At 40.0% G+C, this 128952-nt stretch overlaps 1 protein-coding gene across 2 annotated transcripts; it reads right to left on the reverse strand.

The window, feature by feature from the left end:
- Positions 1–35538: 35538 nt before the first annotated feature.
- Positions 35539–90971, reverse strand: LOC126272174 (nucleolar protein 9-like). 2 transcript variants are annotated; one of them, XM_049974823.1, is made up of 8 exons: positions 90767–90971; positions 90460–90686; positions 83498–83705; positions 79552–79886; positions 70086–70214; positions 67476–67649; positions 53687–53830; positions 35539–36026 (listed from the first exon to the last, which is right to left on the reverse strand). In XM_049974823.1, exons 1-8 carry the CDS (start codon positions 90942–90944, stop codon positions 35745–35747), a joined length of 1677 nt encoding a protein of 558 aa, XP_049830780.1. In that variant the 5' UTR covers positions 90945–90971; the 3' UTR covers positions 35539–35744. The 2 variants fall into 2 exon arrangements, with proteins under 2 accessions (XP_049830780.1, XP_049830781.1); XM_049974824.1 differs by lacking the exon at positions 70086–70214.
- Positions 90972–128952: the final 37981 nt, after the last annotated feature.

The raw sequence follows: 128952 nt of genomic DNA on the forward strand, positions 1-128952 counted from the left end.
TTCACTTAGTTACTTTAAATTTAAATTGGAACTGTAGATAGTGTTTCTCACCCCTGTGCCACCATAAACTTATCAAATTTGCTTCATGTCTCTGTTGACAAAATGAGTACAGAAAAGCTACAATTGATCACATTCTACAACTCTTTAGGTAGAATTCAACTGTTTCTAGTTAAGTCACACACACACGATACACACAACTAGGATCATGTTTATAGGGTGTGGCATCTCAAATACCTATTGAGCCATTAAAGATAATGGTAATCACTTTTCCTAATAGTCAGTCTCCTGAAATAATGACCAAATGTGTTTTTGTAACATTGTCAATTATTGGATAAAGACAACTACTCCTTTTTCTTGACCAAGCAGCTGTTCCCAATGACACAAATGTACTGTTGAAACTACTGAGATCTGACTTATTCTGGAGTAAAACTGTATTAAAATTTGATTTTTTTGTTGTTCTTGCACTGAATAATTTATGCACCTCTAAACAGTGAAGAGATTCATCTGGATGGGAAATATTTGATAAATTGTGTACTGAATGAAACGTTACGGAACAAATGCCTGCATAGACATGATATGTTGTAAAGTATGCCATAGTTTTACATCATATTAATTGTAAATCATTTTCACAGTGAGAAGAAAAACTGGTAGACCTATAATGATTAATAATTTAACAATAATTTTACTAAGCAAGAACTATCAGCATTGTATTAATGCAAGTGAAATGTTATCTACATGAACTGCAAGATGTAGAACACTGAATACTCAGAATTTTTCGGTTTGTCCAATATCCATCAATATTGTCAAAAGGCTTGATGGGACAACACAGCAGAAGCAATGGCTCTTGCAACTGGTTTTGCCCTTGCTGTACTCAAAAACATGTTATAGACAACTTATTGTAAACAACAACTTCATTCAAATCCTTTGCAGGACAATACACAACTGATCAAGTACTTCTTATCAACAAAACATCGTATCAGTGTCTGTATTTTGTGGGTAATAATGTTATGAGCATAAGATGGTCATTATTTTGTGAACCCCTTGTGACAGTTCTCTTGGTAGAAATAGATTTATGAAGTATTTAATGGGTGAAAAAAATATTTGAGGTGAAATAGTTGTGTAAGAAACAGTTGTATGATTCAAAAGAAAAAAATTATCTATGCAGAGGTCAATTTTCCAAATCTGGAACAATGATGGAACTGTTATGCTTTACACAAAAGCAGACAAAAAAACTATAGCTCCATCAGCCTCCTCTCTGTAATGTTAAAGATAACCACTAAAAAATATCGTCAACTGTATAGGAAAAAAGTTGATTTTAATCACACAAAAGAGCACATTCTGATCGAAATTATAAATCAGAGCAGTGAAGATAATATTGCACTTTGTCTGGGATTCAACGATAGTAGTATACTGTTACACAAACATTAATGCAACAGCTTCCATTAGGCTTCATAAGGATAGTGGAAAATTCACAGTTGATAGAGGACTTAGGAAAAGAAATTCTTCATTACCAAAACTATTCACAATAGCCCAAGAAAAAGTTCTCATATAATGAAAATGAGAAAACAAAGAAGTAATGCTTGGTATTTTACTTTACTGATCAGCACTGCAATACTTGAGGAACTTTGGTCTCCTTTGCCACCTGCCACCTGCCTCCATTCTTCTCTGTCCATAGCTTTCCTTCTCCAATTCCTGACTCCCATTGCTTTGAAGTCCTCTTCCAAATCTTCAGGCTACCTTTTACAGTGTCTTGATCTTCTCCTCACCTCCTTGGGCTTTTCTACAAACACTTTCTTAAAGCTCAGAGTTTCTGGCAATCTCTGTATATCATCAGCCTATATTAATCTTCCATGCTGGATTTTCACTACAATATTTATCTGTCCAAAAAGAGTCAGAAGTTCCGTGTTTGTCCGTAATCTCCAGCTTTCTTCCTCTCTGAAACTGCTCGAAAGTATGGTTTCATTAAAATTAGATACTATGCTGACGTGTCACTCTGTCATTCGTAGGTTGGCATCGGACATTACGTGTAATGCTGACAAAGGCAGCCACACATCAAATACAGCCACCAATTGACGACCACCCTGTGGACAGTCCCTCCTCAGCTGGCATAGGCGATACCGCGATTGAAGTGAATAAGAAGCCACTGCGTGCTGCAGTCAGCCCTCTCGTCTTGTGGTATCTGCCTGAGAGTATACAGACTCTGTCTCCATTAGTGACTATAGGATAATGAACTCTTGTTATGAAATGGGACACTCCGGCAAAGTCTATCAGATCTGGCTGCTTGTGTGTACTGCAACTCATTAAGTAAAAACCTTTTAATTATAACAGTTGTTCTAATTATTCTTTGCTCTCTCCCTCTAGAACCCGCACTATGAGATAAAACAAGAGTATGTTTCTTAAAATCTTCCTTTCCCATTTCAATAAATAGCCTTCTTACTTTATAGTTATCATTCACCCTTCTGATACATACATTACTAAATGTCTTAACATAGTGAAATTTATTTTGGCTTTTGCATTCCAAGTAACATTTCTGAACTTGCTGTTTTTCTTGCAGAATATATGCATCTTTTTTCACTTGCTATTCTTTCTTGAATTTCTATTGCTGCTCTGTTATCTTCTATTATTATTAAACCTGGATATTAAACCCTTCTACTCTTTGACATTCTTTCCCATCTATTTTTATTGATGTCTCTCTTCTATCCCTGCCAGGCATATTGTCTAATTTACTTCCAGTAGTAACTTCCTCACTGCCACAATATGTACAAGCTGGTTAAATATTGTTCCCTCTGTGTTTGTTGGCATTTGCCACATTACCTTCTCCACTGCTAAGATAAAGAGTAGCACACAGATCACATCTCTCTGCTGTGGCCCCCTCCATGCATGGCTCTCTCCTGATAACTCCTATTATGACCTTATAAACTGTTACATTCATTGCCATTGTTTAGTAAGATTTGAGCTTCTTGGGGAGAATGCTGGGTGGAAATGATACTGGGTGATTATCAACTGGAATTATAAAAATAGATCCACAGTGGACTAGATATTTTTGTTGAGACAAGTTCTTGAGAAATTTTATGAATATAACAAGAAACTGCACAAGTTCTATATTGGTTTTAAATAATCATACAGCAGCCTAGACATGACTAAGATTCTCAAAAGTATGAAGGATTTTAGAGTCCCACTAAAATTTGTGAGGTTGATGGGAAAGACAATAAAAGCAACAATTTGCAAGGAATTTCTGGAAAAATAAATATATCTGAACCACCTGTATTTTGCTGCTGATACTGTACCGTTTGCTCTTGTACAGAAAAAATTAACAATGAATGGAAGAACTTATAGAACAAGCCTGGAGAAGGCCTGAATTTCAATAAATGGTTTAAAAAACTGAAATAAGACAGTGAAAAGAAAATGCTTCACATGAACAATGAACTCACAGAACCACTTGATCAGTTTTTGTATCTTAGACAGCTAAGTATAAAAATTAAGGATGTAAATAAAATAGAAAGAAACTTCCACATGGGAAAAATATATTAAAAACAAAGATTCCAAGACTTACCAAGCGGGAAAGTGCCGGTAGACAGGCACAATAAAATAACACACACACACACACACACACACACACACACACAAAATTTCTAGCTTTCGCAACCAAGAGTTGCTTTCTTCAGGAAAGAGGGAAGGAGAGGGAAAGACGAAAGGATGTGGGTTTTACGGGAGAGGGTAAGGAGTCATTCCAATCCCGGGAGCAGAAAGACTTACCTTAGGGGGAAAAAAGGATAGGTATATACTCACACACACACACACACACACACACACACACACACACATATACAGACACAAGCAGATATATTTACAGGCAAAGAGTTTGGGCAGATATGTCAGTCGAGGCGGAAGTGCAGAGGCAAAGATGATGTTGAATGACAGGTGAGGTATGAGTGGCGGCAACTTGAAATTAGCGGAGATTGAGGCCTGGTGGATAACGAGAAGAGAGGATATATTGAAGGGCAAGTTCCCATCTCCGGAGTTCGGATAGGTTGGTGTTGGTGGGAAGTATCCAGATAAGCCGGACAGTGTAACACTGTGCCAAGATGTGCTGGCCGTGCACCAAGGCATGTTTAGCCACAGGGTGATCCTCATTACCAACAAACACTGTCTGCCTGTGTCTGCTCATGCAAATGGACAGTTTGTTGCCGGTCATTCCCACATAGAAGGCTTCACAGTGTAGGCAGGTCAGTTGGTAAATCACGTGGGTGCTTTCACACGTGGCTCTGCCTTTGATCGTGTACACCTTCCGGGTTACAGGACTGTAGTAGGTGGTGGTGGGAGTGTGCATAGGACAGGTTTTACACCGGGGGCAGTTACAAGGGTAGGCGTCAGAGGGTAGGGAAGGTGGTTTGGGGATTTCATAGGGATGAACCAAGAGGTTACGAAGGTTAGGTGGACGGCGGAAAGACACTCTTGGTGGAATGGGGAGGATTTCATGAAGGATGGAACTCATTTCAGGGCAGGATTTGAGGAAGTCGTATCCCTGCTGGAGGGCCACATTCAGAGTCTGATCCAGTCCCGGAAAGTATCCTGTCACAAGTGGGGCACTTTTGTGGTTCTTCTGTGGGAAGTTCTGGGTTTGAGGGGATGAGGAAGTGGCTCTGGTTATTTGCTTCTGTACCAAGTCGGGAGGGTGGTTGCAGGATGTGAAAGCTGTTTTCAGGTTGTTGGTGTAATGGTTCAGGGATTCAGGACTGGAGCAGATTCGTTTGCCACGAAGGCCTAGGCTGTAGGGAAGGGACCGTTTGATATGGAATGGGTGGCAGCTGTCATAATGGAGGTACTGTTGCTTGTTGGTGGGTTTGATGTGGACGGATGTGTGAAGCTGGCCATTGGACAGATGAAGGTCAACGTCAAGGAAAGTGGCATATGATTTGGAGTAGGACCAGGTGAATCTGATGGAACCAAAGGAGTTGAGGTTGGAGAGGAAATTCTGGAGTTGTTCTTCACTGTGAGTCCAGATCATGAAGATGTCATCAATAAATCTGTACCAAACTTTGGGTTGGCAGGGTTGGGTAACCAAGAAGGCTTCCTCTAAGCGACCCATAAATAGGTTGGCATATGAGGTGGCCATCCTGGTATCCATGGCTGTTCCCCTTAATTGTTGGTATGTTGGCCTTCAAAAGTGAAGAAGTTGTGGGTCAGGATGAAGCTGGCTAAGGTGATGAGGAAAGAGGTTTTAGGTAGGGTGGCAGGTGATCGGCGTGAAAGGAAGTGCTCCATTGCAGCGAGGCCCTGGACTTGCGGGATATTACTGTATAGGGAAGTGGCATCAATGGTTACAAGGATGGTTTCCGGGGGTAGCAGACTGGGTAAGGATTCCAGGTGTTCAAGAAAGTGGTTGGTGTCTTTGATGAAGGATGGGAGACTGCATCTAATGGGTTGAAGGTATTGATCTACGTAGGCAGAGATACGATCTGTGGAGGCTTGGTAACCAGCTACAATGGGAATATCACTTTGCCACGAAGAAAAATAATCCTGATACCACTCCTAATGATCCAACCCTGCCTGGAACAGTTCCGTCCTCCATCACAGCGGGACCCACCTCCTCTTCCTCAAAATCACCCTCTCCAAACCTTCCAGGAATTTCTCACTTCCAGCCTTGCCTCTCAATCTTTCTTGAAAAACCTTAATCCTACTCCCAACATCACCACAGCCAAAGCCCAGGCTATCCGTGATCTGAAAGCTGACCGATCCATCATCATTCTTCCAGCTGACAAGGGTACCACCACCGTGGTACTTGATCGTTGGGAGTATGTGTCTGAGGGACTGCGTCAGCTTTCAGACAACTCTACATACAAAGTTTGCCAAGGTAATCCCATTCCTGATGTCCAGGCGGAGCTTCAAGGAATCCTCAGAACCTTAGGCCCCCTACAAAACCTTTCACCTGACTCCATCAAACTCCTGACTCCACCGACACCTCGCACTCCTACCTTCTACCTACTTCCTAAAATTCACAAACCCAAACATCCCGGCCGCCCCATTGTAGCTGGTTACCAAGCCCCCACAGAACGATCTCTGCCTACGTAGATCAACACATTCAACCCATTACATGCGGTCTCCCATCCTTCATCAAAGACACCAACCACTTTCTCGAACACCTGGAATCCTTACCCAGTCTGTTACCCCCGGCAACCATCCTTGTAACCATTGATGCCACTTCCCTATACACAAATATCGCGCACATCCAGGGCCTCGCTGCAATGGAGCACTTCCTTTCACGCCGATCACCTGCCACCCTACCTAAAACCTCTTTCCTCATCACCTTAGCCAACTTCATCCTGACCCACAACTTCATCACTTTTGAAGGCCAGACATACCAGCAATTAAAGGGAACAGCCATGAGTACCAGGATGGCCCCCTGGTATGCCAACCTATTTATGGGTCGCTTAGAGGAAGCCTTCTTGGTTACCCATCCTGCCAACCCAAAGTTTGGTACAGATTTATTGATGACATCTTCATGATCTGGACTCACAGTGAAGAACAACTCCAGAATTTCCTCTCCAATTTGGTTCCATCAGATTCACCTGGTCCTACTCCAAATCCCATGCCACTTCCCTTGACATTGACTTCCATCTGTCCAATGGTCAGCTTCACACATCCGTCTACATCAAACCCACCAACAAGCAACAGTACCTCCATTATGACAGCTGCCACCCATTCCATATCAAACGGTCCCTTCCCTACAGCCTAGGCCTTCATGGCAAACGAATCTGCTCCAGTCCTGAATCCCTGAACCATTACACCAACAACCTGAAAACAGCTTTCGCATCCCGCAACTACCTTCCCGACCTAGTACAGAAGCAAATAACCAGAGCCACTTCCTCATCCCCTCAAACCCAGAACCTCTCACAGAAGAACCCGAAAAGTGCCCCACTTGTGACAGGATACTTCCCGGGACTGGATCAGACTCTGAATGTGGCTCTCCAGCAGGCATACGACATCCTAAAATCCTGCCCTGAAATGAGATCCATCCTTCATGAATTCCTCCCCACTCCACCAACAGTGTCTTTCGGCCGTCCACCTAACCTTCGTAACCTCTTGGTTCATCCCTATGAAATCCCCAAACCACCTTCCCTACCCTTGTAACGGCCCCCGGTGTAAAACCTGTCCCATGCACCCTCTCGCCACCACCTACTAAAGTCCTGTAACACGGAAGGTGTACATGATCAAAAGCTGAGCCACATGTGAAAGCACCCACGTGATTTACCAACTGACCTGCCTACACTGTGAAGCCTTCTACGTGGGAATGACCGGTAACAAACTGTCCATTTGCATGAGCAGACACAGGCAGACAGTGTTTGTTGGTAATGAGGATCACCCTGTGGCTAAACATGCCTTGGTGCACGGCCAGCACATCTTGGCACAGTGTTACACCGTCCGGGTTATCTGGATACTTCCCACCAACACCAACCTATCCGAACTCCGAAGATGGAAACTTGCCCTTCAATATATCTTCTCTTCTCGTTATCCACCAGGCCTCAATCTCCGCTAATTTCAAGTTGCCACCACTCATACCTCACCTGTCATTCAACATCATCTTTGCCTCTGCACTTTCGCCTCGACTGACATATCTGCCCAAACTCTTTGCCTGTAAATATATCTGCTTGTGTCTGTGTCTGTATGGATGGATGTGTGTGTGTGTGAGAGTATATACCTATCCTTTTTTCCCCCTAAGGTAAGTCTTTCCGCCCCCGGGATTGGAATGACTCCTTACCCTCTCCCTTAAAACCCACATCCTTTCGTCTTTCTCTCTCCTTCCCTCTTTCCTGAAGAAGCAACCGTTGGTTGCGAAGGCTAGAAATTTTGTGTTTGTGTGTTATTTTATTGTGCCTGTCTACCGGCATTTTCCCACTTGGTAAGTCTTTGAATCTTTGTTTTTAATATAAGTATAAAAATTGGTGGACAAGAAAAGAAATAAAGAGAAGAGTGCCAATGGTATCAGATACTTTTGGTTAACTGATAATGAGTTTAAAAACTGAACTTCTAAAGCATTTGAAACTGAAAGTTTACAATTAATGTGTTGCCAACTTTGGCTTGTGCTGTGAACTATGGACTTTCAATATAAGACCAGTTAATAACTGAGAGGGTCACTCAATAAATTATGGACAGACGTGTAGTGGGAATTAATAAGAGAGATAGGAAATTCAGTAGATGTGTCGGAACAGACTGGAATGGAAGACATAATTTACAAATGCATTGAAAATGAAATGTACCAGTAGCAGTAGGATAGATGGGGCACAGAAAGGAAGATGATCAAATGGAAGTGGCAATGACATCCAAGATCAACATAAATGCATGTTGCTGAAAAAGTGTAGCAATGACTGTCAACAGCTTTGTAGGGTATAAAAATCAGCTAACATATGTTGGATAACAGACCAACTTAACACTGGAGAAATAGATTTTATAATGATGCATTTGTTAATATTTAGTTCTGTTATAACTTTTGAGAATATATTTCTGTAATTATGTAGAATAATAGCTACAGTGATGGAGCAAATTTTTCTTTAAATTCTTTTTTGTTACAAGTATAAATATACTTTAGAGAAACAGTTATAAACACCTCTATAGCTTAACACACTGCAAAACTCACAGACTACACAATGTAAAGTGGCAACACTTAAGACTGCCCAAATACACAAATGGGAAACTGCTGTCCTTCCTGTTAGAAGGGAGAACCGGTGATTCATTGTGTTCATTTGTGTCTAATTATATTAATGCCAAAAAGGATAATACAAGGCTACATCACAACTAAATTTACAGTAACAGTAATCAACAGTAATGCTGGAACAGTAGCTGTTATCTCCAACTGGCATGTGACGTGTTAATTAATTATTGAACAGCAGTGATGAACATATGAGACTAGTGAGTAAGGAATGGTCATAACAAGTTAGTCAGCCAAAGCATTAGTAGAATGTGTTGAACTTGTGTAAGGTACAACTTCAAAGAGCTCCTAAGAAATAAAAATGCTTTGCACAATGCCATTTATAATTATTGAAGTTTGCCATCTGACACACTGTAGACACAGATATTCAGATGAAATCACTTTGGGTATAGCAGCAATTCCTTGGACCATAATATTCATTTCATTTCTGTGTGGACTTAATAATACTAGTTGTTGTTCCTACTGACTGAGTTAACTTTCTTTCTCTTTCGAATAATTAAGATAATTTATTCTAAATTTTGAATGACAGTGTATGTAATGGATCCAATTTGTCCCCAGAAATTGTAGCAAAATGAGGAAAAAAATTTTTTGAATAAATAGTCCTAAATACATGTAGGTTCTTTTGCTATTTTGCTTTTCTTGAAGGTCAGGTTTGATTGCATTATTTGGCACACAAGAAAGAAAACTACCAGAAAGACAAATTTCTTACACCAGAAAAGCATATTTCATAGCTCTTTAGAGTCAAATCACTTGTCACTCATTTATGTGATAAATTTCATGTAACATATTCTCTGGATCACAACATGTTAAAAATTCCAGTCAATCATCTCATTCATATTTCATTTTCCCCTCATTTAAAATTTTGTAAACCTTTTTCAGTTTTGTAAAATAAATAAATTTCCTCAGAAAGTATGAAACATATTTCAAATCTCTTTCTTTAAATAACTATATTGCATCACAGTTTATTAACTTCCATTAGGATGGTTCAGCCAATGAATGGACTGTTATGGGCACACGTGCATTGGAAAATACATACTCAACATATTTAAAAAGTTGGTAAATTTTTGAACTGAAAACATATACTGTAAACTATCTCGTATAAGTTCAAAAATTGAAACCAAGAAGAAAAAAAAACTTTTATAATCTTCAGAGTAATTATTGTATATTACAAAAGTATGAGACAACCAAATAAATGAACAGCATTACCGAACTAATGAACATCTTCACAGATGAATATTATTTTACAAAATGAAGTTTCTAGGCCAACTATACGTTAAAAAAGATAAAAAGTACAAGTACTTAATAAGTTCCATATTTTATTAATAAGTGCTATGAATCAAAACAGTCATATGAAAACACAAAGTACAAAAATTATATCTTACAATTAACCCAAGAAGAAATAAATGTACAACACTTGCAGACTCGCTCTCTGCAATAGCGATAATTTAAATATACAAATGAAATATTAGGGCAGAACACATTAACCGAAAGTAATGAATCTTTTACATCAATATTCTGCCTTATAGTTATCCTTCCTTCTGATGACAAAAAAAATCATTTAAATGAATGATAATTACTTGCTCCCAGTGGCTGAAACTGTTACGTACATAACAAAAGAAACTTATTAGTGTTTCCTATATTTAATTTTTTCCAATAATGTAAGTCTGAAATGTACGTGAATATATTCTGATGGTTGCCTTAGCATCTGAAATAAAATCTTTCATCTACTCTCTTGGATACCAGCTGATAACCCTTTTCTTGAGTCATTGCCAGTTTGGTGGCCCATTCACTATTGTAGTACTTCTTTCAAACTCTTATCCTTTTCTGTGAAAATGTTCTTGAAAATATTCACCTTTTGCAACTACAATAACATAGGTTTTATTTACTTCTGTCTTCAAGATTGCAATCAAGGACTTGAAACAGATCTCGTAAACTTAACTTGAATCAGATACAAAGACTTTATCTTCATTTTCCCTCACTTTCCTGACAGTGTAATTTTCTAGGGATTCATCCAGTTTTTGCTTTTGTTTTACTGCCTTTCTTCTCTCTTCCTTTCTTTGATTTTTTTTTAAAGCTTCATGATATTCTTTCTGTTTTTCTAGAGTAATTGCATAAGGAAGGTTATTGTTATTTATTTTATTTTTTTCATCAGTTATTGGTCAATGAAGGTGGTCCTTTAAGACCTCTTAAAATGTTTGATGATTTTCCTGAGATGAGTGTGTTATTGCGCACACACACACAAGTTTCTGAACCTGAGACACATGAATATCTTTCAGTACATCAAAAATTGGTGTTTCAGGCTGAAGACGTGTGGCTGAGATAGCATATAAAAATACCCCTTCTGTCTGAGCAACATCTCCTTTATGATGTGACAGGAGCAGTTATTTGCAGTGCATAAGTTCAGCAGGTTTTCCGAAGTCCGTTCCATGTGGGCTAGTTAAATGACTTAATGCTTCATCTAAGGTAATGTTTTGCTTATCTCATCTCACTTTGGTTGAATACTTATTGCTTACTGAAAAACGAAACTGGCTTTTTAATCTCAGTGGTTCTACACATGAAGAAAAACTGTTTTGAACAGTTCAAGAGTATCTGAAGGAAATTCAGATTCAGAATCTGCAGAAATATGAGTTCTCTTTTGAGAATGTAGCTCTCCTTCATCCAGTATGTTTTCTTTACTGGCTCTTAATTTGTTTAACAGAAAAGTTCCATATTTTTAAAACTTTTCTATATTTTCTGTTCACTTACAACAGATTAAAAAGCTTCTTTGAAGAGAGCAGTAAAAATGTACCTTTGTGACTTTGATCCTCATGCTATTTTTTCCAACTTCAAGGATGTTTGTTCCATTTGCTGACAAACTGAAAGTAAGGATTAGCTCCTCTGAATAAAACATACTTGGTTCTAAGTTTAAATGAGATTTGTGCCCTTCTAAAAATGAGTAGAAATGGAAAAGATACAGGTGATCGGAGACATACACATATAAAGTTAGTGCAAAAAGCACCCTGAACTCACGATTCTGAACACTCATGAGTCACCTAAGCATGGCAGCAGTATCATATGTAGGAGACAACAGTATTATTTTTGCTTACTGTGGCACTTCACACAAGCCATAAGCTACATCCTCTTGATTTTGGAGTTTTCCTTCTTTCAAGCAGTTCCATAATACAGCACCTTGTGATCTCATGGGAAGCACAGAGGTATCAATAAAGCTTATGATGTTCGTGGACTAGTTGGTGGAGCATTTCCCATGACATCACCAACAGAAGTATATATAGCAGTGGAAGATATGTGATATTGAACCACTGACTACAGATATTTTTGGACCTGAAGGTTATCTGCCACCTTATTTGACTAATCGACTTTTACCAATTGAATCTACCCAAAGAACTGGTTTGCCATCTATTTCCTGTTGATGTTTCTGACAAAATCATAATTCACATTTGAACATTCACCAGCCTTATGCAAAAGTCAAGGTCAGTGGGAAAACAAGTGAAGAAAAGCCTCCAGAAGACATTTGGCCTCATTCAAAAACTACTGTTCTAAGAAGAAAACAAACTAAGGAAACTAAATTAAAGAGTCCAAAATGAACTCCCATGTAAAACAGCCTTGAAGAAGATGCTAGATTAAGAGAAAAAAATAAAATGAAGAAATCTAACATGCCTATAGACAAATGGCCTAGAAATGAATGGAATAATAACTTAAAGAGAAAGGTGTGTCATTCATCATCAGCATTGAGTCTTTTTCAGATGAAGAAAGCATCGTGAGTTCTTGAGAATCTCATGATTTTCAAAGTCTGTGGCAAAGATTCTACAATGGTCAGAAATTATGTTGCTAAGGTTTTGCAAGTTCTAAAATATGAAACTCAAGTGTTATTTTCATATGTAGGACTGGAACAATTTAATTCATGAGCAAAGGGAAGCAGTTTTATAGAAATTACCTAAAACATTTCAATCAAAAATCGGCTCAGTGTGTAAATATGTTTTATTTTCATTCTGATTTGAGGGACTTCATGCTGTATTAGCTATTTATTAGCCTTTTGTAGGCTGTTCTGATTCTGTAATTAATTTCTTGTTTGTCATTGTACAATGTTCCATAGCTTGCAGACATTGGCTACTTCCATCTGTATTTTATTTCTGAATGTATACAAATTAATGACAGTGGTTCAGTTAACCTCCTGCAGCCATCGCGACTATATTACATTTTTGTTCTGCTTTTGGTAATATAGAGGTAAGCTCTTAATATTTTTTTCAGACACTTATTATATAGAAACCAAAACAATGGTGTGCTAAACATTTGCTTGTTGTTAAAAATATAAATTAAAAAATCAAAATGGAAGTTAACTTTACCCTACATCATTCATCCTCATTGCAGTAGGAGGAAGGCAATGGCAAACCACATCAGCTAGGACCTTGCCTAGTACTGTAGTGTGGATCTCCCGCATCGTCCCCTACGCTCATCAGCGTATGGGACCCCATCATCATCACCTTACAGCACCAATTAACCAAAAGCTGTGTTTATGAAATAGAAGAATTATATGATAGTGTGGCATCCTAAACCTAACGTTTAATTTTTAATGTAAAACACAGGGTGAATAAAAAAGAATAATCTGATTTGGCAGGTCTATATTTTTGAAACTAATAAACTATACAATAAATTTGGTTTTTTTGATAAACAGGACACTCAAAGTTTTTTTTCATGTCTTTTCATAGGTGTTCAATATGCCCCCCCTTGAGATGCATGGCATATGTCAATGCGGTATTCAAACTGTTCCCACACTGCAGCGAGCGTGTCTTGAGTTCCAGCTTCCGCAGCTGCTGTTGTGTGATATTTCAGTTCATTCATTGTTGTTGGTAATAGAGGCACATAAACAGAGACTTTTATAAACTGCCACAAGGAATAATCATATACAGTCAGGTCCAGTGACCTTGAAGGCCAGTAATGTAGGGATGAATCATTTGGTCTAGTGTGACTGATCCATCGTTAAGTAATCCTTTGATTTAAAAATGCCCGCATTCCAGATTACAGTGTGGCAGTGCCTCATCCTGTTGGTAAATGACGTCATTCCGATCAGTCTCCAACTCTGGGAAAAGAAAGTTCTCAAGCTTATGGAGATATATGCTTCCTGTAAAAGTGTTCTCAGCAAAGAAAAACAGACCATACACCTTTTCCCATGAAACTGCAAAAAGCACATTAAATTTTGGAGAGTCCCTCTCATATTGTAAAACTTCATGTGGTTGTTCCGTACCCCATATTCCCACATTATAACAGTTCACCTTTCCATTTAAATGGAATGTTGCCTCATCACTAAACACTAAGTCTGGAAGAAAACTGCCAAGAATGAAATTACAGAACTCCACACGTTGTTGCTTGTAACCTAGTGAATTTTGTATGGTTTGTAGCTGAATTATGTATGGTTTCATGTGTAAGCATCGATGCAACACACGCCAGATGAACATCAGGGGCCAGACGGACATCGTGGGCACGTTGAGCTGATGAGCTGCACAGCAAACGGATTTCTGCAGACTCCTTGTGAAACTACGGCAGATGCGTTCGACGTCTGTGTCAGACACTCAGGGACAGCCTGGCGATTTGTCTTTACAGAAACAACCTTTTTCTCAGAATTGTTCATGCCATCACCTAATGCTCTGTGCTGTAGGAAGATCTACACCATACCGAGTACGAAAGTCATGCTGAACAGTTATTATTGACTTGCATTGTGCGAAATGTTGAACACAAAATACTTTCTGTTGTCATGACACCATCTTTAGAAGAACTGAGGTGGGCACACACTGCTACTACCTAGTGGGAACCATGTAAAACTTGAGAGTTTTCTCTTTCCCGCAGTATGTTGTTCATACACGTATCTCAAACAACATAATTGTTATGATTTATATAAAAAAAAAACATGATTCTTTTTGATACACCCTGTATATTCGTTAGATGATTCAGTAGGTGCAATAAGATCAGGCCTTTTGAATTTAAACAAAGTATCAGAATAGTATAATGTACAACAGCAGTATTATCAACAAAGCCAAGTGGCAAAACAATTGAAGGAGGCAGACGTGCTCAACAACAGAATAAGAACAGCTTTTGGAAGACCAAATATTAGGAAAAGCAAACATTGGTTTTCTGATCTATTCTGTGAAAGTTCTACATCAACATCTACATCTACATCTACGTCCATACACCGCAAGCCACCTGACGGTGTGTGGCAGAGGGTACCCTGAGTACCTCTATGGGTTCTCCCTCCTATTCCAGTCTCGTATTGTTCATGGAAAGAAGGATTGTCGGTATGCTTCTGTGTGGGCTCTAATCTCTCTGATTTTATCCTCATGGTCTCTACGCGAGATATACGTAGGAGGGAGCAATATACTGCTTGACTCTTCGGTGAAGGTATGTTCTCGAAACTTTAACAAAAGCCATACCGAGCTACTGAGCATCTCTCCTGCAGAGTCTTCCACTGAAATTTATCTGTCATCTCCGTAACGCTTTTGCGATTACTAAATGATCCTGTAACGAAGCGCTCTGCTCTCTGTTGGATCTTCTCTATCTCTTCTATCAACCCCATCTGGTACGGATCCCACACTGCTGAGCAGTATTCAAGCAGTGGATGAACAAGCGTACTGTAACCTACTTCCTTTGTTTTCGGATTGCATTTCCTTAGGATTCTTCCAATGAATCTCAGTCTGGCATCTGCTTTACCGACGATCAACTTTATATGATCATTCCATTTTAAATCACTCCTAATGCATACTCCCATATAATTTATGAAATTAACTGCTTCCAGTTGCTGACCTGCTATTTTGTAGCTAAATGATAAGGGATCTATCTTTCTATGTATTTGCAGCACATTACACTTGTCTACATTGAGAATGAATTGCCATTCCCTGCACCATGCGTCAATTCGCTGCAGATCCTCCTGCATTTCAGTACAATTTTCCATTGTTACAACCTCTCAATACACCACAGCATCATCTGCAAAAAGCGTGAGCGAACTTCCGATGTCATCCACAAGGTCATTTATGTATATTGTGAATAGCAATGGTCCTATGACACTCCCCTGTGGCACACCTGAAATCAATCTTACTTTGGAAGACTTCTCTCCATTGAGAATGACATGCTGCGTTCTGTTATCTAGGAACTCTTCAATCCAATCACACAATTGGTCTGATAGTCCATATGCTCTTACTTTGTTCATTAAACGACTGGGGGGAACTGTATCGAATGCCTTGCGGAAGTCAAGAAACACGGCATCTACCTGTAAAACTGTGTCTATGGCCCTCTGAGTTTCGTGGACGAATAGCGCGAGCTGGGTTTCACACGACAGTCTTTTTCGAAACCCATGCTGATTCCTACAGACTAGATTTCTAGTCTCCAGAAAAGTCATTATACTCGAACATAATACGTGTTCCAAAATTCTACAACTGATCGACGTTAGAGATATAGGTCTATAGTTGTGCACATCTGTTCGATGTCCCTTCTTGAAAACGGGGATGACCTGTGCCCTTTTCCAATCCTTTGGAATGCTACGCTCTTCTAGAGACCTACGGTACGCCGCTGCAAGAAGGGGGGCAAGTTCCTTCGCATACTCTGTGTAAAATCGAACAGGTATCCCATCAGATCCAGCAGCCTTTCCTCTTTTGAGTGATTTTAATTGTTTCTCTATCCCACTGTCGTCTATTTCGATATCTACCATTTTGTCATCTGTGCGGCTGTCTAGAGAAGGAAGTTAAAGGAGAAGTGGGAAAATTCATGACTGATACAAGAAGAAACAATCCCTTTGCCAACTGTAAGCCAGGAGAGTAATGGGTGAAACTATTCCTAAAAAGAGATCCAGCTATTTTACATCAAAATATGGAAATCGTAACCAAAAGAAAAAGAGAGCTTCGCTGAACACATTATGTGAGACTGGTTTATGTAGTTCCTGATGGTGACTGCATTTTGAGCACTGAAGAGATAGGAGCTGAATGTTGCCCAAAAGCAGGTCTTAGGCCCAAAAAATTAAAACAATTCTTTTTACCACTGCTCCTTGCAAGGGTTCTTTCTTTTTTTTTTCTAATGGAAAAACTGTAAAGCCAAAGACTGTAGTTGCTTATAAAGGATTTCATGGTTGACAAAGTGTGACTAAGTGTTGAAGAACTGGCAAAAATAATCCACTGTTCATCCAACCTGAGGTTAAGGCTCCACCCCCAGTCAGGCGGGTACTGTACAGTATGTAATCTTTAAAGCACACATTAGGAAAGACAAGCAATGTGAGCACTGTACAAATGATTGCAACCATAGTCACATGTCTTTCAGCAGATGAAGCTTGTCCAGCTGCCCTGCAGCCAATACCTTCAGTAGCTTCTGCACAATGGTAGCTGCCATCTCTTCCAAGCTTAAATCTCTTGCACTTCAGATTTATATTTAAGAAAAAACAGATTTTCGAATAACACTTTCACATTTGCCTCTGTAAAGCAGGTGGCCTTTGATGTACTTATCTATTTTGGTGTACGTTATGACAGTCTGTTTTGTTTAATGATTGTCCTAAGCTCTTTCCCACTTCTTTAGCACTGATTTTCCATTCCCCTTAGAAAATCATATGCCAGAAGTGTGTCAGTTTTTGTGGTTAAGCCATAATGAATATTGCATGCAGAAGTAATACAGGCAGAAACTGTTTTTCTGCCACTTTTGTGAACACTTTTAAGTGTACATTTGATGGCCTGAAATTGATTTTACCCATTCTAAGAAAGAAAAGCCTTTATATGTTAACCTAGGAATGCTCATGCTTCTTTCTAGTCGACTGCGTCTTTCAGCAATCTGGTGGATAAACTCAATGACTGTTGGTTTGCTGTCTTATTCTTGGCTTTACGAACCCTATATTTCACAGCATGGTTAATTATAACGCTTAACAATGCTACTATAGGCATACAGGATGGGCCAGGAAAAAAGCTACATGCTTTGAGGCGTGATAGTATTAGTGATTCTAAACAAAAAAACGTCACATCAGCATTCGTACTGTTCTTAATTGTTTCTGAAGAAATTAATGGAAACAATAGGGAACAGGTCAAATGCAGGTGGTAGTAAATGAAACATTGTGATCTAATATTTTCTTTAATTTTCTACATTTCATCAAAAATAAAAAAAAAGTTCAAAAAGTCCACTGTCAACTGCAGGGCATTCTGCAGTTCTTGCAGAAAGTTGTTGTGTTGATGATCTGAGCTTATTTGTAAAGTGCTTTACTTGAGCACACACATGTAAAATATGAGTGAGATGTTCTTCCATTGTCCCACAGGACAACACTGCATAGCCTAATGTTGCTTTGGTTGTATTTGCATGCAAGGAAAGTCACCTACAGCCCTAGACAAAAATGGAAAGTACAACCTTACTTCTAGTGGAATCTGGCATATATGACATTCCCAACATTGTTGAGCCTGAGGATGTTAATCTACTTACAACCTTGCTTCATTAGAGTTCAGTAAACAACCTTTTTTAATCAAATAAAATGATACACTGAAAGTTAATTAACCTTCACATAATGTCTAAAAGTGTCCTGTAAGTATTTCTCTGTTTCAGAGGTAATTGCTGAAACACATTTTTATATGTAAATAAACAGTTCAAACATGTACATAAGTCACCATTTGCTAGCTAATGAAATGTTATAGCCAGCCATATCACTGCAGTTTTAAAACAGAAAACCTAAAATCTCACCATCATCTCCTTCTAGAATTTGCTGACAAAATGTTGTCATCATTTTGTATTTCTCATGTCTCTGTTATTTAGATATTTCTATATATACAGTCACTTCTGCCTTTTGTTTTTCTGTCAGCATTTTACCACAATAAACAACGAAGGGGATCCATAGCGGACTGCTTGCACAGTGAGGTAACGTGTGGACACAAGAGCATCATGCATACATACTTTCTTTCCACAAAATTTTGTGTGTGTCCTTTCTATCTGTGTATCTGTGATTGTGCAAGAGGAAAGAGGCATCGTTTGGACATACATTGTATTGATTGAGTGTTGCACTGATGTTAACAGTGACATCACGCACTGTTCAAACTATTTTCGAGGTGTGATCAAAACATAACAGGAATCTTTTTCTTAAAGAATCTTTTATTATTTGTTAACATCAACTTTCACTGTTCAGAGTAATCCCCCACAGATACAGTACACTTGCACCAGCACTTTTTCTAATCCTGGAAGCACTTCTGGAGCTCACTGTTCATTGTGGTATTCAGCTCCTTCAGCGACTCTGTTTTCATCTCACCAATTGTGGCAAAACGATGTCCTTTCACAGTTCTCTTCAGCCTCAGGAACAGGAAGAAGTCATAGGGGACTATGTCCAGATAATATGGTGGCTGGGTCACTATAACAGTTTTGTTTTTGAGAAAAAACTACGAACAAGCATTAGGGGGTGATTGGGAGCATTAACATGATGTAATTTCAACAACTGGTTCTGCCACAATTCTGCCCATTTTCTTCAGATTGTTTCACACAAATGGCACTTAACTTCCAGGTATTATTTCTTGTTGTTGTTGTTGTTGTTGTTGTCTTCAGTCCTGAGACTGGTTTGATGCAGCTCTCCATGCTATTCTATCCTGTGCCAGCTGCTTCATCTCCCAGTACCTACTGCAACCTAAATCCTTCTGAATCTGCTCAGTGTATTCATCTCTTGGTCTCCCTTTACGATTTTTACCCTCCACGCTGTCCTCCAATACTAAATTGGTGATCCCTTCATGCCTCAGAACATGTCCTACCAACCGATCCCTTCTTCTGGTCAAGTTGTGCCACAAACTTCTCTTCTCCCCAATCCTATTCAATACCTCCTCGTTATTTATGTGATCTACCCATCTAATCTTCAGCATTCTACTGTAGCTCCACATTTCGAAAGCTTCTATTCTCTTCTTGTCCGAACTATTTATCATCTATGTTTCACTTCCATACATGGCTACACTCCATACAAATACTTTCAGAAATGACTTCCTGACACTTAAATCTATACTCGATGTTAACAAATTTCTCTTTTGCTCCCCAAATAGCAAAACTCCTTTACTACTTTAAGTGTCTCATTTCCTAATCTAATTCCCTCAGCATCACCCGACTTAATTCGACTACAGTCCATTATCCTCGTTTTGCTTTTGGTGATGTTCATCTTATATCCTCCTTTCAAGACACTGTCCATTCCATTCAGCTGCTCTTCCAAGTCCTTTCCTATCTCTGACAGAATTACAATGTCATCAGCGAACCTCAAAGTTTTTATTTCTTCTCCATGGATTTTGATACCTACTCCGAATTTTTCTTTTGTTTCCTTTACTGCTTGCTCAATATACAGATTGAATAACATCGGGGAGAGACTACAACCATGTCTCACTCCCTTCCCAACCACTGCTTCCCTTTCATGCCCCTCGACTCTTATGACTGCCATCTGGTTTTGTACAAATTGTAAATAGCCTTTTGCTCCCTGTATTTTACCCCTGCCACCTTTAGAATTTGAAAGAGCGTATTCCAGTCAACATTGTCAAAAGCTTTCTCTAAGTCTACAAATGCTAGAAACGTAGGTTTGCCCTTCCTTAATCTAGCTTCTAAGATAAGTCGTAGGATCAGTATTGCCTCACGTGTTCCAGTATTTCTACGGAATCCAAACTGATCTTCCCCGACCATAAAATCATAGGGCAGGAACTTCTGATAAACTATCCAATTGTAATCGAAGAAAACAGTGAGAATAACCTTCACACGTCATCAAACTTGTTGAATTTTCTTCTGTCTCCGTTCTTCTGTTTCCACTGGGGTGACTGTGACTTGGTTTTGGTGTCATACCCGTATACACGTTTGTCACCTATTATGATCTTCTTTAGAAGTTCCGATCATTGGGCGACTTCACTCAGCAGTTCCCAAGTGATGTCACATCGTTTTTTTTTATCAGGATTCAACAATTTTGGAACAAACTTTGCTGCTACACATTTCTTGCACAAAACATTCAAAAAAATTGCCTGGTATAAGCCAGAGGATATGCTGACATCATCAGCAATCTCTCTGATGGTGATTTGGCAATTTTCCAAAACCATTTTCTTAACTATTTCCACATTGTCGTCAGTCACTGATGTGCTAGAATGTCACTTGACCCCCTCTGAAATGTTTATACAACACATAGCAGTTTTGCCAAAAGCCACAGTCAAGATTTCAAATGTGGTGCTGCATTTTCTTCCATTGTTCAAGCAAATTTAATGCAAATTCTTTCATTAGTCTTTTTTGAAAGTAAAACTTCACTCAGCACTCAAAAACATGTATAACATTTTCAACTCTCAACAAAAATCTAAATATTCAAAACAACTGAAAATGCAAACATACATCATGAATGTGGTATCCAAAATAAACAAAAATTTTTTCGAAAATTGGGTGGATAAAGCCTGTGAAATTTAAAAAAATGCTGTTACTTTGTCCATTGATACATGTTTATTCTTTGTTTTACAGTAGTTAGTTATTCCTCACTCTTATTGAATAAATGTTGTATGCTCCTTGGGTATGGTGCTTTAAGAGTATTAACACCTGTGGGTAACTCTCATAAACAACATTTTTGGTGTCCCTGGCATGATTTTAACACGCAATGTGATTGGAAACAACCATGTCACTCCAGTTGCCTGATATACATGAAGCAATTGTGCCAGTCACATAATAATTGTATGTTCATTATGCATCCTACTTTTACATTCTCATGCCATACACCCCCACCAGCTGAGAAATTTTCTCCACTCATGGACAGGCTGTTGTGTTGTCCTAATCATCATCATTTCATCCCCATCAACACACAAATTGTCGAAGTGGCATCAAATTGAAAGGCTTGCACCCGGCAAATGGTCTACCCGGCAGGAGGCCCTAGTCACACGACATTTATTAACTCTCAGGCCGGACACGCAACCTTGGGTTGATATGCCTGTTGTTCTTGTTGTGGTCTTCAGTCCTGAGACTGGTTTGATGCAGCTCTCCATGCTACTCTACCCTGTGCGAGCCTCATCATCTCCGAACGACTAATGCAACATACATCCTTCTGACTCTGTTTAGCATATTCCTCTCTTCGTCTCCCTCTATGATTTTTACCCTCCACACTTCCCTCTAGTACTACACTCCTGGAAATTGAAATAAGAACACCGTGAATTCATTGTCCCAGGAAGGGGAAACTTTATTGACACATTCCTGGGGTCAGATACATCACATGATCACACTGACAGAACCACAGACACATAGACACAGGCAACAGAGCATGCACAATGTCGGCACTAGTACAGTGTATATCCACCTTTCGCAGCAATGCAGGCTACTATTCTCTCATGGAGACGATCGTAGAGATGCTGGATGTAGTCCTGTGGAACGGCTTGCCATGCCATTTCCACCTGGCACCTCAGTTGGACCAGCGTTCGTGCTGGACGTGCAGACCGCGTGAGACGACGCTTCATCCAGTCCCAAACATGCTCAATGGGGAACAGATCCGGAGATCTTGCTGGCCAGGGTAGTTGACTTACACCTTCTAGAGCACGTTGGGTGGCACGGGATACATGCGGACGTGCATTGTCCTGTTGGAACAGCAAGTTCCATTGCCGGTCTAGGAATGGTAGAACGATGGGTTCGATGACGGTTTGGATGTACCGTGCACTATTCAGCGTCCCCTCGACGATCACCAGAGGTGTACGGCCAGTGTAGGAGATCGCTCCCCACACCATGATGCCGGGTGTTGGCCCTGTGTGCCTCGGTCGTATGCAGTCCTGATTGTGGCGCTCACCTGCACGGCGCCAAACACGCATACGACCATCATTGGCACCAAGGCAGAAGCGACTCTCATCGCTCAAGACGACATGTCTCCATTCGTCCCTCCATTCACGCCTGTCGCGACACCACTGGTGGCGGGCTGCACGATGTTGGGGCGTGAGCGGAAGACGGCCTAACGGTGTGCGGGACCGTAGCCAAGCTTCATGGAGACGGTTGCGAATGGTCCTCGCCGATACCCCAGGAGCAACAGTGTCCCTAATTTGCTGGGAAGTGGCGGTGTGGTCCCCTACGGCACTGCGTAGGATCCTACGGTCTTGGCGTGCATCCGTGCGTCGCTGCGGTCCGGTCCCAGGTCGACGGGCACGTGCACCTTCCGCCGACCACTGGCGACAACATCGATGTACTGTGGAGACCTCACGCCCCACGTGTTGAGCAATTCGGCGGTACGTCCACCCGGCCTCCCGCATGCCCACTATACGCCCTCGCTCAAAGTCCGTCAACTGCACATACGGTTCACGTCCACGCTGTCGCGGCATGCTACCAGTGTTAAAGACTGCGATGGAGCTCCGTATGCCACCGCAAACTCGCTGACACTGACGGCGGCGGTGCACAAATGCTGCGCAGCTAGCGCCATTCGACGGCCAACACCGCAGTTCCTGGTGTGTCCGCTGTGCCGTGCGTGTGATCATTGCTTGTACAGCCCTCTCGCAGTGTCCGGAGCAAGTATGGTGGGTCTGACACACCGGTGTCAATGTGTTCTTTTTTCCGTTTCCAGGAGTGTAAATTGGTGATCCCTTGATGCCTCAGAATGTGTCCTACCAATCAATTCCTTCTTCTAGTCAAATTGTACCATAGTTTCCTCTCCTCCCCAATTCTGTTCAGTACCACCTCATTAGTTAAGTGATCTATCCATCTAATCTTCAGCATTCTTCTGTAGCACCACATTTCGAAAGCTTCTATTCTCTCCTTCTCTAAACTATTTATTGTCCATGTTTCACTTCCATACACGGCTACATTCCATACACACACTTTCAGAAAAGACTTCCTGACACTTAGATCTATACTAGATGTTAACAAATTTCTATTTGTCAGAAGTGCTTTCCTTGCCATAGCCAGTCTACATTTTATATCATCTCTACTCCAACCATCATCAGTTATTTTGCTTCCTAAATAACAAAGCTCATTTACTACTTTAAGTTTCTTATTCCATAATCGAATACCCTCAGCATCACATGGTCTAATTCGACTACATTCCATTATCCTCATTTTGATTTGTTGATGTTCATCTTGTATCCTGCTTTCAAGACACTGTCCATCCCAGTCAACAGCTCTTCCAGGTCCTTTGCTGTCTCTGACAGAATTACAACGTTGTCAGCAGACATACAATTTCTTATTTCTTCTCCGTGGATTTTGATTCCTACTCAAAATTTTTCTTTTGTTTCCTTTACTGCTTGCTCAATATACAGGTTGAATAACATCGGGGATAACATCTGTCTCACTCCCTTCTCAACCACTTCTTCCCTTTCATGCCCCTCGACTCATACGACTGCCATCTGGTATCTGTACCAATTGTAAATAGCCCTTCGTTCCCTGTATTTTACTCCTGCCAACTTCAGAATTTGAAAGAGGATATCCCAGTCAACATATTCAAAAACTTTCTCTAAGTCTGCAAAAGCTAGAAACATAGGCTTGCCTTTCCTTAATCTATCTTCTAAGATAAGTTGTAAGGTCAGTATTGTCTTACGTGTTCCAACATTTCTACGGAATCCAAACTGATATTCTCCGAGGTCGGCTTCTACCACTTTTTCCATTTGTCTGTTAAGAATTCGTGTTAGTATTTTGCAACCGTTGCTTTTGATAGTTCAACACCTGCTTTCTTTGGGATTGGAATTCTCATATTCTTCTTGAATTCTGAGGGTATTTCACCTGTCTCATACATCTTGCTCACAGATAGTAGAGTTTTGTCAGGACTGGATCTCTGTGTAGATACATGGTGCAAGACCCCCGGATACGGTAAAAAAGTATGAAATGATAATGTCGGAAGCAAAGACTGACCATAAGCATTGGTAAAGACATTAAATATGAATGTGCAGTAAGGTGCAGACAGATGAACGGAAATAATATATCACTTTTCTTTGTACATGATTTTGTTTCACTCTCTCATACATAGAAGGATGGTTAAGATGTATTGCTCGAAGTATGACATGCTATGAGTGTTTTGTATTATATGTGATTCTGAATAACGGAAGACTTATTAACAGTATTATTGAAGTGAAGTGGAGCTACGTTGGGAGAATTTCCTTCATCTTGAGAGGCATTGGTGTTCTTGGAGTCAGCTGCCGGAATCTACAATTGAAATGTAAGAGAGGAAGTTCATGGTCCTATTTCGTAAGATTAACAGAGGTAGAAGAGCTTTCAGGAGATGAGAATATAATCCAAATATATTTATTGACGGACGGACACACACACACACACACACACACACACACACACACACACAGACAGAGAGAGAGAGAGAAAAAAAGAAGCCACACAAGGTAAAGTGAATGAAGAATAGCACATTTTTGTACATGCAGAACATTTACTAATAATGCAGATGTACTATCCTTTTATTTTTTCCATTTTAATTATATATATCATCTTTTTTTATTATTATTATAATACATCTCCCAAGGCTATCAGTAGTTCTAATGTAATGTTGTCTACTCCTGGGCTTTGTTTCGGCTTAGGTCTTTTAGTGCTCTGTCAAACTCTTCACGCAGTATCGTATCTCCCATTTCATCTTCATCTACGTCCTCTTCCATTTCCATAATTTTGTCCTCAAGTACACCACCCTTGTATAGACCCTCTATATACTCCTTCCACCTTTCTGCTTTCCCTTCTTTGCTTAGGATGGGTTTTCCATCTGAGCTCTTGATATTCACACAGGTGATTCTCTTTTCTTCACAGGTCTCTCTCTAATTTTTCTGTAGGCAGTGTCTATCTTACCCCTAGTGATACATGCTTCTACATCCTTACATTTGTCCTCTAGCCACCCCTGCTTAGCCACTTTTCACTTCCTGTCAATCCCATTTTCAAGACATTTGTATTCCTTTTCACCTGCTTCATTTACTGCATTTCTATATTTTCTCCTTTCATCAATTAATTTCAAGGTCTCTGATGTTACCCGAGCATTTCTACAAGCCATCGTCTTTTTACTTACTTGATCCTCTGCTGCCTTCACTATTTAATCTCTCGGAGCTACCCATTCTTCTTCTGTTGTATTTCTTTCCCCTATTTTTGTCAAATGTTCCCTAATACTCTCTCTGAAACATTTAATAGCCTCCGGTTCTTTCAGTTGATCCAGGTCCCATTCCTTAAATTTCTACATTTTTACAGTTTCAATCTACAGTTCATAACGAATAAATTGCAGTCAGTCAGCATCTGCCCCTCGAAATGTCTTACAATTTACAACCTGGTTCCCAAATCTCTGTCTCACCATTGTATGTACAATCTATCTGAAATCTTCCAGTGTCTCCAGGCCTCTTTCATGATTCTTACACCAAATGATAGCTATGATTAAGTTATGCTCTGTGCAAAATTCTACCAAGTAGCTTCCCTTTAATTTCGTACCCCCTGTCCATATTCACAGACTACTTTTCCTTCTCTTCCTCTTGCAATCACATTCCAGCCCCCATGACTACTAAATTTTCATCTCCCTTATGTATCTGAAAAATTTCTTTTACTTGCATCATACATTTCTTCAATTTGCAGAGTTAGTTGTCATATAAACTTCCACTACTGTGGTAGGCATGGGCTTTGTGTCTATCTTGGCTACAATAATACGCTCACTATGCTGTTTGTAGTAGCTTATCCGCATTCCTTTTATTTTTATTCATTACTAAATCCACTCCTGCATTACTGTTATTTGATTTTGTATTTATAACCCTGTATTCGTCTGACCAGCAGCCTTGCTCCTCCAGTCACCGAACTTCACTAATTCTCACTATATCTAACTTCAACCTATCCATTTCCCTTTTTAGATTTTCTAACCTACCTGCCCTATTAAGGGATCTGACATTAGATGTTCCGATTCACAGAATGCCAGTTTTGTTTCTCCTGATGACAACTTATTCCTGAATAGTCCCCACCCAGGGATCTGAATGGGGGACTGTTTTATGTACAGAATATTTCACCCAAGAGGACGCCATTATCATTTAACCATACAGTAAAGCTGCATGCCCTCGGGAAATTACAGATGTAGTTTCCCCCTTGCTTTCAGCCATTCGCAGTACCAGCACTGGAAGGCCGGTTTGGTTGCGATACAAGGCCAGTTCAGTCACTCATCCAGACTGTTGCCCCTGCAACTACTGTACAGGCTGCTGCCCCTCTTCAGAAACCACACGTTTGTCTGGCCTCTCAACAGATACCCAACCATTGTGGTTGCACAGTATGGCTATCGGTATAGCTGAGACATGCAAGCCTCCATACCAACAGCAAGGTTCATAGTTCATGCCTACAAGTGCAGCAAAGTCCTTTTTTTGTGGTTTGCAATGTTAAAGGGTCAGTTCGTGTTAGTGCAGTTGACAACAGATGAGACTAGGTACAGCTAATTGTTGCAGCATCAAACTAAGATATGGATACAGAAGTGCACGATATTCTGGTTGCACTGCCAAGCACTGATCGATATGCAATTATCAAGAATGCTTTAATCACCTGCCTCTCCGCTGCCTGTGGACACCTACGAGCTGTCAGTGATGATATACTTTATAATGTCTTCCTGTCCACCTACCAACTAATGCGCAGAAAATGTTAATGGTGAACACCAGTGATCTCAACGCACCAGTTCATACTGCATGTGACATTTCATAAATGTTTCCTAACACAAGCATTTCAGTTGTAGGCCCACTGATGGACAGCATCTCTTCAGTGGCCCCCACAAGTATACAAGCACAAATTGCTCAGCTTATGGTCCAAATCACCACTTAGCAAATGTCGTGCTCCCATCATCGCCCGAAATGCCACTGGTTGGAGAGGAGGTGCAGTTGATCACCATCAGCAGCAAAGGTCTGTCGGTGCTACAAAAACTTCAGCCTGGAAGCATGAAAATGCAACCCCCACATGAGATGTGAAACACAGCAGGAAGGTAGTGATCACAGTGACACGCTCTCCCAATGACAACCTTCACCTATTTGTCGTAGAGCAATACCTGAAGCAGCAGTTTTAGTGCACACAGAAGCTGAGGTGTTGGAGTATCCAGCTACTCGTCAGCCATGCCACACCTGTAATGATGACATATTTTCTCTGTCATTGGATCTTCAATTCAAATTTGCGGCTGTGTGGGGCTAATTCTCAGTTTAGGCCTATGACATAAGTCTGAGTGGCAATTTATAGTGGCTGACATGGGACACTTCATCCTTGGGGCAAATTTGTTGTCATTTTATAGTCTTTTACCAGACCTCTGACATCATCATCTCCTTGACACTACTACTAATAATAATTTTACCAGCCAAAAAAATAATGCTGTATAACTGTATACTGGAGAAAACACTTAGAACTTCTCCAACAGTTCCCAGAACTTAAAACACACACACACACACACACACACACACACACACACATACACACACACACACACAACATACCACTTCACATTATTTCCAAGGACCTTCGATGCATCCGCTGTCTCGTCAATTAACACCAGAGAAGTAAAGTGTAGTGAAGCAAGTGTTTTTGCCCATGTTAGCACAAGGGATTTGTAGAACCTCAGACAGTATCTGGATTACACTGCTACAAGCTGTTGCAAAGAAAAATAGTGGATGGCATCTATGCTTTGGCTACCAACAACTCAATGTGAGGACAATCCCTAATAGATATCTGGTAACCCCACTGAAGATTTTGCACACAACATACATGGCAAATGTAGATTTTCTACCACCAGCTTAGTACATGCATATCACCAGAAACCTATTGCACCCAAGGATACAGCCAAAATCTCTGTTTCTATTCCTTTCAGCTTCTGTGGGTTTATGTCAGTGCAATTCAAATTATGCAATGCCGCACAAATGTTCCACCATTTTATAGAAGAGATAATGCGCTACCTTGATTTTTGTTACATCTACATTGACAATATTTTGGTGATATCTGCTTCAGAATCAGAGCATGTGGAGCATTTGCACCAAATCATCAAGCACCTCTGTTCACAGGGACTGATTAGTAACAGTATGAAGTGTGTATTCAGAGTGACAGAAGTGCAACTTCTTGAATACACATTCAGTGCTGAAAGAATTTGGTCACTGCAAGAGAAAGTTGAAGCCATAGTCAAATACTTATGGCTGGTCATGATCCAGGAGCAGTGGTGATTCTAGGCGTAATAAACTTCTATCTACATTTTGTATGCAAACATGCATTGTTGGCAGCTCCACTGAATGACTTGTTAAGACGTGCTCCAAAACCAAAGGATTAAATCTTGTGGAATAGCAGCGATCACCAAAGTGAAAACTGTCATCACAAAAGCTACACTGTTAACACATCCTGTCATCCAGGCCTCCCTCCCTTTGATGGTAGATGCACTGGCAACTGTGATATTTTTTTTTTTTTTTAGACATCGTACTACAGCAGCAAACAGAGCAGTATTGGCAACCACTTGCATTTTTCAGCCACTAACTTTCACCAGCAGAACAAGGCTGGTCAACGTACAAGCTGTACGTGAGATATGCCCCCATAAAAAAGCTCAAAGGGCAGCAGTTTATTTTGGTCATTGACCACAGGCCACTGGCATTTGCCTTTCATCAAAAGCCAGACAAGGCTTCACCATGACAGCTATGCCACCTAGATTATATTGGCCAACTTATGATAGGTTATTCAAATTCATGGCGATTTGAAACTTCCAGCAGATGCTCTCACTTACTCTGAAACGCTTACAACCACAATCAACTACAAAGCTTGTGATGAAGCAAGCTGTGATCTCTTTACTTCATCTCTTGTTTTGCCATCTGCCTCCTTAAATTCATTTCATTCTCATTTCTGCCTAATTACCATTAACATTCACGAGTATAATCTGCATTTTCATGAAAGAGTCTTAAGGAATATAGCACCAGGGCTAATTATGTGCTTAGTTTTGTGTATGAAATTAATTTCCTAATTTATTTTGACCATAGGGTGAAATCAGTAATTGTTTCTTGACTTATAAACAAATATAAATTCTGTACTAATTATAAACATTTGGAAGAACTACTAGGATTCTTAAAGTATTTATTTGGCTCTATTCGAAAACATATTAGTAAAGCCAGTCCTTAATTAATTCCAAAATAATTGCCAGGTTTGTCAAAAAGTATTGTTTGTGTAACTATATCTATTAATTTCATTTTTTAAACAAATAATTTTCCCTAACCTTTTGGTAGAAGGAACTGTTAAAAAGGATTTTTTCCATGTATTCAGTTAATTGAATGAGTTATGTATTAATTGTAATTTCTGTAACTTAAACATCGAAAATGTATAGTTTCAGTGCCTATTATTCTAAGGATATATGAAGGACCATTTTTGGTCCCAAGACAGTTAGTCCAAGGCCGATTTTCGGACGTGAAACAAGTATTGTTTAGATTAACAACAATGCATCAACTTAACAGTGGAATAAGTGTAACACATATAGGCCATATGTTAGAACAATTAATGACAATGTCTGTTTAATTTATTTGAAAAATAGTGTCACACGTACTGTATTATTCTGCAAGGACTGTGTGGTTAGGTTTTTAATGCTCACAGAGGCTCAACAGCAAACTATTGTAGCAGTGTGCTGATGTTGCCTGCAACCTATTAATGAGGCTTATCAACATTTACCAATAGTGAACTGGCCAAATAATTGTGTAATATTGGGGGGTTGTGATCAGTGAAAGTGAAGAACTAAAATACAGTTGTGAAACTGTTGACTACATCATTTACAGTAGTCGGTGTTGAACTTCCAACCCCCCCCCCCCCCCCCCCCCCATTTTCAGCCAGTATATCAATGCAGTACGTCAACACTGAGGACTCTCAACAAAGAAATAAACACTTTGAGCCAGAGCCACATGCTTTACTGGAGTAACTAACTGATCTGCAGCTCCAATGCGTCCCAGTACCACCTGCAAACACATGGGTGTATTCTGAAGTTTCAATGGCAAAGATGTGACTGAAACTTCCTGGCAGATTAAAACTGTGTGCTGGACCGAGACTCGAACTTGAGTCTCGGTCCGGCACACAGTTTTAATCTGCCAGGAAGTTTCATATCAGCGCACACTCCACTGCAGAGTGAAAATCTCATTCTGGAAAGATGTGACTGTTTGTCCCACTGCAGTTTTGACACAAAGCCATAGCTTCATTACATAACTGGGCACACCCAAGGGGCCACGATACACTGTATCTTGTGAAGTGCACTTTTGTGTGGCTGAATATGGACAAAGATTGTAAAATGTTCGTCTCTCAGTATATAACTTGCCAGAGGAATAAAATCTCTCAACATGTCAGAGCACCACTTGGCATGTCTCTACCGCCCAATCAACAATTTGAACACATCTATTTAATAAGGCCATCACCATCATCTCAAGGTTTCACTTAATGCCTTAAGGCCATTAAATGCTTTTCATATTGGCCAGAAGGTTTCCCTATTTGTAATATAACTGCTGATGCTGTAGCAACCACATTCTTTCAAGGTCCTTCATTTCACCACAGGTCAAGGCCAACAATCGAGTCCTGCTAGGTGTGAAGTACAGCTCACCACCTTCCAACTAAAGGACTCCTGGAATAACTATACAGGCAATTGAAGGCAGCATTAAGATATCACAATTTTCAACATTGGATGGAAGCATTGCCCACTGTGCTTCTAGGCCTCCACACACCCATTAAGGAGATTTCAAGGCCTCAGAAGCTGATCTCCTTTATGCCAAACAACATCACTAACAGACAAATTCCTTCATCATATACCTACTGACTGTGCCGAGGCATCTGTCACTGTCATGAAGCTGTGGGCACAAATTCAGTCAACTCCACATCGTTACACCACAAAGCCAACTCACTCATCATCCTTTTATGATAAAAATAATGACAACTCCATCTGTTACTGGTCATTATTTAAATCATAAATGACACATCTAATGCAATGAACAAAATTAAATCATCCTTTTATTTTCAAGCATCCAGTGTGTGACCAAGTATGATGCACTATACAAATCATTCCAACCCCCGTATGGCGGACCTTACCCAGCCCTCGCCAGGGATGGAAAGATGCCCAAGATTGATATTATGGGTACTCCCAACACAGTCTCCGGAGATTGCCTCAAGGCCACATTTAGCAGCTCCCCCATTAGTGTGAGCAACACAGCTACTCCACCTACTGGAAATATGGCACCCTCAGCTACCATAAACCAACCTGTCAAGAACCAGCCACAAAAATCAGCAGACGCCATACTCATGGATGACTATGCCACAATATGCAGCAAACGGCAGTCCACAAAATGCAGGAAGACTCCATGAAGCAAATGGCCATGCAAGCAGGAAGCTACATTTGTTTCAACATCAAGTATCACTGCCACTATTGGGAGAGTAATGTAGTGATTGTATATTGCAGTGACAACTATGGGATGTCACACAGTGCTCAAAGTATTTATGTTTTGTGATATCGACCTCTAGACCATTATCGTTTATTGTTGATGTTATGATCTTTGACCCTGTTCTCTTTGTGTCTGTGCACAATTATGACTTGTCCAATTGTATTGTGATACTATGTTTCATTACAGTTTTTGATAATGAATTGCTTATTGGTGATTTCTGTCCTGTACCATATCATCGTTAGGAATAAACTTACATGTTCATTGACATACGTTTATTCTTTATTTTGTAGTAGTTAGTTATACCCTGCTCTTGTAGAATAAATGTTGCATACTACTTGGATATGATTCTGTAACAGTATTAATGCCTGTGGGTGTCTCTAATAAAACAAAACCTTAAAGGTAAGCAGATGCACAAAAACTAGCAGAAAGAGCACATGTACGCAAGGGATTCCTGTGTCAACAAGTTGCCTCATTGAGCAAGCAGTCTTCTATGGATCATTGTCTTTGCTTGGAGTTTGTGTGATGGAAAGCAGACACACAAGGAAAAAACAAAGGCAACTACAGGTAAAATAGTATCTGAATAACAGAGGAGGTGCAAAGTGACAACATTTTGTTTGCAAATGTCATGAGGAAGTCAGAGCCTGACTTTTCCATTTGGGAAACTTCAGCACTTACAACCACATTTCGTTAGCAGTAACTGTGCCTAATACACCAATTACAAATATTTATTTCAAATTCCAAAACAAAAAATTTCAGTGATTATGCCTACAACAGAAATCTTTAAGGGAGGCTCTTAGTTGTAATTAACTTTTAATGCGTAATTTCTGTTTTATTTGATTAAAAAGTTGTTTGCAGAACTTTAATCATGAAAGATTACATGCAGATTAGCATCTTTGGATTCAACAAATTCAGGAATGCCAGTATGCCAGAATCCATTAGAACGGAGGTTGCATTTTCCAATTTTGTACCTTCGGCATCATCAATGTCCTCCTTTTCCATTTCTGGTTGTTTATTGAGCAGCTACACATAAGTTATCTCATCGTTTCTTTTGTTCAAAGGCCAGGCTCCTCAATTGTGCTGTTAAGGTGCCACAGCATGAATATTTGTCCACAGTTTTCATACATTTTTTGCAATCACAACAATTAATTTTATATATGTGTGGGGATGACATGACTTTTTTTAAAAAAAGAAAAGGAACCTATATAGGCCAAACAGGCAGAAATTTCAAAATCAGACACCGAGAACATACCAGAGACCGTCACACAAACCCATCCACAGTCTTTAACCACATGCAGAGAGAAAAACACAAAGTAAACCAGATCGAAAATGCTATACAAATTCTGTACATTACAGTAAAAGGCACAATAATGAATTTTTAGAAGAAACAGCAATCTACATACAGACTTGCAAATATCAAGGTAAGATAAGTAAGCCAACTATGTAACAAATGGCTCTGAGCACTATAGGACTTAACATCTGAGGTCATCAGTTCCCTAGAACTTAGAACTACTTAAACCTAACCAACCTAAGGACATCACACACATCCATGCCCAAGGCAGGATTCGAACCTGTGGCCGTAGCAGTCGAGCGGTTCAGGACTGAAGCGCCTAGAACCGCTCGGCCACCATGGCCAGCAACTATGTAACAATATAATGTTGTTGACTTAGCTTTCAAACTTACAGAAAATATTAAATAAATCTTAGGAAATATTATCAGCAACAAATTCCACTACTGAGACATTACACAGCCAGAGAATAATTTCGTCTGAGCTACATCTATGATACACAGCACTACTAGGTATTAGCATTAATGACATGTTACGGAAGTAGTACTACAACAGATATATACAAAATTGTTGTTCAGTACAAATAGACATAGCTATATGCAATAACAACTCTATATGTTTGCAGACAGGTTGACAATGGCCATGGAGCTGAAATAAGCTTTAGCACCAGAAAATAATATCTTAATAAAACGTTTTCAAATATAGTGGTGCTTTGGCCTTCAATACGTATAATGTCCTTACAAGACATCTGCAGCACTGCATGTGCAGAAGAATTCAGAATTTCATATTTATCAATGAGAAATAACTACATACAACACGTAGTATTAATTTATGTTATGAATATGCTCAGTTTTTTCACTACTTCTCTCTCTCTCTCTCTCTCTCTCTCTCTCTCTCTCTCTCTCTTTTGTGCCCAAGCATGTGAAGACTGGTTGATGTTAGAGATGCTGAAACAGTTTGCTGGAGAAAGAACTTGAAAAACAGGAATACCACCCAGAACTCTAGGTTTAAAGGAGGAAAAACAAGACAAGATCAGTGTTTCTTGCTCAGTGAAAATTATAGATCCTAGGCATAGAAAGCCTTTGTATGTTGCCAATCTCCAGCAAACAAAATGCCTTTTCTATCATCATCAAGTTATCTATCAGATACGGCACTAGAACAGTGGTAAGCAATACACACATGATCTTTGGCTTCTTTTAGTTAACTAGCTACCATTTTTTATGTAACATTTCGTTGGATACAAAATTCCAAGCTCCAATAGGAAAATCATAGCATTATTTATTTAATATTGGGATGGGTAACTTTGGCAAATCAATGTTGGAAATGTTTCCACATTTTTTTTGTTTTGATTAATAACTGCTCCTTTTAATTTAATTCTACTACTGTTTGCAATGATTCATCTTTCTCATAATTTATTGCACCACAATAGTAAGATTTTACTTGCGTTGCCTTTGGGAGCACAGCTTTTAATCAATGAGCTATCCATGAACAACTTTTATCTTGCCTTAACAGCTTCAACTTCGGCAGTTTCTGTTTCCTTACTTTCGACTACACACACACACACACACACACACACACACACACACACACACACCACTGTAGGGAGGGGAGGGGGGGGGGGGCAAGAAGAGTTATTTTTAGTAGGACAGCCATTTGGATGTCTTATTTATGTTATTGTCCTCAAAATATAGAGCAGAGCTATATGTCATGTGTGTGTGTGTGTGTGTGTGTGTGTGTGTGTGTGTGTGGTTTTCTTTCCCCATACTTCAAACGTGAATTTGAGTTCAAAATTGTGATCTGAAAACAGAGCTGCAAGTACTGATGAATTCTGCATACAATTGTATGAGTATGATGGGTAATTAAGCTTCAAAAAATAATTTTTAGCAAACTTCAATGAATGATAAGCTAACATTTTATATATGCTGGGTATCATGCCCTATTTGTGCAAAATGAAGTTCAGATAGAGTGAAAATTGATTCTGACTACACAGTTCTCACTTTTCCAATATTCTGTTTATTTTTTGTATTATTTTCCAAAAAAGCAATTCTTGGTTCTGAAATTATATTTTAATGTACACACTTCAATCTGATAGCCATTAAAAACTTTAATATCCAATAATTATTGCTCTTACTGTGTAGTGTTGAAGATTTCAAAAATTATAGTTTTGATTCTTCTGTTATAAAATTTACTAGCTAGGGACCAGATAAAAATCTTTTCTGTGATGTAACAAACACACAAATACCGGGAACATAAAATCACTTATATTGGAATGTACAAAATAACTTTTTAAAAATTCTGCTGAAATAACAACCTATATCAATAATTTAGGAGTAAAGAACACCATTCACTCAGTGATTATCTCAATCATATTACAAAATTTATTTAAATACAGTCTTTAACAACAGTAATATTCACAGTTATTAAGGCAATGCATACAAACTCTAATGCCTCACTGTACAGACTTTGAATTTGCTGGCAAGATGTCAGCAAACAACTTCTGAACTCTTCTTTTCCCCTCTTGAGCAGCTACCCAATCTGCCCGACGGTGGCAAAATGTATCAAGGGCATAACGTGACCACACACCAAATCCAAAATTGTCTGCAATAACTTTACTTCGGGAGTTATTCAATTCTGTTGCAATCATCTCTCTAAGCTTACAGGGCAGTACTGCCCACAATGCATCAAGTGCGCGAGAGCCATGCTTTGAACATGACAGGGTCACAAAATTACCCTAGAAAAGAGAGACCAAATGTAACAAGGAACAGACCATTTATAACAAAGATGATCATCAATGAAAAACAGGAAATGAACTTGTAATAATGATTAACATGTTATCTACAAGTATTTCAGTATGAAAGTTCAGAATGTGTGTGCATAATTAATTATGGTTTGGAGTGTTGAAGTTTCAAAATATTTAATCTCTACATCAATTATTTGTTGAATGAATACTGCTGGTGAACAACTAAAGGTACTTCATGGTATGTAGGTATTAGTCATCTCTGCAGATAATCAAACAAATTCTACATTGTAACCTTATACATGTCCTTTCCTCTCACATTTGGATTTCTGTCATATTATTGGCTACTAACTTAAAAATATTCATATTTCAGATAATATCAATTTAATACGTACAGTCTAAAAAAAACTAACAGAAGTTGAAGAGCAATGTATACACAGAGAAATACTTGGAAAACAGGAGAACATGACAAAAATCAAAGCATGGAGAAAAACAATCAAGATTCAAGTCTTGCATTGTAATGTCACATTACCTTACCTCATTTTGTATTTTATTTTTCATACTTTTCTGCTTCTTACATGTTTGTCAAATTAAGGTGTATTCTCTTAGCCCTCGTACAGGCACTATTCCAGATCATGCACAGTGATTTCATTCATGTAGAAATACCAAGACATTCCATTCTCATCTGATTTGATACAAAACTTTCCAGTGTTGTCTTTCATATTAATAACCTCCTCAAACTCCCAATAACATGCCAAACAATCCAGGTTTCAATTCTGTGTTAAATATGTATCTCCTAATTCATAAAACTTTCATGAAGTATACTCAGAAGTCTGTTTGCACTTGAAAATTTCTTTTTCCAGGATAATCATAACAAATTCTAGATAGTTCTGTAAATACCATGCTACCCTATCCTGTGCAAGCTGCTTCATCTCCCAGTACTTACTGCAACCTACATCCTTCTGAATCTGCTTAGTGTATTCATCTCTTGGTCTCCCTCTACGATTTTTACCCTCCAATGCTAAATTTGTGAACCCTTGATACCTCAGAACATGTCCTACCAACTGGTCCCTTCTTCTTGTCAAGTTGTGCCACAAACTCCTCTTCTCCCCAATTCTATTCAATACCTCCTCATTAGTTATGTGATCTACCCATATAATCTTCAGCATTCTTCTGTAGCATCACATTTCGAAAGATTCTATTCTCTTCTAGTCTAAACCATTTATCGTCCACATTTCACTACCATACATGGCTACACTCCATACAAATACTTTCAGAAACGACTTCCTAACACTTAAATCAATACTTGATGTTAACAAATTTCTCTTGTTCAGAAACGCTTTCCTCCCCATTGCCAGTCTACATTTTATATCCTCTCTACTTCGACCATCATCAGTTATTTTGCTCCCCAAATAGCAAAACTCCTTTACTACTTTAAGTGTCTCGTTTCCTATTCTAATTCCCTCAGCATCACCCAACTTAATTCGACTACATTCAATTATCCTCATTTTGCTTTTGTTGATGTTCATCTTATATCTTCCTTTCAAGACACTGTCCATTCCGTTCAACTGCTCTTCCCGGTCCTTTGCTGTCTCTGACAGAATTACAATGTCATCGGCGAACCTCAAAGTTTTTATTTCTTCTCCCTGGATTTTAATACCTACTCCGAACTTTTCTTTCGTTTCCTTTACTGCTTGCTCAATATACAGATTGAATAGCATCGGGGAGAGGCTACAACCCTGTCTCACTCCCTTCCCAACGACTGCTTCCCTTTCATACCCCTCGACTCTTATGACTGCCATCTGGTTTCTGTACAAATTGTAAATAACCTTTCGCTCCCTGTCTTTTACCCCTGCCACCTTCAGAATTTGAAAGAGAATATTCCAGTCAAAAAATTATCAAAAGCTTTCTCTAAGTCTACAAATGATAGAAACGCAGGTTTGCCTTTCCTTAATCTTTCTTCTAAGATAAGTCGTAAGGTCAGTATTGCCTCACGTGTTCCAGTATTTCTACGGAATCCAAACTGATCTTCCATGAGGTCGGCTTCTACTAGTTTTTCCATTCATCTGTAAAGAATTCGTGTTAGCATTTTGCACCTATGGCTTATTAAACTGATTGTTCGGTAATTTTCACATCTGTCAACATCTGTTTTCTTTGGGATTGGGAATTATTACATTCTTCTTGAAGTCTGAGGGTATTTCGCCTGTCTCACACATCTTGCTCACCAAATGGTAGAGTTTTGTCAGGACTGGCTCTCCCAAGGCCATCAGTAGTCCCAATGGAATGTTGTCTACTCCGGAGGCCTTGTTTCGACTCAGGTCTTTCAGTGCTCTGTCAAACTCTTCATGCAGTATCATATCTCCCATTTCATCTTCATCTCCATCCTCTTCCATTTCCATAATATTGTCCTCATGTACATTGCCCTTATATAGACCCTCTTTATACTCCTTCCACCTTTCTGCTTTCCCTTCTTTGCTCAGAACTGGGTTTCCATCAGAGCCCTTGATATTCATACAAGTGGTTCTCTTTTCTCCAAAGGTCTCTTTAATTTTCCTGTAGGCAGTATCTATCTTAGCCCTAGTGAGATATGTCTCTACATCCTTACATTTGCCCTCTAGTCATCCTTGCTTAGCCATTTTACACTTCCTGTCAATCTCACTTTTTAGACATTTGTATTCCTTTTTGCCTGCTTCATTTACTGCATTTTTATATCAATTAAATTCAATATTTCTTCTGTTACCCAAGGATTTCTACTAGCCCTCATCTTTTTACCTACCTGATCCACTGCTTCCTTCACTACTTAATTCCTCAGGGCTACCCATTCTTCTTCTACTGTATTTCTTTCTCCCATTCCTGTCAATTGTTCCCTTATGCTCTCACTGAAACTCTGTACAACCTCTGGTTTAGTCAATTTATCCAAGTCCAATCTCCTTAAATTCCCACTTTTTTGCAGTGTCTTCAGTTTTAATCTACAGGACATAACCAATAGATTGTGGTCAGAGTCCACATCTGCCCCTGGAAATGTCCTACAATTTAAAACCTGGTTCCTAACTCTCTGTCTTACCATTATATAATCTATCTGATACCTTTTAGTATCTCCAGGATTCTTCCATGTATACAACCTTCTTTTATGATTCTTGAACCAAGTGTTAGCTATGATTCAGTTATGCTCTATGCAAAATTCTACCAGACAGCTTCCTCTTTCATTTCTTACCTCTCTCCTTTTTCCTACTCTTGAATTCCGGTCACCCAGAACTACTAAATTTTCATCTCCCTTCACTACCTGAATAATTTCTTTTATCTCAACATACATTTCATCAATTTCTTCATCATCTGCAGAGCTAGTTGGCATATAAACTTGTACTACTGTAGTAGGCATGGGCTTCGTGTCTATCTTGGCCACAATAATGCGTTCACTATGCTGTTTGTAGTAGCTTACCCGTACTCCTATTTTTTTAATGCATTATTAAACCTACTCCTGCATTACCCACATTTGATTTTGTATTTATAACCTTGTATTCTCCTGACCAAAAGTCTTGTTCCCCCTGCCACCGAAGTTCACTAATTCCCACTATATCTAACTTTAACCTATCTATTTCCCTTTTTAAGTTATCTAACCTACCTGCCCGATTAAGGAATCTGACATTCCAATCTCCGATATGTAGAAGTCAGTTTTCTTTCTCCTGATAACAAAGTCCTCTTGAGTAGTCCCCACCCGGAGATCCAAATGGGGGACTATTTTACCTCTGGAATATTTTACCCCAGAGGACGCCATCATCATTTAACCATACATTAAAGCTGCATGCCCTCAGGAAAAATTATGGCTGTAGTTTCCCCTTGCTTTCAGCCGTCTGCAGTATCAGTACAGCAAGGCCGTTTTGGTTAGTGTTACAAGGCCAGATCAATCAATCATCCAGACTGTTGCCCCTGCAACTACTGAAAAGGTTGCTGCCCCTCTTCAGGAACCACACATTTGTCTAGCCTCTCAACAGATACCCCTCTGTTGTGGTTGCACCTACGGTATGGCCATCTGTATCGCTGAGGCATGCAAGCCTCCCCACCAACGGCAAGGTCAATGGTGCGTGTGTGTGTGTGTGTGTGTGTGTGTGTGTGGAGGGGGGGGGGGGGGGAAGTGTCATAGCTGTTTGAAGACATGCAGCGTTACGTCGACCGAGAGCATCTCAGACATGCTCGATGGGGTTTCGGTCTGGAGGACAGGCAGGCCACTCCATTCGCCTGATATCTTCTGTTTCAAGGTACTCATCCATGATGGCAGGTCGGTGGGGCCATGCGTTATCATCCATCAGGAGGAAGGTGGGACCCACTGCACCCCTGAAAAGGCAGACATACTGGTGTAAAATGACGTCCCGGTACACCTGACCTGTTACAGTTCCTCTGTCATAGAGATGCAGGGGTGTATGTGCACCAATCATGTTCTGGACACCAGGCTTTACGGGCGCTTCTGTGACCAGGGGTCAGTTGAATGCACATTGCAGGTCTCCGGGCGAATAAACCATGTCTGTTCAGTCGTCTGTGGACTGTGTGTCTGGAGACAACTGTTCCAGTGGCTAAAGTAAGGTCCCGAGCAAGGCTATCTGCAGTACTACGTGGCCATCTGCAGGCACAGATGGTGAGATATCGGTCTTCTTGAGGTGTTGTACACTGTAACGCCCCATACTGCAGCGCCTGGACAGGTTTCCTGTTTGCTGGAACCACTAACATAATCTTGAGATCACACTGTGGCACACGGAGAGCCCTGCTGTGTTCAACCAGCCTCCAGTCGCCCTAGCATTCTATCCCTCATAACGTCATCTATGTGTGTTCTTTGAGCCATTTTCAACACACAGTCACCATTAGCACGTTTGAAAACGTCTGCACACTTACTCGCTGTGCCATACTTTGACATGCACCAACACACCTCTGCACAGTGTGACGACCGCAGGTCAAATGCACCGCATGGTCATACCCCGAGGTGATTTATACCCATAAACCACCCACCAGAGTGTTGTTTCACCACCTTTTGGCATTATCCTTAATGTATGAGCATGAGTGTAGAAATTAGTCATGAATGTTTATACGAGATTATGGTTGCTGAAGTGAATGACAGCAGACTTAGTCATTTTGTGGCAATATTTTCAGATACTCTTTTACTTCAGTTTCAAATGGCTCTGAGCACTATGGGACTTAACATCTGAGGTCATCAGTCCCCTAGAACTTAGAACTACTTAAACCTAACTAACCTAAGGACATCACACACATCCATGCCCGAGGCAGGATTCGAACCTGCGACCGTAGCAGCCGCGCGGTTCCGGACTGCGCACCTAGAACCGCTAGACCACCGTGGCCGGCTACTTCAGTTTAATCTCCCATAAATAGAGGGTGTGGCAGAACCGAATAATCAGTTTTAAGGTGTAATAAAAAGTAAATCTGGATGTACAGAGAAAAAATATTTTTATTTCCTAAATTAGTGCAATATACCATTTTACATTCATTTAGTTTCAAAAATAATGTCCTCAAGATGGCGGCTGCTAGCGTCAATATATTTTTGTAGACAATCCCTTAAGTTTCGAGCAGCTCTTGCACACGTGTCATGGGGTATGGCATTCACTTTGTTAATAATACACTCTTTTAACTCTGGTAGGATGTGAGGGCAGCTTTTGAAAACCTTTTCCTTCAGCTATCCCTACAGAAAGTAGCCACAAATGCTCAAATCTTGGGACCACGCAGTCCACCCGACATCACCCCTCAAAGAGACGAGGCGTCCAGGAAAAATTTCTCTCAAAACATCAAGTGTAATTAGAACTGTGTAAGCAGTGGCTACATCTTGTTGGAACCACAAGTCCCCCAGTCCATGTTCTTCAACAATCTCGTCCATTCTAGGTTGCAGAAAATTTTGCAACGTTGAAACATAACGTGTGGAATTCACTGTCCTAACTTGGCCCCATCCTATTTCATCTGTTTTCAAAACTTAAACACCACCTTCAAAGACTTCATTTTAATTGTAACAGAGCAGAGGTGAGGTGGTTATTCCATCAACAAAGTCAACCATTCTACAGTGACAGTATTCACCTCCTGGTCTCTAGTTGAGACAAATGTGTTCATTGCCGGGGCATGTCCAGAAATAAATATGTAGACATGATGAATAAAGATGCAGAATGTTAATAACATTTGTTTTATTTAAAAAACCTTAAGTGTTTTCACAAAAAGATGGATGCATTACTTTTGAGTATACCCTCATTGCTGTGTAAACCTCCCATATTTGACGTTTTGTCATTCCTTCTGCAATTTGTGCACCATGATGTTACAAGTATGCTCCAACATTCGACTACATTCAATTATCCTCATTTTGCTTTTGTTGATGTTCATCTTATATCTTCCTTTCAAGACACTGTCCATTCCGTTCAACTGCTCTTCCCGGTCCTTTGCTGTCTCTGACAGAATTACAATGTCATCGGCGAACCTCAAAGTTTTTATTTCTTCTCCCTGGATTTTAATACCTACTCCGAACTTTTCTTTCGTTTCCTTTACTGCTTGCTCAATATACAGATTGAATAGCATCGGGGAGAGGCTACAACCCTGTCTCACTCCCTTCCCAACGACTGCTTCCCTTTCATACCCCTCGACTCTTATGACTGCCATCTGGTTTCTGTACAAATTGTAAATAACCTTTCGCTCCCTGTCTTTTACCCCTGCCACCTTCAGAATTTGAAAGAGAATATTCCAGTCAAAAAATTATCAAAAGCTTTCTCTAAGTCTACAAATGATAGAAACGTAGGTTTGCCTTTCCTTAATCTTTCTTCTAAGATAAGTCGTAAGGTCAGTATTGCCTCACGTGTTCCAGTATTTCTACGGAATCCAAACTGATCTTCCATGAGGTCGGCTTCTACTAGTTTTTCCATTCATCTGTAAAGAATTCGTGTTAGCATTTTGCACCTATGGCTTATTAAACTGATTGTTCGGTAATTTTCACATCTGTCAACATCTGTTTTCTTTGGGATTGGGAATTATTACATTCTTCTTGAAGTCTGAGGGTATTTCGCCTGTCTCACACATCTTGCTCACCAAATGGTAGAGTTTTGTCAGGACTGGCTCTCCCAAGGCCATCAGTAGTCCCAATGGAATGTTGTCTACTCCGGAGGCCTTGTTTCGACTCAGGTCTTTCAGTGCTCTGTCAAACTCTTCATGCAGTATCATATCTCCCATTTCATCTTCATCTCCATCCTCTTCCATTTCCATAATATTGTCCTCATGTACATTGCCCTTATATAGACCCTCTTTATACTCCTTCCACCTTTCTGCTTTCCCTTCTTTGCTCAGAACTGGGTTTCCATCAGAGCCCTTGATATTCATACAAGTGGTTCTCTTTTCTCCAAAGGTCTCTTTAATTTTCCTGTAGGCAGTATCTATCTTAGCCCTAGTGAGATATGTCTCTACATCCTTACATTTGCCCTCTAGTCATCCTTGCTTAGCCATTTTACACTTCCTGTCAATCTCACTTTTTAGACATTTGTATTCCTTTTTGCCTGCTTCATTTACTGCATTTTTATATCAATTAAATTCAATATTTCTTCTGTTACCCAAGGATTTCTACTAGCCCTCATCTTTTTACCTACCTGATCCACTGCTTCCTTCACTACTTAATTCCTCAGGGCTACCCATTCTTCTTCTACTGTATTTCTTTCTCCCATTCCTGTCAATTGTTCCCTTATGCTCTCACTGAAACTCTGTACAACCTCTGGTTTAGTCAATTTATCCAAGTCCAATCTCCTTAAATTCCCACTTTTTTGCAGTGTCTTCAGTTTTAATCTACAGGACATAACCAATAGATTGTGGTCAGAGTCCACATCTGCCCCTGGAAATGTCCTACAATTTAAAACCTGGTTCCTAACTCTCTGTCTTACCATTATATAATCTATCTGATACCTTTTAGTATCTCCAGGATTCTTCCATGTATACAACCTTCTTTTATGATTCTTGAACCAAGTGTTAGCTATGATTCAGTTATGCTCTATGCAAAATTCTACCAGACAGCTTCCTCTTTCATTTCTTACCTCTCTCCTTTTTCCTACTCTTGAATTCCGGTCACCCAGAACTACTAAATTTTCATCTCCCTTCACTACCTGAATAATTTCTTTTATCTCAACATACATTTCATCAATTTCTTCATCATCTGCAGAGCTAGTTGGCATATAAACTTGTACTACTGTAGTAGGCATGGGCTTCGTGTCTATCTTGGCCACAATAATGCGTTCACTATGCTGTTTGTAGTAGCTTACCCGTACTCCTATTTTTTTAATGCATTATTAAACCTACTCCTGCATTACCCACATTTGATTTTGTATTTATAACCTTGTATTCTCCTGACCAAAAGTCTTGTTCCCCCTGCCACCGAAGTTCACTAATTCCCACTATATCTAACTTTAACCTATCTATTTCCCTTTTTAAGTTATCTAACCTACCTGCCCGATTAAGGAATCTGACATTCCAATCTCCGATATGTAGAAGTCAGTTTTCTTTCTCCTGATAACAAAGTCCTCTTGAGTAGTCCCCACCCGGAGATCCAAATGGGGGACTATTTTACCTCTGGAATATTTTACCCCAGAGGACGCCATCATCATTTAACCATACATTAAAGCTGCATGCCCTCAGGAAAAATTATGGCTGTAGTTTCCCCTTGCTTTCAGCCGTCTGCAGTATCAGTACAGCAAGGCCGTTTTGGTTAGTGTTACAAGGCCAGATCAATCAATCATCCAGACTGTTGCCCCTGCAACTACTGAAAAGGTTGCTGCCCCTCTTCAGGAACCACACATTTGTCTAGCCTCTCAACAGATACCCCTCTGTTGTGGTTGCACCTACGGTATGGCCATCTGTATCGCTGAGGCATGCAAGCCTCCCCACCAACGGCAAGGTCAATGGTGCGTGTGTGTGTGTGTGTGTGTGTGTGTGTGTGTGGAGGGGGGGGGGGGGGGGGAAGTGTCATAGCTGTTTGAAGACATGCAGCGTTACGTCGACCGAGAGCATCTCAGACATGCTCGATGGGGTTTCGGTCTGGAGGACAGGCAGGCCACTCCATTCGCCTGATATCTTCTGTTTCAAGGTACTCATCCATGATGGCAGGTCGGTGGGGCCATGCGTTATCATCCATCAGGAGGAAGGTGGGACCCACTGCACCCCTGAAAAGGCAGACATACTGGTGTAAAATGACGTCCCGGTACACCTGACCTGTTACAGTTCCTCTGTCATAGAGATGCAGGGGTGTATGTGCACCAATCATGTTCTGGACACCAGGCTTTACGGGCGCTTCTGTGACCAGGGGTCAGTTGAATGCACATTGCAGGTCTCCGGGCGAATAAACCATGTCTGTTCAGTCGTCTGTGGACTGTGTGTCTGGAGACAACTGTTCCAGTGGCTAAAGTAAGGTCCCGAGCAAGGCTATCTGCAGTACTACGTGGCCATCTGCAGGCACAGATGGTGAGATATCGGTCTTCTTGAGGTGTTGTACACTGTAACGCCCCATACTGCAGCGCCTGGACAGGTTTCCTGTTTGCTGGAACCACTAACATAATCTTGAGATCACACTGTGGCACACGGAGAGCCCTGCTGTGTTCAACCAGCCTCCAGTCGCCCTAGCATTCTATCCCTCATAACGTCATCTATGTGTGTTCTTTGAGCCATTTTCAACACACAGTCACCATTAGCACGTTTGAAAACGTCTGCACACTTACTCGCTGTGCCATACTTTGACATGCACCAACACACCTCTGCACAGTGTGACGACCGCAGGTCAAATGCACCGCATGGTCATACCCCGAGGTGATTTATACCCATAAACCACCCACCAGAGTGTTGTTTCACCACCTTTTGGCATTATCCTTAATGTATGAGCATGAGTGTAGAAATTAGTCATGAATGTTTATACGAGATTATGGTTGCTGAAGTGAATGACAGCAGACTTAGTCATTTTGTGGCAATATTTTCAGATACTCTTTTACTTCAGTTTCAAATGGCTCTGAGCACTATGGGACTTAACATCTGAGGTCATCAGTCCCCTAGAACTTAGAACTACTTAAACCTAACTAACCTAAGGACATCACACACATCCATGCCCGAGGCAGGATTCGAACCTGCGACCGTAGCAGCCGCGCGGTTCCGGACTGCGCACCTAGAACCGCTAGACCACCGTGGCCGGCTACTTCAGTTTAATCTCTCATAAATAGAGGGTGTGGCAGAACCGAATAATCAGTTTTAAGGTGTAATAAAAAGTAAATCTGGATGTACAGAGAAAAAATATTTTTATTTCCTAAATTAGTGCAATATACCATTTTACATTCATTTAGTTTCAAAAATAATGTCCTCAAGATGGCGGCTGCTAGCGTCAATATATTTTTGTAGACAATCCCTTAAGTTTCGAGCAGCTCTTGCACACGTGTCATGGGGTATGGCATTCACTTTGTTAATAATACACTCTTTTAACTCTGGTAGGATGTGAGGGCAGCTTTTGAAAACCTTTTCCTTCAGCTATCCCTACAGAAAGTAGCCACAAATGCTCAAATCTTGGGACCACGCAGTCCACCCGACATCACCCCTCAAAGAGACGAGGCGTCCAGGAAAAATTTCTCTCAAAACATCAAGTGTAATTAGAACTGTGTAAGCAGTGGCTACATCTTGTTGGAACCACAAGTCCCCCAGTCCATGTTCTTCAACAATCTCGTCCATTCTAGGTTGCAGAAAATTTTGCAACGTTGAAACATAACGTGTGGAATTCACTGTCCTAACTTGGCCCCATCCTATTTCATCTGTTTTCAAAACTTAAACACCACCTTCAAAGACTTCATTTTAATTGTAACAGAGCAGAGGTGAGGTGGTTATTCCATCAACAAAGTCAACCATTCTACAGTGACAGTATTCACCTCCTGGTCTCTAGTTGAGACAAATGTGTTCATTGCCGGGGCATGTCCAGAAATAAATATGTAGACATGATGAATAAAGATGCAGAATGTTAATAACATTTGTTTTATTTAAAAAACCTTAAGTGTTTTCACAAAAAGATGGATGCATTACTTTTGAGTATACCCTCATTGCTGTGTAAACCTCCCATATTTGACGTTTTGTCATTCCTTCTGCAATTTGTGCACCATGATGTTACAAGTATGCTCCAACATTCGACTACATTCAATTATCCTCATTTTGCTTTTGTTGATGTTCATCTTATATCTTCCTTTCAAGACACTGTCCATTCCGTTCAACTGCTCTTCCCGGTCCTTTGCTGTCTCTGACAGAATTACAATGTCATCGGCGAACCTCAAAGTTTTTATTTCTTCTCCCTGGATTTTAATACCTACTCCGAACTTTTCTTTCGTTTCCTTTACTGCTTGCTCAATATACAGATTGAATAGCATCGGGGAGAGGCTACAACCCTGTCTCACTCCCTTCCCAACGACTGCTTCCCTTTCATACCCCTCGACTCTTATGACTGCCATCTGGTTTCTGTACAAATTGTAAATAACCTTTCGCTCCCTGTCTTTTACCCCTGCCACCTTCAGAATTTGAAAGAGAATATTCCAGTCAAAAAATTATCAAAAGCTTTCTCTAAGTCTACAAATGATAGAAACGTAGGTTTGCCTTTCCTTAATCTTTCTTCTAAGATAAGTCGTAAGGTCAGTATTGCCTCACGTGTTCCAGTATTTCTACGGAATCCAAACTGATCTTCCATGAGGTCGGCTTCTACTAGTTTTTCCATTCATCTGTAAAGAATTCGTGTTAGCATTTTGCACCTATGGCTTATTAAACTGATTGTTCGGTAATTTTCACATCTGTCAACATCTGTTTTCTTTGGGATTGGGAATTATTACATTCTTCTTGAAGTCTGAGGGTATTTCGCCTGTCTCACACATCTTGCTCACCAAATGGTAGAGTTTTGTCAGGACTGGCTCTCCCAAGGCCATCAGTAGTCCCAATGGAATGTTGTCTACTCCGGAGGCCTTGTTTCGACTCAGGTCTTTCAGTGCTCTGTCAAACTCTTCATGCAGTATCATATCTCCCATTTCATCTTCATCTCCATCCTCTTCCATTTCCATAATATTGTCCTCATGTACATTGCCCTTATATAGACCCTCTTTATACTCCTTCCACCTTTCTGCTTTCCCTTCTTTGCTCAGAACTGGGTTTCCATCAGAGCCCTTGATATTCATACAAGTGGTTCTCTTTTCTCCAAAGGTCTCTTTAATTTTCCTGTAGGCAGTATCTATCTTAGCCCTAGTGAGATATGTCTCTACATCCTTACATTTGCCCTCTAGTCATCCTTGCTTAGCCATTTTACACTTCCTGTCAATCTCACTTTTTAGACATTTGTATTCCTTTTTGCCTGCTTCATTTACTGCATTTTTATATCAATTAAATTCAATATTTCTTCTGTTACCCAAGGATTTCTACTAGCCCTCATCTTTTTACCTACCTGATCCACTGCTTCCTTCACTACTTAATTCCTCAGGGCTACCCATTCTTCTTCTACTGTATTTCTTTCTCCCATTCCTGTCAATTGTTCCCTTATGCTCTCACTGAAACTCTGTACAACCTCTGGTTTAGTCAATTTATCCAAGTCCAATCTCCTTAAATTCCCACTTTTTTGCAGTGTCTTCAGTTTTAATCTACAGGACATAACCAATAGATTGTGGTCAGAGTCCACATCTGCCCCTGGAAATGTCCTACAATTTAAAACCTGGTTCCTAACTCTCTGTCTTACCATTATATAATCTATCTGATACCTTTTAGTATCTCCAGGATTCTTCCATGTATACAACCTTCTTTTATGATTCTTGAACCAAGTGTTAGCTATGATTCAGTTATGCTCTATGCAAAATTCTACCAGACAGCTTCCTCTTTCATTTCTTACCTCTCTCCTTTTTCCTACTCTTGAATTCCGGTCACCCAGAACTACTAAATTTTCATCTCCCTTCACTACCTGAATAATTTCTTTTATCTCAACATACATTTCATCAATTTCTTCATCATCTGCAGAGCTAGTTGGCATATAAACTTGTACTACTGTAGTAGGCATGGGCTTCGTGTCTATCTTGGCCACAATAATGCGTTCACTATGCTGTTTGTAGTAGCTTACCCGTACTCCTATTTTTTTAATGCATTATTAAACCTACTCCTGCATTACCCACATTTGATTTTGTATTTATAACCTTGTATTCTCCTGACCAAAAGTCTTGTTCCCCCTGCCACCGAAGTTCACTAATTCCCACTATATCTAACTTTAACCTATCTATTTCCCTTTTTAAGTTATCTAACCTACCTGCCCGATTAAGGAATCTGACATTCCAATCTCCGATATGTAGAAGTCAGTTTTCTTTCTCCTGATAACAAAGTCCTCTTGAGTAGTCCCCACCCGGAGATCCAAATGGGGGACTATTTTACCTCTGGAATATTTTACCCCAGAGGACGCCATCATCATTTAACCATACATTAAAGCTGCATGCCCTCAGGAAAAATTATGGCTGTAGTTTCCCCTTGCTTTCAGCCGTCTGCAGTATCAGTACAGCAAGGCCGTTTTGGTTAGTGTTACAAGGCCAGATCAATCAATCATCCAGACTGTTGCCCCTGCAACTACTGAAAAGGTTGCTGCCCCTCTTCAGGAACCACACATTTGTCTAGCCTCTCAACAGATACCCCTCTGTTGTGGTTGCACCTACGGTATGGCCATCTGTATCGCTGAGGCATGCAAGCCTCCCCACCAACGGCAAGGTCAATGGTGCGTGTGTGTGTGTGTGTGTGTGTGTGTGTGTGTGTGTGGAGGGGGGGGGGGGGGGGGAAGTGTCATAGCTGTTTGAAGACATGCAGCGTTACGTCGACCGAGAGCATCTCAGACATGCTCGATGGGGTTTCGGTCTGGAGGACAGGCAGGCCACTCCATTCGCCTGATATCTTCTGTTTCAAGGTACTCATCCATGATGGCAGGTCGGTGGGGCCATGCGTTATCATCCATCAGGAGGAAGGTGGGACCCACTGCACCCCTGAAAAGGCAGACATACTGGTGTAAAATGACGTCCCGGTACACCTGACCTGTTACAGTTCCTCTGTCATAGAGATGCAGGGGTGTATGTGCACCAATCATGTTCTGGACACCAGGCTTTACGGGCGCTTCTGTGACCAGGGGTCAGTTGAATGCACATTGCAGGTCTCCGGGCGAATAAACCATGTCTGTTCAGTCGTCTGTGGACTGTGTGTCTGGAGACAACTGTTCCAGTGGCTAAAGTAAGGTCCCGAGCAAGGCTATCTGCAGTACTACGTGGCCATCTGCAGGCACAGATGGTGAGATATCGGTCTTCTTGAGGTGTTGTACACTGTAACGCCCCATACTGCAGCGCCTGGACAGGTTTCCTGTTTGCTGGAACCACTAACATAATCTTGAGATCACACTGTGGCACACGGAGAGCCCTGCTGTGTTCAACCAGCCTCCAGTCGCCCTAGCATTCTATCCCTCATAACGTCATCTATGTGTGTTCTTTGAGCCATTTTCAACACACAGTCACCATTAGCACGTTTGAAAACGTCTGCACACTTACTCGCTGTGCCATACTTTGACATGCACCAACACACCTCTGCACAGTGTGACGACCGCAGGTCAAATGCACCGCATGGTCATACCCCGAGGTGATTTATACCCATAAACCACCCACCAGAGTGTTGTTTCACCACCTTTTGGCATTATCCTTAATGTATGAGCATGAGTGTAGAAATTAGTCATGAATGTTTATACGAGATTATGGTTGCTGAAGTGAATGACAGCAGACTTAGTCATTTTGTGGCAATATTTTCAGATACTCTTTTACTTCAGTTTCAAATGGCTCTGAGCACTATGGGACTTAACATCTGAGGTCATCAGTCCCCTAGAACTTAGAACTACTTAAACCTAACTAACCTAAGGACATCACACACATCCATGCCCGAGGCAGGATTCGAACCTGCGACCGTAGCAGCCGCGCGGTTCCGGACTGCGCACCTAGAACCGCTAGACCACCGTGGCCGGCTACTTCAGTTTAATCTCTCATAAATAGAGGGTGTGGCAGAACCGAATAATCAGTTTTAAGGTGTAATAAAAAGTAAATCTGGATGTACAGAGAAAAAATATTTTTATTTCCTAAATTAGTGCAATATACCATTTTACATTCATTTAGTTTCAAAAATAATGTCCTCAAGATGGCGGCTGCTAGCGTCAATATATTTTTGTAGACAATCCCTTAAGTTTCGAGCAGCTCTTGCACACGTGTCATGGGGTATGGCATTCACTTTGTTAATAATACACTCTTTTAACTCTGGTAGGATGTGAGGGCAGCTTTTGAAAACCTTTTCCTTCAGCTACCCCTACAGAAAGTAGCCACAAATGCTCAAATCTTGGGACCACGCAGTCCACCCGACATCACCCCTCAAAGAGACGAGGCGTCCAGGAAAAATTTCTCTCAAAACATCAAGTGTAATTAGAACTGTGTAAGCAGTGGCTACATCTTGTTGGAACCACAAGTCCCCCAGTCCATGTTCTTCAACAATCTCGTCCATTCTAGGTTGCAGAAAATTTTGCAACGTTGAAACATAACGTGTGGAATTCACTGTCCTAACTTGGCCCCATCCTATTTCATCTGTTTTCAAAACTTAAACACCACCTTCAAAGACTTCATTTTAATTGTAACAGAGCAGAGGTGAGGTGGTTATTCCATCAACAAAGTCAACCATTCTACAGTGACAGTATTCACCTCCTGGTCTCTAGTTGAGACAAATGTGTTCATTGCCGGGGCATGTCCAGAAATAAATATGTAGACATGATGAATAAAGATGCAGAATGTTAATAACATTTGTTTTATTTAAAAAACCTTAAGTGTTTTCACAAAAAGATGGATGCATTACTTTTGAGTATACCCTCATTGCTGTGTAAACCTCCCATATTTGACGTTTTGTCATTCCTTCTGCAATTTGTGCACCATGATGTTACAAGTATGCTCCAACATTTTTCTCTTATCCTCATTTCATCAAGGTTGCCAATCTGATTGTCAGCATTATCACTATCAGTGCTTGCACTTAAAGGTTACTGTACACACTGCTTTTGTCTGGAATTATACAGTTAGTTCCTGATTTCCAAACTGTGTCTAGTCCACCATCCCAAATGATTGCACTGGTGGGTGTGTTAAATTGTTCTGCAATGCTTGCCTAAAACCTTCGGAATTTAAATTTCTTTTGCTGCATTCCTCTATTTTTGTTTAATTGTTTTTAACTTTAAGAGATCAATTCCTTTACAGCCTGAAATTTATACTTACTCCTCCCCCGAAGTTCACAAAGCAATAACAGTTTATTATAAAATTTCACTGTTCCAGTATGTGAGTTTGCTCCCACTAGAATTTCTGTTTCTGGTAATATCACCTCACTGTAAGGTCACTGATGTTTCACCTTTAAAGTTTAAATTTATCCAAACGAGGAAGTAAAATTATGTATTAAGATAATTAAAAAGCTCCACACTCCTTCCCATGATGCACTCCAGCATGCAAGGAAAGCTGAATCGTTTTTATATATTAATGAAAGTGAAAAACTTCATAAATAATTACTAAATTTGTATACAAATTTAAACATAAAGAGAATCATGCAATGTAACAAATAATTTATCTGTATACTAACAACAGCAGCAGCTTCCCATGTAACCCTGAAAAGCATTTTTAGCTCCAAACCTTTTGTCTCTACAGTTAAATGAGGCATAATCTATTCCACAAGAGAATGATTTTGTAGCCTTTTGTTCAAATGTACACATACTCCTGCTAAATAAGCAGCCTTTCATCTTTATTTGTTGGTAACAAACTTACAACAATCAAAATATGGACTGCAAAAACTGAACAAAATTGTTCATTGCAAAGCTGAAACATTCTCAAAACTATTGCGGTGGCATCAATGCACAAACACAGGAAGGACAAGAATTTGAGATGGATATGTGTAAAAATTAAGCACATTTAAGGACAAACAAAACTGGGGAAGATTGGTCAAACCAATATAAGATAAACTACTGTTATTAAAATCGTTCTCCCTTTTAGAGACATTCATTTACATTTGTTTTAAATGAAAGGGAGAGCTCAGATAAGATCAATTTTACTAAAGAAACTACGTACAGATAGGTCTACAAATATATACAAGAAAGGAAGATGGAAAAACAAAAATAAATCAAAATAAATGCCAGCAAGCAAACTAGAAAGTTTAAATACCTTTAGAATAATTACTGACTTACAGTCTTTTGTCAACTTCACCACCTAAAGGAGACTAACAACATATTTGTCATCAAAATATTGCAAAGTCTCAGAGACATCATAATAACCAAATGTCCAACAGCCTAAGCAACTTCATAATTACCACTTTGTTTTACATACAGAAGAAACAGCCAGTTTCTCCACTGTACATTAGGTTCACTAACAAGCATGTTTATTGTGTAATGAATATCATTTTGTATCAATTTCATCAGAATCTTCTCCTCGGCCCAAGCAGCAGGAACAATTAAAGCAATAAGGAAACGGTCAATATCTTGATGGAGACACTTTAAATGTCACCACAAAATTACTCATGCTTAAAATCCACTTAAGTCTTTCCAAACATGAGACTTAGAAGATGTAATCACCAACCTTTAACCTATGTGCTATCTTTTCCCGGCTTTTTTCTCCTACAGTAGGACTGTTAACAAAAGCATCCATTATATGACTTCCACAGGGATCACAGATGAGATAAGTCAAATTAGATACAGGCATCTGTAAGAGACTTTGCACAATCTGGAACAAAAATATAAACATCAGTTTACAAGCAGTTGAACAGAATGATGAGTGACACGAAGAGAGATAAGACAACACGCAAAATTAGGGTAAAAGAGTGCAGATGAATTAAGTCAGCTGATGCTACGGGAATTAGATTAGGAAACAAGACACAAAACAGTACTGCAGTTTTGCTATTTGGGCAACAAAAAAACAGAGGATGGTAGAAATAAAGGGGATATAAAATGTAGACTATCATAGTGAGAAACTACTTTCTAACAAAGATGAATTTAACAGCTTACTTGCCAAATTAAAAAAAAAGGTTCAAATGGCTCTGAGCACTATGGGACTTAACAGCTATGGTCATCAGTCCCCTAGAACTTAGAACTACTCAAACCTAACTAACCTAAGGACATCACACAACACCCAGTCATCATGAGGCAGAGAAAATCCCTGACCCCGCCAGGAATCAAACCCGGACGCGGGATTACTTGCCAACACAATTGCATGCCAGAAGTAAGATCTCTCTGGGAAACATGAAACTGCTACCCAAAAAATGTAAATATTTTAACATTGAGCATAAATTTAAGTGCTAGAAACTCTTTTCTGGAATTATTTGTATGAATTTAGTGCTATCTGGAAATGTAAAAGAGATAATAAACAGTACAGACAAGAGCAGAATATAAACTAATGGAACATTTTGCCACAGAAGAAGATAAATACCCAGTCAAATTGGAGAGAAAAGAGCTTTATGGCAAAACTTAATTAAAAGTAGGGGTTTTATTTATTGAGTGTATGGTTTACAGAATTACATTTTAAAAATATATACAAGTAAGTTGATATAAGATAAAATAATATGAATCAGTACAATATGGAGCTCCACATTTTCCTTGGTCGGTTGGATAATGTTGCCTAACTTCTTACAACCATAGAATGACATCCACTCATTTCTCCACTCATCTCTTAGATTAAAACTTTCTGGAGAAAATTGGCCAGTGTTTACCCAGATTGGTTTTCTAGATTTTAATCGAGTGCATAGTAATTTGTTCAGTGTTTCATGAATAGTTAAGTCTCTGGATCTTTCGAGTTTCATCCCTTCATGTGATATTGCTTGTTGTCCTCAGAGATTTGGAGGGGCAATATGACAGCTGAATAAAATGTGATCACAGCGATAAGAATCAGAATTACCATATTTACCCAAGTACAAGATGACCCTGATTATAGGACAACCCCCTTTCTTCAAGAGGCTTCTTGAGACAAAAATATTTTTAACAAGTTCTGACTAATCAAAATTACAAAATGTTTTATTGACAAAGTATCTGCCTAAAAAGCTAATACCATACTTATCCTAATTTTTTGCTGTTTATTGATTGTCTACATTTTGATAATAAAAGGAGAAATAAAATACATGGAAAAAAAGAAAAAGGTTATGTTACTTTGTGGGCCATTTTCTTTTGTACATTTTTCACTTACTAGCTCTGTCATCTGTGGTATCACTATTTTTAATCTCATCACCCTAACAGCACAACTGTTAAATTTACATATTCTCTGTCACAAATATTTGGCTCTTTCTTCCGAATATTTTACAATTTCTGAGGTTGCAGTTCCATGGGACCTGAGAATACAGCTGTTTTTATCCTAATGCATTTCAGATTTCACTTCTTTGTTGACATGAGGATGTTACAATGTTTCTTGCTTTCAAACTGGCACCGTTCTCTCATTGGCAGCATAGAACCAGCAGCTCAAGCACACCCTTTCATTTCTATCATACATCATGGTGACTGTCAATAACACTGCAGCACGAAACTCCTAAGAACACCACTGGCACCTATGGAGGCTTTTACAGTCTCTTGCAGAAATGAATACTTTTCTTGAGTATTTATTCAATTTTAAAGTCAGTTCAATTCTGGTTACACATGAATTCAGGCAAACTACAGCTTAAATGTGGTAGATGTTCCTAAAAAGCCAAAGTATGCAGTACAGATGCCCAAGGTTGGTAACATGATGTAATTTGCTGCTCACGCACTACTCCTCTCGGTGCACTCTCTGGTACTCAGTCAAGTGGGTATCAGTGTTGAGCTTTAGCAAGTGTGAACCACAGACTGAAATATCTTCTAGGGTACAAGTCATGTGTAACAACAGCAACTAAAACATAAATAAAAGATCACAATCACAATTCAGTCCAATTTTCGAACTTTCGCTTGTCCTGTGATTTACTGATTACTGTTGGTACTGTCTTGCTGCTGTAACCTATTCTCATGACAATAATTACAGCCAGTTTACTATGATTTACTTCATTTGTTACACATTTCATTCTGGATTAATTTCCCTTGTTTCAACTTAATGTCACCATCATGTTCTAACGCTGATTAAAAGCTTGTACTGTTCTTACCCTGTATTCTAATACATGAACAGAGAGATTGAACTGCTCATTTGCAACCCATTTAATAAGTCATTAAAGTTTCTCATAACCAAAGTATTTATCTGGATTCAGAATCAAGTAACGCTTTTTGAAATTCAACATTTCTACTTTTGAATGTTACCTTTCATAAAATGCAGCATTAATGTTTGTACACAGTACCAACACATGTATGAGAACTTTTATTGCAAACCTATTCAAAAATAAGACCTTGTCGGAGGATAGACTTCAGTGCTACTTTCTCCTGTGTTTCAGAAAACTCAAATTTTAAGCACAGCAATAAACTGTTGTAGTGGCTAGTTCATAGTTTCTTGCGTACCCTTTGCACTAGGGCATGTGAACATTCAAGCTACTTCGATACTGTACCAAGTGCTTTGGCATATCAACCTGTTTGGATGCGAGTATCGTTTGCCCTGCCCTGTCCTCCTAAATTCTTCAAAATAAATCTGCATGTAACCTCAATAGTCAAAGCTTCGTATACAAACATAAGACAAACTCTGTGTACTCTATTAAACAATGTAAAAATGTGAATCTCAGCAGCAATAGTTTGATCTGTGAATATAAGACTACCTGTATTTCTTGAATGACAGATTTGGGGAAAAACCTCATCATCAGGTATATATGGTGTACAAAAGGAGGGATAGATTAATAGGCCACACCCTGAGGCACCAAGGAAAAATCACTTTGGCAATAGGGGAAGTGTGAGCTGCAATACCCACATTCTTACAAATCGCTAAATTTATATTTCCTCGCTTGTATTGCCCAGCCTTCAGCATAAAAACATTTCCTCTCCATATCTCCTCTTAGTAGTAAAGTTGTGGCAGATGAGTTAGACGGATGCAGCTGCACACTGTGTGTGTAGGGAAATCACGGAAAACCTAAATCAGGATGGCTGGATACAGGATTGAACTGTCATCCTCCTGAATCCCAGTCCAGTGCAGCAACCACTGCAAATCTTGGCCAGTCTTGATCTAAAGGAAAGAAACTAAGGTCTCATGCTCCACTGAGGCTGAGGAATACAAGCTTGTTTAGTAAAAGGAATAAAAAAGCAAACTTGCAGCATCCCATTTCAAAAGAACCATCCTGCCATTTTTCTTAATTGATCAAGAAAAAAAGCGGGACACCTACATTTCTATAAGATGGAAAATACAATCAGCAAAAATTGTTAAATTATGAGGCATAATTCATGTCCAGTAATTACTTCTAGGGGACAAAATATTGAGTGCTGCTGCTAGAGACGTGTATCAGAACGTGGTACTATTCTAGCTTTCGGAACTATTAGTTTCTTTCTTGGGGATGAGATATGAAGACTGGAGAGGTCTCAAAGGAAGGTCAGGTCACTCAGATCAAAGGATAAGCGGTGCCAACCAGTACTGAGGTTGGTCAGGGTGTATATGTGGACAAGGAAAAAAAAATCCTGGATTTTTCTCAGATGTTCTGGTTAAAAATACACTTTTTTCCGGGTGAAAATACACTTTTGACAGAAAACTTTCTCTCAGAACCATAAAATTTGGAAACCCTTTGAATGGTTAAGGTTTTATACACTGGCACAGAACTTACCGGCGCTTCAGAGAACTTTTTTTTTTAAGGGCGCTCAACTACTGAGGTCATAAGCACTCAGTCACAATTGTAAGAGCACATAGAATCTACTAAAACTCAAGGAGGGGGGGGGGGGGGGGGGGGGATGGCACCAGAAAGTTCTTACAAAGATGCAGATAAAATAAGTGAAAGAGTTAAATGTCTTTGGGCAAGCCAGTCAAAGTAATAAAATGAAGAACACGAGCAGCTGTGCGAGTGTTATCAGCTAAAAGTAGACAGCTGTAAAGTAGATGGCAGAAACAGGACAACACGAGATTGACTAAAACGGGGACACGACAATAAAACATGGCGCACTGTCAATGCATGACCACAAGGGAACTGCGGGGCTGGGTCACCGGAGAGCAGGTAGCGGTGGCTAAACCGGCAATGCCCAATCCGCAACCTGGTCAGAAGGACCTCTTCTCACCGAGATGGTCGGGAGGAGGTTGTCCAAGCAGTTGGGAACAGTTTTACGACCCGGAGCTTGTTTCCTTGAAGTGATGACCAAGTATCCCACCACAATGACACATGCCTCTTACAAACAACTCCACTAATGTCAGATGACGGGACACAATGGGAGGCTGGCCGAGGCAGGAGGATTGCAGCCTTGGCTGCAGCATCAGCAGCCTTATTCCCAGGCACACCTACATGGCCGGGAACCCACAGAAAGCTGACAGGAGAGCCATCATCAGCAAAAGAATGGAGGGACTGCTGGATCCGTTGCACCAAGGGATGGACCAGATATGGAGCTCCAAGGCTCTGAAGAGCACTGAGTGAATCAGAACAGAGTACATACAATGAATGGCGGTGGCGGCGGGCATACTGAACGGTCTGATGGAGAGCAAAAAGCTCGGCCGTAAAGCTGGAACACTGGTCGAGGGGCCGGTATTTAAAGGTGACGGCCCCGACGACAAAGGCACAGCTGACACCATGTCAGTTTTGGAGCCATCAGTGTAAATAGAGGTGTGACTGGCAAGTCGTGCACGAAGTTCGACAAACTGTGAGCAATACACTGCAGCCGGAATACCCTCCTTCAGGAGCGAGCTGAGGTCGAGATGAATATGAACCGGAGCCTGGAGCCAAGGTGGTATCGGACTCTCACCCTCTCTGAAGGTGGTAGGGAGGGCAAAATCCAATTGTCGAAGCAGGCGACGAAAGCGGACTCCAGGGGGCAGCAGGGCTGACACGTACAACCCATACTGATGGTTGAGAGAATTGGCGAAGAAGGACTTGACAACAGCCAGCAGGCATACCGACAAAGCAGTACGCCGCGCCGGTAGGTCAATGGTAATTCGGCAGCTTCAGCATAAAGACTCTCGACGGGGCTAGTGTAGAATGCTCTGGTCGCAAGACGTAACCCCCGATGGTGGATGGAGTTGAGACGGCATAAGAGGGATGGCCGAGCAGACGAGAGACGAGGCTCCCATAATCCAGCTTTGATCGGACTATGGACCGATACAAGCGAAGCAGGACAGTGCGATCCGCTCCCCAAGATGAACCACTAAGAACTCTGAGGACATTAAGGGAACGTGTACAATGGGCAGCCAAATAAGAGACGTGCGGAGACCAACAAAGTTTCCTGTCCTGTGTGAGTCCTAGAAACTTAGTTGTTTCCACGAATGGGAGAACAACGGGACCGAGATGTAAGGATGGCGGAAGGAACGCTTTATATCGCCAAAAGTTGATGCAAACCGTCTTCTCTTCAGAGAACCGGAAGCCATTAGCTACACTCCATGAGTATAGGCTGTCAAGACAACGCTGAAGGTAGCGCTCCAGGAGGCATGTTCTCTGGGTACTGCAGTAGTGCAGTAGATCACGAAGTCATCGACAAAAAGAGAGCCTGAGACATTAGGTGGAATGCAATCGATAATTGGATTGATCGCTATGGCAAAAAGGGCTACGCTCAAGACGGAGCCCTGAGGCACTCCGTTCTCCTGGAGGAAGACGTCGGACAATACGGAACCCACACGTACCCTAAACTTTCGATCTGTTAAAAAGGAATCAATAAAAAGGGGCACGCGACTGCGTAGACCCCACCTGTGCATAGTAGGGAGGATAACTCCTCTCTAACAGGTATCATAAGCCTTCTTCAAATCGAAGAACACAGCTACCGTTGGGCCCTATCGCAAAAAGTTGGACATGATGAATGTCAACAATGTCACAAGGTGGTCAACAGCGGAGCGGCGGCGACGAAAGCCGCATTGAACATTGGTAAGTAGCCGTCAAGATTCAAGAATCCAAACTAACCGAGCGTTAACCATGCGCTCCAATACCTTACAGACACAGCTTGTAAGAGAAATGGGGCATTAACTAGAAGGAAGGTGTCTATTCTTCCCGGGTTTGGGTATAGGAACAACGGCGGCATCACGCCAACGCATGGGGACTTGACCTTCGGTCCAGACGCAATTGTAGGTACGAAGAAGAAAGCTTTTGCCTGCCGGAGAAAGGTGTGTCAGCATCTGAACGTGAATGGCATCTGGCCCCGGAGCAGAGGACCGGGACAGTGCAAGTGCACGTTCGAGTTCCCGCATAGTAAAGGGGGCATTATAATTATCCAGATTCAGCGAGTGGAAGGAAGTTCGCCGAGCCTCTTCTGCCTCTGTCCTGGGAAGGAAGGCAGGGTGGTAATGGGCGGAGCTTGAAACCTCCATGAAAAAGCGACTGAAGGCGTTGGAGACATCCACAGGATCAACAAGTACCTCATTACCTGAAGTCAGGCCAGGTACCGAAGAGTGGGCCTTAATGCCCGACAGTCGGTGCAGGCCATCCCAGACGACAGAAGAGGAAGTAAAACTGTTAAAGGAGCTGGTGAAAGAGGCCCAATAAGCTTTTTTGCTGTCTTTGATGACTCTACGGCATTGCGCTCGGAGTCGTTTGTATCCAATACAATTCGCCAACGTAGGATGGCGGCGAAAGGTGCGTAAAGCACGTCGTCGAGCACGGATAGCGTCTCTACAAGCCTCATCCCACCAGGGGACGAAAACGCGACGTGAAGAAGAGGTAGTACGAGGCATGGAACGTTCGGCAGCTTTGATGGTAACAGCCGTGAGGTATTCGACCTGACCGTCACAACTGAGAAAATCGTGGCCCGGAAAGGTCGCCAGGTAGGAGTAAAGTCCCCAGTCAGCTTTCGGTATGTTCCAGCTCGAAGGACGTGGGGATGGGGTGTGGTGCAGGAGACGAACGACACAGGGGAAATGGTCGCTCGAATAGGTGTCAGAAAGGACATACCACTCAAACCGACGGGCAAGAGTGGTAGAACAGATCGAGAGGTCCAAGTGGGAGTAGGTATGAGTAGAGTCCGAGAGGAAAGTCGGGGCGCCAGTATTGAGGCAGACAAGATTGAGATGGTTGAAGACATCCGCCAAGAGGGAGCCTCTCTGACAGGATGCAGGAGAGCCCCAAAGGGGATAATTGGCATTGAAGTCGCCAAACAATAAAAACGGCGGAGGAAGCTGAACAATCAGGTGCATTATGTCAGCCCGACTAACTGCGGATGACGATGGAGTGTAGACAATACAAACAGAAAAAGTAAAGGCAGAAAGAGTAATACGGACAGCTATTGCTTGGAGTGGGGTGGTCAATGGGATGGGATGGTAATAGACAATCGTCTCGAACGAGCAACATGACCCCACCATGAGCTGGAATACCGTCCACAGGGGTGAGGTCAGACCGCTCCGAGGTATAGTGGGTAAAAGCAATACGGTCAGTTGGGCGCAACTTGGTTTCCTGGAGACCAAGGACGAGCGGACAGTGCAGGCGGAGGAGAACTTGTAACTCGTCCCGAACAGATCGAATACCTCTTATGTTCCAATGTAACAAAGCCATCACTAGTCAGAAAAAAGGGGGAACGAAATGGGTGACGAGCTGGTCACCTCGACGGCCGCGGAGGGCCAGGTTTCGAGGGAACAACGCAACAACTGGCGGGAGGCGGATCCTGTTCCATCGAGTCGTTGCCAGATGCGGCCGCATTCCTGGGTTGCGTAGGAGGGGCAGCATCATTCGCCGACGACAGGCCAGCTGAGCGCCTGGCAGCAGAGCATCCCGGCGAAACTGAGGACGGCCAGGAGAGGAGCAGCGACTCACGGATGGAGCGTCAGATGAAACGCGCCGGGGTGGAGAGGGAGATAAAGACTTCTTCTTGGAGGCCTTCTTGGAAGTCTGATGAGGCACGGGGATGGTGGGCTGGACCCGAAGAAGGTTCTCACGCCCGGGGTCCGTTTTGGAACGCCGGACCTCGGAAGCCGGGATCCGGAACGTTTCCCCGATGGACGCCTGAGAAGAGGACCGCTTCTCAGGCGGCAGAGTGGGAGGAGGATGAAGGGTGGCCCCTGGGGCAGAGGGGGCAGGGGCCGCGAGGGAGGAGGATTTGGAAGGGAGGGATTTGGGAGGCGGTGGCATAGACCCCAGATGGGGTGAGGAGGTGGAGGGGGGACAGGATAGGGGTGAGGATACTGTGGAAGGAGTGGACATGACTGAGGCAAACGAAGTTGTCAACGTCACGGGATGGAGGCGGTCATACTTCTTCCTGGCCTCAGAATAAGAGAGACGGTCCAAAGTTTTTAATTCTTGAATCTTCTTCTCCTTCTGATACGTGGGGCAGTCTAAAGATCTAGGCGAGTGGAGGCCAAGACAATTGACACACCAAGGTGGTGGGGTTCCTCACGAAGAGGTCGTCCACAATCGCCACAAAGGGGCTCAGCCTCACACCGTGACGGCATGTGCCCGAAGCGCAAACACCGAAAGCAGCGCATAGAAGGCGGGACGTAAGGTCGCACGTCACACCGGTAGCACATCACCTTTACCTTCTCCGGGAGAACGTCCCCCTCAAAGGCGAGGATAAAGGCCCCGGTGTCGATACGACGGACTTTGGGGCCGTGCTGGAATTGCCGGACGAAATGCACACTTCGGCGCTCCAAGTTGGCCCTGAGCTCCTCATCAGATTGCAGCAGGAGGTCCCAATGAAAAATAACCCCCTGCGTCCTATTCAGTGCCAGATGTGGGACAATGGACACTGGGATGTCCCCTAGTCGGTCGCACGCCTGGAGCGCCGCCGACTGTGTGGCGGAGGTGGTCTTTATAAGAAAGCATTTTACTGGGAGCCTCAATTTCCCCAAAGATGTCCTCGATGTGCTGGACAAAGAACATGGGCTTGGAGGTGGCGAACGTCCCCCCATCGGTCCAAGAACAGAATAAATAACGGGGGAAGTACTTCACCCCAAGCCGGCGGGCCTGTCCTTCCTCCCAGGGCGTGGCCAAGGGGGAAAGGGCAGGAGAACCACAACCAGAGACAGTACCTTTCTTTTTGAAAGACTCGGCCGCAGATCGACCTGATACATGTTGACGTTTCATCTGCGAAACGTCCACCCCGATACCACCCACTCCGACCAGGGGCTCTCCCCACGGGCGCCACCCAGCCTCAGCAAGGGCCAATTGGCAGGATGACCGTTGCCGGGAGTCCTGATGCCCCAAGGAGACGGGCATCTACTCCTTGGCCGACGTGGAGAGGGTGCAGCTCAGGTATCGGCAGTACGATCCCTGTGTTGTCAGGGGGCTACAACCTAGAGGGTACATGACGACCCCACCACAACGGGCTGGCTACCGTGCTGGATTTCGGGTGCCATGGAAAGTCCATCATGATCGTAGGTGCAGATGGAGATGCACTATGGGCGTAACTTGTGCAACCCATCAGGCGTTTAGGCCCAATTTGAGGAATAGTGGGTGCGGTTACAACGCCGTTACAATGCTGAGTGCCAAGGTCTTAGTGCACTGAGGACCAGTGATACACCACGTAAGGCATCCTTCCCCAAAAGGCTCGTACTTCTGTAGAATTTTGAAAAATGGAGGTCAAACCCCAAGGGGGACCATCACATGGAAGGCCGAAACGGTTGAAACTCCTTTTAGTCGCCTCTTACGACAGGCAGGAATACCTCGGGCCTATTCTTACACCGAACCCGCAGGGGGGCTTCAGAGAACATCCACTAAAACTAAAAACATTTCAGTCTTTCATAATTATATGACTATTTTAATTAACTTGCTAGCTCTCAGCCATAGAAATTTGTTTTGTTTTCATTTGACATGAGAGTTGTAAATGAAGAAGAAACAGCAAAATCACTAAAGCTAAACAACAGTCACACGAAGACTACCGTCGTCTCCACTGATACTTGAAAGGCTCTGTGCATGTGCAAATTTGGCAACTTGGACTTGCCAGAAGAATTTTTCCAGCTGTGTGTGACTGCTTGTTGTTACTGCTGATACAGCCGCACTTCAAATAGCCATAAGTGGGAGCAGGTTCTGCTCATACACGCATCAACTGTGCATACTCACGAGCCCGCTGGCAACTGCTCAAATGAACCTAATGCAAACCATTGTGACCTCACAGTCATTGGAAGCAGTTTGTCGTTGTGAAGTGTTACATAGTCTTCGTCCTAAAGCCTTCGGCGCATTTTGGTGTGGGCAGGCGCTTGAGTGTGCACTGTTGTTTGTTAGTGGAAATGGCGCATTCTCTTTGCAACTTAAGTTTGTTTTGGTCTTTTTTCTCTTGTTAATGTTTTTTATTGCTGCAGTATTATTCTGCAGTAGCAGGCTAAAGTAAAATTATTTGTTAGAGTGTCAGTCCTTATCAGTAAAAATTACAAAATTTTTAACTGAAAACTACAACAATGAAAAATTTCCGGAATTCAAAAAAAAAAAATCCTGAGTTTTTCCCAGTTTTTTCCCCGATGAAAAACTTCCCAGGTTTTTCCCAGATCTCCTTGTTCATATACACCCCACCCCATTGGTGGTAAATAAAGATCATGTGATTCTTCAGTTTCTCCTGGCGTTTTTGTTGATCAAACTGTACAAGGGTGTACTGCCAATTCACAGCGTCCAACAGGCACAATATTTCAGTGATCAGACATGTCGCCATTGTCACGTGCACTGATGAACTGAGCTCTTGAGGGCGCACAGCCAATTAATATCTTCTGTCTTCGTGAGCTGCTTTATCCATGGTCTGTGGCTGCATATAGGCAACTGCAAACATGCTAGCACCTGCGTCTGTGATAGCATTGATGTAAGTCATCTGTCCCCAGATCTTTTTGTTTGCTGAGATTCTTCTTAATTAAACTCAGTGCTGGTTTCCAAGCTTTTGCAGCAATCTCGGTTGATGATAGCATCTCTGGTGTGAATTTCTATGGCCTCTCTAATGATTCTTTCCAAGTATTTGGAAATTTGTGCCAAGAACCTGGTACATTCATACTCCATCGTGTAATTCTTGGACTAACAGTGCCCTGTGACTGCTGACTTTTTTAGGATACATCAGTTGAATGTGCTTCTGGTGTTCTCTGAAACAACCTTTGACAGTGCACACTGTCTGCCTAACGTATGTACCCCACATTGACAAGATATCTGCTATATGCTGGCCTTCCATAAACCAAGATCACCTTTGATGCTTCCCGACAATGCTCATGTTTTATTGGGTGGGCAAAAACAGTTCTTACTCGGTGCTTCTTCAATATGTGTCCAATTTCTCCTGATAGTGTGTGAGTGTACAGTAACAGTGTCCGCCTCTTCCCCTGTGACTTCTTCCATCTCCACGGGTTGCACTGTTATGGTGGGGTGGAGATTGCACCTAATCTGCCATTCTGGGCACATGTTTCTTCAGAATACGTTTCTGAGGTGTCCCAGCTCCTGGGGCGGACTCTGCGTCTGAAATGGTGCACATCCTGAGTACTACTGTTTTAGTATCCCATTCCCCTGAGAAGCATGGTGACAGCTCTCTGCATACAAATACAGACCAGTGGGCATTTTCTCCCAATAAACACCATGGCCCAGGGCACCATCAGCTCTTCTTTTGATCATGACATCCAGGAATGGTAATCTTCCTTCTACTTTGGTCTCCATAGTGAATTTGATGTTGGGATGTGTAGAGTTCAAATGTGTAAGGGAGCCAAGCAGTTTGTCCCTCCCATGGAGCCAGGTGATGAATGTGTCATCTACATAATGGAAAAAATGTGTAGGTTTCCATATGGATGATGCCAGGGGTTCCTTCTCAAGTACTTCTTATATAAATTCATGATCACAGACAAGAGTGGGTTGCCGATTGCAACTCCTTCTATTGGGGGAGAGGACCACCGACCATTTCAGGCATGTCCTGACTTCCACATATTTTCTTTTTAATGGAGAATACTATGAGCAAACGGAAGGAGTTACAATAGGCACACCACACTCTCCTGTGGCTGTGAATTTGCATATGGAGTACTTCAATGAGGAAGACAGCTGCTACCACTCTTCACAGGGAAATGGGGTACTAAAAACAGTACACAGGGCACACACCATTTCAGATGCAGAGTGCGTGCCCCATGAGATGGAACACCTCAGAACTGTATTCCGAAAAAACTGATACCCAGAATGGCAGACGACGTGCCACCTCTGCCCCACTGCAACAGTACAACCTCTGGAGACAGAAGAAGTCACAGAGAAAGAGAGAGCCACCGCCTTTATGCCACACAGAGGCACACTATCGGGAAAAAATGGGACACATTGAAGAAGCACCAAGCAAAAACTTTGCCCACCCTATAAAACATGAGCATTATTGGGAAGCGTCAAAGATGATCTTAGTTTGTAGAATGCTGGCGTGTACCAGATTCCATGTCAATGTGGGATACACACATTGCACAGACAGTACACACGGAACGTACCAGGATCCTGCACAAACTTCCAAATACTGGGACAGTGTCATTAGAGACCATAGAAATTAGCACCAGGGACGATCTCATCAACCCAGGTTAACAACTACAAAGAAGTAGCTTTTATCCCACTGTCTCTTGGCAGACATTCATTAAGACATACACCCTCCTGCCTGGATATTAACAAAATCGTGCTATTATGCGCTACTGATATGAATAGCCTTTTGCAGATGTATAGGAGCTACAACTTTCTGTAACGCCTCCGCCTTCCCAAATTAGTAGACCATTCTCTACAACTGTGTATATAATAATTTATTACAGCTCAGAAACTTTAAAAGCTCAACAACAGTCCTTTGACTGTAACATGTGGGACTTTCCAGCCATGTCTTAGTGTTATTTTGTGGGTCTCATCAGATACTAGGTGCTGTACACTTCTGACACACTAGCCACTACTCAATATTTTATTGTTTCAGGCCTGGACACATGATAAGGGATTTAGTAGTGTTTATTTACAATATTAACACTATTCACTGCAGTTTGCAGCAACATCATATTTTAACAACCGAACACGAAACTATAAAATTGTCAGAAATTGCAGGACATTTATCAAAATTCCATTTGTTGGGCTTATAGTAAACAACAAAGTGTAGTGAAATTCCATCAAAAGCAGACAAAATAAAAGGGGTTAAGAGCAAATGATAAGGTACATTGAGAGTGTCAGCAGCACTGCAATCAAAATGGGCCTGGTATTCCACCACAGCTAAATGATTACCAAATGCATACCTCAAAACCACTATAGCAGTCAACCACACCAACAGCACAGTACTGAACTGCTGTAGCAGTGAACCACACCTGGACATCATGCTCTCTGACTGCTGTGAGTGTACACAGCAATCAAAAGATTAAAAACATTTTCTCTTTTGGCAATTTTCTTTGTTATTTTTCATATATTTTAGAGCATATCACATTGTTAATGTGCTATTATCTCACAGATATTTACCTTGATAGGCTTCTTGAAAGATAGCAGTGCCTGAAGAAGCAGTGACCCATGAAGTTGAACTTTCACCTTCTGTTCCGAATCATTTTCAGAAAATTTTTTTAACGTGGCAATTTGCCACGCAGATTTTATCTGTCGGTCATCAGGTTCCCAACACTCAAAACATTGGAACAGTTCCTAGAAATGAAATGAGCAAAATTATAAATGCAAGCTATTTTGAAATGCAACAGAATTGCTTATTGATCTGAGAATGCAACAAGCAACTTTATGATTAGTCCCTCAAATATTAGGTTTGTGGCGTTTGTCTGTAAGGATAATAAACACAACAGATAAAAATAACAGAGACTTTATACATCAAGAATGTGTTCTCCTCCACTATTTACAGGTCTGCCTATGTGGGGTAACTTTTCGATTCTGCAACTGCAGAAAACACACGGCTTTGAAGTGAAGAACTCGTTGAGCCATGTTCGAAGCAAATTTCCATCTGGAAAGAAAGTTCCTTGAAGACTATTCGACACAGAGTGGAAAAGGTGAAGATCTGAGGCTGAGAGATCAGTTGAATAAGGTGGGTGCAGAATGACATCCAAACCCAACTCATGGTACAATGTTTCTTGTCAGTCTTGCAGACTGCAGGGGAGTATTGTTGTGGAGTAGTATCACTTCACGCAGTCTTCCTGGTCCTTGTTCCTGGATTGTGTCTGCAAAACATCTCAGTTGTTAACAATAAATGTTAGCAGTGATGGTTTAAACCTCGGGGAAGCTATTTTAGTACACTACACTGCCACTGTTCCCCAGATGCACATTACCTTTTCAGGACTCCCACAAGTCTCTGTATTGGGAGTTTTTGCTTTGTTTGGGCTCATCCATCTCTTTATTTTCCATATGTTAGCACGAAGGCACCCTTTCTCACGACCAATAACAATACAGGATAGGAATGGTCAGTGTTGTTCACGAGCCAACTGATAACAAGCATGCAGAGAATCACATATGGTCACCAGCTGATTTTGTGATATTTTGCTTAGAGCATGTGGTATCAATAAACCTGGTTTTTTAACCTTTACCTTGGCATGAAAATGTCATACGATGGTCCAATGATCGCATTTTCCAGTTCTCAAGTACACTGACGTGGATCACTGTGGATTAAAGTATTTAAACGATCATCATCAAACCCTAACACGTTCCTTAACATGGAGAGTCACTAATGGCAAAAACGATCCTCCTTAAAATGGAAAAACCATTTTCCTGCCCTGCTCTGTTGAATGGTATTATCCCCATACACTTCTCAAATGTTTCTGGCTGCCTCTGCTGCAGTTACCCTCTGTTGAACTCAAACAGAAGAATATGTCGGAAATGTTCCAATTTCTCCACTTGGCACTCCATTTTCTAGTGTCCACAGCTCCCCTCACTATCTCCAAATGACAAAATATATGTAGTGCAAATGTTTCTGGCTGCCTCCGCTGCTGTCACCCAACTCTTGAACCCAAACAGAAGATTATGTTGGAAATGTTCTGATTTCTCCACTTGGCACTCCGTTTTCTAGCATCCATAGCTCCACTCACTATAGCAATTGGAATACCAACATGCAAAACAAAAAAATGCTACAAACTTATTCATCAATCTAATATTTAGAATCAACCATGATAAAACACTATGAGGCAACTCCTAGCAGTGATTCCAGCCACAAGGTGGGTCTAAGATGTGCTTTGTCAGACAATGGAGGGCACATCTGTGATGTGTTCCTGTTTAATAGCTTCAGATGCTAATTTCCATACTCACATTTTGTTCTCACTAATATTTTGTGTATCCATTCAACAGAGAAGTCATGAATTGCTTTAGTGCGACAATTGGTTTAACGATATGTGTAAATAGTACAGGCTGCTGTAAGCCGGTAGCAGCCAGGCAATTCTACATTGATCAGCATGCAAAAAAAGTCATGTTGGGCAAGGTAGACAGGGCCAACAGTTTGCTCTGACCACCACTGTAATCCATTCCTTCCACCATCTGTTCAACTATAGATAAACTACAACTTAAATAAAAAAATTTCTCTCTGACTCATTGCATGACTCCTTCATTTATTAGGCAAGCCACCTCATATTTAACAGCCTCCTGTAACAACATTTCAAACACTTCTGTACCTATTATCATTTCTGTCTTCCCAATAGTCTACATTTTGCACCTACAAAAGACTGTGCTCTAAGCAAATTTCCATGAATCTTTTTCTGGTCTCAAGATCCACACCTTGTTCTTCATAGCGTTTTTTTCAAAAGAAATATGTTTTGTCTCATGCAATTCTGGCATCTTTCATCTTTCAGATCTACTTCTGAGATAGAAAAATTTATCAACCTCTCCAGGAGTCCCTTGCTCAAGTTAACAATTAGCTAACTAGCATATTTATGTGCCGCACACAACATTAGTTATCTTTTTTATGTACAGGCCTACATATTACAGCCATCAAATAACACCTGACACATTGGGACGTGATTGCAAAAATGACTTAGGTTTACTTGTTATATTTGCTATCCTTCATCTTAAACCCTCAACGTCATTTTCATAAATATTTAACTAGGGATAAAAAGACGGTCAGCAGATGTAAGGCTGACAGTGACCTCTCACCTTCATAAAACGATGCTGCTGTATCCCGAGACGCTGGCAAGCTTGGCCAAGGCTTAAGAGAACACCAGAATGACGTGCAGACAGCACTTCACTTAGCCTGCCTGACAATTCGTCAAATATCTTCTCCAGCTGCACAGTGAAACATTACACCCATCATTACATGTTACACACTGCTATTTGTAATAAATTCAAAAATGGATGGAAGTCTTGAAAAACAACCAAGGAAGTAATGAATGCTGTATAGGATTCTGTGTAGTGACATTACAATATAATTGATTTACTGAACACTATGGAGAAACCATATTTAAAGAGTTATGAAAAAATTCTTGAGCACAATAGCTTGAGAGGAGCTCAATTTGTATACTAATTACAACTACCGTTATAATGTTCATATTAACCCTAATGGGAGCCTGTTGTAGCAGGCCAGAAGAAGAAGTGAGGGATCAGATTCCTGACTAAAATTCAAGCATACGACATTTGCTAACTGGATTTCAGAAAGATAAGCTGCATTGCATCATGAAGTGAAAGGGTGTGTTTTATGTCTGCAAATGTAAAAAAGGAACTACAAGTTACAGAAGAAAAGTAAGTGTACCTAGCTATTAAACTTAAATATACATCTTAGGGAACATGGTAGCTAAAGGAATTAAGTATTTTGCACAGGGCAGCAGTGATGTTCAAAATGCATTATGGGAATGCAGGCTTTATCACTGAATTTCACTAATGAAATATTCTCAGATTATCATCCGAATTGTAGTGTCAGATGTCGCAATGTTTTGACGGGTTTTCCAATCATTGTCTTCAGGTGAAATGTCGTGTTCAAGTCCAATTAATTCCTTTATAGCCACTGGACCACATACTCCTCTGCTGAGGGCCCAACAGGTGGGCCAATTGCTTGCCTCTGGAAGAAATATTGTGGCCAGTGGTGGTGGGGCCAGGGGGCGGGGTGGGTAGAGGGTGGGAGGTCAGACTGGCAGGGTGCAAGGGGCCCAGGTGTTAAGTCCTCGTGCTACTTGTCTACTGCACACACTGCCTCTGCCACTTTCACATTACAGCATTTCTGACGTATTTTTGCTAATGCCAAATCCCTTGCAGAGCTCAGCTGGAGACTACTGTCCTAGTTGACAAGGCTTTCATGTAATCACATTTGTAATGCCTTTTTGATGACCAAACCCCTTAAAGCCATTGGCACAGCACAGCTTTGAAGTTTAACCGAGGCAACTGCTCTTCCCATGCTCCAAACATCACTGTGAGATGCACGATGTGTGTGGCCGAAGTGCTGAACGCCATACTTGGAACTAATTCTGTAAATGCCATATGTTCATAGTCCTATTTGGTCTCTGACAGACTCAAGGATTAGGGACAAAGAACTGGCTAGCCATTTATTAATGTCCATGAGAATTTTACTCACTTATCTTTCTAAGACTATACGTAATTTACTATTTATTGCAATGTTCGTATCACTTGCAAACAAAAAAAAACTTTGCACATGATAATGTAAATTGATGGAAGGTCACTGACATACCGGGTGGTTATAATTAAATTTCCCTATTTAACACATTATAACATGGAAACTAATTACCATATGAGTACCAAACTTGGTAGCATTAATGTGCAGGGTTGGGGTGCACGATTTCCATGCGTCACTACAGCTACCAGGTGCTGTGATCAGTCATCGTGATTCATAGTCTCACACACCTGACCAGTCGCAGTGCACTTGTTGACGTCTCAACATAAGCTTGGACAAAAGGAGCAGGAAATTATTGGTGAACCTCTATTATCAAAACAATAGGAATGCTGCAGCTGCACTTCGAGGATATCGCCAGCTAAAGGGTTACGAAATGGTGCTCTTTCTCCACCTGCTGTGCACAGCATGATGAAGTTCGAATCAACTGGAGAACTGGGCATTTCTCTGGTAAGTGGCTAACAACCGGTTGCACCACAGGTGGTTGGTGATGTAGCTGTTGCTATGGCAGACAACGCTGCACGCAATTCTCCATTGTCAGGTGGCGTGCATGCTGTGTCACAACAGTTGAACATCCCATGGCCCACTGTATAGAAGTTGCTTTGAACCATTCTCAAATGGATTACATACAAGATCCATATCGTACAGCAGCTTGCACCACAGGATGTGCAACGCCATGCTGACTTTACTCTCCACTTTCTCGCAAGGATTGAAGTTGACGAGGGCTGGCCCTGGACCATCCTATGGGCAAACTAAGCTCATTTTTCTCTGACAGATGAGCCGAACACATAGAATTGCCGAGTGCGGGGATCTTGACCTCCAGTCACTGTGCATGAAGTTCCTGTGGTTGGTGAACATGTCACTATATGGTGTGGCTTCATGGCTATGTTCATCATTGGCCCATTCTTTTTTGAACATGTTGGCACTCAACGACCAAAGACACGCAGTGTGACTGGCCAGCATTACTGTGATATGCTTCACCAGAATGTCATACCTGCCCTACAGGAGAGAGATGCATTGATCTCTACAGTTTTTATGCAAGATGTGGACACCACTGCACATCGCTAGTGAAATTGTGGAGATCACTTGCTTCTCTGAAACACATTTGGAAATGATCAAATTATCAGCTGATGTTTCCAAAAGCTTGGCCAGCATGATCACCTGATCTCACTCCCTGTGATTTCTGGTTGTGGCGCTACTTGAAGGACAGGATTTATCAGGGATCATTCACACATGTGCAGATCTGAAGTGCAGCATATCAAGAAAAGGTAGCCAGTGTACCTATGGACAGTAATGGTGTGATGTATTGTAGCAGCACATTAAAAGTGTTTCAATTTAATTGATTCTAAATTATTTCTCTTCCCCATTTTCTTGACATTAATGCTACCAAGTTTGGTACTCATACGGTAATTGGTTTTTGTGTTATAAGGTGTTAAGTAGGTAAAGTTTAATTATAACCACCCGGTATAAAAATGATAAACTTTGACACATCACAAAATATACCAGTAGCCTGTAATGTACTGTCTAATGAATTTAGTACATTTTCACTGTATGTGTAGCTAGCCTTCTCAATGTCAGACCTCTTTAGCAGAAATTTGAGCTTATGCTACTTTTTCTAAAAAATTTGAGAAGGATCACAAAAGTGAAGTTGGATGGAAAATTGACAACATTTATTTATTTTCTCTTTTCTCTGCAGACATGCAGAGGATCAACAATTGGTACATACTGCACACAAATAAGTGGAGATGGTAGCAAATTGCAACAGTAGGCAAAATTTTAGTCAATGTAGCAACACAATAATGCAGTCTTGCCCATGACAGCCTATGTGATCATTCTATTTCAAATCAGCACAGTGTCCAACCTACACATCAGTACGAGTTCAATTATGCTGTTTGTGACCCACTGATATAGTAGTCACAGTATCACTGCATTCTTACAGTTCATGAATTGCACAGTTTTACATTTCAGAACATTTACAGTAAGTTGCCAATGTTTTTCACCATTATCTTATCAAAATCTGTTTGAGCAACATTTTTCAAATAGTACTTTATTGTAGATAACACCATCATCTCAAGTTAATATTAACATTGTCTGCTGGGTCACCAATATACAATATGAACAGCAAGGACACACACACTCCCCTGTTACAAGCCTGAAGCTATTCCTACACCTGTTGATGACTCACCATGCAAGATAACAGCCACAGTCCTTATTATAGTGCAGTGTAGTGTGTAAAATATTTCAGAACATATGAAAATTTGCACCGGGCTGGGACTCGAATGTGGATTACCCAGTTGTTGCAAGTGGTCGCCTTGGCCACTTCGGCTATCTGAGCACGCTTCCAAGTGTGACCCAGATCTCAATTTGTACTGGTGTCTACTCTCCTACATGTTTGCACTATATCAGTGTCATTCTCGCATAGCTTGAGATGCTGTTTTCTCTCGTCACTACCTTGTTATGGCATGCAGTGTCTTGAGACACTGCACTGCTGATCAACAGCCACATTTATTAAGAATTAAATCAAACAATGAAAAATCCAGGATGTAATAATGACAATATGAGAGAGATGGATTGCTACTCACTATATAGTCAAGATGTTGAGTTGCAGACAGGCACTACAAAAAGAGCTTCTTCTGAAGAAGACAACACATTCGCATGCATATTCACGCAAGCACACACATGATCACTATCTCTGGCCACCGAGGCTGGACTGCAAACAACTACGCATGATGGGAGAAGTATCTGGGTGGTGGGATAAGGAGGTGGCTGGGAGAGGGAGGAGATGGCTGGGGCAGGGAGGGGGAGAATTGGACAGTAGGGGTGTGGGGTGGTAAAGTGCTGCTTATGTGAGCATACAGGGACGGGTTGGCGACAGTGTAGGGCAGCTATCTGCCATCGGGAGGTTGGACAGTGACAGAGGAGGAAAGGGAGTTTGAAAAAGGAGAGAAGTAAAAAGACTGTGGGTGAGTTGGTGGAAAAGAAGGCTGTATAGTGCCTAAGTGGGAGCAGAGAAGGCACACATGAAAGACAGTAACAAATGCTGAGGCCAGAGGGCTTATGCAAACATAGGATATATTGCAGGGAGAGTTCCCACCTGCACAATTCAGAAAAGTTGATACTGATAGGAAGGATCCAGGTGGCACAGACTGTGAAGCAGTTGCTGAACTGAAGAATGTTGTGGGCAGCATGCTCAGCAACTGGGTAGTCAAGTTGTTTCTTGGCAACCGTTTATCGGTGGTCATTCACGCAGACATCTCATTGGCTATTATGCTAATGTGGAATGCACTGCAGTGGTTGCAGTTCAGCTTGTAGATCAGATGGCTGCTTTCACAGGTAGCTCTGCCTTTGATTGGATAGGTGATGCTTGTGACTGAACTGGAATGGGTGGTGGTGGTGGTGGTGGGAGTATGTATGGGATAGATCTTACCTCTTCGTCTATTACAGGGATATGAGTCATGAGGCAAGGGGTTGGGAGCAAGGGTAGCCTAATGATGTAAGAGAGGTTGGAACGATAATGAGTACGATATCCCTCGTTGCAGGGAATGACAAACCCTGGCAGAGAATATGATTCAGTTGCTCCCGTCCTGGATAGTACTGAGTCATGAGGGGAATGCTCCTTTGTGGCTGGATGGTGGGATTCTGGGAAGTGCTGGCTGACTGGAGAGATAAGGCTCAGGAGGTCTGTTTCTGTACAAGGTTGGGAAGGTAATTTCGGTCTGCGAAGGCCTCAGTGAGACTCTTGGTATATTTGGCAAGGGTCTGATTGTCATTTCAGATGGGGCAGCCACAGGTGGCTATGCTCTATGCAAAGGACTTCTTGATGTGGAATGGGTGGCAGCTGTTAAAGTGGAGGTTTTGCTGGTGGATGGTAGGTTTGATATAGAGGAGAGACTGATATAACCATCTTTGAGATGGCGGTCAACTTGTTAAAGTCTTTTTCTCCTTCTCCCAGTCCACCTGGTCAAAAGGGCTTCTTCTAAAGCCGACACCACATCTAAATGCACATTCACACAAGCACAATTCACACATACACGACCACTTTTCTGACCGCCAAGGCCGAACTGTGAGCAACTGCACATGACGGGAGAAGCAATCTGGGTGGTGAGGTAAAGTTGCATTTATACCAACACAACTTGCGCCTATGTGCCATGCTAATGCGCTTGCCCTACATGGAAGTAAAGGCAAGCATGTAGATGAATGGCTGTTCCTCAAGATGTTGAGGTGTGAGTGATTGCATTCACATCTGTGCTCACATGGGTGCTTCTACTTGCAAGGCACCTTATGAACAAGGCTGGGTCAGGGAGGGGGAGGGATAGCAGAGTAGAAGTGGGGGATGATAAAGTGCTGCTTGTGTGAGCATACAGGGACCTACTCCAGTCTGGTCATGACCACCACCTATCCCATCAATGGCAGGGCTACCTGTGAAAGCAGTCATGTGATCTAAAAGCCAAACTGCAACCACTGTGCAGTGTTCTATACGGACATGATAATCAACAAGATGTCTGTCCACACAAATGGCCTTTAACTAACTGTAGCCAAGAGAGAGTTGGACCACCCAGTTGCTGAACACACTGCCTGACACAATGTTCTTCACTTCAATGACTGCTTCAGTTTCTGTACCATCTGGATCCTTCTACTAACACAAGCTTTTCTGAACTGTGCAGGTGGGAACCCTCCCTACAATACACCCTATGTTCCCATAACCCTTCTGTGCTCAACTTTCATTAGTCACTGTCTTTTATTCACATGTCCCCTTCCCTCCTCCCACTCTGGCATTACACAGCTTTTTATTCCATCAACACCCCACTTCTTTCCTTTTCCGCTCCCCCTCCCTCTCCAATCCAACCACATGAATGCACCTAGCTGACCCATCACATCCCTGTATGCTCACACAAGCAGCACATTACCGTCACACACCCCTCCCCCTCCCTGACGCAGGCTCCTCCTTACCCCACCACCCAGATCGCTTCTCCCATCAAGTGTTTTGCTGGCAGTCAGGTATCAGCGGCTGCAGACAGTGGTTGTGGTTGTGTGTGTGTGTGTGTGTGTGTGTGTGTGTGTGTGTGTGTGTGTGTGTGTGTGTGTGTTGTCTACTTTAGAAGAATGCTTTTTGGCCAAAAGCTCACTCGTTTAGCAGTCTTTTCATTATGCCTGTCTGGACTCAACATCTCCATTATATAGTGAGTAGCAACCTATATTACTCATAATATTTCAATACAGAATGAACTCACTAATTGCGATTATGGTTCTATATCAGAATATTTCAGAAAGAATGAATGCAAATTTATGTGGGACTGAGACTTGAACCTGGTTTTCTCAATTGTTGCCTTAACCATTTGGCTATCCAAGCACACTTCCAGGACCACAAGGGAGAGTAGACACAAGGACAAATGGAGATAGTGGCTGCTTCTGGAAGATAGCCTAAGAGGTTAAGCTGACCGCTCGCAACTGGCACAAATTTTCATCTGTTCAAAATATTTTTCAACTGATGTGGGGCCATAATTGCAATTTGCAAGTTCATCATTATTATAGTCCTTTTGCTGTAACTATTCATGTGGTATTAAGTCAAATGTTTTTCAAATGTTAAGAAATACTGCATCCACTTGACTGACTTGATCCCTGGTTGTTAGAATGTCACATACAAGAAGCACAAGTTCTGTCCATGAGACCAATGTTTTTGGAATTAATTACAGTTGGTACGGAGGAGGACATTGTGTTTGAGATAAATCATTATGTCTGAACTCAGAATGTGTCCTAAGATACTACAACCGATGAATGTCAATGAGATTGGATGGTGCTTTTGTTGATCACTTCTGCTACCCTTCTTGTGGACGATGTGACCTGTGTTTTCCTCCAATTACTGTGCACAGTCTTTTGTGTAAGGGATCTATGGTATACTATGGTTAAAACAGACGCTACCTCAGATGTAAATTCTATATAGTGGAATTTTCCTCACGCCATGGGGCCTTGTTCAGTTTTAGTGATTTTAGCAAGCCTCTGCCACTTACATAGCTCACCTTTGCTGTGGTGTGAGTGTTAAACTGGGGCAGTATACCTCGTTCCTTCATAGGAAAATAGAGGTACACATTTCTGCGCTTACACTGTTATCCTAAGTTTCACATCCCATGCCACCCATGAGCATCTGAACACTAATTACTGTGCCATTAACAGTTTCACAATGATCCAAGTTTCTTTGGGTTTTGTGAGCTGTCTTTAACATTCCATTATAGCAGACACTATAGCTTTCTAGCATTGTATTTTCATAGCTAAAGGGATTTCATTTAGCATCTCTCTAGCTCTCTGCTTTGTTTTACACCTATTGTGCAGTAGTTGCTGTTGCTTTAGAGCTTCATCACATAGACTGTGTGCTATGTAAGCTGTTTTCAATTACAAATGCTTCTACTAGGCATAAATTTAGCCAGTGCTTGGTCAATTATCATTCTAACCTTTAACTGCAATTCTACATAATCCATCAAGATTTGACAGTTTCACGTTCTTCCTTGAGATACAACACTACAGCGTCTTTTCTAGTTAATATATAAAGCTTCCAACATGTTTTCATTGCCCTTCATATTTTGGTAATCATTGTTGCGGCACTAAGTCATGCTAACTAAAACCAGTTTAAAAGTGAACATTCTCAAATACGCCATGTTGTTGACTATTAGACCGAAGTGTGAGCTGAAATTTTTAGGAGGGCATGTCCCGCTTCCAAGCTTTTGTAATGATGAAAGATGTTTAGTAATAAGTAAGTATTGAGACATCTCACTGTGGGAGATTTTGTTATGATATGTGCAGATAGGAGAATGACTTTAACTCATCATTTACATGAGACAGGACAGCAAGTGAGCGACTCCATCTGATGTGTGGTGTCACTAGTTCCTTGGCATTATGCTTTGAGAGTGTTCAGAAGATCAGGAAAAAGAAATGAAAGGTCATAGCTACATTAGATGTCATGAAAAATGACTGTCAAATTGGTTTTTAAAAATATGTACTTATTCTCTTGATCTTGCACAAACTACGTATGTTTAAGAAACCTGCCAATCTCCTTAGTACAAAAACAGATAGCTACTCATGATAAAGATAACATGTTAAGTTGTGGTCCGGCACAACAAAAAGAGAGACATTAGCTTATGGCCAAAGTCTTCTTAAGAAAAGAATGTACACATACATTCATTCAAGTAAGCACACCTCACACACATGGCCACCATCTCCAGAAGTTCGGACTCGATATTCCAACTTAAAGAGTTTCCACTGTTTGATTCTCCCTTAGTATAACAGCCAGTGTTGTGAAAGATGGTCGTGTTATAAAAGAAAGTGTTAATACAGAAGATTCAAAGTATAGTTGTTTATGTGATTTAAGTAGCTTGTAAGACAATTAATACTCTCTTTAAGCACCCATCCACACATAAGGAGATGAAGTTTCAGTTGTATTGGGAAGTGGGGTGTGAAGGGGGTGTATGGTGGTTGGTATAAGGACACAATTACAGGTTTATATCAACAACTGACCCAAACAACATTGCATGAAATTGACACGGAGTATTACCCAAACAACATTGCATGAAATTGACACGGAGTATTACCCAAACAACATTGCATGGAATTTTAATTTCTATTTTAGCTATCAAAGTATCAGGACCACAGAGAGAATATGAGAATCTTGGATGGGTTGTTTTTGTTATTAAAGCCTTCAAAATATTATTAAAGTGGCTAAATAGTGACTTTCATCAGGGATTTAAATATAACTACTGAATGCATAACGTATTTCTAAAATACTGTCAAGACACATTCTTCGGCTTTGCCAAGTCGAGACAAAATTACCACTTTCCCACCTATCCCAGACCTTGTGTTGATTGCAGATCAGATACTTACCACAATCTATATAAATAAATTAAAAATCATATGATGACATCACTGGTTAAAGCAGAATGGCACTTTTGGGCTTTTCAACATATATCTGACCAATGTCTGACGACTAATACATCAATGCAGTAGAAAGACACTCACCTCAGACGGCACACAGCAGTTTTGCAGCAGCCTCTGGACAAAGAAGTTCGCAGTTGGGTGAAGAGAAAGTAGTGCAACACGTCCATGTGCCAGCTGATTATGAACAGTTGTCAGCAGGGATGGATGGTGTGCAGCAACAGTTGCGACAATTGCTTCAGCAAGTCGACAACTTGCCTCGCATGACAATTCTGTGGGAACTTCGCTTTCACTGTCTTCTGCACGTTCATCTTTAAATACATCAGATAAAAGACGCTCAATGAGATGTTTGCTGTGTTCGCCCAATGCTTGTAACGACACCTGCAACAATCCTGAAGGCAGTGTTGATCCTGCAAAATCTGAAAAGAAATAGGGTACTGTCAGAATAGAGTAAACTGTCCAACACAAGCATTTATCAAATGTTTTACACGCAAATTATGATAGGAATTTTAACTGACATTTGCCATCTACTTCTGTTCAGAACCAAATGAAATGAGATTATGCTCAGGAGTACATAACGAAAAGAAGCCTATGACAACTGAAAGTGTCTCATCAGAAATCAAAACACACATGGTATGATTTAGTAACACAATACAGCAACAAATTTGTCATCACGTACATATGAGTGAGTTCATATGAGCCCAAGTTCAGTCTTACAAGGATAGCACATTGCATTTTTTTTAATTTTTTTTTATATTTATGGTATGTTACGTTCGCAAAAATATCAATACACCAAAGCAGTTTGATGCAACGCTCAAAAAACAGCTTTGAAGTCCTCTGAGCATGTTTAATTCTCTATAGGTGGGGTTGATGTTTTGATGGGTCTCCTGGCTCTGTGGTAGAATCTTCACCTGTCACATGGGCAGCTTGCTTTCGAATCCTGATGCCTTATTTTTTTTTTTAAGGTGAATGTTCTATGAGCATTTCTGTGAAGCGTGAAATACATAAAGCAGGAAAAAAATAAAATCTATAGTCTCCAAGACAGACTGGTTCAAGTTTTGTTCCAAAAACTTTTTTCATTTTTTCTGTTCAGTTTGAATACCTATGGCATCAAATATACGCTAATCAACACTGATCTAATTTTCATTTTTTATGAAAAATGCATTTCTACAAGCCAGCGAATTTTGTATGGCAGAGGCTACTTCTGGTACCACTAATTGATCCCTCCTATCCTGTTCCATTTGTGAAAGGTGCACGGTAAGAATGATCATCAGTAACCCTCTGTACTGGCTCTAATTTCTCAAATTTTCTCATCATTGTCATTACACAACATGTTTCCCAACTCTTTCCAGAAAGTGCTCTCTCAAAATTTCAACAGTAAACCCCTCCATGATGCACAAGGCCTCTCTTGTAACTTCGGTAAACGGAGTTTGCTGAGCATCTCGGTAACAATCTCGCACCAATTAAAAGATTGCACGAGTAAACATGCCGCTCGTTGTCATATCTTCTCCACCTGTTCTATCAGCCCTACCTGGTAAGGATCCCATATTGATGAACAATACTCAAGAATCTGTTAGTCCATCTTTTGAAAGACCTTTGCTGTTCATTGTAAAATGTCAAATCAAAGCATCTTCAAATGTCTAAATTTCAAGTTTCATTTTACTTTTGCTACCAGTAACAGCATTAAATTACACCATCTTCTGGCCCCCTGACCGATGTGTAGAAACAATCCTACCTCTTGCACTATCAAAATAGGGGACAGCTTACAGTCACTGGTATCCTGCAAAAGTCTACAGGATACCAGTGACTGTCTCCTGGCACCTATTTTTATTGTACAAGAGGTACATGTCAGTCAGGGGACTGAAGGTGGCATAACATAACGCTGAAACTGGAAGCAAGAATAAAATACAACTGGAAATTTAGACAGCTGAAGGTGTCTGGATTTGACATTTTATACTCAAGAATCAGTCAAACAAGTGCATTATAAGCCACTTCCTTCATGGAATGAATTACATTTCTCTTCTTCCTATGACTCTCAACCTGGCATATGCTTTTCCTACTATTTGTTTCAGGTGATCATTTCACTTAATGTTATTCTGGATAGTTACTCCTAGAAATTTTATGGTTGACACTGTTTCCAGCAGTTTCCCATCTATCGTGTAGTTTAAAGTAGTGGCTTTCTTTTCTTATGTATCTACATCTACATTGTATGCTCAATATGTAACATTTATTTATTTTCATGGTTAACTACCAGAGCATGCACCATTTGTCAATCCTCTGCAGATAATTTTGCAAATTGCCACTTTTTTTATAGACAACCCCATTGTCTGCGAACAGTCTTAAAGAGCATATAACGCTTTCTACTAGATCATTTATACACACTATACACAATAACAGTTCTGGAAATTACCTTTACATCTGCTAATTTTGTTCTGTTAAACAATATGTGTTGAGTTCCATCTGCAAGGAAGCCTTCTGCAAATCTGGTCCGACACTCAAAAATTTCATAATTTTTTCACTACCTGGCAATATGGGAACAGTGTCAAATGCCTTCCTTAAGTCAAGGAACATGGTATCAACCTAGGTGCCGTTGCCTACAGCGCTAAGGATATAATCGAAAAACAGAGCAAGCTGAGTTTCACAAGCGCTCTGTTTGCTGAATCCCTGTTGATTTTTATACAGAAGATTTTCAGTATTGAAAAACATCATGTTCCATAATTTCACAACAGATTGAAATCAATGACACAGGTTTATAATTGTGTGCAACTGTCCTGCAGCCCTTCTTGACAACATGAATGATGTGTTTTTTTCCAGTCACTAGATACCTTCATTGCTCCAGTGATATATGTTAAACTGCTGCTAGGAAGGGAAGAAGTTCTTTCACATAATCTTTGTAGGGTTTTATAGATATCCCATCTGGTTCCTATACCCTTCCACAACTAAGCAACTTCAGCTCCTATACTATTGAGTGATCAATTCACAAAATCTGTCATTTGGCATTTGCACAATGGGTGAAAGAAGGAACTGTGTTACTATCTTCTATAGTGAAATACTTTTGGAATACCAAATTCAATATTTCAGCCTTCTCTGTTTTCTTCCATTTTGGTGCCAGTATGATCACTGAGTGAATGAACAGAGGCTTTCGAAATGCTTACAGATTTTACACAAAATAGAGGATTTTGAACGGCTTATTGGTTTTACACAAGACCAAAACCTCTCCGAGGTGTACACACACCAGTTGACAAAGTTTTACTTTCAAAGTCACTGAATGCTCCCCTCACTGCTCTCCTTATGCTCATTCTGACTTTATTCAGCTTATGTTTGTCAGCTATCTTTTGACTTCTCTTGAATCAGACAAGAAGCTCTCTTTGTTTACGGAGCAGTTTGCTAACATGGCACAGTGTATATATTTCATGAACCAAGAACTGTACCCAAGCATCCACTCACTGGGACTATGTCATCAAAGAGGCCACAGAGATCAGAAAGTGCAACACTAACTTGAACGGGGACAGTAACTAATACCCAGGTGGTGCATGGAAGCAGGCTCTCAGTTTTGAGAGACTACATAAAAATCTTTCAAGTTATTTACTTTTCACTGGCCACCACCAGAATCTCAGACATAGACAGACGCACACCTCTTGCAACACACCAGTCTGTTATTTCTGACAAAAACAATGCAATTTATCATAGATGAGTCATGTTTTTATTCTATTTTGATGTGACACGAATACCAACAGTGTTTTATACAACAACCCACAGTGAATTTTTGTTCCTACAAGGTACATGCTGTTTGCATTTGAGATAGTCTTCAAGAGTGCCAGTCCAGCACTTAAGTACAAAACACTGCTTATGGTTCATCAAAATATTAACTGTGTAAGTGATTTTTGTTTAAATATGACTAAAAATTCTTCTAATTTCAAATATGTCACCCTTTACGACAATAAAACTAATTTCTTCACACCAACTGCTGTCAATACTATATTACAGCACTTATATAGATACAAAACATAGAACACCAACTTTTACTTACCGCTAAGTTGAGGCAAACCAGCCAGGACACGAGAATACCTCACCAACACTTTTTTTAAGTCCTCATGATTATTAGCGTGAGTTCCTAACTGTTGTATCACAGTTCGTACTATGTGGTTGGCATACTGGTCCCACACAAACTCTTCTATATTGTTCAATACAAATAGCGCAACTTTTGTCAGCCACAGCCGTTCACCTCCAGGTTCACACTAAAAGAGATAACATTGAATTGCTCATTACATCCAATGGTTTCAGCATTTTTCAAATACAGCAAACTACAAAGACATAACTTAGTGAATATGAGAGTCACTACAAAAACTGAAGACAATATAACCGAGAAGAAAATATCTGCTATAAGTTAAAAGTACCCCAAGTTCCTTCTCCAATAAGGTTTCATCATCTACACCACAGCTCTAAAGTTTATATGAATCTTCCAATGTTGTTGCCCACCTTCATTTACAGAAATGGATGTGACAAACTTAGTATCAATGGCTTTGGCGAGATTTTTGAAAATTTAACTTTAATTCGTGACAAACATTTTAGTACGTTAAAAGAAGAGCGTCCACAGAAGCTGTGGTCTTTTACTAGAAAGGAATTGAAGTCATCCGGCCAGACACTCAGGTATCACAAAGACATCAAAAGAGACAAAGATAGGGAGAAGACATTTTACTGCAGTTCCTCCTTTTAACTGTCATACAAACACATACATGTCAGGTACCAAAACAAGTGACTGTGAGACAGAAAATCAACTAAAATTGCACAACACAGAAAAAGCATGTGGACCTGATGGAATACCTACACATGTGTACAAAGAGTATGTCAAAAAACATTATTTTTCTTCTAACAGCACCGTACCATAGATCATTGCAGGAATGAAATATTCCAAGCAACAAATACGCAGATCATTCCCGATATCCAAGAGATGTTGATGAAGAGACAAACATGTCTATAGACCTATATGACTGATATCGGAGGATTTAAGGTGGAATAATCAGATAAAACTCACTGCAGGAATGAAAGATACCAACCTGAGATTCACAGAAGAATCCTATGGAAGTCAAGTCCACCCACGAAGGAGATGGCTTACAAAACCCTTGTAATCAGACACTTGAGTATTACTCATCAGCCTTGGACTCTTACCATATAGGATTGACAGCACATATAGACAAAGTTTATTCAAATGAAGACTATCAAATACAGATAAAATTATTCATTATTTGTCCATGAAAAATAACAGTATTTCTTTGTCATTTGTGAATGAATCAGTGTAAGAATAAAAGATAAATTTCAAATACAAAAACATTTATTGTTTCAATATTTTGTAATTTGTAAAACAAATGCACCTTTTGTTGCTTTTAGAATAGGTTCGAAAACAATCATTTTTTCAAACACATCTGGAAAAAGTGTTTTTATTTTTTGCAGAACTGATATTGTTGCACATGAAAGCTTATGTTCCACCAATGCTGAAGAGAGTAGTACTGTGTTATATCTTCTGAAAAATCACATACAATTCATAATTTCCTTCAGCAAAAAACTGAGAAATTATCAGTGTCTGGCTTTCAGGGGCAATGCTCTAGTCAAAGATGTTTTTGTGAAGCCTGGATACTATGAAAACTGAGGCTTTGAGAATGGGTCACCTGTTGTGCCTAGATATCTCAAGGCAGTAAAAGCACTGATCTTACAGATAAAATAAGGAAACTGAGACTACAAGCAATCTATCTTCCTGCGCATCATTTGCAATTTGAACAGAAAATAACGGAAGTGACATTTGTGCAAAATGCACTCCCCACCAGACACCATAAACTGGCTTGCAGAGCACAAATGTAGGTGCAGAAGTCATGTTTGTGCTTTGCAGCCAATGAAATACTGCAATCAGTAGTTTGAAAGCTTTTGATAACCCTCAAACACATTATTTGGAGAGCTGGACAGCACTGGAGAGCACTCATTTTTACGTGAGCTTTTATAACTACTATTCCACACTACCGAGTCAAATACTTATGATCATGAAACAACCAATGTACCTGCAGGCATAGCTGTTGTGAACCACAAAGTCCTTCCAAATGGAATACTGACAGTATGCTGCCACTTCCCAGATGCCCTAACTGAATATCATGAAAATATATAACATTCATACAGTATGTGTTAACAGAAATGTGTGTTTTGTAAAACAACACTGAATTAGGCATGCTGAAAATTATCCAAGAGACATCGACATGTCAGTACTGGCATTACCTTCTCTCCCAAGTTATCAAACTAATAGTTAAAACCAACTTTAAAGCACTTAAATACAAAATACATTAACATGAAAGGATAGATAAAAAATCTACTCACCAAGCATTGGGAGGGGAAAACACACACACACACACACACACACACACACACACACACACAGAATGATTAAATCCTTTTGTGTATGTGTTCCCCTGTCGCCGCTTGGTGAGTAGATTTCTTACCTACCCATTGATATTATACTATCAATAATTGATTATTTTGGTTGTTATAAAATACATGAACAGATGGAACAGAAGAATAACGATATAAGTCACCTTGGCTAACACACAATCATTCTTCCCAGACACCACTTGAAAACAGAAGGGGAACAGAGGAAGTAATATAGATACCCAAAATGCTGCCCACAACACTAAAAGTATACACAGACTCTAGCAAGATAGTATATAACACTAAGCATTACTATAGAAATATTTAAAGTAGAACAATGGTAAAATCTATTATCAACACAATAATTAGGTGACACCATCTTTAGAGCCTTGTTTTCACATACAGTTCAAAAAATGATAAATTTCTGTTTAATCATTCTCTCTTCCACTGCATTTTTGGATGGAACTAAATATGCCTGTTTTCTCAACATTTTCGACAAAAGTATACTACTTATCCTAATGACAATTTATATCGCATTAAGTGAAGACCTTGAAACCAATTTGCGAAGTCCCAACAAAATTGCTGTCCTTCAACCTAAACTAAATCTTGGGCTACACTGTCATTTGCACATCAGGCTGTCACCAGAACCTACATTCCAAAAAAATAACATAGATTCAAAAAACATTGACAATGATCTGTTCTCTTAATATCTGCACACATGCAACATTGTAACATCATTACGCCACAGTACAAACCTATCAATAAGTATTAGTACGTCCAATTCATCTATTAAATCCATTAGCCTATATACTCATCAAATAGCAAACAATGGTGAATTTGTTGACTGTGTTGTGAGTGAGCATAATGTTAACAGATTAGGTGCTCACACAATAGACAAGTATTAGGTACACTTCTAAGATAAGTCTCTAGAAATCAATGTATTAGTTTCGTGGGGTGTAGGGGGAAAATCCAAGTTACGAACACTAATAAAACAAGATAGACAACCTCTTTTGCAACATAAATGCCACACCACTGTATTCCTTGTACCTTTGGTATAAACAGAAATACAGGTGGTTCTCACTATGAATGGTTAGCCGATACATCTTATAAAAATGTGTGTGTGTGTTTTTTCACATCACCACCACTAGTTCAATTTCAGCCAAACCTGGTACACACATTACTTACTGTCAGGCAACAATTGTTGTTGGTATAAGGACCAACTGACTATCATACTTCATGAGATATGATGTCAAACAATGAGATGAGTGAAAAACTACCGCATCATGCATGATGTTTAAATTTATTATTTCTTTGCTACTAACTCTATTTGCAATATATTTTGCAGACAGTATTCACATATGCTACTGACTGCACCTATGCAAATACATCATTGTACAACACACAGTTCTAGAGATATGACATCAAACACTGAGACATGTGAAAAATGTTGCTTCATGCATGAAGTTTTAACACATTTATCCTTTACTACGTAAGACACTTTTACAGTCAAGTCAATGCAAGTAAATCGCTCACAGCTGGCAGTGGTGCCGACAGGTTTTAAATGTTAAGCTCAAACAGCTGTTGGCGAAAACAGCAGCAGCTGTCTACAGAGCTACGAAGAAGTGTTGTCAGAGACATTTACAAAATTGTGTTGTAGACACGCAAAGCAGCTGTACTTGTGAACCGTTTGATAATTTCAAAGGTGTTTTCACAAGTACATAGAAATGAGATTTTTTTTTATATTACATTATAAACAAAGTTCATTTTTTGTTTCATTTTCTCACAGAAAATTGGCAAAATGAATATCTAGGCAATATGAGGTACATCAGCTAGTTAAGTAATAGAAACATGAATCAAGCACATTACTGACATCTATCAACAATTGATAACTAGCTGATTATTCACTGCACTATATAGCAGCAAACAGCATTTTTATTCTAAAGTGGTATATAACAAATTCACAATTCCATCAGGGTGTTGTTTGCATTAATATTTATTAAGAAAAAGAAACACAGAAATTAATTTCAACACCTAATCAATAACATACTGCAACTATTTCATTGGTAAAAAAATGAGTTTTTATACATATGAGAAGTAAAATACATAACACTATGCGTAAGCCACATCTGGGGATTACAGAAGTGTCCGATTCCACCTGTCTGCTCTGACCCATGACATCACCAATATGGCGGAAACGACCATTTTCAATATCTCCAATATGGCGCCTATTATGTCAGTACATAAACACATCTCCATCCAAAAATATAATCAAACTAATGAGATCAGTGTGGGAAATTGGGGTTTTTTTTGGGTGGGGACAAACTAAATATAAACACATACAGACACACATCATGATCCCAAACCACACAAAAGATGACATAAAAACACCACTAAATTCCCAAATTCCGCTATACTTACAATATCAACAGGAATCGGTTACTTTCCTTCACCTACAAAGCTCAACCACTATTGTCGATACCACAAAATAAAAACCAACTAGGCTACTCCACAAATTATAACACAAAACCAACAAAAATTGGAATTGGACACTTCCCTTTACCTATATAGGTCAACAGCAGCGCACGGTGCCAAATACACACAGCGAAAGCACACTGGAATCGGACACTTCCCTTGACCTATATAGGTCAACAGCAGCTCACAATACCAAAACATATCTATGACGGCGCATTGGAATTTGACACTTCCTCTGACCTATATATGTCAGCAACAGCTCCGATACCAAACACACATAGGCACGATGACAAATTGGAATTAGTCACTTTCCCTGACCTATACAGCTCAAATACAACTGACGATACCAAAAAAATGGAAATTGAGTCCTTCCCATAAGATAAATAAATCAATCACAAGTGACGATACCAAAGATAAATAAATCAATCACAAGTGACAATACCAAAACATCAACCACCAACACATGCAGTAAATAATACGAACACAATAACACACAAAAACCCCACCGAACATCATAACATGCGAACAATAGACCTAAAAAAAAACTACTACTTACTACAAAAAGTTCCGGCGCTACACACTAGGTATGCCACCCCAATCTCTCTCTCTCTCTCTCTCTCTCTCTCTCTGTCACACACACACACACACACACACACACACACACACACACACACAAACAAACAAACAAACAAACAAACAAACAAAAAAACACAACCAAAACAAACCCCCAACTTGCAGATGTCACATTTCACTATCCCCGCCAAAAGCCCAAAAAGTAGCACAAACTAAATGACGGACAACATGTCATCCCCCATTTCAGTCCACAGACATGCACTACTTAACATAGAAGTCATATCCATACCTAACAAAAGCAGTCACAAATTGAATTAAATGACGTACCGCATGACAAACCAATAACATCTAATGGCACCGCTATAACATAAACACAACCGAGACTTAATTCTTAACTCAATGAAACTAATTTACGTTCTTTTATAACAGTAACAACTGATAAATGCACACTTCACGCACCGACTCTCAAATGAATCCAACACACCACATAACATGTGGACCATACATACACCACCACCACCACCACCGAGACAACATCTACAAACACAACACACTCATAAACTAAACTCCATGCTGTCATGACGTCACACACCACAACACCCTTACGTCACGAGGCAATGCCGACGGGTGGGATCGGACGCTTCTGTTGACCCAACATATGTATAATAGACCTCTTTAACAATTAAATTACAGCATCCAGCCATTCAAACGAACTTACATACAAGGAAATAGAAATATATGGGGTGGAAAAGTGATGGAGACATCATATGACCCAACTGAAATATAATTTTCACCCACTTGTGTGCTAAATTATTTTATAATGAAAAAATATGGAGATCTACTTTATCTGTCATTTGTGTGGTCATTCTCTACATAAACAACTGGTGTCTTCATACAATCACAATCAGCACCGCACTCAAAAGTCTTTCCATTGCAGTTCATTAAGCTAAAGATTCTCTAAAACAATATTGTACACATGTTAAGACTCAAATATTTAGGGCAATCTTCTTGTCATAACTACGATGTGTAATACAAAAATTAGAATGCTAGTTGCAACGCAACTTTAACAACTATTGCAAAATACGCATTTCATAAGGAAACTACGTTAATTGGTAAAATTCTTCTGTTGAAATAAATGTTAACCTTTCACCCCATAACAAAATTGTAGGAGACTTGCACAATGACTCAGTACACGGGAATTTAAGTAGTGTCCTCCTTTTGCATTTTTCACCCTATCATTTTTGTAGATCTACCTTATATAGTAGAGCCTACAACATAATATGTACAAAATACTCATTAAGACCAAGAACATGTATATGTTTTGTAACTTGAAACTTTGTTAGGTATACAACTTTCATATTGTGAACATTGTAATGTGAAAAGAAGGTACCAACAACTCGGGATTGTTGATACCACATACAAACAATTTTGTCTACACTGCAATGTATCACAGATAGTGATGATGTAATAGTTTCTATTATAGTAGCAGTTCATATGAGCGTTTACTACAAATAAAACACGACAGACATTCACACTTACCAGATTTCTGTCAGCAGCAACAGTAATTAACTTTTGCAAGACGTGACTTGCAAACTGGTCAACACAAACAATTCTTATTTCCTTATCAAATTCCTTAATAAATCTGTTAATCACTTCATCGCTTGCAAAAGGCAATATGTTTTCAAGAGCTCTGGAAGCCAGCTGATTGTATGAATACTTCAGTTCTTCTCCTACAGTCTGTTGAAAGACGTTTTCCACAAATATTTCTGTAATACAAAGGAAAATGGGTGTAATACTTCATGATGATGTTTGTAAACAAACTTTCTTTATATTTGCGTTCACTCACGTTTTTCTTCTGGGTTATTGAAACCACTTTTGTCAAGCTCCAAAACCCTAAGAAAATATTGGTAGGTTTCTTCATTTATGTGACTTCCTCTACCAAATTTTCCTTTCTTGCCATACTTCCTCGCATTTTTTAAAAACGACTTCTTCTTGCGCTTAAACCCACGAATCTTGTTGTCCATGCCGCTTTAGTTGCAGTCGATTGAGTGCTGCGATGGAAGAAACGTAATATCGATCATTTCAGTACGTCGATCTATCAGGAACGATTTATACAAATCCGATAAGTCACGATACCTGCAGACAACACCGTCTCATGAAGATTAACTCGCATTATTGTTTAACTCAATGCCCCATCTCTTCATCGCAATCAGATGAAGGATGTTCGTGTCAGGACGCTGTTTAGGTAGTTAGCATGCGAAGATCTTTCCACTGTGCGCACTCTGGTTTGACGTGCGAACACAGAGCGTCACTAAGGCGCAACGGCAATTGGACGTTTCCGCCTGCCATCAAGAGATCCCTTATGCTTCGGCGTCACAACTTTATGGTGTTATGAAAGGGCCTACAAAGAAAAAGCCCAGGGACATTTATAAGAACCGTGAAGGGAAAGGTCATTTTTTTTTTAATTTGCAACCTTTACAATATTTATAATACCACATGTGTGTGTGTGTGTGTGTGTGTGTGTGTTTGTGTGTGTTTGTGTGTGTGTGTGTGTGTGTGTACTGTTTAGAGAGATTAGATTAGATTAGTTTTTCGTTCCATAGATACGTGCTGAGGAGATCCTCGTGGATGTGGAACATGTCAATTTTTTTGTGATGATGGCGGTGATGGTGGTGGTGGTGGTGATAATGATGATGACGATGACAGAAGACAAAGGGCGAAACCCACTGCCAGCACATGGCCTACATAGATTTAAAAATATTTGGGTATACTGGCACTTTAATGGAACAATAGCTGTTTAAAGTTCACAGTGTCCTGGATTATTTCCTCAGTAAACTCAGGAATTTTACAACCAGAGCAATAGTAGTCTCTGGAACAGCTGATTACTCGCCTGAGGTTTCGAACACTCAACCCTGCAAAGGTTACAAAGTACAGTTTACTTGTTAGAATAGTGTGCGAGAAAGACTCATGCTGTATCTGAAATATAAGTATTTACTCTGGTGAAGAGGCGAAACTGGAAGACGTTGTCTCAGTTCTTGGCCTTTATCTTGCTATGTGGCACCATACATCCAGGATAATTATCGTACATAACAGTACCTCTGCTGCAGAGTTACAACTGAAAAACAAAGTCTGTGTTACTAGTAGGATGAGTCGAAGTTTACCACAAACTCTGAAAGCCAAAGCATCAAGAATGGTTTTCTGTAGAAAAACAGACATTCTTCTCTTCGTAAGGAAAGACAAGCGAAATATCAGAATGATATCAACAATTCACAGCGCTTCTGTTGTAAACACGAGAAAGAAAAATAGAAAAACCAGAGAGAATATATTGAATGAAGCCTGTGTGTGTAAATCAGTACAATTTCCATATGAAACTAGGTGATTGTGTGGACCAGTACCTTTCGTGCAATCCTGTTCTAACGAAATTGATGAAATGTACGAAAAAGACATCTGTTATCAAATAAACTGTAGATTTTTCAATTTGTTTAGATTGATAATGCCCTGAATTAACAGAAAAAAGTATAAGGCGCTTATCCACTTGGTGGCGAAAAGCTAAATTACCAATGATGATCTCTGGACCAGGGAGAGATGTGTCCAGTCCATCATCTAGTGTAACAGGAAGAGCACAACGTTGTCAGATGACATGAAGCAGTGTGAAACTGTGTCCACTTCAGACAGCGGATAAAAATAAATTTTGTAGCGGAAACCATACAATCTGTGCTGCCACAAGGAAAGAAGTGAAACAAGATACATTTGCAAATTTTGTACAGTTCCTCCTTGTAGAGAAAAATGTTTGATGCAGAACCATACGTTAAAAAAGTACTAGGCACCTTCATTTTCATACAGGCTCTGAGCTAAACACAGTATATTAAATAGTAGTTGCTGTGAACGACAAGGCTTTATCGATAAATCAAACCAAAGGGCTCAGTGACAATTTCTGCAAATTGGCTACGTTTCTCAATGTAGTGTTATGTATATAGTCATGATAGTAAATTTTATAACAAAGGAGCATGCATTAAAAATTATTGTTCATAATGTCCAGAAAAGGTTTTATGTTCAAACACTGAAAGTTTAAAATAAAAACTACGCAAAGTTGATGACAGGTAAATCTGTTTATGAGTACAGGCAAACAGAAACAGGTACCAAAAACATACATTTTTGAATATTCAGACACCTGTACTGAAAGGTGATTAGAGGACCTGCACGACAGTTAACTTGAATGACCTGCACTGTGATAAGTTGGAAAAAAAAATACGAAGTCCTTAATGTGTTAGTAAGATCTGTTCACCCAATATTGTAATTGTTATACAGGGTGATTCACCTAAAACTTGCACTGCAAAAATTGCAGAAATGGAAATTGTTGTTAATGTACGGTTTTCACAGAGTGGATTGGCAGTCAGGGTCTCGGATTGTCAACTAACAATAGGTTGTAACAATACTTTATGTGCAAACACACACTTTTTCCAAAGGAACAATGACTATTGCCATCAACAAACTAAAAACAGGGTAAATCAGAATTTCAGTGGTGTTTGTTCCTGTGGCAGCACAGACTAAAGAACACCACAAGTGCAAACACTAATTATGCGGATTTCGACCAGTAATGGGACAACTGACCATTACAGGTTGTGTTCAAAATGATCACTGGCAGCAGCAATACATGCTTCCAGTCTGGTATAAATGACTGCTGCAGACATGCTAGCATTTCAGTGGAGGTATCCAAACAGGGTCAGTAATAACTTTTTGCATATCATCACCTGTAGTTGGTATGTCTTTGTAGACAGCGTCTTTCAGCTTTCCCCACAAAAATGTCAAGAGGCGTCAAATCTAGTGACTGGATCAGACAAGGTACAGGTCCCTTGCATCCACTCTAAAGATTTGAAAACAACTAGAGAAAACAAGCTGTGCTACTTTGTGCACTATGGGCCTGTCAGCCATCATGTTGGTTCCACAGGTTCCTCCTAGTCAGCAGAGGAATGTCATCTGTGGAAAATAGTCTCTATAATCTCAACACCAATATTTTGTTTCACCAGTGTATTCAACAGTGCTCGAGATTTACGAAGTGATGAACATTTTTCCAGAAATGACTTTCAACCCTATATGTGAAAACTGATAAAGAAAGACTTATTATTTTATTGTGCAGGTAAATAATTTCTAACAACAATATGTTTTATTGTTTTTATGAACAGTTTTCTACAAAGAATAATCACACAATGCAAGATAATGCCACTAAAAGAATGTATTGGTATTGTATTGTCTGTGAAAGTTTTTTTCTTCTATTGTTCTCAATGATGTATGAAGTGGCTGAGATCAAAGATCAAGCTGAAGTCTGTTCTTTTATATACTGTAAAATAATGGTGTTCTGTAAGGAACAAGTAAACTAAAATATAACGTACAATTTACTAAATGGAATTCTAATGTATGGACTTTTATTTGCAAGTAGATAACCTCTATGGAAGTTTTACGTTTTGTGCCCGCAGTAAACAGGAAAGCTGCCATTAGCGCCTCGTATGAAGATACTTAATTATTGGTAGCTGGTGAATAATATTGATATTGTGAGCAGTCAGAATGGTGGAGGATTCTGACATTTAATCCAGCAGAAAGGGAAAGGTTGATGCTATTGATTTTCTGTGGAAAATTACGTTGGTAAGAAACCTCAGCCAAGATTGTGTTTTATGTGAGTGTACGGAGTGGCAATTTTAAACTGCATAAATAATCAAACATTAATTCTTTCGATCGATATTACAATATTTGACCTCTAAATATAAGAACCACAGGAATTTATTATTTTTCTATCCTAACGATGAAAACAACATAAAAGTAGAACAATCACAGACTTTACATAAATGAAGTTATTTTTGAAGCGGCGTGTAAGATTTATTTTTCTCAGAGTAATTTATCAGTGACTTTAAAAAAAATATTTACGACACCAGTGTTGTTATCAGAAGAGGTTGTGGTGTGATATATTTATTATTTTAACATTTTAATGTTACTTACTGAATTAATGAAACAGCATTTCAACATTTACACTCCTGGAAATTGAAATAAGAACACCGTGAATTCATTGTCCCAGGAAGGGGAAACTTTATTGACACATTCCTGGGGTCAGATACATCACATGATCACACTGACAGAACCACAGGCACATAGACACAGGCAACAGAGCATGCATAATGTCAGCACTAGTACAGTGTATATCCACCTTTCGCAGCAATGCAGGCTGCTATTCTCCCATGGAGACGATCGTAGAGATGCTGGATGTAGTCCTGTGGAACGGCTTGCCATGCCATTTCCACCTGGCGCCTCAGTTGGACCAGCGTTCGTGCTGGACGTGCAGACCGCGTGAGACGACGCTTCATCCAGTCCCAAACATGCTCAATGGGGGACAGATCCGGAGATCTTGCTGGCCCGGGTAGTTTAGTTACACCTTCTAGAGCACGTTGGGTGGCACGGGATACATGCGGACGTGCATTGTCCTGTTGGAACAGCAAGTTCCCTTGCCGGTCTAGGAATGGTAGAACGATGGGTTCGATGACGGTTTGGATGTATCGTGCACTATTCAGTGTCCCCTCGACGATCACCAGAGGTGTACGGCCAGTGTAGGAGATCGCTCCCCACACCATGATGCCGGGTGTTGGCCCTGTGTGCCTCGGTCGTATGCAGTCCTGATTGTGGCGCTCACCTGCACGGCGCCAAACACGCATACGACCATCATTGGCACCAAGGCAGAAGCGACTCTCATCGCTCAAGACGACACGTTTCCATTCGTCCCTCCATTCACGCCTGTCGCGACACCACTGGAGGCGGGCTGCACGATGTTGGGGCGTGAGCGGAAGACGGCCAAACAGTGTGCGGGACCGTAGCCCAGCTTCATGGAGACGGTTGCGAATGGTCCTCGCCGATACCCCAGGAGCAACAGTGAACCTAATTTGCTGGGAAGTGGCGGTGCGGTCCCCTACGGCACTGCATAGGATCCTACGGTCTTGGCGTGCATCCGTGCGTCGCTGCGGTCCGGTCCCAGGTCGACGGGCACGTGCACCTTCCGCCGACCACTGGCGACAACATCGATGTACTGTGGAGACCTCACGCCCCACGTGTTGAGCAATTCGGCGGTACGTCCACCCGGCCTCCGGCATGCCCACTATACGCCCTCGCTCAAAGTACGTCAACTGCACATACGGTTCACGTCCACGCTGTCGCGGCATGCTACCAGTGTTAAAGACTGCGATGGAGCTCCGTATGCCACCGCAAACTCGCTGACACTGACGGCGGCGGTGCACAAATGCTGCGCAGCTAGCGCCATTCGACGGCCAACACCGCGGTTCCTGGTGTGTCCGCTGTGCCGTGCGTGTGATCATTGCTTGTACAGCCCTCTCGCAGTGTCCGGAGCAAGTATGGTGGGTCTGACACACCGGTGTCAATGTGTTCTTTTTTCCATTTGCAGGAGTGTATTTGTACTGATAAGGTATGACAGAATAATTCATTATAGTTGGGCTCAGCAGCACATAAATAAGAATTATAAGAGATTGTTTACTTCTTTAAAATAATACTTTTATCCTTCCTGGTACATTTTCATATGTTTTACCTTAACATGTACACATAACCATAACAAAACTTAAAAAAAATTAAAAAAAAAAACAGAATAAAACCCAGCACATTGGTACCCTGCCACATGGGCCAGAGTACAAATATTGTAATTGTACTTATTGTATTCAGTGTATTTTGTGTGTGTGTGTGTGTGTGTGTGTGTGTGTGTGTGTGTGTGTGTGTGTGTGTGTGTGTGTAGATTGCCATTGTAATGTGTTAATGCTTGCTTTGTTTGCTTTTTCGTGTACCAACTGAGAACATACAAAATACTGTAGTAAATATCAGACTGACACCTGCAATATTATGGTAATTATCTAAACAAACTGGATCTGAAGTGCTATATGATCTCATTTGGGAATTTGTTAGCAGTGCACAGTCCTGTTTCACTGATAGCGTCGCCTGTCAGCTAAAAGTAGGTACAGGTGCAAATATCTTTAACTTTTGTAGTCCTGTCTTCCTCAGTTGCGTGTAATATTACGGTATATCGATAATTTTAACTTATGGAGCGTAATACATACTGATGATGCCTTGCTGGTAAATAAGGGCGAAACGCGTATGGCACTACAATTGTGTTTTATTCAGTTGCTGTCAGACAGTCCATAAGTAAAAATTATCTATATACCGTAACATGCAAATATTATCACAGTATACAAGCATGCAAGTAAGATCTATTGGTGTGCTACAAAATTTTTCCAGCACTTCAGTCAAAATCACTCCAGCCATAAGAAGTAGCAGTATCAAATTCTGACTGTGAGAAGCATTTTCCAATATTTTCTTGTTACACAAAGAAAGATTTAGTTATAGTGATTATTTCTTGTGTTATTTATAGAGTATTTTTTGGGATTTTAATTTGTTGTAGTTTGCTTTATTGTGTGAAATATTTGCTGGTTAACATGGTTAGGCCTAAGAAGCAAACTAATGATACAGATTTTGTATAAGATGGTCAACTGAGCCAAATTCTGCACACTTCAGTGCAGGAGCTAGATAGCTTAAATGTTGATGATAATATGATATTACCGCATTTGTCAAGTAATACTGAAAATGAGAAGTGGCCAGTATTGAGTGACACTCCTGCGGTAAAAGCTTTAGAAGTGACTGATTTCATCAGGGGCAGGACCTACCAATGCTCAAGTTATGCCACTGTCAGGTAATATATTATCCATGTTTTTTTCAGAAATTAGAGTTGATAAAAAAGCAAGATAGGGAAGAAGAAGCTCTTAAAGAGCAGCCGTTTAGAAGTAAAAGCTTAAAAAAAAAGACATAGGGAAGAAGAAGCCCTTAAAGAAAAGCAACGTGAATTAAAAGAACAGGAAAGATATTCTTAGAAGAAATGAATGAGGTCTTTATCCAGTGGGAGAAAAAATTGTTCAAACTATTAACCAAGCGTTAATCAACAGAGATAAAGCATTGTCAGCACACTTTAAGGGAGGGATAAACGTAATTAAAGACACGATCAAGCCATTAGAAAACATTCCCATCAAGGTAAATGACTTTCAGACTGAAATCAGTAACTTAGAAATTAGTTTTAAAACGCAGGCTTCTGCCATAGAAAGAATTGAAGGTAAAATACAAACCAAAGTGAAGAAACAAGTACAAACGGAGGTAGCCAGATTTTTTAATCTAGACAATCGAAACTTAGACGTAATGTCAGAACCCAGTATTCAAGAATCTAGTCCTGATGGGGAAACCAAAATTGAACATTTGCCGATTGATGGTGTGGCAGTGGAGAATAGACCACAACATTTGAGCACTGTCCATGTTATAAACCAGTGTAATTCACAAAGTTTGCCAGCAGCCCCTGTTGCAGTTTACGATAAATCATGCCATGATACCCAACATTTATTACTACAACTATTGACGCATACAAGAAATTCAAAACTAGAAGTAGACTGTACTTGTACCAAAATGAGTACACTGCCTACTACTGAGAGCCGATCCATGGATTTGAGTACATTGATGCATGAGGAAAACCTTATTAAACATCGTCAATGTCAGGGTTACCAATTAACAAAAGAGGAAAGCTGTCCGTTGTTATGGACACTGACCTTAACGAATGTCTGTCTCTAATAGAATCAGTAGTCTTGGTGCAGGAAGATGTATGAAAAAGTTCAGATTCAGGAAATTCTAATACCAACTATTCCAATGGAAAAAGCTCTTGGAATGAAAACAACAGTACTAGGGTCGAAACCAGTCAGAAGAAGAATAAAAGTAAATTTAATGAGAGTAACAATTACAACGGAAAAGGTAATTATTGCAAGAAACAAGACAATCCCAGTAATACTAATTACCAGGAAACCAATATTACCAACATGTGTATGATAATCAGAAGCAGTATTCCAATGAAAATACAAATAATAACCATCAAAATAATAAAAATGAGGAAACGATAGCAACTCGGGAAGTCTATACACGGATGGACTGAAAAATATACGTAATAACAATCAGTGCTGGAAACATCCAGAGCTGAGTTATTGGCAAACTTCTAAACATTCATGGTGGTGTCTGTTTGTTCTATATCGTGTCTCCCTACCACTTTCGCGCAACGACGCTCTGAGCGTGTTTTTTAGGGAATTGACTAGTTTGAACCTGGGACCTGTTGCTGGTAAGGAGACGCCAGACCACACATGACATGTAGAATTCAGAAAAGTTCAGTGAGACTAGCGATGATATAACCAAATACTAAATGATCTCAGCGTCAGCTCCACTGCCCTTCCTGTAAAAGAACCTTAATACTAAGTAAATGTAGTGGAAAGGGTTCAAGGCTTTCCTATTTTTAGTTAGCTGGTAAAATAACGTCGAAAAAGCAGTTAAGTTTACCATTGGAAATTTTATTCTACTCACAAAACATCATTTATAAATTGCACTATTGATAAAAGGAAATGTTTTAATACAGGATGGTAAAAACCAACTGCATTCAACAAAAATGTGAACGAATATTCCCTGAATGGGTTTCCAAGTTCTACAATCGATCGAAGGATGACCTATGCCATATCACATCTATAATCTAGGTTTAAATTAAGTTTCACAAAAGAGCAAACTATCAAAATGGTCTACAGTGACCCTTTATTATCTTTAATTACTTATCTAACTTATCTTAAATTACAGTGGCTGATGTGGCTTCTCAATAACTATATAAAAGAAAAATTATCGCGTTTCAGATTTTTACTTCAAGTGGCAAATGTGAACACCATGAATTTTAATTAACGATCGACATTAGTATTACGCAAAAAAAGAAAAGGGGTGTAACAGATGAGACTTCTGAAGTTCTGAGTGAAGCCTTATGCGCTCAAAAATGCGGCATCGCGTGCGTTCCTTACCTTGTAGGTGTTTAGGCAGCGTCAGGGCAGCGGCGGGCAGCACAGCTCCGCTCACATCGCCATCTCGGAAGCAACTCTCTCCTAACTTCTCCTTACTACAATTTACCGAAGTTGGTTTAAAAAAACTATCTAGCTGTGTTTCCATCTGACCAATCCGCCTACAAAAATTCTGTCTATACAATGAGAAACGTTATACTTTTCGTGGTGGGGCAATGTTTTTAAAGTTTGCAACGTAACAGAGACGCTAAAAAGTCTCACGCTAAAACCTGCAGCTGGTGTGGTCCTTTTAGCGTTATCGTAAGATCTATACTGTTCTTCTGGAGGGCTCTATCTTTTAACATGGGCTGGTGGGTGGTCCTTGACGTACCTGAGACGCGAAAAAGTCTCACACTAAAACTTGCGGGTGGTAGTGCCCCTTTTTGTGTTATCGTAAGATCTATACTGTTTTTCTGGAGGGCTCTAGCTTTTAACATGGGCTGGGGGTGGTCCTTGACGTAACAGAGACGCGAAAAAGACTCACGCTAAAACGTGCGGGTGGTAGACTTAAGAGGAAGGCTGGCGACGGGGTGTCCAGTCCGTCTCTTATCGTAGGGCCTTCTAGCTTAACATGGTTATGCTCTCGGCTTCTGTCCTCGTTTCTCCCCTCAGAACTGCATCTGCCTCACGGTGGGAAGGTACGACATGCATTTAGGCATTCTTGTGTTAGTCTGTGGCATTCCATGTGCTCACTCGTTACTTGTATTACTTTGGTTAATTTAATGTCACGATTTATTCGGAGCTATGTGACATACAAGTAGATTTGCTTATTATGTCAGGGTTTTCATGGAAGGTGTTGGATTTACCTGACACCTTACAACCTCACTACAATTTTGAAAACTAAGGTCAGCCTGTAAATTATATACAGACTGTATCTGTACTAAACAGTCCGTTTTCACAAACAGAACACCCCCATCTAATAATACCCAGAATATGAGAATAGTGGAAGTATCATCGGACATGGAACAAGCAACAAAGAATCCGACAAACTAGATTTGGTCCCTGTAGACCTTCATCAGGAGACCACACTATAAAATGAAAGCAATAGGTCTCTCCCCAACAGAATTAATAAGATTAGATATCAGTATGGAATAAAATTAGACGACGAATTATATCAAGAAGATACTGTCTCTGATAAGGAAACAGCAGAATGTGTACAAGCAACAGTCAATGTACCTGCAAATGTAATTGTTACCTTAGTACTCCTTGATAGTGGAACAAGTATTTCAGTGATAATTGGGCAATCTTTCAAGAGGGTTTTACAAGTCAAGCGATTAACACTTCTGCTAGTGAGTAACTGTAAAGTTATAGGAACTTTGGGAAAGAAGTCACAGATTGTGCAGTTCCAAACGCAGATAGAGCCTTCCTTCTGAAATGATAGCCTCAAGTGCACGTTCCCCATTATAGAAAACTTGTCTGTACCAATAATTTTGGGCATCTAAGTTCTCTGGGTATAGGGAAGCAGTAATAGATCTCGCCCAAGGAGCCTACGAATTGAGTACCAGGAGTGAAAGATAACCTTACAACTAAATAGAGAAATCGAGGCAGGCCTCCAGGTGACAAGACCTATAGCTGTCAGCAAACGAAAATTGCTTACACTAGAGTACGATCATCCAAAAGAGTAGCATACTAGCCAAAAGCGTGATGTTCACAACACTGTGAGTGACATCTCTGCCATGATTGAGGAGAAAGTGACAGACGCTTCATTCATTCACAAAATCCAAGCTAGGCAATTAGTAAATCTATTGTCTAACTATGAAAGGAGAACGAAAACTGGCGTTCTACGGATAGGAGCGTGGAATCTCAGATCCCTTAATCGGGCAGGTAGGTTAGAAAATTTACAAAGGGAAATGGATAGGTTAAAGTTAGATATAGAGGGAAGACTTTTGGTCGGGTGCATACTGGGTTATAAATACAAAATGAAATAGGGGTAATGCAGTAGTTGGTTTAATAATGAATAAAAAAATAGTAGTGCGGGTAAGCTACTACAGACAGCATAATGAACGCATTATTGTAGCCAAGACAGACATGAAGCCCATGCCTACTGAAGTAGAACAAGTTTATACGCCAACTAGCTCTGCTGATGATGAAGAAATGAAGGATGAAATCAAAGAAATTATTCAGATAGTGAAGGGAGACGAAAATTTAATAGTCATGGCTGACTGGAATTAGGTAGCACGAAAAGGGAGAGAAGGAAACGTAGTAGGTGACTATGGATTGGGGGTAAGAAATGAAAGAGGAAGCTGCCTCTTAGAATTTTGCACAGATCACAACTTAATCATACATGGATACCTGGAAGAAGCCTAGAGATACTGACAGATTTCAGATAGATTATATAATGGTAACACAGAGAATTAGGAACCAGGTTTTAAATTGTAAGACATTTCCAGGGGCAGATGTAGACTCTGACCACAATCTATTGGTTATTAACTGTAGATTAAAACTGAAGAAACTGCAAAAAGGTGTGAATTTAAGGAAATGGGACCTCCATAAAAGTGACTAAACCATAGGTTGTACAGAGTTTCAGGAAGAGCATAAGGGAACAATTGACAGGAATGGAGGAAAGAAATACGGTAGAAGAAGAATGGGTAGCTTCGAGGGATGAAGTAGTGAAGGCAGCAGAGGATCAAGTAGGTAAAAAGACGAGGGCTAGTAGAAATCCTTAGGTAACAGAAGAAATATTGAATTTAATTGATGAAAGGAGAAAATATAAAAATGCAGTAAATGAAGCAGGCAAAAGGGAATACAAACGTCTCAAAAATGAGGTCGACAGGAAGTGCAAAATGGGTATTCAGGGATGGCTAGAGGACAAATGTAAGGATGCAGAGGCTGATCTCACTTGGGGTAGGACAGATACTGCCTACAGGAAAATTAAAGAGACCTTTGGAAAAAAGAGAACCACTTGTATCAATATCAAGAGCTCAGATGTAAACCCAGTTCTAAGCGAAGAAGGGTAAGCAGAAAGGTGGAAGGAGTGTATAGAGGGTCTATACAAGGGCGATGTACTTGAGGACAATATTATGGAAATGGGAGAGGATGTAGATGAGGATGAAATGGGAGATATGATTCTGTGTGAAGAGTTTGACAGAGCACTGAAATACCTGACGCGAAACAAGGCCCCGGGGAGAAGACAACATTCCCTCAGAACTACTGACAGCCTTGGGAAAGCCAGTCCTGACAAAACTCTACCATCTGGTGAGCAAGATGTGTGAGACAGGTGAAATACCGTCAGACTTCACGAAGAATGTAATAATTCCAATCCTAAAGAAAGCAGTTGTTGACAGATGTGAAAATTACCGAACTATCAGTTTAATAAGTCACAGCTGCAGAATACTAACGCGAATTCTTTACAGACGAATGGAAACACTAGTAGAAGCCGATCTCGGGGAACATCAGTTTGGATTCCGTAAAAATCGTAGAGGGAGACCAAGAGATGAATACACTAAGCAGATTCAGAAGGATGTAGGTTGCAGTAGGTACTGGGAGACGAAGAAGCTTGCACAGGACAGAGTAGCATGAAGAGCTGCATCAAACCAGTCTCAGGACAGAAGACCACAACATCAACAACAACAACAACTATGAAACAGTATTTATAGACAGCCCAGATGTTATAAAACGTTATATTTACAATGTGAAAGTATATGTGTACCAAACCTATTGTAAAGCTTCATATTCGGTCCCTTGCATGTAGAAGAATGAGGTAATGAGAGAGATAAGAAAAATACAAGATTGAGGAATTATCGAGCCATCAAATTCACGCTATAGTAGCCCCTTATTAGCCGTCACAATAGGTGATAAAAGCATACGGCTAGTCTTAGATGCACGGAACATAAATAAAATTATTGTGCTCGGACGCACTAGGCCCTAAAATTCGATGAACAGTTACAAATGTTCTTTGGCAAGAAATATTTAACTTCTGTCTACGTGCACTCATCATTTTGGCAAATATTACTATCCCAGGAATCCAGGCAGCGTACTGATTTTGTCTTCACTGGAAGAAGTTATCAGTTTTGTGTTATCTCATTTGGTTTAAACATTAGTGATGGAGTATTTATAGCAGCCCTGGATAATGTACTAGGATCCCAACTACTAAAACAGGATACTGCTTATTTGGACAACCTATTATTAGTTCTGATACTTGGGAAGAACACAAGATGTATTAAGAGACGTTTTCAACAAGGAGTGTCACAGTAAACCTAAAGAAATCGGAGTTTGCCTGCCAAGAAATTAAATTCTTAGGGCAAATTATTTCGCCTCACGGAATCAAGCCAGATCCAAATAAAATGGAGGCAACAGGGAATTTTCCCTACCCACGCACACAGAAGCAACCAAAAAGTTCCCTTGGCCTAGCGTCGTTCTCCTGCAGGTTCCTAACAACACAACAGCTGAATGGCGACGCACTACTGAGTTTATTGAAGAAAAATGCGCAGTTGTGTTGGACACCACAATGTAAAAAGGACTCTGACAGCATTAAAGACGCGCTGGTGAATGCACCTATTCTTAGCCAGCCATACATGTCGAAGGTCTTTTACATTCCGACCAATGCTCCAAATTACAGATTAGGTCATTGCCTATTTCAGACAGATCGCAATCAAGATAAGCTGGAGATTAAAATGATTGGGTTCACCAGCAGGATACTAACGAAATGCGAAAGAGCATTTAGAGTAACCAAACTTGAGGCATTAGCGGTGTGGTCTTTGCTTTTAAAAAGTTTTGAAGGTTAGGAAGGTGGATGCTCGTGCTTAAGGAGTATAATTTTGACATAATGCATGTCCATGGTCCAGATAGTGTTGTCGCTGATGCGTTATCTTAAGTGCCATAGGGCATATCAGAGTTTGCACCATTATTAGAAAACTCCACCGAGTACAGGATCTCATTGATTAAAGATAATCTATATCGAAAGATCTATCTTGCACTATCGAAGAATGTGCCACAATATCGACCCAATGTCGAGGAAAATTATCAACTCACTGAGGCAACAAAACGACAGTACCTTCCATCAGTACTATCGAATAAACAACAACATCCTCTTCTACAAATCAGACAACCCAGATAGTAACTGGTGGGTGTGCATTCCTTCTGCTCAACCCAGAGACCTAATGTGGTTTACACACCGAGAATGGAGATATTACAGTGTTGCCAAATGTACCATGAAGATGAATCTATACTGTTACTATCCAAACCTAAATAAAGTGTACAAGGAGTTATCAGAACCTGTGACATCTGTCAAAACGTTAAACCGACTAATGTTTGCAGGGACGCAGATTTGGATCCCATTGTTGCAAGATGTCCAAGACAAATCATAGCAATTGACATAATGGCAAGAGGAGGGGTAAAGTATATTTTAGTGGTGTGTGATTTGCTCACAAACTACATTAGGATGTATCCTCTCCGGACGTCAATGGCAAGCAGCATTGGGAGAAAGCCAACAGGTGAATATATAAAATTTTTTGATTGCCCAGTAACTGTGCTAACTGGTAAAGCTTCATAATTCACAGAAGACAGATGGAAGGCTCTAATGGGAGAAAATGATATCAGACATGTCCTCATATCACGTTTCTCATCTATCAGCAATTCTGTGGAGAGGACATTTTGATTTCAACTGGGTTTACACCCACTGAATTAATGAGGGAACAGAAAGATGAAGTAAGTGAGTGGGTTAATGTCATTCCAAAGATTCAGGACCAGAGGATGACCCACCAAGAAGAGCTCAATATTACGTTAAACAATATAATTCGCCAGGCTGAAATTCACAAAACGATGACAAGAAGCCTAGCAATGAACAGAAGTACTCAGTCGAAAAACTAGTACTGCTTAGAACGCATCCTAAGCCAATGCTGATTAAGAAGAAAAGTAAAAAGTGGCACCTAGTATATAAAGGGACATTCAATATTGTTTTAATTCCTCATGATGGTTGCTTTTTACTGCAAGACATCAGTACTGAAAGTATGAAGGGACTCTATTTTCATAGGGAACTTAAAAATATTTGCAATAAGAACCACAGATCATTGATTGCAAGTAACAAAATATTCAGTTTTACTGTAAATTCTTTTACCCCTGTGTCTTAGTTTACAAGGATTTATTTCATGTCGTGTATGACCAGATGATATGTTTAACCGTAACTTCAATTCCTGATCAAATCTAAGTTCCCACAAGGGAACAATTACAGAATTTAAAGCCTTGAAGTTTCAATACTGAAAGTTCATTCATTAAACTTTTTAAACAGAGTAAATGTTTTAATGTAAATATTATTTTCTGATTTTTTATATCTTAATTATTTTCAGGTAAATATGTATAAGCTTTAAGTATTTCTTGTGTCTATGAATGTGGATGAGTCATGTTTGTACTTTACCTTGCTTTATTTAAGCCGGGTTCACACACGCAACGAAAGTATCGCAACAAGTTAAGTCATTCTGGAGTGGCGCTGTGAGCTACCGTTCACACAGGACGCCACAAATTCTTCGTCATTGCGCAGTTTCAAAATGGCGTCACCTGTCTCAGCTGATTAAACGGCTGTACATAATACTAAATAAAATGTTTTGGAAACACAATAAATGTAACAAATTACTTACCAAAGTGTTTATTGTCTCTCTTGTCTCGACTACATGTTTTAAGAACCGGTCTGCAGCTTCAAACCAAGCAAGGCTGGGTTTTTTCTCAGTACTGTCTGTAGACACACCAGTCTTAAGAGATTTCAATACTTTTTTATGTTCATACATGTAAGCATTTCGAATGCTTCGAATTTTTAATTTTGTTGTAGCTACATTAATTCCAGGTACATATTCACGCATACTGTTTACTATTTCAATTAATGCAGCATCTCTCAAATTTCTGTCTTTGTATGATTCGCTTTTGAGGTTCCAGAGGCTTTCTCGTTCTTGATACACCTCCAAGAATCTCATAATTGTCGCCTTTTACCACTTTTTCGGCATTTTAATAGCAAAAGCACTAACTGCAAACGAATACGCACTAGAAAGGTTTGAATCCAGCCGCGAGATAGCAATCGAATGACGTTATTCGATTGAGGAGAAGACAAAATGGCGCAACAAAGTAGAACCAAGTTCAACTTTTTGTGGCGTGACAAAAGTTGCGCTTCATGAATGGCGCCACCGAAAATTAGGAGTTCACACATGCAACTACAAAGCAACTGCAGTTCGCCATTTGCAGTGGCGATACTTTTGTTGCCTGTGTGCTCCCGGCTTTAGTGCACACACACAAACAGATATTCGTTGAGTGCTAGTCCACATGTTTGCTTACTTCCGATTTGGCTCTCTTTGGAGCATTTGCCTTCCTGCATACAATTTGGATACTTCTATCGGGTTTTGCTTTGCCATTAGCTCTTTGAGCTACTTAGTAGTAGCTGTCCCGAATATGTACATCAGTTCCGAAATACTAATTATTAGATTAAATCGATTGTGAATGAATGAGAATATATGACAATAAACAAATAAAACATACCAACTTATGGAAATTCACCGAAACCTACATGGTTCGAAAATGATCTGTTGATCAAGACAAATCTAGAAGAGTCGATGAGTTAATTTTTTATGTGATGCTCAGTATAGTACATGATTTTTGTCTTCATGTTTCGGCATAATACCAAGGGTACTCATGAACAAATATCATTGCTGTGAAAGTGTAAAGTGATATGAAGATTGTGTATTGTGTGGAACTATGAGACCCAGCAGGAATCAATATTTGTACTGAGTGTGTCACGAGAACTTAAAACATCAAGTGGATATGCACAAACTGTGTTTTTCATTTCAAAACTGTTGTTGTTGTCTTCAGTCCTGATACTGGTTTGATGCATCTCTCCATGCTACTCTATCCTGTGCAAGCTTCTTCATCTCTTGTTCTCCCTCTACGATTTTTACCCTCCACGCTGCCCTCCAATACTAAATTGGTGATCCCTTGATGCCTCAGAACGTGTCCTACCAACCGATCCCTTCTCCTGATCAAGTTTGACACAAACTTCTCTTCTCCCCAATCCTATTCAATACTTCCTAATTAGTTATGTGATCTACCCATCTAATCCTCAGCATTCTTCTGTAGCACCACATTTAGAAATTTTCTATTCTCCTTTGTGTCCAAACTATTTATCGTCCATGTTTCACTTGCATACATGGCTACACTCCATACAAATACTTTCAGAAACGACTTCCTGACACTTAAATCTATACTCGATGTTAACAAATTTCTCTTCTTCAGAAACGCTTTCCTTGCCATTGCCAGTCTACATTTTATATCCTCTCTACTTCGACCATCGTCAGTTATTTTGCTCCGCAAATAGCAAAACTCCTTTACTACTTTAGGTGTCTCGTTTCCTAATCTAATTCCCTCAGCATCACCCGACTTAATTCGACTAATTTCCATTATCCTAGTTTTGCTTTTGTTGTTGTTCACCGTATATCCTCCTTTCAAGACGCTGTCCATTCTGTTCAACTGCTCTTCCAAGTCCTTTGCTGTCTCTGACAGAATTACAATGTCATCTGCGAACCTCAAAGTTTTTATTTCTTCTCCATGGATTTTAATAGCTACTCCGAATTTTTCTCTTGTTTCCTTTACTGCTTGCTCAATATACAGATTGAATAACGTTGGGGAGAGGCTACAACCCTGTCTTACTCCCTTCCCAACCGCTGCACCCCTTTCGTGTCCCTCGACTCTTATAACTGCCATCTGGTTCCTGTACAAATTGTAAATAGCCTTTCGCTCCCTGTATTTTACCCCTGCCACCTTTAGAATTTGAAAGAGAGTATTCCAGTCAACATTGTCAAAAGCTTTCTCTAAGTCTACAAATGCTAGAAACGTAGGTTTGCCTTTCCTTAATCTTTCTTCTAAGATAATTCGTAAGGTCAGTATTGACTCACGTGTTCCAGTATTTCTACGGAATCCAAACTGATCTTCCCCGAGGTCGGCTTCTGCTAGTTTTTCCATTTGTCTGTAAAGAACTCGTGTTAGTATTTTGCAGCTGTGGCTTATTCAACTGATTGTTCGTTAATTTTCACATCTGTCAACAACTGCTTTCTTTGGGATTGGAATTATTATATTCTTCTTGAAGTCTGAGGGTATTTCGCCTGTTTCATACATCTTGCTCACCAGATGGTAGAGTTTTGTCAGGACTGGCTCTCCCAAGGCCGCCAGTAGTTCCAATGGAATGTTGTCTACTCCGGGGGCCTTGTTTCGACTCAGGTCTTTCAGTGCTCTGTCAAACTCTTCACGCAGTATTGTATCTCCCATTTCATCCTCATCTACATCCTCTTCCATTTCCATAATATTGTCCTCATGTACATCACCCTTGTATAGACCCTCTATATACTCCTTCCACCTTTCTGCTTTCCCTTCTTTGCTTAGAACTGGGTTTCCATCTGAGCTCTTGAGGTCATACAAGTGGTTCTCTTTTCTCCAAAGATCTCTTTAATTTTCCTTTAGGCAGTATCTATCTTACCCCTCGTGAGATAAGACTCTACATCCTTACATGTGTGCTCTAGCCATCCCTCCTTACCCATTTTGCACTTCTTGTCGATCTCATTTTTGAGACTTTTTTTTTCCTTTTTGCCTGCTACATGTACTGCGTTTTTATATTTTCTCCTTTCATCAATTAAATTCAATATTTCTTCTGTTACCTAAGGATTTCTACTAGCCCTCGTCTTTTTACCTACTTGATCCTCTGCTGCCTTCACTACTTCATCCCTCAAAGCTACCCATTCTTCTTCTACTGTATTTCTTTCCCCCATTCCTGTCAATTGTTCTCTTATGCTTCCCCTGAAACTCAGTACAACCTCTGGTTTAGTCAGTTTATCCAGGTCCCATCTCCTTAAATTCCCACCTTTTTGCAGTTTCTTCAGTTTTAATCTACATGTCATAACCAATAGATTGTGGTCAGAGTCTACATCTGCCCCTGGAAATGTCTTACAATTTAAAACCTGGTTCCTAATTCTCTGGGTTACCATTATATAATCTATCTGAAACCTATCAGTATCTCCAGGCTTCTTCCATGTATCCATGTATGATTAAGTTGTGCTCTGTGCAAAATTCTAAGAGGCAGCTTCCTCTTTCATTTCTTACCCCCAATCCATAGTCCCCTACTACGTTTCCTTCTCTCCCTTTTCCTACGCTCGAATTCCAGTCACCCATGACTATTAAATTTTTGTCTCCCTTCACTATCTGAATAATTTCTTTTATTTCATCATACATTTCTTCAATTTCTTCGTCATCTGCAGAGCTAGTTGGCATATAAACTTGTACTACTGTAGTGGGTGTGAGCTTCGTATCTATCTTGGCCACAATAATGCGTTCACTATGCTGTTTGTAGTAGCTTACCCGCCTTCCTGTTTTCCTATTCATTATTAAACCTGCTTCTGTATTACCCCTATTTGATTTTGTATTTATAACCCTATATTCACCTGACCAAAAGTCTTGTTCGTCCTGCCACCGAACTTCACTAATTCCCACCATACCTAACTTTAACCTATCCATTTCCCTTTTTAAATTTTCTAAACTACCTGCCCGATTAAGGGATCTGACATTCCACACTCCGAGCCGTAGAACGCCAGTTTTCTTTCTCCTGATAACATCCTCTTGAGTAATCCACGCCCGGAGATCCGAAAATAGGGGACTATTTTACCTCCGGAATATTTTACCATCATCATTTAATCACATAGTAAAGCTGCATTCCCTCGGGAAAAGTTACGGCTATAGTTTCCCCTTGCTTTCAGCCGTTCGCAGTACCAGCATAGCAAGGCCGTTTTGGTTATTGTTACAAGGCCAGATCAGTCAATCATCCAGACTGTTGCCCTTGCAACTACTGAAAAGGCTGCTGTACCTCTTCAGGAACCACACGTTTGTCTGGCCTCTCAACAGATACCCCTCTGTTGTGGTTGTACCTACGGTACAGCTATCTGTATCGCTGAGTCACGCAAGCCTCCCCACCAATGGCAAGGTCCATGGTTCATGGGGGGGGGGGGGGGGGGTCAAAACTGTTAAGCAGTAAAAAATCACTCAAATCAGTGATAATATGAATGCACTTCTAGTGCATATGTTAGTAGCAACGATTGGACGTTGGTAAACTGTTAACAAACTTTGAAGTTTTTTAAAAAATTGTACAGACCACCGATATTTAATATAACAAGATAACCTCGTGAGTATAAACTCTTGAAACATACTGTACTGCCATCTGCACTCAAACAGTGCGAGTGCCACGCCAGCTCGGCTGTCCCATGAGCAATGTTTATATACAATGAGAAATAAACAAACCACAGAGAGTGACTATTTAAAGATCTTTGCTTACTGAAGACAGAATGGGAACAGTGCAGCATTTGTTAAAATCGTTTACCGTGATGGCCATAGCTGTGGAAATTCTAACACATTGACTGCCGTGTGGTCCCTCGCTGTCACAGCAAAGCCTCACACCGTGCGCCTGTCATTGTCCGATGGTGAAACATCCATCACTAGGCGTGCGATGGACATCATACCACTGACATAAATTATTAGGTGAGCCTCCGTTGTTGAGATCAGAAGACTGCATGTTTGCAATATTATCAAGAGAATTCCCACTCCATACGTCACCTCAAATGTTTTATGCTCTTACACCATCATATCACTTTTTTGGAACAGCTATTTGGAAGGAATGTAATTTTCTTAGTTTTCAACATCTGAACTGAGAATTTGTCACTGTCTACGCAGCTTCCCATTAACTTAAAGCGAAGCATTTGTCGAACGGGAGTCAGCATTCTTCTTCTTGCAGTCCAAGGCGAAAGAGAAAATAAAGTTGTACATCTATGAATGCAGCCATTTACACAAGGCAACGAGGTTTTTATATTGTTACTTTAAGAACACGCCACTGTTGAGTATCTATGTTCCACAGCAATGTAAATCAGAACAGTGACAACTATTACCAAAGAAAATAATGAACTGAATATATTATATTCTGCAGATAAAAGTTAAAGCATTACCATACTCGCAGTTTGCCGATTCAAAGGAAAAGTGTTAGTTCATTCTGGATTAAAACAGTCCATCTTTGTAACTGAACTTTATTTATCAGATATTAGCACAATAGTGACATTGCATCAGTATAATAATAAAGGTATTCACAGGACATATTCGACTATATGCACCACTGTAGTAACTTTGTTATAGGTATCTCACACTATAGTTTCAATTCAGTTATCACGATTTAAACGCAGACCGCTCAGTACATTCTAAATAATTTCTAGCAAGTGTGTGTATGTGTGTGTGTAATGTAGCCATAAATTAATGCAGCGTAGACATTTGTGCAGTTCTGCTCTATATTTTCGTAAAACAGTAGAGTGTGTGGAGTTAGTAATTCGTGTTGGTCATTAACACAGTCCATCGAACTTCTTACACAGAAGTGATAGAGCAGCTTTATTTAGGCAGTCAGGCGATTGTAGGTGGTGCTACTCTAGTGATTTGTCGTTTTTATTTCCAGCTCAAAGTGATCACCCATGTTTCATCTTCTGTAGTGGTCTGTCTCCATTAGCCCCGAGCTACTGCAACAGTTGAGATGAAATGTGTTTTTTTTTTTTTTTTTTAATGTGGCGGACTGTTATGAGATTTCGTGGAGCTCATATTGTATACAGTTGAATATCCAAGTGTGTTATTCGTTGCACATGTGCTTGAAGTGCTAACTGAAAACTGTAGAGTGTAATGCACTGTACTACCCGAGTAATGGCATCCCCACAATTCATCATGTCGGGGGCAATGGCTGTAACAGGACATTCCGAATGCAGTCCATCATCGAGCTCTACTTGTGCACTTCCTAAACTTTATAACTCCCTTTAGTCATCGCTCTTAAGTATTCATATCAGCTGCATAGCTAACATACACTGTCCACAAACGTTTACGGACGTACAGCAAGGTTTTCTTTTACGCAACTAAGAATTCAATTACAGTACACTGCATGTAATGAGCGTCCATCTTGAGTGGACATTATTTTTGATGGTTCGCTACAGCTCTGCCATCTGTCGGAATTGTTCGAAACTTCACACATACACACACGTAGCAAAAACGTCAAATCTGATGCACCTGAGGGCCGTTTTCCGGGCTTGAGAAAAACAACTGCAGAACCATTTATTGAACTACCCTTGCTGTATCACTCAGTAACGATCATGTTTGTTAGCGGACAAAGTAAATATCACCTCATAGGACATGCTTTCAATAAAAATTACATGTAAATTGTTGAGAAGTGGAACAACAGGAAAAGTGTCGTCCAAACATTAAAAAATAACTATATTTTTCTGCTTCAATAGAGCTGAGTTTTTCGCAGTTGATAAAAGGCTAATTATTAAAAACTGCATCATTAATTTATGGACTTATCTATGCATAGTGTAGGCATTTTCCCTCCAGATATTGTAACACACAAAACAGGTGTGTGTGTGTGTGTGTGTGTGTGTGTGTGTGTGTGTGTGTGTTTCCTCTTTCAAATTTTGAAGGTGGCAGGGGAAATATATAGACAAGGAGTGAAGGGCTATTTACAATTTGTACAGAAACCAGATGGCAGTCATAAGAGACGAGGGGTATGAAAGGGAAACAGTGGTTAGGAAGGGAGTGAGACAGGGTTGTAGTTTATCCCTGATGTCATTCAATCTGCATATTGAGCAAGCAGTAAAGAAATCAAAAGAAAAATTTGGAGTAGGAATTAAAATCCATGGAGAAGAAACAAAAACTTTGAGGTTTGCCAATGATACTGTAATTTTGTCAGAGATAGCAAAGGACCTGGAAGAGCATCAGAATGGAAAGGACAGTGTCTTGAAAGGAGGATATAAGATGAACACCAACAAAAGCAAATCGAGGATACTGAAATGTAGACAAATTAAATCAGGTAATGCTGAGGGAATTATATTATGAAATGAGACACTGAAAGTAGTAAATTAGCTCTGTTATTTGAGAAGCCAATTAACTAATGATGGTTGAAGTAGAGACAATATAAAATGTAGACTGGCAATGGCAAGGAAAGCGTTTCTGAAGAAGAGGAATTTGTTAACATTGAGTATAGATTTAAGTGACAGGAAGTCGTTTCTGAAAGTATTTGTATGGCCTGTAGCCATGTATGGAAGTGAAACGTGGACGATAAATAGTTTAGGCAAGAAGAGAATAGAAGCTTGCGAAATGTTGTGCTACAGAAGAATGCTGACGATTAAATGGGTAGATCACATAACAAATGAGGAGGTATTGAATAGAATTGGGGAGAAGAGAAATGTATGGCACAACTTGACTAGAAGGAGGGATCGCTTGGTAGGACATGTTCTGAGGCATCAAGGGATCACCAATTTAATATTGGAGGGTAAAAATCCTAGAGGGAAACCAAGAGATGAATACACTAAGCAGACTCAGAAGGATGTGGTTGCACTAATTACTTGAAGGTGAAGAAGCTTGTACAGGATAGAGTAGCATGGAGAGTTGCTTCAAACCAGTCTCTGGACTAGACCACAACAACAATATCCGTTACTGTCAGGCAACAAATGCTGTCATGGTAAGGACGACCTGTCTATCATATTCCAGGAGATACGAAGTCACAAACAATGAGATGCTTGAAAAACTGCTGTATTGTGCATGGCCCTTAAAATCTGTTACTTCTTTGTTACTAACTTTATTCCCAACACATTTTACAATACTATCTATATATACCACTGAATGTACCTAAAAAGTTATGTCATTGTATGACACACAGATCAGGAGATATGTCATGCATCATGTCACCTACAAACAGCAAACAGCTGTAGGCAAAAACAAGTCGTCTAGAGAGCTATGAAGACACATTACCATAGAAACGCTTACAAAATTGCGTTGCAGACACGCAAAGCAGCTGTACTTATACATTTGTATATTATGCACATTTCTGTGTATAAGTGATACATAATTTCAAAGATGTTTTCACGAATACATGGAACTGAAATTTTTCCGATTTTACACTCAAACAGTTTTTTGTTTGTTTCTGTAACTAATAGAAAATTGGGAAACTGAATACCTGGGAAATGTTGGGTTTGTCAGCTAGTAAGGAAATAAAGACTAACAAGATGCAAAAGCGCGAAATCTGCTATAGTAAATATGAGTGTGCGTCTAAAATACACTGCGACAGTCAGGTTGGTAGTCTAGTGCTGCCTGGGGTGTCTCCAGACATGTCTTCAAGCTGAAATCTCATTGACTGGAATAGAACTGCCTTGATCGATGAGACTTGCTTCGAACAGAGTCCTGATGACCACCAAAGACGTGTCTGGAGACGCCCCAGACAGCGATCGGACACCAAGTTAATTGCCACCCACCATACGGCCCGACAGCCAGGAGTGATTTTCCGGGATGCCATTTGTTTTCATAGCAGGACTTTTTGGTTGTTATCCGCGGCATCCTAATAGCACAGCAGTAGGTCGACTATATTCTACACCCCATTTTGTTGCCCTTCGCGGTAAGATATCCTAGGGCTTACATTTAAGCAATACAATGCCTGTCCACACATAACAAGAATTACCACTGCTTGTCTTCATGCTTGCCAAACCCTACCTTAGCCAGCAAGTTCGGTAGATCTATCCCCAACAGAGAATGTTTCTAGCATTATGGGCAGGGCCTACAACCCATCTCAGGATTTTCACAATCCAACACGCCAATTGGACAGAAGTTGGTATGAAATCCCTCAGGAGGACATCCAACAACTCTTTAAATCAGTGCCAAGCTAGATAATTGCAGTAGTCAGACAACCTGCATTCATCTCACTCTAGGTGAGGAGAGCCCTACGTCATAGTGACGTAGGCATGCGTTGTCATGTGTTTCACGAGTTGTCCTGTCGACTGTTGTGTGCATTCTGTAGATATCGATAGTTGTGTGCGTCTTGAATCTGCATTGTTATTTGTTTATGTGCTTTCACTGTCCTATTGCCCGGTGTTGGTATTGTGGCTCTAACGGAAATGAGAGAACTTTCGAGCAGATCCATGAAGATAGTCTGAAAGATTTCACTATCTTTCTTAGTTGATTTACAACACGAAGGCAAAAGTAAATGGAAGTAGATGGTTTGACGTTTCTAGCAACATTCCGAATTATCTTCAGAACCACTTCAATTTCTTAGTTTAACGTTTCTGGCCACATGAATTACGTAAAATTCATTGGATTTTATAAAAACACGAAACACTTTAATTTCTTCCTATTTCACAGTTTTATCCACATGATTTATTCAATATTAATCGGATTGAAAACATGACTAGACACTTTTTAACTTTCGTTATGGTTATGATTCCTTCATTCAGATATTCATTCATGAAAACCACAGTAACATCCCACATTCTTTGGATTGCAGCTTAATAATTAATTACTTCACTTTTCTGTCCACACGATTCCTGGGATTTAAAAAGAATGACAAGCTTTTTTTTTTTTATTTCGTTATGGCTCGTTCGTTCAGACATTAATTATGTTCAAAAATACACAATAACATCACAAATTGTTGGGATTACATTTAACAATTCATTCAGCTGGGATGAGTATATCACACAACTTCTGCCACTTCGTTTGTACACATGTATTTACATTAAGCTTTGACGCGTTATGTCATTATGACGTAGGGTTCTCCTCACCTAGCGTGAGATGAATGCTACCCGACATGTAGGTTGTCCGACTACTGCAATTATCTAGCATTCATTTCACGCTAGTTGAGGAGAGCCTAGATTTCACACTAGTATATTTAATGGGAGATACTGAGGAATGGGGAAATGCTCATGCAGAAGAATGTGTGTCCTGGAAGGATTTTGGGGAAAGCTTTAATAGGAAGCACTGGTCATCAAGTACTCAGGAAAAATTAATTTTAAAGTTATTAGACCTTATTCCATACAATAATTCATGGGGGCACATATAAAAAGTACATAGAACGGCATTTGACAAAATCAAAGTACTTAGATGAACCAATAGAGGAAATGAACTTCGTAAAAGCACTCATTAGACGTCTACCATGCTTGACAAGGAATATTGTACAGAGGTTGGAAAACTGTGAATGAGTAATTAACGTTTAATGATGGTTTAGACACATTGAATATTGAAAGAAGGGATAATGGTCTAAATCACAATAACCATAGAGGGGAAGAAATCAGACTGATAATATAAACTCTCAGGTGTTTACACCTCAAACAAGCAAATAAATATGCAACAAAATAATGACGGAGAAGCAAATCAGCTTATTATTGAAGTAAGTTGCAACCGGTATCCAGTCATAGTGGCGAAAAATGAGAACAATTCTCGGCCAAGGGCCAGACTCCAGGATGTCACAGAACAATACTCAGTCCATATATAAGTAAAATCATTGCTTATAGTAAAATATCACCTATTAACAATTGGTTATTAGCAGAAGAGGAAAATTTAGAAAATGTGTAGCACAAAACCAATTGTAATCGGAAGAAAAGCTAATAAAGGAGTGGAAATTTACATTGGTTCAGGTAGCGAAGTATCAAAAATTTCGGAGGAATTACTATTAAGTGGAAGCATAAAGGAATTTCCTAAGTTACCTGCTACGGGAGTACATATTGTAGGTATTACAGGTATTAAGAGCAATGTAGTGAAATGGGAAACAAGGATTACTTTTGAAATAGATCAACTGGTGTTTGAACAAACCATGTTAATAGTCCCTAAAATAAATACGCAAGTATTACTGGGGGTAGATTGGTTAGTGAAATATAAATATGCAGTAGTAATAGACTTTCAGAGTGGTTCTTTTAAGTGCAATCTAGATAACTATAATAAAGAGATCTTGTTTAGGACAGATTGCTGTCAAGGACTAAATTGGAGTAATACTTTATGGTTAATAGTGAATATGAGTTCAATGGAGAAGGATGTAAGTAATCTACAACAAACTGCAAATAAAACTGATTTGTACGCAATGGCTTATGAATCGCTACTTAACCCTTACTCAAAAGAAAGAGCTATGTGGAATATTATACAGATATTCACATGTATTTTCAGACAAACCATGGTATATAGAAGACTACGTGTGTAGTCTTAAAATTAAAAACAAGGAACCTTTTTTCTGTAGACCTTACACTGTACCTGCCGACATAAACTGGCCTTACAGGACGGAATAGATAAAATGGTAGAAAACAATGTTATAGAAAGAAATACACAACAATCCACTTTTAGTTGTCAGAAAGACAACAGGAGATGTGCGCCTAGTACTAGAACCTTGAATCATCGCACTGAACTGGAGAGAGAGCATCCAATAAGCACTGATGAACTACTTGCTCATTTTGTAAAAGCAAATTATTTTAGTTCCCCAGACCTCACAGATGGGTACTGGTAGGTAAAATCAGCTAAAGAATCTATACCTTATACCGCATTCCTATATGATGGAAAGTCATACCAGATTAAAGTTTTACAATTTGGGTTAAACATATCAGTATCGGTATAGGAGCATTAGATCAAGCATTAAGGAGAAAGTTGTTACTAGAGCTATTGATTTACGTAGATGATGTACTTATTGTTTCAGAAACCAGGGGGAACATTGTAATTTACTTGCAAGAACACAAGACAAATTTTATACCAAGGAAATAACTACTAAGCTCACTAAAACCCATTTTGGGCAAGAGGAACTAAAATTCTTGGAACATCTCATAGGAATAAGAGGAATTAAACCAGATCCAAAACGCATTAATGCGATTACAGACTGCCCATATCCAGATAATGTGAATCAGTTACATTCCTTTTTATGATTAGCGGGATTTTATGGTCAATATATACAAGGACAAGTCATGAACAACCCACATCTACTATCGCTATTAAAGCAAAAGGGTATGAGATGAAAATTCAGAAAATGCATTCCAGGAAGTAAGGATACCCTAGTAAATGCTCCTATTTTAAACCAAAGTCTTCACAAACCATTTGGCATCGCAGTAGATGAATCAGAATATGGCATAGTGGTAGAAGTACTTCAAGGGAAATGGGACCTGCAAGAGGGAGAACGTAAAACCATTACTTATACAGATCACCAAGCATTGATATTCTTAATGAAAAGTCGTTTATTACATATGAGGCTCACGAGGTGGATATTGTTTTTACAACAGTTTCAGATACAAATAGTATACATCAAGGGAACATTAAATTGCATGCCAGATGCATCGTCACGATTGCCGTTAGGAATGAGTAATTCTCAGAGAACTACTGGACCAGGAACGAGTTTTAATATAAATTTTATGAAAATAAGATATATGAAAGATGAAGTATGTGTATTTGCTAATAAAATCAGGCAATGAATGAAAGACGAAAAAGAGGTAAATCTTAAAATGTTAAAGTATGAGAAAAATGAGTTACCACCCACAGAAGACAAATTTTGGACAGTGTTCAACCAAGTATTGTTTTGGAGAGCTAATACAAATATATCATACTGGAAATTATGTGTACCTGAGTGTGCACAAAATGATTTAGTTAGTTTTATACATAAAGGTTAAGGGCATTTTGGAATAAGGAAGTGTATAAAACAGATGATAAAGTTTTACCATTTTATACACCTAGGTAAGAAAGTTGTAATATTACTATAAACCTGTCAAGTCTGTCAAAAGGCGAAGGAAAATTGTAACGGAACACATTACACAATGCATCCTATAATATCTACTGCTTTACACGATTTAACAGAGCTTTACACAATTTAACAGAGCTTTACACGATTTAACAGAGCTTTACACGATTTAACAGAGCTTTACACGATTTAACAGAGCTTTACACGATTTAACAGCTTCGGATTTTTATGGACCACTACCAACAAGCCAAGCGAGCGTCAAATATATTTATGATCTATTAATGTGTTGGTTTAAATATGTTACATTAAATCCAAACAAACATATTAATACAGAGACTGTATGTGCAAATATTTTTTAGAGGTAGGAAAATGAAAGAGATTATTAACAGATAACGGTTCACAGTTTGAGAGTCAATCATTTAAAGAGTTTCTAACTTGGGAGAATGTAAGTCAGGTCACAATATCAAAACATAATCCAAAATCGAATCCATGTGAAAGGGTTATGAAAGAGATAGCATGTTTATGCAGAACTCACTGTTCACCGAGACATACAACTTGGGCAAAACTAGTGCCAACATTTGAAATGGTTTTGAATGAACTAACCCATTTGTCTACGGAACTGTCTCCTTTAGAAATACTATGAAAAGAATTTATAAGGAAACCACTACTAAAATTCTTCAAATGGCTAAAGGTACTGCAGGAAGAAAGTGCTGACTTAGACAAAATCGTAGAAAATCAATTGTGTAGATCCAATGATAAAAGATTGTGAAATTATAACACATCAGCAATAAACCCAACATTTGAAATAAATGATCTTTTGTTGGTAAAAGAAGTACATCATAGTTCAAACCTTAAAAAAGAAAAACAGAATTTTTTTCTGAAATATGCAAGACCATTCAAGATCATGAACAGCCCACACCCTAGAACATACTATTTAATTGACCCAAAAACTGATCAGGAAAAAGGATTATATAATACTGACAAACTAAAGAAATGTAATCAAACTATGCACTAACTGAACTTAAAAATTATCATGTCATAAATTAGGAGAGGACAAGAGGACAAACAAATTAAGTACTAAATAGTATTTGACATAACTGTAATAATAGGATGACAAATAGAAAGATAGGATACAGGTACAGAAAATGGATTAGTAGAAGAGGGCAGTAGAAACATTAATGTTTTGAATTAGTAATCTATGAGTTGAAATATGAAGAAGGTTGTAAGCAAAAGGCTTAACACCTGAAACAGAGTACAGACATGGAAGTCAAAAGAGAAAGTAATATGGGAGAAAGTAAAAGGAAATGTAATGGAAGATATAAATATATCTGAAATGCAGATTGCACTCTCTAATTAGGAATGATTAATGAAAGGCACATACACAGACTTAAGAAAGGTTGACCTATACTGTGCAGGCAGGGGCATCAAGAAAGGGAATGACCTGTATTATGGTAGAATAGGAATTAATATGGGGCACTACCACATTGGATTGCCTATTTAAAGAGGAATAATATTATTATGTCTAAGTATATCAAATTAAATGTCTCACAAGTATCCAATTGATAGATAGTAAAATTGTCTTAAATCGAAAACGGGTAATTGGTTATGAAGTTTAGAGGATCACAAATAAAAAGAACTTAAGAATAACATTAATGACAAGTAATATGTTTGTATTACTATGCATGTTCCTCAAATACTTTGGCTGATCTAGAAAAGATAGCCATACAATTAAAGAAAGTAATAAGATATGAGAAATAACATTACAAGTATGAAGAAAATGAATGAATCCTGCCAAACTGGAACAAAGTAGTGTGAACATAGTCACGAGTGACCATTAATGATTATAAAAAGTTATGTTGGAGAGAGAATGTAAAGGCAGCTTAAAGATGTAAGAGTAGGATAATTATAATAATAGAATTGTTAATAAAAATGTTTATGTAACTAGAGACTTAAGCACAAGATCTCTTGTCTGAGTGGAGGGATATGTAGTGTTTTGGGATATTTATAAACATCCTAATGCATCACTAGAAAGCCGTCGACAAGAGATGCTCGTGAGTAAATTGAATAAGGATATGCATTGGGAAAGGGAAAGTGTGTGCGTTTCTTTCTTGTATGCAGTGATTGTGGAGCAGTGGTGGAGCCAGCGAGACGGGGACCAGTAGAAATGGTACTACAACCACTGGTCGTCCAAGAGTCATTTGTGCCACGGTGCAGCAAGTGCCCGAAACTGAGAGCCATAGAGTAAATGATGCACCAACAAGGGCATAATGAACAACTGAAGAGCAGTAGTTGGTTTTCTGGTTTTTCTCTCACGCACAGACATTTGAATGTACTCAAGCGAGTGGTATTACCGTAGCAATTGTTAGTTGTGTTGTGGAAAGTAATAATGCAAATGTTAGGCACAATGTACCCCTGTTTCTGAGAAGAGTGGCTATTTATTTAGTAGCACAATAGAGAGAACCTGCTGCCACCTGCCATCTCCGAGTGGCTGTTGCACTTTTGATGTCAAACGTAGACAGTGGTCACATTAATGTGACTGGACTGTATGGATTATACTTTTTCATGTCCTTAACTCTATAACATAGCTGCCCAGTCAGTCGACCCCATTTATACCTATCGCCAAGTTAGTAATTCCTCTACTTGTCTAACTTTGGTTGTGTGTCTTAATCTGCTGAGTCCCACTGATCAGTTAAGTCCATCTAGTGTTGCATGTGTGAATAATTGGTGGATGGCCACTGATGAAGTTGATACTTCACCGAGTGTGGCGCAAGTAACTAAGTGTAACGACGCGTGGACTGTAATACTGATGCACGGAGACATTCGGCAGGGGACAAGCGGTGTTACTTATTATGTCCCAGCTGAGGGGTTAATTTCAGACATAGCAACAGCAGCAAAACAAGAAATGGTATGTGTAGTAATTTCTTATCAAAGGTTAATTTTTGATTGGACTGCTCAAAAATATAGGAAATGAGAATATTTCATTCATTTAAATGAGAATATATGCATAAAAAAGTGTAACCATTACATTTAAAAGAGAGAAACAAGACCTTCTGTAGGAGGGGGGGGGGGGGGGGGGAGGGGGAGAGGGAGAGAGAAAGAATGAAAGAAAGAAAGAAGGAAGGAAGGAAGGAAGAAGAAGACACTTCTCAGTTTTAAAATTCAGTGTTCTACAGCTTTTGGCACATCTTAAAATTATTCAAGACGTGTGCATATTGCATGTAAACTGACACTATTCTTGAATATCGTCTCTTCCAGCCAACACTGAATTAAGATACTAAACAGAGCTTTATAAAATATCAATGCTGGTGATTTCAAAATACAATTTAGAACCATTGTATAATTAATATAAGTAACCAGCTCTATTGATTTTGTTTCATTTAAAAGCAAAGAAAGCCAAATCATATTTTACAAAAAGTAAAGAAACTTTTTTAATTAATTTGTTAAATCAACAATGACAGACCTCTATTATAGGGCAAATTTAAACACTATTAAATTCCTTTTTCGAATATTACAACCCATTTTAAATAAGAAAGACTTTCTGATGTATAGAAACCTGATGTATTGACAATGTCAATATTTTACAACTGATATACTATCAGCATCAATATCATTCAGATGATTTATCAAAAAATTGATTAATCTTTACTTCATGTCTCCTCATCAGTCACACCAATGCATTTGTGATGAATCATCATCATCATCATCATCATCATAATCATCATCATCATAATCATCATCATCTTGTAGGGAATTTAAAATCATTTGCCCCACACAATTTTGTTATATGCTGTTAGAGCTGAGATGCGAAAACCCCAACAAAAATAGGCAAAGTTTGATGTAACAAATAAAGGAGTGTACTGCTATGTCAATAATAATTGCAACTGTGAGTCAAATCCATGAGCTCTGTGCATTATATCATGGAAGCAGTACATCTCATATAAAGTAATTTGAAGGGCCTTGTACTTTAGTGCAGCATCACAAAGTGTAAATTGTAATTTAGAAAGTGATCATAATCACTCCTGATAGATACTTTATGTGTAAGAACTGAGATACACATATATGTTCTTCAAATTCAGCAATCATTGCTACTGAAACTACTCAACTATAGCCTTAAATGCACACACACATCACTCCGTTGGTCTCTCTTATTGGTTGAGAAACAATAAAAATAATTCTACTAAGTAACTAACACTGAATCTGTCAATCCTGTCATTTGTTTAAAAAAGACAACATCTTTGAGGCATGAACTTTTCAGGGTGTAATGAAATCTGATACAGTGAACTCTCTATGAAACTTAGTGATAGACATTAAAACTGCAGGAAGAACACAGCTGTGCACATCAGATCTCAATTCAGAAAGAATGTCTTTCTATGAACTACACTGCAAAGGCACAGTGTGTACATGTGTTCATCTTGAGACTGATGAGGATAAAACATCCCATTTTATTTGGTTTCTTTCTAAAGGTTTAGATTTCTCTGGAATTTTGCCGATAGGTAGCGACAACAGTAAGTAGCAGTCAAAAGAAACAAATTGCACACATCAGGAAGTTAGCTTGGACCTCGGTCAGCATAACCTCATTCAAACATTAGTCTATTTGTGTCTGCATCATAAAGTTGTTCTTGATTGAAAATGTCAGTATACGAGCCTAATTTTTGTCATTTGCGGGAGGTGTTACTGTTTTGTTTCAATATGAAGAAAACAGCGGCTGAGTCTCATCGAATGCTCTCAGTATGTACGGTAAGAACACCATTAGCGAAAGAACATGTCTTGAATGGTTTCAACGCTTCAAGAATGGTGATTTTAACATCTTAGACCGGCACAGTGGTGGAAGAGAGAATGTTTTCGAAGATGCAGAATTGGCACGATTAGTGGAACTGACACAGCAAGCCATTTCAATATGTCTCAAGGCTATGGGCATGATTCAGAAAGAAGGAACTTGGGTCTCGTGCGAGTTGAAACCAAGAGACTTTGAACGGCGTTTGTGAACAGTTGGTTTAGAGGCAAAAATGAAAGGGATTTTGCATTGCACTGTGACTGGAGATGAAAAATGGGTTCATTACAATAAGCCTAAACACAAAAAATGATGAGGATATCCCAGCCATGCTTCCATGTCGACAGCCAAACCGAATATTCAATGCTCCAAGATCATGCTCTGCATTTGGTGGGACCAGCTCAGCGTCATGTACTATAAGGTGTTATAACAAAGTGAAATAATCACAGGTTCTTGTTATCGAACACAATTAATGTATTTGAGCAGAGCATTAACAAACGGCCACAATACAGCGAGAGACACGATAAAGTGATTTTGCAGCAGAACAAAGCTTGACCCCACATTGCAAAAGAGGTCAAAATGTACTTGGAAACATTAAAATGGGAAGTCGTACCTCACACACCGTATTCTCCAGACATTGCTCCCTTTGACTATCACCTGTTTAGATCAGTGGCCCATGGCTTGGCTGACCAACATTTTCGATCTTATGAAGAATCCACAAATTGGATCGATTCGTGGACCGCTTCAAAAGATGAACAATTTTTTTGACTATCCGAAAGATGGGAGAAAGTAGCAGCCAACGATGGAAAATACTTTGAATGATACATCTGTAACCAATATGTTTCATTAAAGCAACAAATGTTGGGGAAAAACGATGGAAGCAAAGTTGAACACCTTGTACATAAGCAGGAAATGGAACAATATTTATTTATTCCAATCACCACAGTGTTTTCGTTATTTGTACTATACAAGGAATAAGCAAAAAGTTGCTGAGCTGCTTTGTTGGACAATCAATTTATAGTCAACATTAACTCTTTCCACATGTTCGCACACTGTCTTTGAAATATAGGTAACTTACATTTAATTTTATTTATTGCAGATCCCAGTTCCAGTTAAAGCTGATTTATTATTATTTTGGAACATTTTAAACCTGTTGATGTGTATGTTAATATTTCTTTACAGTTCAACACTATATTTAAAATTAACATCTGAATTCACACAGTTTCTATTTGAGAGCTCTACTGATTTAATGGATTGACTGCCACTCCTCTTATCCTCTACGTTATAAAATCAGGTTTCAGTTTTGTGTTTAATAATTCTGTTAGCCACATCCTCTTTGTTTCTGTTTAATGCTTGAGATGGTTCTCAATCCCTTCAGCAAGCTCCAATGGGTTCCACATGTAGCAACATTCATTGTAAGTTCCTTCAATTAGATTGGCTTGAAGTAACTTGTGTTCCTGACTCAAAAATGCATATGAATAAGACAGAGTTTGATATGAAATATTGCACTAGACATGCAGATACACGTGAACTTTTACAATGGACTATGACTGTAATTGCTTGATATTTGTGCATATTATGTCACGTGCCTTGGGCTATTTATTTAGGGTGAAATGAAAACTACATCATAGATTTAAGAATGCTGAAAATTCAGTTCTAGTTTTCACCTTAACTTGTATGCTGCTGCAGAAGAGATTAAGGTCTGAAGCAAAATGTCCATGGATGCTGTGAAAGAGATAATTAGCACATTTGCCACTCTCAAGACCATTTGAAATAGCTGACATTTAAATCTCAGCAAGAGCATGTATTGTGTATGGTAAAACGAAAGATGGGCCTACAATCAAGATACATTTGTGGGAACAAAGCTACAGCACTGAATCGCGCATTCCTCCATATTTCAAAAAACAAGAAACTGTTTCATAATTAAATTTGCTATAAATATTTCTACTGAACAAAACGCCATTAATTCTTTCAAACAATTAAATAATTACAATGAAGGTGATAGAAATGTCAGATGGTGTGCAGCACTGACAATTCAGCACTGACAAGGGAACCTCCCCATTGCAACCCCCCTCAGATTTAGTTATAAGTTGGCACAGTGGATAGATCTTGAAAAACTAAACACAGATCAATCGAGAAAACAGGAAGAAGTTGTGTGGAACTATGAAAAAAATAAGCAAAATATACAAACTGAGTAGTCCATGCACACGATAGGTAACATAAAGGAGACTGTGAGCTCAGGAGCGCCGTGGTCCTGGGGTTAATGTGAGCAGCTACTGAACAAGAGGTCCTTGGTTGAAGTCTTTCCTCGAGTGAAAAATTTACTTTCTTTATTTTCACAAAGTTCTGATCTGTCCGTTCGTTCACTGACGTCTCTGTTCAGTGTAATAAGTTCAGTGTCTGTGTTTTGTGACTGCACCACAAAACCGTGCGATTAGTAGACGAAAGGACGTGCCTCTCCAGTGGGAACGGAAAACATTTGATCGCAAGGTCACAGGTCAACCGATTCCTCCACAGGAAAACACGTCTGCTATAAAAACTTCCTGGCTGATTAAAACTGTGTGCTGGACAAAGACTCGAACTCGGGACCTTTGCCTTTTGGGGGCAAGTGCTCTACCGACTGAGCTACCCCAGCACAACTAACGCCCCAACCTCACAGCTTTAATTCCGCCAGCACCTCGTCTCCTACCTTCCAAACTTCACTGAAGTTCTCCTGCGAACCTTGCAGAACTAGCACTCCTGAAAGAAAGGATATTGCAGAGATATGGCTTAGCCACAGCCTGGGGGATGTTTCTAGAATGAAATTTTCACTCTACAGTGGAGTGTGCGCTGATATGAAACTTCCTGGCAGATTAAAACTGTATGCCGAACCGAGACTTTAACTCGGAACCTTTGCCTTTCGCGGGCAAGTGCTCTGATATATTCTATATGACACTGGTGACGACATGTGCATCACATGACAGGAATATGTTGTCGACCCACCTAACTTGTACATTTGGCGAATGTGTAAAAAGATTATTCTACCTTGCCCGATTTAGGTTTTCTTGTGGATGTGATAATCACTCCCAAAAAAGTGACACATCGGACGGACGGATGGATGGACAGATAATAATAGTCTGAAAATAAAAAATTAAACTTTCAATACAGGGAAGACTTGAACCAAGGACATCCCGTTCCGCAACTGCTCACGCTAACCACGGGACCACAGCTCTCCTGTGCTCCAACCATCCTTGATGTTGCCTATCTTACACATGGACTACTCAGTTTGTATATTTTGCTTATTTTTTTCATACATCCACACAACTTCTTCCTGTTTTCTCGATTGATCTGTGTTCAGTTTTTCAAGGCCTGTCCACTGTGCCATCTTATAACTAAATCTGAGGCGGGTGCGATGGGGAGGTTCCCTCGTGAGAAATCCTAATCACCATGCTGAAACACCACTGCAATAAATTTTGCACTCTGCACACACCATGAAAGTGTTAACAGGTATCTATTCCCCTTGAGTAGTAAAGATTGTGATGCTTCTGCACAGGTATGAAAGTTTGCCTATGCAAGTGCTACTGCAGTCCTGCGCCCGATTGGCCAGATGGTATAACAAACCATGCATTCTAATAATTCTGAATTCCATTCCTTTCTCTTCCAAGTGCAGAATAGTAAGTTAGACAACACCATATTGAAACCTTGTTCTCATCCAGTATTGGCTGTAACAATATTATGAAAAGGAAAGTTGCCATTCGCCATATAGCAGATATGCTGAGTCGCAGATAGGCACAACAAAAAGGCTGTCACAAATAAAGCTTTCAGCCACCATTAAGGCCTCTGTCAACAATAGATGCGCGCGCGTGCACACACACACACACACACACACACACACACACACACACACACACACACACACACACAAAAACACACACACACACACACACACACACACAAAGTAATTGTGATTTATAAGTGTAGAAGATGGCAGTACAAAATGGATGGATTGTTACTAACCAAACAGAGGAGATATATAGAGGCAGGCAATTCTCTATTGTCATAATAGTAATATTATGATATATTTATAATGAAAGGAAGTATAAGAAAAACAACAGATACAACCATTGTTTTTTTTGAAACTATTGCAATGAAATTTAACCTACTTTTCAATTATTATTTTAGGGCTGGCTAAAGGTAATGTAGTGTTTATCTCTCTAAGAAAACACACTGGGTATTTTGAAGTAAAGAGCTGTTAAATGATTTTTCTATGTAGTAATGAAGCTTAGTTAGGAAGAGAGAAAATACATTCGAGTTTATCTTTGGCGGGTATAAATTTAAACATGGATCCAGGAAGTCCCAGCTTGCTGAGTACCACAGACACAGTTTGCCAGTTTATATTAATGTTAAATTGAAATCAGACATTTATTACAGTTTTTCCTTTTATGAACAAAAACAACAAATGTGTGAACTGTGATTAAGTATGTCAACAGTTAGCCAGTAGGTAGTCTGTTTAACCAGGCAAGATTTGTTTCCCGTGTGAAGTTCAAAGAATGAAAGTATTGAATTCATAGTGATAATAATAATAATAACAATAATAAAAAGGGGGATGGGAAGAAAAATTAAAATTATGTTTTTAGTTTGTGAGAAGGTAAGGATGATGAGGGTTTAGCTGTGGGGCTTTCCAGTGCAGAAAGGAGCCATATTTTAATGAAATAATAATAATATTAATAATAATAATAATCTGCTGACTATATTTTGGAAGACAACAATAATGATCTATTGAGTTACTGATCTTTAGTTTTTTTATGATTGCTTCCCATTTTTAATTTTATGTACATATTTATTTTATGTAC

The sequence above is a fragment of the Schistocerca gregaria genome, chromosome 5 (assembly GCF_023897955.1).
Source record: "Schistocerca gregaria isolate iqSchGreg1 chromosome 5, iqSchGreg1.2, whole genome shotgun sequence".
NCBI lineage: Eukaryota > Metazoa > Arthropoda > Insecta > Orthoptera > Acrididae > Schistocerca > Schistocerca gregaria.

What these genes read in the sequence shown, in the direction of transcription:
- LOC126272174 (XM_049974823.1), bottom strand. Translation starts at nt 90,944, where the DNA reads ATGGACAACAAGATTCGTGGGTTTAAGCGCAAGAAGAAGTCGTTTTTA. An exon ending in CTTTCAAGAAGCCTATCAAG is followed by an intron (nt 53,831 to 67,475) that starts GTAAATATCTGT and finishes TTTTTGTTCCAG; the next exon opens with ATTGTGCAAAGTCTCTTACA. An exon ending in AGATAGCACATAGGTTAAAG is followed by an intron (nt 36,027 to 53,686) that starts GTTGGTGATTAC and finishes TCTCTTTTCTAG; the next exon opens with GGTAATTTTGTGACCCTGTC.